This window comes from Ictidomys tridecemlineatus, chromosome 10 (genome assembly GCF_052094955.1).
Source record: "Ictidomys tridecemlineatus isolate mIctTri1 chromosome 10, mIctTri1.hap1, whole genome shotgun sequence".
NCBI classification, from domain to species: domain Eukaryota; kingdom Metazoa; phylum Chordata; class Mammalia; order Rodentia; family Sciuridae; genus Ictidomys; species Ictidomys tridecemlineatus.
Genome location: NC_135486.1, coordinates 99,101,011 through 99,245,189, shown reverse-complemented (window position 1 = coordinate 99,245,189; position 144,179 = coordinate 99,101,011). Strand labels below are relative to the sequence as shown.

Below are 144,179 nucleotides of genomic sequence, written 5' to 3'. Positions count from 1 at the left end.
ATTGGAAGTATCATTTGTTTTTCTTTAAATAAGAAAGCAATGAATGGCTTCTAGCCTCCTTCCAAACAAAACAGCTGTATTATGTTATTTGCTCCCTTTTTCAGTATTATAGCCTGGGAGAATTTTTAAGTACTATTTACTTATTGATGACTTAAAATATCTGTTTATCAATAGGCTATTTTTTAATATTAAATATTATAATGATTTCTACAGTTAAAATGTTTTAATCTAACATAATTTAAAAATTTTTTATAGTTGTAGGTGGACACAATACCTTTATTTTATTTACTTAGTTTTATGTGGTGCTGAGGATTTAACCCAGTGCCTCACACATGCTAGATAAGCATTCTCCCACTGAGTCACAACTCCAGTCCCACATGAATCCTTTAATGTAATTACAAAACTGTGTCCAGTGGATTATATTAGAGGGTTGAGAGAATACTTTGGCTGAGATACTGGTTTTAATTTTCCCTATACACAGAAAAGCAACCTGTGTCCCATTGGGCTTAAGTGACTGCCTCAAAATGGAAAATTCATGAGAAGGCACCACCTGGCCCCAAGTAGTCACTGTATAATTCTATAAGGTATAGACTTTCATAAAAATATATACTGACCATGTGCCAAAGATTGAATTCATAAATGAGAAATTGAGAAACATGACAAAGTTGGTTGGAAGAACATGGGGAAATCATATATATACATAAAGTCTGTTGAAAGAAAAAAAAAACATTGTAAGAAAACTGCAACATACTGGGGGTAGTGTGTCTAGAAAACTGGATAACATTCTATAAGGCAAGAAAACCCTAAATTTTGGAGTTACATTTTCTAGTAAACAGAAAATATTTGCATCTTGCAATCTTTCTTAGTTTAACATTTAACTGCAGAGAGTTCATGTACAAAAGTATAATAGTAGTTAGTAAAAGTTATCTTCCTCTAAAGCAAGAGTTAGCAAACATTTTTATATAGCACCAGGTAGCAAATATTTTTGACTTTATACACCACAGAGACATTGTCACATCCATCTAGCTTTGTTATTAATATTAATTATTAATTAATATTAATAGCAATATTAATATTAATTAATAATTAATATTAATATTAATTAATGTTAATTAAGCATTCATTACCTATTGCCAGTAGCTGCTTTCTGCTTTCAGCAGCTATTGGCAATAGGTAATAAATAAAGATGATTCTGTTCTCATATGTCTATATTTACAGCAACAACAACAAAAGAGACAATGGCTAGATTTGACAGGACATAGTTTTCTAATCCATTTGTCCTAGATTGGACTGAGGGAGATCCCATATCCAACATTAGAAGAAATTAAAAGTGTTGGTGATGTAAGGAATTAGCTCAGTGGTAGGGCATCCATGGGTTAAATACCCACTACCCCCAAAAAAATAAGTTTTAGGGAAAAAAAGTAATCATATTAAAAATTCTTTATATTTAGTTATTATCACATATGACTTAGAATAAATTCACCTATAGCACAACTACTATATGTTCTTTGGGATGCTAGAAAGAAAGTAAAAGCATCATTTAAATTGCTTAATGAAGTACAACATTGAGGTAATAATAATTTCATAGGAAAGTTATGCTAACTTTAATGAATATATGAAGAATATGCCAAAGTCAGACTGTAATTCTTTTTTGGATTTCCAAATTATAGTATCAAAATTTTACATTCCTTTAAATTAATTAAGCATAATCTACAATCTAACAAAAATGATTAATCAGAAACTGAAGTTGAGTGTTAATTATGATCCATTGAAACATTTTATATTTGCAGTATAAGGTTTTTATAGTATCTCCAGCTTGCAAAACTAACATTAAATACTGAGTGGATTAATAGCTGTCAAGTGTGCTCTACTTTCAGTATAAAGTAATATAAATTAGCTTCATAATTTGTCAATTAATATAGTTCATCACTTCTGAATTTCTTTTAACTCTTATGTGCACTTACTGCTATAGTTACAGGTACATATTTTTCTGAAAAAAAATGTTTTTCTTGGTCCTTAAGTTATATGAAATAACTTTGTTTCTGTTTGTTTCTTCTCTGTATTTCAGTTTCCTGATTGAGCAGGCTACAGAGGTAAGACATTTCTGAGTAAACTCTGTGGAGAGTGAACCAGACTTAAGGCAATGATCCTGAGCAGCCACCATCAAAAACCTTTGTGCTATTTTCTCCCGAAGTTTTTCTCATTAAAAATAAATACACTTTAAAGCATTTTCTTTTCCTAAAAGTTATTCAAGATTAAAAAATGAATTCATTTCATTTAAGAAAAAAATTATTTTTTAAATAATGGAATAGTCTTATTAATAAATGTTTAGCCTTTTTCTTTGTCTCTCCATCCATATCCTCTCCCACTCACATTAAACATCTTTCATAAATCAATAGTGTTGTGTCCTCTAGAAATCAAGTAGCCTGTAGTTTCCTATAGAACACAGTTCTCTCTTTATATGAATAGGTTTTGGCAACAATTCTAGTGCTCATTTCCCCAAATCTAGAGTTTGTTTACTCTCATCAGTCTACCACCACAGCAGCATTTCTTAATTCTGTTGTTAAAAATATCATGTGTCATGTAATGCCCACCTATTTTGCCTAAATATGAGTATTATTAGTGAACAAATAAGCAAAAAAGGAAACAGAAGAATACCTTCAACCATGGCTATATTGCTAGTACATGAGACTCAGGAGAAGAAAGCTTAGAAAGGTGTTGCATATACAGTTTTACCTCTACCCAGCTTTCTTTTGTAAAGGCTTGCCTTTGCCCCAGAAATTTGAAATCAGACATTCATGACCAACTTCAGGGGGAAAAAAAAGACACTTCCTGTTGAAATTCTTTCTCAGCCAATAACATCAAGAAGATGAGAAAGTCTGAGTTAATGGCTTAAGTTATTAATTATAAGCTTAATTTTTGAAGAAAAGAAATTAAGTTTGCTATGGCAATTGAGTTGTTTTGCTAATAATTTCTTTGATACTGAATTGGGTTCTAAGGGCTGCCTTAAAATTAACTAAAAGTGAACTGGAATAAAACAGCAGACATTTGGGGGCTGTAAGCCTGAAGTCAAGATACCAGAGGACTGCAGTCTCAGGAGAATGTGCATGCTGTTCCAATGTCTGGGGACTCATGAGTTCCTCACCTAGAAGATGGTCTCTGCTTCTGCAGGCACATGGTATTCTTCCTGAGTCAGTGTCTAAAATTTTTTCTTCTCATAAGGACACCAATCATATAGGACTATCTTCCCTTCCCTTCCTGATGTTCTCTGGGTGTGGGGACGTGGTTCAGCAGTGAAGTGCCTGACTGGCATAGAGGAGGCCTTGGGTTTCATTCCTAGAACCGCGAACAAGGAAAAAAAGTAAATGATTCCTTATTACGTTCATTGCATTTGTAAGAACTCCATTCTCAAAAGGGTAAAACACCTTTGGAAACCGAAAGCTAACCCTTTCAGGGCCCATTCCCTTTGTCCCCTGACCCAGGGCAGGAATCCGGGTCCACACCCCATCTCGTAGCTCCGCCCCAATACCCTGGGCCCAGCCCTGCCCTGGAAGCACAGGTGCATGCACCAGCACAGGAGCTCTTGCTCCCATGCTCGCAAGCAGGCACCGCCTGCTGCTTCTGCTCCCTAGGTTTCTGGGAGGCCTGGAAGAGGCCGGCAGACAGAGGAGAAGAATGTACCTTCCAGTCCCCCAGGTACTTCCTGCTGACTGCTTCCTGGTCCCATGTCTTTAAGCTTTCTGGGTAGGCATGGCGGCACCTTTCCCCTTTGCAGTTCCTGGTGAGGTTCTGGGGATTCCCACAGGGGCAGCCTGGCACTTACCACCATTCTGCTGTTGGCTCTCCTGGAGCCAGGAGGAGAGCCTAAGGTAGGGCAGACTTCAGTATCCCCAGCAGTGTGTGGCAGCGGGCACAGGCCTGGCTGGAGAGGCATCTGGGGAGGAGTTGGGCAAGGCAGTGCTTAGAGAGGGGGCGAGCTTCCTGTCGCTGGGAGGCAGTGGTGCTCTTACAGGTGGCTGGGTGGATGCAGTGGAGATTATATTTGTAGGCCGGTGGGGCAGAGGAGGGAGTGTGCTGTTCCTGGTGCTGGCTACTTCAGACGGCTGAGTGGGTTTGGCGGGGTTAGAGAGCTCATAGTTGGGTGTAGTTGTGGGACAGTGAGTGGGGGTGTACTTGCACTGGGAAGCTGCTGGGGGTGGAGCCCCTCGCCTAAACTGGGGAGGGGAAAGGAAAAAGAGTAAAACACATGAATTCAAGGGAAGCTTGTCTCTATTGTTAAAAGTTTGGATGTATCATATTTTAAAAACTGTTCTGAACTATATCTGCAAGTGTTTTTTTTTTTCTTCACTGAAGTAAATTCCGATTTTTCAGTGTAAGTCCAGCCATTAGCTGATTTGTAATGACTCATGTTTTTTAATATACCAGTGGCTTCCATATTTTAAAACGACAAATTTTATGGAAACCATTTTTGAAAGTCCTTATTTACTTTGCCTTATATTTCACTGTTTCCCAATGAGTAGACTTAATCTCCATTGACATTTTTCTTTATGCTGTGCAAAGGATATATTCAGTCTGAAATACTTTGATGTGCATTCTTTCATTGTGTCTTATGCATGCCTCATGGAAAATCAGTTATCAGTTGGTTTTGTCTTAAAATGAGAGATAAGCACTGGAACTGAAATGGTCAAGTTTTTAAGGCATTCACAGAATGTCTTCTGATGACATTTTTCTCTGTTGAGACATGTATTTTATAAATGTGTGTCTTTGTAATAACATACATATTGCATGCCTTTTGTTGTTTATACCACCAGTTATAGTAAGAAAAAAATTCTTATTGTTGTTATTTCACTTTAACATTTAATGGTTTTGAACATCTGAAAATGTTCAATAGGTGGGGATTTATTAAATTTATTATCAGCATTCTGATAAAAGGCTGTTAACAAGTTAGGGTTAATTTTCTTTTTAACACAGGGTCATATGTCATAAATAGATTTTACTTAGGGGTTACACAAGTTAACACCAAAATAGACAATTAAGAATATTAACATATTAACAAGCACTATTACAATTAATTTTTTTGTTTTGTTTTTGAGATTTCACCATGGGATTGAGAACTACATGAGGAATATCTCTTAAAAGTTATTTTAAGTGTAGAAGCTTAATAAATTTGCCTAGATGTAACCAAGCTTATATATTTTAATTGAACTACTAAAACCCTAAAATCATATCACTTTCTGATTTTCAATATGTAGAATACTTTCTGGGGGTTGGTTACAATTTTCTAAGTTCACTTTATTATTTTTGCCATTAAGAATACTTCAAAATGCAAATGAAGGCTCTCATAAGGGAAGTAAATATGTGAATTTTGGTTTTCCCACAGCAGTTCTGTGGCGCATCCTAGGGCCTCAAAGTCTCTGATAAACTCCTCTAGTTGGACATTGTACATCTTGCTAAGTGCTGCTGATGGTTTGGTTTAGGATAATGGTGGTAGAAATTAAGAGAAGGGATGCATACTTGATTTTTTTAAAATTTCTTCTAATTATACATGACAGTAGAATGAATTTTGAGATGTCATACATAAAAGGCATTTAACATCTCATTCTTCTAGTTGTATGTGGCATAGAATCATATCGGTCATGTAATTATATGTGTACCTAGGGTAATAATGTTCATTCATAGATATTCTTCCTACTCCTTTACCTCCACTCACCTCTGTCTAATTGAAAGTACCTCTGTTCTTCCCTAGAAGGATCCTCCTGTCTCATCTCCCACCTCATTGGCATTACAGGTGTCCACCACTGTGCCTGGAGTTCATTCTCATTTACTCTGAATTCATGGGTAATATTTCTTTTCTCAAAGATTCATTTCAATTGGCACATGCTAAGTACATATTGATGTGGTATAGTGTAATCTTTTTGTTTCATGTGTAATGATCTATCTCAACTTTTATCATTGCTTTATTGTAAATATATTTTTAAAAAATTTTCCCTATAGTTAGTTTTGGATATACAATACATTACGTCAGCTATATTCACCCAGTTCTGCCATAGAACACCAGAACTTATTTCTCCTAACTGTAATGGTGTTCTGGTTGACAAATCTCTCTGCATCCTCTCACACTCTTCCCAGCTTCTGGTAACAACTATTCTCTCAACTGCTGTGAGATTTATTGTGTTAGATTCAACATGTAGGTCAGATCAGCTAATACTTGCCTTTCTGTGCCTGGCTTATTTTATTTAGCATAATGTCTTCCCTGTTCATCCATGTTGTTGCATATGACCGGACTTCATTTAATTTTATGGCTTCATAATATTTCTTTTTATGTATTACATTTTCTTTATTCAGTTTGTCAGTTTATGGGCACTTCTGTTGTTTTCATTTCCTGGCTATTATGAACTGTGCTACAGTCAACACAGTAGTTAAGGTGTTTTTTTAACATGTCCATTTCATTCCCTTTTGTGTACACCCAAAGTGGAATTGCAAGATTACGTGGTACCTCTACTCTTAGTTTTTGGAGGAACCTTCTTATTGTTATTTGTAGCAACTGAACTAGCTTACATCCAACTATCACATTCTTCAAAAATGTTTTTTGTGACTTGCCTACCACCTGTATCCCAATACTTTCCCTAATATTATGGCTTTCCAAATATGAAAATATATGCCTAGCCAAACCACTATCTCACTATTCTCAATACTGTCATGTAAAAGGAAAGTTTCTAAATGTTTCTCGAACAAACAATGACAGTTTCTGGCTGGAACTTTATTAGATTTTTATGCAGAGTTATCTCTTACTTTCTTAATCATTTATAGAGTTCATTTCAATAAATTTATTTTTTAAGTTTCCACTGTATTATTAGTTTTAAAAATTGAGTTGTCATTTTTACTTTACCATATTTGTTAGGAGTGCCTCAAATCTACCTTTGTATCCCAGACTGTAGTTTAAAAATGGAGAACTTCACAGATACTGTTGAATTTATGTATTGAAATGCAAGAATAAATAAAATGGCCATGTGAGGCATGAATTTTAAAAAAGAATAATTTGATATTATTGAAAAATAATTTCAATAACAATGCTATGAGATTAAGATACTAATATTTCAAATATTTTTGTAGTGCTGGAGATCAAACTCAGGGCTTTCTGCATGCAAGCCAAAGACTATCAACTGAACTGTCTCCAGTTCTTGAATTTTTATTAATAATTTTGTCCAGCTAAAGTGAAATTTTCTAAATATTTCTGTGTGTGTGTGTGTGTGTGTGTGTGTATGTGTGTGTATGTGTGTGTATATATACACAGCCACATAACATGACTGTGGGTCATATTACATATATGTACATTCATATACACACATATGGGGAGAGAAGAAAATAATGACTATTTTTAAAAAATATTTTTTAGTTGTTGATATACCTTTATTTTTATTTTTATTATTTTTTTTAAATTTATACGTGGTGCTGAGGATCAAACTCATTTCTTCACACATGCCAGGCAAGTTCTCTGCTACTGAAGCACACCCCAACCTCAGAATGACTTTTTTGTGTTTAGGTAAAGATATTTGTCTGTATGTGTATTTTTCCTATAAGATTTGAACTTAAAAATGAAGTATAATAACGTGATCTAAAATTAAATAGTTAATAAACAGAAAAATTAAGATTGAGAATGTCTGGTCTGCTGCTACATTCATTTTTTGTAATACGCCTTTGAATATCAGATATTGATCAGGTAAAATCAGTAACAGTGAAACTGATTTTCTGGGGAAGATAATCAATATTAAACATATTTGAGAAATTTGGAATATCAACTGTGTTTCCTTTTTTTTTTCTTTTTCTCTTTTTATCATAGTTTTTCCCCCCCACTAATTGCAAAGTATAGCATCTATCACCACCTCCTTTTGTCATCCACTTTGGCTACCTAAATAATTTGTTTAGAAAATTTATAATGTATTATCCAAAATGGTATATAATTGTAAAAGTTTGAGACAAAGGTTTACAACACTTTGTACATTATTTTCATTTCTGTGATTTTCTCACATTTATTTTAATGAGAACACATGTAATGGGAGGTAATATTTTTTTTAATTTCAATGTTGAAATTTTTATAGGTCTTAATCCCCATGTTTGTTTTATATAGAGCTGTATACTTACCAGAGAATAATCTTATTTTGAAAACATAGGCCATAATGTCAATTAAACAGGAGAATTTGCAAGTTTAAGGGCAGCCTCAACAACTGTGTGAGACCCTTTCTCAAAAATGATTCCATTTCCATCCCTGAAAATAAAAGTTGGGGATCTAGCTCAGTGGTAGAACACCCCTGGCTTTATTTTCTGGTGTTCAAAAATTATGAATAAAAATAAATGAAAAATGACCAATTAGTTGATAAGAAATTTTTAAAATAAGCTAATAAAGTCTGTTTTGTGATTTAATTGGAACAAATTAAAGGATAGGGCTATTTTGTTCTAATCATAATATTGTACAACTCAAAGGATTTATTCTGATAATTTTTATATTACTGAAATATTGGAGTATTATATTAATTATTTATTTCTCTGTCAATAACTAGTTGTCAGCTAGTTATATCTAGTGTATAGTCAGCTTGATTTGGCCACCATTCTTTGATAATATCAATCATTGAAGTATAAATATGCCTCAAGAAACTTAACCTGGAGGCTTACTGATGTTGGGCTGTGAGTGGGAGATATTTAGCATGAAAATAATAACATGGACTTTTCAAAATGTCTCTCTTTCTATTTTTGATACAAGAATCTATATATTTATCCATTTACTTAATAACACATTTGATTGGAGATTTAAAAGGCAATTTGATATTACAGCTTTTTATATGATGAGAGGAAATAGCTATCTTGTCCTCTAAAATGGACAAGAAGACATGTATTCTTTTCATGTCAGATCATCAAGATCTGAACCATTTGCTATTTAGGAACTGAAGTAATTTACTTATTTTCTTTGTGTTCCTAGTTCTCCATCTAAAAGGTAGCAATAAATACGGTAATTTCTTTAGAACATTTTTTGTTAGTTTTAAGTAAATGGCATGTGGATACAGCTTACATATGTAGCCAATACCCAACAAAAATAGCAACAACTTTCATTTTTTAATTGTCATCCATCTTATGGTCCTTTTTCATTATGCTACAGCAGAGCCATAGGATTAGAGAGATTTAATATCTGACAATATAAGTGATTCTTTGTGATCTAAGGTGTGACAGCGAGCTATCTTTCTGTGTTTGTTCTGTCATAAATCAATTGGAGATGAATGGTTCCTTTTCTGCACAGATGTTTGAAAAGTTTATGTATTGGTAAACGGTTGGTTGACATATTTGAAACACAGTCAGTTGTAGCTATTTAAACACTATTACTAACAGCCTTCTAAATTGTCTTCATGACACCTATCTTCTTTACCTTTTCCTATTATTTTCACTTTCATCATAATTTTCTGTCTAAAAATAATTTTCCTCTTGTCACATTACTTCAGGTGTACCTTTACAAAAAGAATACAAACAAAAAAGAAAATAACATAAATATAATGGATTCCTTTTGTTAGGCAACAAGCTAAACATACTGTAGAAGTTATCTAATTTAGTTCTTCCCCTGATTCTTTAATAGAGGTGATTGTTTTCCCAATTTTAACTGTTGAAGAAACTGGCAGAAGAAAAATATATCATGTTCTAGTGGCATCATCCTCTCATTCTAATTGAGAATTAATGAAGTATCTATCCGTGATTTTCTGCTCCTTGCAACTTAGAACAAACATGATTTTATGCACTGAAAATAAATATTAAAAAGAAATGTCATGTTACACATCTTTATTAAGGGAGCAGAACAATAAAAAACCCTAAGTATCAGCAGTCTGATATAAGATAAAATATCATTTTAATATCTACATCAATATTTCTGGGAATAATATTTAAAAAATGATCTAAGGTATTTGAAAAATCTACAACACTTCACTGAAATAAGTAGCACTGTTATATTGCTTTTTTAACTAAAACAAACACTCAGGATATATTGAATTAAGAATAATTTCTAGAATTAAGGTATAAAGTATGATATTTATATAGCTTAATTTTATTTAAAATATTTGTGTATGATTAAGAAGTATGAACAAGACTAACTAATCATAACAGAGATACTTGTGAGTAGTTCTACCAAATATTCAATTCTATCATGATATTGTAGTAAAGCATTATAGTATGGACAAAAGATAGCAGATCTGTTGTATGAGAATAACAGTGGAAAACTAGAAAAGTTTCTAATTCTTTTGAAAATGCATCTGATAATGCAATTTTAGGACTTGAAATTTTTATATTATGAAGTGCATTTCTAGAAATCTTGCCTGAAGTTACAGGAAAAAAAATGTGACATCTTATGGATGAGTTCATGCTATTGTATTTTAAGTTAAACAGTAGAAGGTTGCTTTTTGTGTCATATTTTTCTTTTTACAAATGTTTGTCGATGGGATCACTTAAGTTTGACATATCTTATACAATAAAAAGGTTGGGAAATTATTCCTGGTGGACAGGAGTTTGCTTTTTGTTCTCCTTAATTGTCCCCATGACAGTTATTTAGGCTGAGATCTAAAAAAGTTATTGCTTCCTTTAAAATACATGTTAGACCAGTTTCTGTTATCATGATATTAATTATTTTGTCATAGCCTAGATTCAATATCATATCTAACACTATGGGAGAGTAGTAGGGATTATTGAAGAAAGGGATAATAAAATAGAACACATTGTATGTTCAAGTTCTTATAGGCATAACATTAAGCACCTTGCAGCAGAACAAGTTGTAGGTAAATTCTTCTCAGTCACATTATTACCTGTATCTTTAATAGAACTGCATGAGCATTTCAGTATAGAGTCAATGCAGAATTTAAAAAGGTTTACAGTAATTTTTATGTAATTTTTTATCTACTATCTTAGGAAAGTAATTAATATCTACTTTCTTTTGCAACAAATATAACATCAGCATGTCAACTGTTTTGCAGAAATTTAAAATTGCTGTCTCATCACAGTGAGAGCTTTAATAAATTTGTTGTAATTCTTAAAACATTTTTGATAAATATTATCCTAATTCATTATTAATAGATCAAACTACTTTATATTCTTTCCTAAACATAGCATTTTAAGCAAAAATTGTACATTTATACCTACTCCCATTTTATTTTAGGTATGCATCTCTATGAAAAGCATTTCTAAGAAAACAATTTTTCTGAAAAGTAATAAAAATTACTTTTGTGATTAGCTGCAATGTATATTATGCAATTTACAAATAACACTATAAAATATGTATACATTTTAAATACATTTAAGCATGTATATATATATAAATATTATAGTTTATTCATATACACATGTATGCAATATGATTTGTTGTTCTAGAAGAGAAGTATCTAGGTAGTTCTTTCAGATTTAATTACACTGAATTCTAAACAAGCAAGTTGAAATGGATATATTTCTCTCAAAACAACTAATGGAAATGAAGAAAACTTTTGAGTTTTAAATTAATTTAACAACTATCTATTGTGTTCAAAAATAGCAATGTAGTTAAATTAGAATTCCAATTCATACCTATAGATTTTTCAAATATGTGAGCTTTTTAAATTTTTGTATGAGTCCAAAATAACAATGAAATTACCTATATCTATAACCTAAGAGACCAGTTTTCCACTTTTCACTTCCCAATAACTAATTGTGTATCTATTCTTTTCCTATTCTACGTTAACTCCTGGCAATGACTAAAAGCTGTTCTACTTATAGTAGTAGTAGTAGTTGAATGTATTTTTTAATGCTATTTTTTCTTCAATTTGTAATCTCTTTATTTGAATGGAACATGGCTGCATTATCTCTGCCGACATGTGGTTTAGAGATATGTAACAGAGCAGAAGGGTGAAACTTTTCTCCACTATGCTATCGTTTATAGGAACACATTAGTATCAACATACCTGCTCTCATTTAATGCAGATATTAAAGCCAACAACATAGTGTACATCAATCACCATTATTTCTAAATTATTTGAAATATATTTCTTTAAAATTAACAGTGATGCATGCTAACAAATACTGATTATAAGCAGAATTTTCTTGATTAGAATAGTAGCAAATGTTGAAAGTTCTCCTCATATTCCTTCTCTTCCTTTTGTAGCTCATGAGTATACTTAGTTTGTCTCAATGAATGGAGTCCACATTTAGAATTCAAGAGACTCATGTAGAAACCTGAACTTCAAGCTTCTCTGAAGGAACCTCATGTGGTCTCACTTGAGCCATAATACTTTATGGTGTGCTGTACAGGGGGTGCATACAACATGCTGAGAATATGTGTTTTCCAGTTTGCTGCTGGCAGTCACAGCATTCACTCAGACCACCTACTTTGCCTCTATAAATGAATTTACAAGTCTTTTATAATATATTTTGATAAAGATTTCATAATGATTTCTACTGATATACAAGAACATGGCCTACATAATATATTATGCATCTCTTTGAAATGGGGTTCAATTTTTATGTTTAGAATTGGCATTTGAATAGTTTTCTTTCTATATACAATAAAAATCATGTTCCCATTATAATTTTTGAAAGTCTTATTAGGTTGCTCATTGCTAGAAGTGGATAAATAATTGCTAGAAGTATATAAGTCATGGATGTTGCAAGCTGTCGTATGTATTACTCTTTGTTTTGTTCCTTAAAAATGCAAGTGATTTAGTGTCTTTCATGATGCTAAAAATAATCTGAGTAGATCAGCATAAATCTTGTTGATACATAAAATTTCTGAATTAAATTTTTCCTAAAATTATAAATATCTTTAAGTAGCAATTAACGTGGAACCAGGGTTAAATTTTTTTTTGAAAAGTAGCTTAGTATTATGTTACCAGGACTTATCATTAAAAGTGAGAATACATTTTTAATATTATTTTTATTAGAGTCTATATTATACATAGTAGTTGGGTAAATTCTAACAAAATCATACAGGCATGGAATTCCAGTTGAGTTAATGATCCCCTCTTTTCCCATCCTGTCCTGCCTCTCCTCCATTCTCTTCTTCCTATTCGCCTGGACATTCTTTCATTTGTCTATTTATGTATATTTGATGGCTTCTTTCTACTTATACATAAAGGTGCTATTCCCTGTGGTATATTTATATATGCATATAACATGATTTTTAAAGAATCCTTTCTTCATTGCCTTCTCTTTCTCATTCCCACTCTTCCTCTCAATCTTCTTTTTTCTACACTAAGGGTCTTCCCTATGTCTTATGATATTCTGTTCTTTCCTTCTTTTTTTTATTTAACTTCAGCTTCTAATATGAAACTTTTGACTTTTGTATTTCTTAGTTTGGCTTATTTCACTAGCATGATATTCTTCCTCCCCACCACCATTTACCAGCAGATGGCATAATTTATTATTTATGGCTGAGTAAAAGTACATTGTATGTATGTGTACCACACTTTCTTTATGCTTTCATCTATTGACAGGCACCTGGGTTGATTTCATAAGTTAGCTATTCTTAATTGTGCTACTATAAACACACATGGCTGTATTAATATATCAAGCAAATTTTATTTTAGTTGTTTTAGGAAAATACTGAGGCATGGGATGGCTGGGTCATGCCATGTTTCTTTTTTTAGGTTTTGGGGAATCTCCAAACTGTTTTCCAGAGTGGTTGTACTAGTCTGCAGTCCCACCAGCAGTTACAAGTGTGCCTTCTCCCTACATCCTTACCAGCATGTATTACTGTTTGTGTTCTTGATCAATACCATCATGGCTGGAGTAAGATGAAGTCTTCCTGTAGTTTTGGTTTGCATTGACCTAATTGCTAGAGATGCTTCATGTATTTGGGGGGCTTTTTTTGTTAGAAATTTCTGTTTAGTTCTTTTGCTCATTTATTGACTGGGTGTTTTTTGTTTGTTTGTTCATTTGGTTTTTGTTTTTTGTTATTTTTGGTGGTAAGTTATTTTTTAATATTTATTTCTTAGTTGTAGTTGAACACAATACTTTCATTTAATTTATTTTATGTGGTGTTGAGTATCAAACTGAGGACCTCACACATGCTAGCCGAGTGCTATACCTCTGAGTCCAGTGTTAAGTTCTTTTGAGTTGGTTATTTCTGGTTGTTAATGCCCTATCAGTGGATTAGCTGGCAAAAATTTTCTCCATTTCTGTAGGAAAAAAATACATTTTTGTATTGAGCTTTCTAACATGTAAGATAAATATCTCTCATCTTATAAATAAGAGAAGACACAGGGACTAATTAAGAAAAAGCAACATAGTTTATGCAAAGTATATCTCTTTTAATTCAGAGCCCATTATCTTTGTGACCCTTTTGGAACAGGAATGCCTGACATTGGTATCTGGGATTCTGATTGCATAAATGGAATCAAGAGGACTTGTATAACATGGAGAAAACTTTTATGTCATTGGAAAGCTTTTAGAACTATATCCATGCAACTTAAATTCTTTACATGTGAATGTTTCCTTTGAAAAATCACTGTTAAATAGGTGTTAAGCAATGAGAAAGCTATTTCTGTAATACTGGACATACAATGCAAAATTCTGTAAATTTTCTCTAACAATAAAACAAGGAATCTTACTGATGAGGCTTGGTATTTCTGGAAAAGTAGACATTCTTCAAAATGATTGATACACTCTACTGGCAAGTTTAGAATTCTGCTCGTTAATTAAATATATAATACTTAAATTCTTTACTAATATGTGTTAAGGAATGGGGCTACTGAGATAGAAGATACAGTTCATGTTCTCGAGATGCTCTTGGTTGAGATGAGTGCAGTTTACATAATTCCAAGATGCTGTGATGAATGCTGTGACAAAGGCAAGGATTTGTGGAAACAGTTAATGTTGGAAGCAGTTTGGGAAATGACTGGAGTTCATGTGGCCACTCTAGGCAAAGGAGATGCATTTCAAAGTGAAACAGCAGCACATATGGAAGCAGAGTGGGAAGAGTAGGAAGTAAGATACTCTTAATTTACATTATTATTATATGCTTATATTCATACAGTATTTTGTAAGGTTAAATTCAGTTGAGAAGTATTAATTTTGTGAATAAATTCTTTATGTTTTTTCTCAGAGTGGCCAATCACCAGTTTTTCTCACCATAAAGAAAAACAGACTGATGATGGTAGAATTTTGATTAAGAATAAAGGAAACATACATGCAGTTGATGATAAGGGAAGGTATAGCACATTACTTATTTATTTATTTATTTATTTATTTTTTAAAAGGCTTACTATTATAGGGAAAATCACTCAAGTTAAAAATATTAAATTAATGGAAAGGATATAACCATTGGAATACAGTGAAATATATGAACATGAACTACAATTAGGGATAAAAGCAGTTGTTCAAACTGATGAAAATAAGAGTATGTCATGTGACTCACATGTCCTTATAATTATTAGCTGATGATTATTATTTGATTTGATTGATCACATGGTCTTGTGTTAGCTAGAGTTTTCATTTTAGTTTTATAAATATGGACTTTTAGTTTGCTTTTTTTTCTCTAGTATTGAAAAAACTTTTTAAACTTTCTTTTAGATTTTATCTTCTCTTGGCATAATTTCCTTTTGGAAATGCTTTGTTGTGCATAAAATAGACATTGAAAATAATTTTGTTCTTTGGATGATTGTTTGCTTTAAATTACTTTCTTTGTGGAATATTATTTTTGATTATTTCTAAATGAGTTTTAATTGCTATTGACACATGTTGTCAATTTCTGAAGAAAAAGAGGGTAACATATGCTTGAAGGCTGGTTGCAAGATTATAAATGTAGGATTGATTTCAGTGTCTGGAAAGTGCTTCTCAGAGTGAGTGACTGAAGCAACATTTACTATTATTATCATAGTGCTACTGTTATTGTATTACACCTGCAAATAGCTTTTTTACTTCTTCAACTTTGGCTGACTGTGAATTACAATGTTACATCACTCTAGGAAGCAAAAGAAGCTTTATTCATCAAAATCTTTGCCAACTCCAGATGAATGACCTCATCATAGTTACTGTCCATTGAAGGATTTTAAGTTTGTAACTCTCCCCTTTTGGGACAAGAGATTTCTTTTTTTGTGTGTTTGTTTTCCTTTTAGACTTACATATGATTCTCAAAGATAAAGGCTTGATCTTCCAAGATGTTTATGTCTATTAGTGTATATAAAGAAAATATATAAAATTGCTTAAATATGATAAATTGGCTGTTTAAATAAATTTATTAAAAATACTGAAGTTTGAAGTTATCTCTCTTTTTTTGTTTAGAAAAACCCTCATGTTGGCTGTGGAACATAAATCAACACAAATAGTTGATCTGCTTTTTCAATGTGTTGTTAATGTGTCTCTTCAGATAACTGTGGATGGGTTGCTTTGTATTATGAAATTGCTAGTGACAATACTGCATAAGTATTTACATTACAATACTAATCAACATTAGATGCATATTCACAATAATTATACCTGTGCATCTCACACATGAGGTGAGATTTTATAGTGTCACTATGTGTGGAACAGTAGTGAGTTAGGACAGTTCGTTAGTCAGAAACCCTTCAAAAGTCTACCCTAGAGGTAGTTATGAAACTTTTGGTGAAGATGAGGGAGGTGAGGTGAGGGGGAATGGGGTCAGGAAAGATGGTGGAATGAGATAGACATTATTACCTTGGTACAATTAGGACAGCAAATTTGGTGTGAAAGTACATCATGTATAATCAGAAATGAAAAGTTGTGGTGCAATTGTGTACAATGAATCAAAATACATTCTGCTGTAATTAAAATAGAAAAATAATTAAAATAAATGAATTAATTTAAAAAAAAGTAGTGATGTGTGCATGAGTCACACTCCAAGGTTTGTTCTCTCCTCTCTCCTCCCCTCCCCTCTCCTCTCCTCTTCATGCTTTGGTAGGAAATTGTTCTAGCACTGAGGTATACCACTAGCCAGTAACTTTGTAAGCCTTTATCCTTAGGCTTTCCAGCATTATCCATTTCATTCCAAGCATAACCCCTACTCATGGGCACAAATAGTATCGCACCTATGATTTTTCTAATTAGCTATTTGGGTCTTGAAATGCCCAGTTTAGCAGAAATTAGCTTTTCCACCATTATCCTTTAATTTACCAAGGACTTAATAATATCCTTGAAGTTTAAGAAAGATAATTCTATAGTCAGATGGAGGAAGATAAAGGGATTTTAAATTGTTCCTTTGTCTCTGTCATTTCTGTTACTGTAGTGTGTCTGCCAGAACTGACCCTGTAGACTGGTAGTGAATAGCTTTTATTACAACATGTCCTGACTAGTCCCAATCCCTGACTATTCCCAATCTAAGTGTAACACACACTTAGACTTAAAAGTTACAACATTCTTTTTAGGTCACAAGCACTCATGCTCTCTTATTCAACCATTATTTCCAAGCAGCACTCTGCTTTGACAGCTTGGCCTCTATCTTTGACCAACAAATATTAAGCACTCTGACCCTGTATCCTTTTAGGAGCCTTATTTGGAATGCCCATATTAGTCTTACCCTTTTGGGTACATTATTGTTTGAAGATTTTGTCTTTTCTTTCAGTAAATTGCTATCATTCAAAGCTATCAGAGAGCTTCAAATAAGGTCTCTGGAAGAGATGGGAGTTTTTTGTCATCTTGGCTAACAGGTATGTGTCCTGAATTTTTCCCTTTTTTGAAATAGATTCCCTATAATTGAAGGGCCAGGGGGAGAGGGAAATATCACTGTTTCCTAGGGTAGGTGCCAACTTTTCATTGGCACCTCTAGTGGTTTGTTTTTTTTGAGTAATTAAAATTTCCCCAGCTGTTACAAATACTGCCTAAAGTTTTCAGCATATATCAAGTTGTCCTTCAAAAGAAAGAGATTAAGCAAATTCATTGAATGTAAGAGAGCTAAACCCCATTATGACTCTTCAGTATCTGTTGTGTTAAAAAGGATTTTGTCTTCCAAGTCAGTTGGAGATCAACATGGAGATGTAGCTACTCTTACAATGATCTGCCGATTTTGTACAACTAGGTAGAGAAGAAATAGTAGTAGTCAAAACCAGTTCTTGCATTTGTTGTTATTGATTATCCTCTCAGAAGAGGATGATTATATTCTCTAATTTAAGAGATATTTATAAATAAAGTTATAAATTAGCTTAATTGCTGATTTGCTCTGAGTTACAAAGCACAAAGAAGAGCACAATTGATAATGAAAATTAGGACTCGAGCATTTTTTAATAATTTTGACATTTTAATACTAGAACCTATGGAAAATGCATATTATTTATATTTGGCTTTCTACAAAGTTAAATACACCATTATTTTACTACTTCTCTTAACATGTTTAATATTTCTTAGTAAATCTTCCTAACAAGCTGGTAAACTAAAGCAATATGTCCCATATTTCCTATAAGGCCTTAAGCCTATGACTTGTGCAAGAACAAGGAGATATTATTTACAGAGACAGGGCATTTTCTGAGTTCACATTACACTAGTTAATATATTTGCCTGTCTTGCTCTCAATGCATGATCATTTGGTCTTACTTTTTTCTTCTCTATTACAAGTTATGGTTGCAGTGGTACATGCATTCACTCCAGCTACTTGGTAGCCTGAGCCAGGACAATAGCTTGGGCCTTGGCCATTATCATGAAATGCTATCTCAAAAATAGAGCAAACATTTTAGAAATAGTTTTCAAGTTAATAAAATGTCTATAGTGCTTACAAATTTGGAGAGCATATGAAAAAGTTCTGAAAGTAGATTTAAAACACTATATTTGGTCAGTGTTTTCATATGAGTATTAAAATACGAATTTTATTACTTTTTTCAAACATAAAAACAGGAATCTAATTCTTCAATATATAAAAGCAGAATCTCGGATGTCATCAATTTTCATCCCAGGTAAGACTTACAAAAGTGAGTTATACTTGGTGTGCATGCCCTGTGTAATAAGAGTAAGAAAGTTTTGATCACAAAAGAACAATGGAAAAAAGTAAATGTTTAAATTCCATTCATATTTTTCTAATTTTTTCTTGATCACATAGAATCCAGGATTATTTAGCAATTAATTGCATTAAATTTATTATCTAAATGATATTGGCATAATAAATTTTATACTAATTTTAAATCTGAAATTTTATATCTTTGCAGAAATAAGAAAAATATTCTAAAATTAGTAGGTTGTGTTTCTTCTATCATGATATTATAACAAATTGGGCTTTTCTATAATGGTTCCTGTGAGCTATTAATATCAACTCCTATTGGGGCACAAACTGGTGGATTTCACAGTGATAATTTGATGCACACATATACAATTCTTTAATACTAACCACTCTCCTTACTTCCATTTTCCCCTCCTTTCTCTTGTTTCATTCCCAGTTACCTTCCCTCTTCTTTAGTAATCTCTCTTCTATTTTCTAGTCATTCTTATTTTTTCCAAGTTAAAACATGTTATGGAGAGCATGTGGTAGCTGGATTTCTTTTTCACATTTTCATGATGACCACCATTTCCATCGATTTTACAGTTTTTGTCCTTGTTTATTTTTTAACTTTTTCATTCAGGGCTTGAAATATACCATTTCTTGCTATCCTGGGCTTTACAGTTTCTCCTCAGAAATCTAATATTTTTCTGATGTGTTTATATTTGCTTTGACTTTTATAGATTTCAGTGTACCTTTGGTAATTTTATAGACTATTCTGTGAAAAGGTTCTTTTCTGGTCATGTCCATTTGGTGTTCTAAAAGCTTATTATACCTGGATGTCCATAACTTTCACAAGATTTAAGAAATAATCTATTTTATTCACTGAGAAAGCTTGCGTTGCCTGTAGCCTGTACCTCGTCTTCGTTGTGTCCAGTTGTAAAATTCTTTTAATTTTTCTTTGTATTGCTGAATGTGATATTTCATGATCAACTTCAATCTCTGATATTTTTTCTTTCACTTGATTTACTCTACAGGTATGACTTCAACTGGATATTTTTATTTTTATTTCAGGTGTTGAGCTCTTTATTTTCAAGATTTCTAATTGATTCTTTTCAGAATCTGTATTTAATTGTTACTTCATGTCCTGAAATTTTTTTAAAAAATTGCATTTTATTTTATTTTACTTTTTATAGTTGTAGATGGACACAAAATCTATCTTTATTTGTTTATTTATTCATTTATTCATTCATTTATTTATTTATTTTTATATGGTGGTCGAGTACCAAACTCAGGGTCTCACACTTGCGAGGCAAGTGCTCTACCACTGCACCCCAGCCCCAGCACTGTTTTGCATTTTATTTAGAGACAGGGTTGCTTAGTGCCTCATCATTGCTGAAGCTGGCGTCAAACTCTTGATCCTCCTGTCTCAGCCTTCTGAGCTGGTTTTTTGAGTTCTTTATGTGTCTGTGAGATTAATGTTCTCTCTGAGATTCAGGTGATACAGATTTTTTTTTACATTTTGGGGGGTCTATATTCATGTTCTTGATCATTTTCTTTGCTGTGAAAAAGGTTTTTACTTTGTACCTTCCCATTTATTGACTATTGATTTTATTTGTTGCAATTTAGAAGTTTTGTTGAGGATGTCAGTTCCTAGGTTGCCATGATGAAGTGTTGGTCCTACTTTGTTTTCTAGTGGGTACAGAATCTCTGGTCTAATGCCTAAGAAATAACTTTGAGTTGAGTTTTGTGCACAGTAAAGGATAGGAGTTCAATTTGATTCTGCCATATACATATTTCCAGTTTTCTCAGTAGCATTTGTTGAGAAGGCTGTTTTTTTCTTTTAATGTATTTTACTAATGTCTTTGTCTACTATGAGATAGTTGTATTTATGTAGTTTTGTTTCTGTCTTGTCTTTTCTGTTTCATTGGATTTCTTGCCTGTTTTATTGCCAAAATCATGACATTTTGTAGCTCTATAATTTGAGATTGTATATTGTGATTATTTCACTTTTCTCACTAAAGAATGTTTTGGAAGTACTGGGCCTCTTTTTTTCAACTAAATTTCATGCATGCCTTTTCTATTTCTGTGAAAAAATATCATTGAAATTTTATTAGGAATTGCAATAAAAATATAGTGTTTTGGTAATATGACAATTTTGATAACACTAATTTGCCTATCCATGAACATTGGGGATCTTCCATCTTCTAAGGTCATCTTCAATTTATTTCTTTACTGTTTTCTAATTTTTGTTATAGAGATCTTTTACTTCCCAAGTATTTTAATTTTTTTGAGCCCATTGTGATTCACCAGCTGATTCATAATTGGTGTAGAGGACCCTAATTGATTCATGGATGCTAATTCTATATCCTGCTACTATGCTCAGTTTTTTTTTTTAGTTCTAAGTTATTTTGGTGTAGTTTTGGGTCTTCTAAATAGAGAATCTTGTTGTCAGCAATAGGGATAGCTTGAGCTCTTCTTCTGCTAGTCATACCCCTTTAATTTCCTTTGCCAAACTGCTCTGGCTAGAATTTCAAGGACTGTGTTGAACAGAAGAGGTGAAATAGGGCATCCTTGTCTTGTTCCAGGTTTTAGAGGGAATTCTTCAGTTTTTCTGCATTTGGAAGGATGTTTGCCTTGGCTTTTTTGGTATAGCTTTTAAAATAGTATAGCCATTTTGACAATATTAATTCTGCCTATCCAAAAACATGGGAAGTCTTTCCATCTCCTATGGTCTCCTCAATTTATTTCTTGAGGGTTTTGTAATTATCATTGTAGAGGTCTTTTACCTCTTTTGTCAAATATTTTCCAAGATTGTTTTATGCTATTTTGAATGGGATAGTTTTCCTAATTTCTCTTTTAGCTCATTCATAATTATACTATAGAAACAAAATTGACTTAAGTTTGTTACTTTTGTATCCTGCAATTTGATCAATTCATTTGAGTTCCAGAAGTTTTTTGGTAGACTTTTTTTGGGACTTCTAAATATAGAATCATATCCTCTTCAAATGGAGCTAGTTTTATGCCTTCTTTTCCTATTTGTATCCCTTTAATTACAATAATTTGCCAAATTGCTCTGGCTAGAGATTAACAGACCTGATTTGTTCAGCTCTCTATTCATCATTCATTAGTAAAGTTGGTGGTCTTGTATTTTATTTCATTATGATTTGATAGAATATTATCTCTACACTTTGTATTTGCTAAAAGTTGCTTTGTGTACTAGTAGAATTAGTGAAAGTAGGCATCCCTGTCTCATTTCAATTTTTAGAAGGAATGCTGTAGTTCTCCATTTAGAATTATGTTGGCCTTGGGTTTGTCATCTATAGCTTTTAGAGTGTTGAGGTATGATATTTTCTTCCTATTGTTTTTAGTGTTTAAAGCATGAATGGATGTGGTATTTTGACAAAAATAGATGCTGCATCTATTTGGAAGATTATGTGTTCTCATCTCTGTGTCTATTTGTGTGATGGATTACATTTATTGATTTCCATTTGTTGAAACAATGTTGCATTTCTGGGATGAATCCCACTTGGTGGTCATGGTGCACTATCTTCTTAATATGTTTTTGTATATTTATCAGTATTTTATTGAGGAATTTTGCATCTATGTTCATCCAGGATATTAGTCTGAATTTTTCTTTTGTTGATGTGTCTTTGTCTGGATTTGGTATCGGTGTGAGATAGGCTTCATTGAATGAGTTTGAAGAGTTTCCTCCTTTTCTATTTCATGGGATAATTTGAGGAGGATTGGTATTGGTTCTTGTTTAAAGGTTTCTTAGCAATTGGCTGAGAATCCATCTGGTCCTGGGCTTTTATTTGTTAGTAGGATTGTGATGACTTCTTCATTCTCGTTGTTTGTAATTGATCTATTTAAATTGTCTATTTCCTTTTGGTTCAATTTGGGTAGCTTATGTCTCGAGGGATTTATTGATGTCTTTAAGATTTTCTAGTTTATTGGATTATAGTTTCTGTAAAATAGCTTCTAATTATTCTTATATTCAGTAGTATTTATGGTGATATTTCCAGTTTCACCATAGATTTTGGTACTTTGCATTTTTCTTTCATAGTTAGCTTGACTAAAGTTTATCAGTTGTTAATTTTTTCAAAGAACCAACATCTTGATTTTTTTAAATTTTTAAATCTTGATTTCTTTGATTTCATCTTTGATTTTTATTGTTTCCTGTCTTTTGCTTATTTTTTTTTATTTTCCCTAGGATCTTGAGATATAATGTTAGATTATTTACTCAGTAATTTTCTATTCTTTTAATATATGAGCTCAATGCTCTATTTTTCTCTAAGAACTGCCATCATAGTGTCCCAGAGATTTTTTATATGTTGTGCCAGTATTCTCACTTACATTTAAATATTATTTTTATATTCAACCCTGATTTGCTTAGCTATCTATGCATTATCCAGTAGTGAATTTAGTCTCCTAGTTTTAGTTTTTATTTTTATCTAGTTGATTTTTAGTTTCATTTCATTATGATCTGATAGAGTGCAATGTATTAGCTCTGTTTTTGGTATTTGGTAAATGTTGCTTTATGTACTAAACTATGGTCTATTTTGTAAAATGTTCCCCATGCAGCTAAGAAGAAAGTGCATTCAGTCATTGATTGTTGAACTATTCTATATAATTCTGTTAAGTCTCAATTATTAATTATAATTTTAATTCTGTACCTTTTATATGTAATTTTTATTTGTATGATCTGTCTAGTGATGAGAGAGGCATGTTAATTTCTCAATATTATTGTTTTGTGATATGTTTGTTTCTGGATATTGAGAAGAATTTGTTTGATTACATAGATGCTCCATAGTTTGGATCATATATATTTACCATTGTTATTTCTTGTTTTTGTATTACTCTCTTAAGCAGTATGAAATGGCCCTTTTTATCTGTTCTGATTAACTTTTGCTAAAAGTCCATTATATCATAAGTGACAGTAGAAACATCATTTGTTTATGAGATTCATATTTAATGAGATGGTTTTTCTATCCTTTCACAGCACATCTGTGGATATCTATGCCTATGAGGTGAGTCTCTTGGAGACAGCATTGTGTTTTTTGGTTTTGTTTGTTTGTTTGTTTGTTTGTTTGGTTTTTTTGCCAGCATATGTCTTTTGGTGAGTTGATTCCATTAACACATTCAGTGTTATTATTGAGAGATTATTTTTATTTCCTATTATTTTGATTTATTTCTAGTTTTCACATTTTAGATTCTACTTTAACTATTCTTTAGTTGTAGTTTTCCTCTCTATTGATATATGTATGTATATATGTTTATACACACACACACACATATATATATATTTTTTTCACAAAATATTTTATTAAGTATGTTTGTAATGCCAACTTTCTAGTCATGAATTTTTTAAAGTTATTTATTATGGAAGGTCTTCCCTCATATTCAAATCTGAACAAATTTAGTATTTTTGGTGTAATCCATTTTTTTTCTAGAGCTTGGAATATATTATTTCAAGACCTCTAGCTTCTTCTAGGGTCTTGGTTGAAAAATCAGCTGAGATCTATATTTATTTGCCTCTGAATGTGACCAATCATTTTTCTCTAGCAGGTTTTAAAATTCCATCATTATTCTGTATGTTAGGTGTTTTCACAATGTTGTGGCTAGGAGTGAGCCTGTTGTGATTCTATATATTTGGAGTTCTATATACCTCCCGTGTTTGATTTTCCATTTCATTCTTAAGATTTTGGAAATTTTCTGTCATTTCATTGAAAATATTGTGGTTTTTTTTGGTTTGAAATTCAGTGCCTTCTTGTACCCCAATGAATCTTAAATTTGGCCTTTGCATGTATTTATTTATTTATTTATTTATTATTTATTTTTGAAAATTCTGTTTATGGTCTGGTAACATCTTTTCTCTATGATGAACTTTATCTTCAAGAACATGTACTACTTCTTTATTACTTGAACATCTGCCTGTCAAGTCATCTATTTTTTTGGTGATAATTTGCATTGAATTTTTAATTTAGTTTATTGCTTCCTGCTTTTTGAGAATTTCTGATAGATTTTTCTTTACAACTTTTATTTTATTATTGAATAGTCTTTTACATTTTATATCTTTGTGTGATTTCACTCTTTACATCATCTTTTATCTGATAGATCACTTGAACTATAAACTTTATGAATTTCTTCTCTGACATTTCTTCTACTGTGTTTTTTGTGGAATCTGCTGTTGAGTCTTTCTCGTTTGTTTGGGATGCTTTGTTCTCTTGCTTGTTCATTTTGTTTGTTTGTCTACTAATGCATCTAAATGGGTCTGAAGCACCAGAACTTCTACTCTATGAATTTCTTGTGATCTTGTAGATATCCTTTGCCTCAAAGATTAGGGGGGAGCCAAATAATTGCAAACAACTGTGTGTACAATACATAGCACTAACTTGAATACTTACTTTTTATTTTCACACAATGTTAATTGGCACAAAAAACAAAAATGTATCAATTTTTGTCAGTAAAGACAAAAGTAATCATGAATTATATCTTTCATAAAATCAAAGAATAGGCATTTCCTGTGGTTTCAGTTGTATTACTTGTTGCTGTGGTTGTGTCTGGAGTTTTATAAACCAATTAGTGTTATGAGAAGAATAGAGTTCATTAAGAGGAAGTAAGCAATGGGGATTTGCAGTTTCAAGACATGAATAGGGCAGATGCAGGGGTGATGTAGAATGTGCTGTTTATGAGGGGGAAGGAGGAAAAACTAAGAAGTAAAAAATTAAAGAGAAAAGAGAGAATAATTGAATTGTACTATAGTAAGAGAAAAGAGAGAAATAGAAACAAAGGTAAATAAAAGTTTTGAAACAGAATACAAAAATCAATTCAAATCTTCTAATTTAAAACTTTAACCCTCAAAAATAGAGTAAGAAAAAAAACTGTTTGAGAATGCTAGAAATGTAAAAGCAGAAACAAATATGTACATTTACAAGTGTGTAAATGTCCATCATATATCCATCAGTACACATTGAAAAACTTAAAAAACAAACACAGGAGTGTCACTAAGAGTATGTGCTTGCTGTCTTATATGTCTTTCCATCTCTCAGCTTCCCTTCTCCATGGCATAATATGGGGAGCTGTGAGAGGTACTGTCAGCGTGCACCTCCAGGTTATATGTTATGCTGGGCTCTACAAGATGTTCTCAGGGGAGGCATTAAAGTCTAGTCTTTGCCCCAGGTGTTTTATTGCATGGAAAGTTACTGGGCATAAATGAATCAGTGAACCCCTTGGAGTACACTGCACTCTTCTCCCCAGGGCTACACTCATGAGAGGGGAAGCCAGTCCTTCACCAGTTTTGTTTCTCAAAGGTACTGTTTTTTCTGGCATCCTGAGATCTTATCTAAAGCACTAAGCTCCATCCCTCCTGCTCATTCAGATTTTTAAGAAACTGCCACTGGTCCTGGGCACTGTTGTGTTAAGGAAAGAGAGGAAGGAGAGATTTCTTCAGCCTCTCTGACTTGCATTTTCCTCAGGAAAAATGCTGTCCATGCCAGAAATTCTCCTGATTTTCTAGGCTCAGTTTAAATATTTTGGCTAGTGTCTGCCAGATTCATGTATCAGACTGAGCCACACATGGATCTAAGTTCCCAATTTGAATTAGTGCTGCTGTAGTTAAGATGTCCAAATACATCTCCAGATTCAGCTCCCCATGAATAGTATGCAGACTAGGGGTGACATTCATGCAGCAGTTTAATGAACAGAATAGCTCCTGAGTCTGCCCAGAGCCAACTTTACCCTCTTTTCCCATGTTCTGATGCCAAGACTATCTGCAGCACTTTATTAGTAGTAGTAGTAGTAGTAGGAGGAGGAGGAGGAGGAGGAGGAATAGTAGTAGTAGTAGTAGTAGTAGTAGTAGTAATTGTTGTTGTTGTTTTAGGTGGACACAGTATCTTTATTGCATTTTTATGTGGTTCTGAGGATTGAACCCAGTGTTAGTTATGTCTCTTGAAGAAAATATCAGTGTTTGCATTTTCAAAAATGTTTTGTCTTTGGCAAATGAGTGTTGTCTTACATCTTGCATATGATATTGGATGTAATGGAAAACATTGTTAAACAAATATTTTCATTATGATCCCTGTTCTATTTAATTTTCTACAGTTGATTTCTGTTGTTATTTCCAAGACGATACATTTTATATTTTCAAAAAAAATGATCAGAATATGCACTCATTTAATGCCTTCACTATCCACCTTGACATTATATGAAATGGGATAATAATATTTTGCTGTCACTAATTTTAAATAACTGATATATATTTTAAGGGGTTTTATTTACAAGTTAGCATGCAATGTTCAGTGAAATTTTACAAACCATGCACCCACCACTGCATGCAATTCCTACATAGAAAAACAATATCTTTAGCATGAAATGCTTTGTTGTCTCTCTCAAAACAGCCCCAAGACTATTGTGCTGCTGTAAACATGTGAATCCCAAAAACTAAAAGCCTAAATGTTTTCTCTGATAACTGGATGCTAGTTCATAATAGGGGGGCAGCATAAGATGAGTGGAAGATTTTTAGTTCGGGAAAAGGGGATGGAGGGGAGGAGAGGGGGCATGGAAATAGGAAAAATGGTGGAATGAGATGAACATTATTATCCTAGGTACGGGTATGATTGCACAAATAGTTTGATCCTATTGTGTATACAATCAGAGAAGTGAAAAATTGTGCTTCACTTGTGTACTCTGAATCAAAAAACATTCTGTGGTCATGTATAACTGATTGGAATAAATAAATTAAAAGAAATTTTTAAAAATCCACAAGGTTGACAAGTATGTGAAAACTAACACCATAGATCACTTTTACCTCTCTCAAACTGTATAACAAATGAGAGTTCAGCATCAACAGTTTTATATTTAGGATTAAAAATTTCATCTTCTTTTAAATTAGCATTTTTCCAAATTACCAGTGTGAAATTCAACTGTAGGAATATCGAATATTTAAACTTTTTTTTTTTGGTGCCTAGAATTGAACCCAGGACCTTGGGCATTCAAGGGAAGGACTCTACCAACTTAGCTATATTCCCAGCCCCTAATTAATCATTCTTAAAAAAATTGTTTTATCTTTATACATTATAGTTACACATACTATTTTAGTTAATCAAACCTAAATCCCTGTAGTTATGTAGTTCCAAAGCCTATGTTGGTAACCTGTTCAGAGACAACCAGTTGTAAATTACTAAGGTAGCCAGTACTTTAGTTCCATGTGGTATCAATATATTCACTATGAAATATGGATGTATATTGATTCCACAATCTAATTTTTTATACAGAAATTACCCCATTTCTTCTTCAAGCAAGGGGTCCAATTGAAATGATGTTAAATAGCATCCAGGAGGAGAAGACTTAACATGAGTCTGAGCAAGAACTGACCAGAAGAGAATCCTCTGAGGCCACACAGAAACTGCATATCAGATCTGGGCATTGTAAAAGACCCCAGTGCTAATTCTGATTTGGCATCATAAGTTATTAATTCAAGAGGAAGAATAGGAGAGGCCCACTCAGGAGAGCAAGACTACATGGCAGGATTCACATGGGGCTTTCATCCAAGTTCTGGACAGTGGCACTGAGGGCCTTGGGTAGGAGTCTCCAGGTTCCTTCCCTGAGTAGGTGCACAAGGTGTTCTCCCATGGTTGCTGTGGGAGTGATGCCCCTACTCAGCTCCTCTGAACTGGCCACCAGTTTCCATTTCCAGTGTGAGGACACACCCAGACTATATGGAGTAGATCAGTAAATGCACATTGACCTCCAGGGATTGTGAACTAGAGATGGACCTTCTTCAAGCAGGATCAAGGTGGATGTTAAGAGGCTTTTGGGATTGGAGAGGGTGGAACAATCAAAGAAATGTGGCCAAGAACTTGGCAAAGCTTAATCATCCTGTGACATTGCAAGATTGAGAGCAGGGTTGCCTTGCAGAACCTAGCCTTTATTAGTGAACTTGGCCTTCACCACTTATAAGTCTTAAAACTGAGGAATTAATCTTGGGGTTCATAAAGGGTCAGCAAACATTTATATTGGATTTTCTGTTGAAATGCTTTACATTTTTCAAGCATATAGAGGATATGAAGGAGAATGTATACATTATCAATAGTTATGTTTACTATATTAGAAATAGAAACTGAAATTTTTTGAATTATTTTTTTTCTGATGATTCACTTCAAAATAGCAACAATGAGTGAATTGCAATAAATACACTCCACAGAAATTAGTTTCAACCACACGGGCCCTTGAAAGTATTCCTGGGGCTGGGCGTGGTGGGACCCACCTGTAATCTCCATGGCTCCAGAGGCTGAGGCAGCAGGATCATGAATTTAAAGCCAGCTTCAGCAACCTAAAAGAGGCCCTGTTTACTAAATAAAATATCAAAAAAAAACCCTTCTGGGATTGTAGATAAGCACCCCTGGGTTCAATTCCAGTACCAAAAAAAAGAAATTGAAAAAGGAAGAAATTAGTCCTAAGAATCATTTTGTTATAGAATATAAAAAAGCATAATGAAGAATTTCAAATGTGTTTTAAATGGGGCTCAATAGGAGAACACTTACCCAGCATGAACAAGGACTAGGGTTCAATCACTAGCACAGGAAAAACAATAAAATAAATTGTATTGCTTTGTTTATTAAACTTGAGTCTGAAATGGGTTAAATATGATGACAAACATTTAAAAATATTATGAAAGGTTTCTTTTATCACACTATGAATTTTATCATACAAAATTATCACACTATATAATAATATTTATAACAAATGACATGCAATGCTTATTAAATGCAGCATAGGCAAAACCACTCCAGGTGGTACATAAACCACTCCAGGTGCCTATAATCTCTGCTACTGGAGAGGCTGAGGCAAGAAGTTCACATGTTGGAGGCCAGCTTTAGCAATTTAGTGAGGCTTTGTCTCAAAATAAAAAAATTGAAAAAGAATTGGGTTTAGCTCAGTGGTAAAGTGCTTCTGGGTTCAGTCCCTAGTACCAAATAAATAAACAAAACGAATCATATAGACCTGGGGTTGTGACTCAGTGGTAGAGCTCTTGTCCCACATTCAGGGGACACTGGGTTCAATCCTAAGCACCACATAAATAAATAAAATAAATGTATTGTGCTCATCTACAATTAAAAACAAAACAAAACAAAAAGTCTTCTAAATGTATTATCCACTTTTTTACACTACAAAATACTTTAGAAATCTTAGAAAAGTTTGTGTAATTTTGATGGCCTCATTTCCTTGACTTGTTATTTGCCATCTTCAGCTATGAAACAAAGGGTTTTTCTTTTTTCTCTGTAATTTATCTATGTTGAAAGATTCCTGGATTTACTGGAATAATTTTCTGGTAAAAACATTGATTTTATTATACCTTAGATTATTTAATAAAATAAAATTTCTCACTGAGGAGAGAGCTAAACTTCTTTAAAGTTTCTATCAGTTTCTACGTTTATTCTTCAATGTCCCCTTCAAATAGAAAAATAAGTATTATTTCTCAAGCACCCATGGCTCTAAATTAAGGATTCACATTGAACAGTTTTGGATTTTCACCTTCCTCAAATCACTCCTAAAGGTGGAATAAAAGGCTTGGCATGGTGGTGCATGCCTGTAATCCCAACAGCTTTAGAAACTAAGGCAAGAGGATAGCAAATTCAAAGCCAATCTCAGCAATTTAGAGAGGCTGTAAGCAATTTAGTGAGACCCTGTCTCAAAGTAAAGTATAAAAAAAAGGGATGAGGATGTAGATTAGTTGGTTAAGTGTCCCTGGGTTCAATCCCCAGTACTAACAAACAAACCAAGGGTGTGGAATAAAACTAATGACAATTGAGCTCATCAAGAAAGCCTATTGAAAATCACAAAAACGTTGGGCCTCTATCATATAAAAATAGGTGCCAGAAATATTAGATCTCTTTGATAGAATTACTGTGAATAAATGAGTTTTATTTTCAATGTTTCTTTTTACATTGAAGACCAAAAAAAAAAAAAAAAGCTTTGTCTATAGCACACCTTTCCACCTTATCTGTTTTTTTATTTCATGGAAGCTATTTTGCAATTCTGCAAAATATAGATAGCTAATAGCAGTGCAAATTAACCCTCATCTCTACACAGGTATATTCTGCTATAGTAGATGGCTTCAGCTAAATTCCCTTTCCATCCCTTGAAGAAGCTTATCTGTGATTCTGCTTTAACTTTCCTTTGCTTTAAATAAGTATGTGCTTTTTGACTTCTCCTTTGAGTCAGTTATAATCTGCCTAGTTTTCTCATTGATTCAGTGAAAATTCCTAGCAAGTACTCATTTTATATCTGTTTGAAGGTCATGATTTGACCTTTAAAAAATATGTTTTCATAGGGTAAAGATTAATTACAAACAAGGCAAACCTTAGGCTTTAGAGTTTAATTCTCACCATTAACCTTGGTGGGAAATCCCTAGAAGGCATTAATTAGGTGGAGAATTCTAGAAGAAAAGATGGCTAGCTGGATTAACCCCCAACAGCTCTGCATTCCTACTCTCTCTCTGCAGGGGTTAATCCTTGGGCAGGTCCCTTCCCTTCTTTACACTCTACTACTAGGTAGGTGGGGTGACAATAATCCTTTCACCATCTTGATTAGAGATAGTATCAATCATGAAAGCATTATCGTCATACTTATGTAATATGATCAGGAAGAAGAAGCAGGGTGGGCTTGTTCAGAATTGTTCTTTTTTTTTTCAATGAGCCTTTTGTAACACCTGAGTTGAAATGAAGGTAACATGAGATTTAGACCAAGAAAGGAAGATTTTGCCAAAACTTTATATTGAAGTAACAAAGACATTTTTAGAATTGAACACAATTTCCAGTGGTGGTGGCACATGCCTTTAATCCTAGCAGTCTGGGAGGCTGAGACAGGAGAATTTGAGTTCAAAGCCAGCCTCAGCACCTGTGAGGCCCTAAGAAACTCAGTGAGACCTTGTCTCTAAATAAAATACAAAATAGGACTGGGGATGTGGCTCAGTGGCCGAGTGCCCCTGAGTTCAATCTTGGATACAAAAAATGAAAGAATTGATCACACTTGTGTAACCAGCCCAGGTCAAAGGACAGAACAATATAAGGGACTCCCTTGTTTTTCTCACAATCACTACTCTCTCTGAGCCCACAAAACAACTTGACACTGAGTTCTCAAAGCTTGGATTAATCTTGCCTCTTTTTGAATTTCATAAAAAGTGAAACATAGCATTTTTGAGAAAGTTCTTCTCACTGATTATATTTCCATGCACAGTTTGCATACAGTGGTAGAATATTCATTACAACATCTGATGTAAATTGGAATTTGGCTAATTCCATTTAGGACTATTATGATAGTACATTTATGAACATTCATATTGGTATATATTCATAATAATGCAATTTCTACCAAGGAGTAGAATTGCTAAGTCACATTTATTTCTCCATCTGTTTAAAACATGAATTCACCTTGAGAATCTTTGATCTAATCGAACACAACAAGGTTCCTTTTACCCTCTCCCTTGCTTTATTTGTAGTTCATTTCATCAACAGTGAGAAAAGTAGCTCCTACTAAATATAGCATGCTTATTATTTGCTAAATCTTAGAAACCTATACAATAATTTCAGAATTGCTAACTTGTATTCCCTAGCTGTGTCTGCTGAGAGGGCCTGGGATCAATGGCACTCCAGTAGCAATGAGCACAAACAGAACCCCAAGAAAGGTAAGCAGAGGCCAGATGCAGTGGTGCACACCTGTAATCCCAGCAGCTCAGGAGGCAAAGGCAGGAGGATCACAAGTTTGAGGCCAACCTGGCAAACACAGTGAGACCCTGCTCAAAATAAAATCTAAAAATCTGAGGGGTATAGCTCAATGGTAGAGGACTTGCCTGGCATGTGCAAAGCCATGGGTTGTATCCCAAGCACTACAAAACTAAATGAATAAATATATAAGAAATTGTTGAATGTGTTGCTGGTGAGGGCTGCTGGGTTCATTGTCTCTGTTCAGCAAAGAATTGAAGAACAGGACAAAGAGACAGCAAGCAAGAAATAGGCTTATTGGAAAAGCAACAGAGTTACACAGATAGGCTTCTCTGAAAAAAGGGCCCTAGAGCTGAAAATTTGTTGGGGGAGGTTTTGCTTGTTCTTTTTGTGATCTCTGGAATTTCCTCCTTTCCTTATCTCCTCTACTGTCCACGTACTCCTCACTATTATTGATTGGTATCCCCCTCTGTCCATGTGTCTGTTTTAGTTTTTCTATTGAATCCCCCACTTAGGACCATAAAATCAGAAGTGTTTGTCTGATTGGGTCCCTCACTTGAGTCCTCCATGAGCACTTTCATCAAGGAGAAAGTTGACCTCACAGAATACCCTCTCCCTGCTTCTTTGTTCTGGCCCCACTCCTGGCCTCCTTACTCACCATCTTGCCCTGACTGTTTACGCCCTTCTACATCTAGAAAACCTCCTTTGGAAACACAGTGTTCATGAATAGTGAGCCAGGAGTCATCAATGAATGAAAGGGTTAGTAGGTTAAAACACGGTGATCAGATATTTACATAGTATTAAAGTATCTCCCATGATATATTTATTACAAAAGGAAATTTTAAAAAATATTTTTAGTTGTAGATGGACATAATACTTTTAGTTTTATTTATTTATTCTTATGTGGTACTCAGGATTGAACCTGGTGCCTCACAAGCGCTAGGCAAGTGCTCTACCAATGAACCACTCCCCAGCCCCAAAAGGAAATTTGTACAGTAGAGAGATCATGGAGCCATCACCTTTATCACACCCTCTTCCTTCCTCCCATTAATGGGTGTTGAGCCCAGGGGAGCTGGCCATACCACTGAGCTACATCCCAGCCCTTGATGAGATGGACTGAGAAACACTCTATGCCACTTCACAGGAGTGGAGTCTCATTTTGACTTAACACAAAGTCAGAATGGATGAATCATGGCATTTGAGTTGTTTTTACTGTGACACTAATTATTGACACTAAATCTGACCCGCACTCTGCATTTCACTTCTCCCTGTACCAAGCAGACCTGCCTCTCCTCTTATATCTTTTCCCACCTGGCAAGAGGATGGGAATGCATACTAAAAAGATGGTAGCTTAAAAATAAAATATAAACAACCAAAAATCTTCCTAAATCTCAACTTTCCAAGTTCTCTTCCTCCTTTCCCCACCCTACCCCAGATGTCCTGGTTCTCTTCTCTGGCTATAGCTTGCTGTGGTCTTGGGTTAGCAGCCTCCTAGGCAAAGCCCAGCCTGCCTTTTGGGGCAAAGCTAAGGGCTCTCTTGGCTGGGTCTAGCTGGTGGATCTGGAAATCCTTCTTGGTGCCAAAAGCCAAAGACAAGTACACATTGTGTGGTTCAGGCACTCCCAACCAGGAGGCTTTCCATTTGGGCTGACTCTCACCCCATGACTGTGCTCAGAAAGAGGGCTACCTCCCAGCTTTCTGTTTTCCTTGGACCCTTGCTTTGGGCATGAGTGAGGAGAGCAAGCCCCAGAGTAGGCTTCAAACCTGAGTACACACTTTGGGCACTGGTACAACCTGGGCACCTAGGGGGAAAATCCCCACACCTCTAAATAGTCTCTGTGTACCTTGGGCCACCTCCTTGAACCTCCCAGACTCACCTTGAATTCAGCATGGGTATCAATACAACCTGCAGGGTAAGGGAGCATTAAAGAAAAGAGAGACTGGAGGCTCCTGCATCAAGGGTGCCTCATTAGCTCAGGCCAAGAGTGTTTTTTCTGGCAGCAGGATGCTCATGGCAGAGACCCACATATACCCCAGTAGCTTCATTCTCACTTGGTTCACCCTCCACTTTTCCTCATTATCTATGATTTTCCTGGGACCTGAGAGTTAAGAGGCTCCATAATGCTGAAGATGTAGATTTTGCAGGCAGACCTAAGTGCCTTCCAACCTGGAAGCTGCAACTCTCTGACTTTAGATTAAATATATTCATACATTTTCCTTAAAAAAGGATGAATGTATTTAATGAGGATGAAGATACTTACCTGGTACAAAGATTAAATGAGATAAGGCATGTAGAGTCCAAAACACCACTGAGATTAGAGTAGGCATCCAGCAAATGACAGAATAATAATAAAAGATGGTACTTGCTGGCCACCAGTGTGCTTTGTGGCCTGGAACCTGGTGGGTATAATCTCTTAGTTACTTTCACTGATGCCATTCTTCCCAATTTTGAATTAGATGGCTCATTTTTAGATAGAGAATGTTAAACTTTAGTAAACTGGGCCCTTACTGTCTTCTTGCCCAGAAATATCCCATATAGATTGGGCTGGTTTATTTAAGTGTGAAACACACAGTTGCCATAAATTCAGGCAGTTTATGGAATCATTCAAGTAATTCTGGTCCTACCATATTTTCTAGGTAAGCAAATCTTCTACTAAGAGCAATAATTTGTCTCCTTCACAATACTGCCTCTTTTGATTTGTCCTTTATTGCATTGAACTGCCCTTGAGTACTTGATTAATTAATTAATTCAATGTCAGCATCTCTACCTTTTCCTGGTGTAAGAAAGAACAAATGCCATGAAAGGAGGCATATGTCTGTATTCCCATGGCTGGGGAGGCTGAGGCAAGAGGATTGAGAGTTCAAAGCCAGGCTCAGCAATTTAGAGAGGTCCTAAACATGTTAGCAAGACCCTGTCTCTAAATATAAAAAAATGCTAGGGATGTTGTTCATGCAGCTCAGGGATTAAGAGTACCTGGGTTCAATCCTCTGAAAAAAAGATTTTAAAAAGGAACAAAGCTGTCCTTTATCCTCTATGCATGCGTCAACTGTTTGATTAATAAAAAGTAATTTTTCATGGATATGTACCTTAACTTATACCTTAGAGTTTATCATTATTGATAAGTCATCAATGGCTGTTTAATTTCAATAGTTAAGTATTTATTGAAATGATAACATTATTTTGATTTTTGATTCTTTAACTACGAGATAGGAATGGTGGCCTGAAAATTTTTCAGAATACCATTTAGGAATGAATAGTCAGCAACTATTTAATTTATTTTCAATTATCAGTGAAATGACTTGGCTGACTTGGGAGGCTGAGACAGGAGGATCACAAGTTCAAGGTCAGCCTGGAAACTTAACCAGCTTCAAAGCAACATAGTAAGACACTAAAAATAAAAAAATAAAAAATAAAAAAAATAAAAGTCAAGGGATATGGGGATGTGACTCATTGGTAAATTACCCCTGTGTTATATCCCTAATACAAAAAGAAAGAAGGAAAGAAAATTTGCAGCTAAAGGATAGCCTATAAATTAGAGCAGGAGAATATTTAGATGTCCATTTCAGGATAAAAACTTTGTTAGAAATATTTTTCAAATACATTTCAAAACCCACAGAAATATTATAAATTGAAAAGAGATTACATCTTTAATAACCTTTAAAACTACTTGAAGAAAATAATGAAAATTATGTTTATAATTTTGAAGTGTGGAATCATAAGCAAATTGTAAACTCTAGAAGTCACAAAAAAAAATTAAGAAATTTGGCTACCTAATATCTAAACTTCCTGAGCAAAAACACCAAAAAGATATTTAAAGGGAAGTCTGGGGAAAACATTGTCAGCAACAATAAAAGGCATTTACATTAATAATCAGAATATACAAAGAAAAGGGGAAAAATAGAAGGGAAAATTATTTGAGTAGGCAAATGCAACTCAATCTCACTTCTAAATGGCAGTAACTAAATAAAACCAACAAGAAGATACCATTTTGAAGCATAGGATGGTTTTAAAAAAAAAATAGGTGTTGGGGATCAGCCCTGGACACCTGGGTCTGTGACCTCAGGTCCTGCTACTCCAGAAGTATTTTATGTAAAGGACACCTCCTCCACACTATTCCAACCAGACAGCCATGTCTGAGTTGGGTGCGCACTGGCTCATCTGTGGTTTAGTGAGAGTTGGGGACAGTGTTTGCCTTTTGAATGAAACATAAAGGTTCTCTCATTCTGTGATTGCCAGGCCAGGAATCTAGTGGGGACTAGGAATGAGGTTCAGTGATTGAGCACTTACCTAGCACATGCAGGCCCTGGGTTCAATCCCCAGCATAGGGGGAAGAGAAAAAGAGAGAGAGAGAGAGACAGGAAGGAAAAGAGGGAGAAAGAGAGGGAGAAAAAAATAAAAGAAACGTGGTATTTACAGCTGCCCTCCCTCTCTAGCCTGCACTACTTCAAGTGCGCTGACCTCCAGTAGAAGGGAGCAAAAAGGTCTCAAAACGAGTCCTCCAACAAAGCCCACTACCTCCCAAACCACAAATGGTAAAACCCCCATGAAGCACTTGGCTACAAAAATCGCTTGAAATGAGCGCCCTCTAGTGTACAGACGAAGAAAACTCAGAGTTACAGGCCCAGTGTTGTGGTGCTCTGAAATCTAGTTTGTCCACTAAGTTTCAGATTTATTAACTCTTCTTCCAGCATCTGGTGTGAGAAACTGCTCTGATTTAAAAACAGATTTGTGCTTCCAGAGGGCAGCTATTCCGCTTGGTGGGAGGCAAATGAAGACTCTCTGGTTGGCTTTTTAGAAGACACAAATAAGGTCTATGCTATCTATGCCAAACGTGCAGCAGTTATGCCAAATGACCTTCAAATAGCACTCTGACACATTGAGAACTTATGTAAGAACCTACTATGGGGCAGGATGTATGCGTAGCTGTGTGAAAGCCTCCCATGCATGAGACCCTGGGTTTGATTCACAGCATCTCAAAAACAACAAACCAAACCACTATTTTTAGGTCTGATGTTAAACATCCCCTCTGTCCCCAAGGTTCAAAAGGTGCCTCAGTGGATGATTATAAGTAGAAAACTAGGGGAGAGGAATCAGGTATTGGCAGCTTTTCCATTTTTATTTGTGATTTTTTATGTAAATGTTAAATATGCAAAGCCTAATGCAGATCAAAATGTTTCAATGAACAAATTCTGAAAATTCAGCTGTATAATCATTATAAAGGTCTGCTGCTATTTTTCTTTTTTTGGACTGTGGCAGCATTTTGATTGTTTACAAACTAAGTTAACTTCTTACTGACAGCCACTAAATGTAGTTTGTAGAATTGTGATCATACAGTGGATTTCACTCACTATGCCTTTCTGAGTTGTCCTACATGCTAGTGCAGGTTTTTAATACTGTCCATCTTCTATGCTGTTTTTATAAATTTGCTATTAAAATATAGGAAGTCAGGCACTGTGACACATGCTGGTAATCTCAAGTATTCCAGAGGTTGAGGCAAGGAATTGCAAGTCCAGGGGCAGACAACTCTGCAACTTCGTGAGCCCCTGTCTCAAAATAAAAACTTAAAAAGGCCTGGGGATATAGCTAAATGGTGGAATGTCTCTGGGTTTAATCCCCAGTACCTAAATAAATAAATACATGAAACTGTTAAAAAGAAGTATGTTCATGAAGCATGCTTTATATTGTGGGGGGGGGAGAAACATGAATAGGGTACTGTCTGCATAAATAATGGTATGTCCATCCACAGGATCCTTTGTAGCTCCTACATGGAATAAAGTAGATTTATGTGTACTCACTTTCATAAACTTTTTTCAAATTTTTGATGATCTCCCAAGAATTGATGCTAGGACACAGGTAGACATGAATGTGAAATCAAACTAATTTTAGTTGATACCCTGTTTATATATTTTTCTCCATATTTACTGGAAACACAGGCAATATGTAGAGAAGAAATAGGAGATTCCACCACGTTATGGGAACAGAACTGGAATTATTTGGCAGAGGAAATTAGTGACAGGGAGGAGTTTAATGTTTTGCATTTTATAGTTTATTACTTTGTGCTCTAACATAACAAGAAATTAAAGTGTGTGTGTGTGTGTGTGTGTGTTGAATCTTAAATTCACAATATTAGGCAACCAATCCCTACCTTTGAGCTATAAGAATTTTTGTGGATTTAAGTGTTCTTTGATAATTTCCCACTGAGCTAAACTATTGTGGAATGTCCAACCAAGTATGAGAAATTCATGGCAACTGACTAGGGACTGAAACCTCCAAAAACATGAACTAATTCTGGTAAGGTGGACAACACCTATTATTCCAACAACTCTGGAGGCTTAGAAAGGAGGGTCACAAATTCAAAACCACCTAAGCAACTCTGTGTCTCCAAAAATAAAGAGGGTCAGCAAACTAGCTAAGTGGAGAAGACCCCTGGATTCAACACTTAGGCCATCAAACAAACAAACAAACAAACAAACCAAAAACTTAGTATAAGCATTATCACAGCTATTCACTGTTGTAGGGGGGAAATTAACACAGCTAACTTGATAACTTTATGTGGCTAACTTGATAACTTTATGTGAGCCTTCTTACCTGGGGATTCAGTGTTCTGTAAGAAAAGATGGCATTTTCCTGTGGAAACATCTAGAAGCAGAATTGCTAGGCATCTGGCACTTCAACCAACATTCCAAGTGACTGTCCAAATAAGACATTCCCTCTGTTAGAGTTGTTATTTATCCACCTATTCTCAGTCTCATTATATGAAGGAAAATATTTACAAAATAAAGGTTTGTATGCTACACGCCTTTTAAATGCATGCAAAATGTGTTTTATTTTGTCACTTAATATCATTTCAGAATTTCACACTTAAATAAATGTGAGATACATGACAAACATAGCATCTGAAACTCTTCACAATGGTTCCAAGAGGGTGGGCAAAGGACAACCATAAATGCAAGATTTTTTCACTACTCCTGGTGTTGCTTAAATGACAAGAACGAGTATAGCCTCTTTAGTAATCAAACATAATGATAGCAAAATGAAAAGGACTGACAAAAAATTCTCTAGCTTTGGCCTGCTTCTACACAAAACACCCCAGGAGTCAACAGGATATTCAGGAAGAGCATCTCCAGCTGTATGAGTGAATGGTGCCCCCTAGTGGTCTGAGTGATGTAGCCTGCAGAGCTGGGTCCACAGGAGCTGTTGGAGAGACAGAAACCTCTCTGGTGGAAGACTTCAAGGTGTTCTATGTCCTAGAGACCCAAATTGCAAAAGTGGTTCCAAGTGAAAAGTTCAGTGATACCGCTGTTTTTGAAGTTTCTCTCAAAAACTCAGATCAACAATATCCAAAGTCTCCCCTGGGCACCCTCAGATATCATTGACCTGCATGCCCAGGTGACTGTCAGAACACTCTGGATTCACAAACAGGGGCTCTCATCTCAGTGCAGGAGCCTCCAGGAGTTCTTGAAGTTGCAGTAGCTGAACCTGTGGCTTCAATACAAGTTCTGCTTTCAGTGGGGACCTGGGCTGCTCTCTAGCAACTTGCTGTCCATGTAACACAAAAGGTAGCCCATGTAGGAGGATGGAGGTATCCAACTCAATTATGGCCCAAGAAAGATTCTGCCAAGAATGTGAATTGGAAATCGAATGACACAGCAACAGGCACGCCTGCCACAGTACACCGCAGGCACATTCACTGTGAGCACAGTGAGACAGTTGAGGGCTGGAGGAGATTTTTAAAGGCAAAGGTAAAAAGAACTACAACACATATTTCCAAATAATAAGTCTTGGCAACTGTAATAAAGAACAAGAGAGATGTAATTTCAAAGTTAAACAGTTTCTGGACACACATCGCTGCAGAAATCTGTTCTAAAAGGCTGAATTCCAGCAGATTCTTGTAAATTCTTATCAAGCAATCCAGTCTGAGATGTCTTCCTTCCTAATGTTCTGGCTTGGGTTTTGTTGGTTTGTTGGTGACGGTGGACACACATGAAAATCCATTGTGATACCAATGACACTATCAAATTTCAGAGAGTCCAGACTGTCCTGGCAGACTACAATATCCTGAAGATGCTGCTCTGCTTCAGGGAGGAGAGAAGCAGCCTTCAGACTCTGCCATACAAAGTCACTGTAGAGGACCTTATCTCCAAGGTAAAGATAATTTGTGAGACAAGCTGTGCAAGATGGATCTACCGAAGCACACATTGGTTTGATTCTGGCAACTGCTGTTTTTGTGCCTGTTGCTGTGGCAGTGGCTGCCTGAGTCCAGCTTTCTCCAGAGCACTAGGAGAGGCACAGTCAGGGATCTATGACTGGTGGGTACTGGTACCCCTCCAGAAGACACTGAGAGTTCAGGAAGCTGTGAGGAAGGGCTGTTAGCTGGGGTTAAGGAGAATGTATGAAGGACTGGGGGAGTTGTTTTTTTTATTTTTTTAAATTTTCTAGGGCATTTGTGATTTTTTTGAGTTTATTGTTTGTTTGTTTTTGTTGTTGTTTTTAAGAAAATTTCCTACACTGAGCATCTTTATATGCACATACAAGAGACTCTTAGCTCTGACCCTGAGAGCATGACTATAGGATGACTTCTGACTATAGGTCCCTAAAACTCAATGCTGAGGACTTCAGTTAAAATTTCAGCCAAGTCATCAAATGTTTCATACCTCTGCTCAGTTGGGGACATTAGAATTGGGTCCTGAACTGGCAGTATCTCTTGGTAACTCTGTGGCTGTTGCAGCTGTGGATTATAATAAACCCAGGCACTCTCCTGCAGTCCTCGACACAGATCAAAAAGGTCCATGTCCTGCTGCTGCTGCATCATTGCCTGCACACTATTGACACAGGGCAAAGGCAAGTCATCAAATAGTTCATACCCTTCACCCCAGACCTGCTGGTTTGGGGACCAGGGCTGCTCTCTAGCAACTTGCTGTCCATCGAATGCAAAAGACTCTGGAAGAACTCTCAACTCCAGTTGCATTCAATCTGAGACCTTGAGTCCTCTCCATTCTTTTGAGGATCTGCATCCTGCTCCTGTGGAAAGGAAAGCAACTGCTGCCCCAAGACATCGTGCTTCTCAGACAATAGAAGTGGGTCCTGAACAGGCAGCTTCTCTTGATAACTCTGGGGCTGTTGCAGCTGTAGATTATAATATCCCCAGTCACAGATCAAAGAGGTCCATGTCCTGCTGCTTCTGCATCTTTCCCTGTGCACTATTGACACAGGGCAAAGGCAAGCCATCAAATAGTTCATAGCCCTCACCCCAGATCTGCTGCTTTGGGGAACTGGGCTGCTCTCTAGCAACTTGCTGTCCATCTAACACAAAAGAGTCACAGGAGCCATTCTCTTCACTGGGGAGTCCCCATGTCTCCACAGGAAAGGAGCCAGCTTTTCCCTGTAGAGCCTGCTGGAGGCAAGAAGGCTGTGCAGTGGCGCTGTTGTCATATTGCATCTGGGCCTCCTGGTGACGTAAAACAAGATGATGCCCTTGGACAGGGAACTCATGTCTTCTCCTGGTGACAACCACTCTCTGTTTCTCTTTGAGTCGTAGTCTGCATCTTTTATTTTGAAACTAAATCTAAAAAGAAAGAAATTATTTTCAATAAAATATTTTACAGTAAAGCTTATTTTCTGCATTATCACTGACTTGCTCTTTGGCCTGAGGTAGACACACTAAAGGCAATCCATCCTGGGCTGAACCATGGAGGTTACTGTGTAGGTTATGAACAGTGCACAATTCCAAACTCCCAACTTTTCCCAGGATCTACCAAAACCATTCTGTCCATGTGAACACAGGCTTTTCAAAGTCTCCCAACAACCTCTCTGCAACCTAGGAGAGCCCCAAGGTGCCCTGCAAACTTTCCCACAGCCTCTTGAATTTTCCCAAGATCCCCATCAACACCCATTCATGACTCCATGTCCTGTATGGTTATTCATAAATTTGTTGCATTTAAAAGCCATAAACAGAACAAATAAAAGTTTATGAAAACTGGACAGTGTATTATAGATGTGATCCCAACAATCGAATAGAGCAACTCTAATCTACATTTTTTCTCCTGCATCAATTCATGATAATTGCAATGCCAGCCATAGTCCACAAAGCTTTGAGGTATGTGTTTAAAATGAAAAAAAATGCTTTTTAGAATAGGTAACTTAATTAGCTAGGGTTGTAGAGGCTCACAGTCAAGAGTGTCTAAAAGCCTTTTGATATTTGATCACTGCTGAAACCCATCTCCCAATCAGGATGAATTTAGGTTAACATCTAGAAAAATCTTTGATCCCCACTTAGGAGGTTTAAAATTATAACTCTACATAACAAAACTGGTTCTTCTAAATACATGCTCTCATTTTTCCTTCCAACATAATTAAACACAAAGAAAATAATATGTGAGCATCCATAATTTGTCAACAGTTAGCAGGTGGGTTCAAAATGATGAGACCAAAAGGCAGGTGCTCCCTTTCTCATTTACAGACTCCCTAGGATCCTCTCCCTGACCATGCTTGCTTCCGCATCACATGGGCTTATTCTAAACTGTTGCACTGCTTTTTAAACCAGTTCCTCTTCCTGACATTATCTGGTTATGATTTTCTACTTCTTAGTATAGCATCATTCATTTGCAGGATGTTTGAAATATTTCCAGTTCATGGAACATTTGAAATACAATAACTTCATAGCTGACAGAAAATTTGCTATTCTTTTATTTTGCAACACTGTTATTACATTCTCTTTCTTATTTTCTCTAAGAAAATGTTCTCCTAGTCTCAGACAACAAATATTTTTAATAAGCATTGGATATTAATAGAAGAGAGATATTGTAAACCCAATTCACTATACATTAGGGCAATCCCAATACAGTAAAACTTTGTGCAGCATAAACAATAATTCACAAAAATCCTCATATCAGAAATTCCCAAAACAAAATATTGGCTCATGTCCCAAATGACTACAAAGTGCCTAATAATTCTATGAGGTGCCACATGTGGGACCTATTTGAACCAAGTCTTTCTCCTCAACCTTGGGCGATCACCTCTTGGGAGTTAGATTGGCATAACATAGTTAGCAGTTTGCAAATAAAATACTCCAATGTCTCTGCCAAAAAACAAATCAGGACAAATTGAAGTGCCATCCTTAAATCTTATCATTGAATAATTAACATCTCTGCAAACTGTTTGTCCCAACTTTAAAATTTCCAATGTTCCCAGTTTTCCATAATTCCATAGCCAGCACCATGATCAAACCTGGCACAGTTACTATTCTGAATAATTACTGAGCATGTTAATGGGTGCCTACTCCCAAAGCTGCCTCATGATTTTGATTTTTTTTTCATAGAAGTAACATAACAAATTCACACCCACACTGAAATGAAACTGTGACAAAGATCAACAATATCCTATGTGAAGAAATGACATGAGACATTTTCAAACAATCGTTGTATTTACTGTATTATATAAAAAAAGATATGTTCATGCAAGTTTTCCAAATTTTGACTTACATTGATTGAGCTTATGGGGCAATGCATTTGCTTGGCCAGCTATATCTGGGTCCCAAAATCTGGGTAGGAATTCTGTTTAAATGATCGATTAAGAATCTCCAACTCATGTTTTGTAAATTTGTGCCACGGTTTTCATAACCCTTTTTCCTTTTTTGTTTTTTCTACTTCCATAGGACTATCTTCAACTGAAGATGCTGAAAGTGCAGAAACAGAAAGAAAAAGATTGAGGATTGCCAGTAGAATCCAGAGGAAAAAAATATTATTTGTTCACCAAGATTTTAACAATGCAGAGCTCTGCTTCACAACTTATTCATATTAATAACACCAAAAATGGATTAACTGCTAATCCTTAAAAATATGAGGAGAACATGAGATTATAATATGCATGATAGAGAAGAATTTTAGTCTAGCAAAAATTCAAAATATATAAAAAGAGACAAATAAAAAATGTTCAGTCAAAACAATAATTGAGGAAATACAGCTAAACCAGCTCCTATCAATCTGATAACCAATACTTTAAATGGTTGATGGAAGAGTAGGGGATTAATAAGATTATATAAAATAGAAAGGAAGCATTGGGTTGGGACAAGTACTTATTATAATGTCCACTTTGATTTTTTTCTCATACGATGACATTCAAAATAAGCTTAGCCTTCAACATAACAATTAAGTAAAGGATACTTGAGGTTTGGGGAGCATGTTTACATGACTTACATGATCCTTTTTTAAACCCTCTTCAATAAGATACCAGCCTTAAAATAATAGACACAGCATGTCGTGTCAGATCAGGTACACAGTGTATATTTGTTTCATGATAGTTAGAATTGAAGCCAGGGCCTCAGGCATGCTAGGCAAACAGTCTACCACTGGGTCACACTCAAAGCAAAAATAGAAAGAAAGAGTAGGAATGTAGCTCAGTGCTACAGCATCCTGAGTTCTATCCCAGCACAACACCAAAACAAAGGAAGAAAAATGAGAACATATAGTGGGAGATAGAACTCTAAATGTACAGTATCTTTATGAGATTGAAGTTAAGTTAGTATTAACAGGAAAATAAAATATTTTGACTTTAATTTTTTTCTGTAAAAAAAAGAGCTACAGAATTGATACAAAAGAAATTGACAAGAAAGTGAAAACAAGCTAATATCAAAAATAAAAGAAAAAAACACATCAAAGCAGTAAAACAAAGGTGGGAGAAACACACACACACACACACACACACACACACATACACACTTTTGTAAAATACACCATACAAGAAAAATGGCAGTATTAACCCTACTCCCTCCTCCTTGGGCCTTCAATCCCTCCAGTGGCTTGGTTTTCCATTATTTTTCAAATGGGAAGGGGACAAACCCACCTGCTGTCACCCTAGTGTTACTTCATTCCAGCCGTTTTTTGTTTTTTTTTTGTTTGTTTGTTTGTTTGTTTGTTTTTTTGAGACAAGGTCCTACAAAGTGACCTTAATCTTGAGATCCTCCTACCTCAGGCTCCAAGAGTCACTGCCATGGCAGACATGCATCCCATGCCCTGCTACTAGTTAATTGTACAGAATATTGGGATTCTGGGTGACACACTCAACCATTCATAAAAACGTGTTTGGTTGATCCTCCCTGTTTCTACCCTTTCCTCTCTGGGTGACCTAATCCAATTGGAAGACATCCATTCTTCCATAGAACACAAAAATGAGACATTCATTTCTGATTCAAAGGAAATTAAATTTAACAACTGGTCCTGAGAAAACTGGATATCCACATGGAAATGATAGAGTTGGTCATTTTGCCCAATAGGGAAATATTAACTCAAAATTCAAAGAATTATAAATAAAGCTAGAAAAATGCATAAAACTTGCTGTAAAAAAAACTTGGGAGAATGTTTCATGATATTTAATTTTGCCATGATTTCATAGATATATCATCAAAAGCATAAACAAAAAAATTATTAGATTATAACTAAATAAAAACTGTGCATGAAAGGACACAAGGAAGACAATGAAAGGACAATCTGTGGAACAGGTGAATCCTTTTGAAAGCCACACCTGATAGAGTGTTGATATCAAGACATAAAGAACCATATCTCTAAAGTGGGCAAAGGATTGGAATAGACATTTCTCCCATTCAGATATACAAATTGTCATTAAGCCTGTGAAAAGATGATCAACTTTACAAATCATTAAGAAAGCCAAATTTAAATTCACAGGAAAATCAAACCTCACTCCCATCACCAATGCTACTATCCACAAACCAAATAAGCAAAACAAAACAACTGCAGAGGAGGAGCAGAGGAACTGGAACCCCTGATGCCCTGTGGGTGGGAAGAAAAAATGGTGTAGCTACAATTCAGGTAGAAACAACTGGAAGGCATTAGGTCTTTGGGTTCACATACTTTAAGGGAATGTTGAGATCCTGACCTTTCTTCTCTGGTCTCTTTTTGCTTCCTGGTACCATGACATGAGAAGTTTTGTTCAACCACATGCTTCCCACCATGATGTTCAGCTTTACCACAGGGCCAAAGAGATCATGGACTGAAACCTCAAAAACTCCTTTGAAGTTGCTTAAGTCAGGTATTTTGTCACAGGAATGGGAAGCTAACATTGAATTTTCCTGTGGTAACATTTAAATCACATCAGCTGTAAAAAACTAAATTGTCTCTATACATCACTTCTGTTTTCTATCAATGCTGCATAATTACATTATTGCCCACAGTTCTTCAAATCTGTTCTGATTCTGAAAGCTACCTGATTTACAAGTCATTTTGTTAGTTTCTTAAATAAACTCATTTTGAATTAATCTCATCTGAGATATTTTTCTAGCTTGTTCAGGCATCCATTTAAGGAAAGGGCAATGTCACTTGGAATTTTACTTCATGAAGAAGAGGAGGCCAGGGACTCACAATCCACAAGTCAAAAATAATGAACTAACTAGAGTGCTCCTGCACACACACCAATTGAGGAGTGGCAGCCCTGCTCATTAGGGAGGCTTCACTAAAGCCAAGTCAAAGACATTGTGCAGCACCTGTGTCTTTTCTGCAAACTAGCCTTTGAGAGCAGCCCATCACTTTAAATGAAGCTTTATCAGCAGATTTTACAGTCCAGCTCTGGGAGTTAACCACAATTCTATGGTGCTCAGTCACAATCAGAGACATAATGGCACAATGCAAAAAAAAAGGGGGGGCCATTTTACTTTCTTATTTTCAGCTTACCCTTTGCAATTTGTACAGGGATCATACATTCCCCAAATCATATTTCTGTCAAGTACCTTTTATTGAGACCAGATGTAGTGTGAGTCCATTTATTATGAACAAAACATCATTCCAAGAATGTCAGGTGTGGTCCTATTGGGCAGCCCCATCTACCATGCAAGTAGTCTTTGACAGATGAATATATAAAGAAAATAGATGTCAGATAAATTGAACTTGCATGTGTCTGAAGAAATGAATGAACTTTTGCTCAAACCACATTTGTTTGGACCCTCTGTTCTCTCATTCCATATATCTGTCAATGAACCTGTAAATGGACAAACTCCCTCATGAGACACCTTGTTATGATATGCCTTTGAAATGTGGATCTGGCTTTTCCTATGATTGCATTTCAGCCACTGTTGTGGTAACCTACCTACCATGAATGAAGGAAGATTTAAAATTTGTATGAAGCTGGGCACAGTGGTGCATGAATGCAACTCTGGAGAATTGCAAGTTCAAAGTCTGCTTCATCAACTTAAAAAGGCTCCCAGAAATATTGCAAGAATCTGTCTCAAAAAAAATGATCAAACAACAAAAAATACTTTTCTGGAAATATGGCTCAGTCATTAGGTAATGGAAAGATATCTCATGTTCTGAGACATGAAGAATTAATATCATCAAAATGGCCTTAATATTAAATAGAGGATGCAATCAGAAGTCTACCAACCAAGAAAAGCCCAGGATCAAATGGATACACAGATGAGTAGGACCTTTAAAGAAGGACTAACACTAATAATTCTCAAACTATTTCATGAAATAGAAACACAGAACACTTGCTGAACACATTCTGTAAGGTCAATATCACCCTGATTTCAAAACCAGACAAAGACACATCAAAGAAAGAAAACTTCAGATGAATATCTTGAATAAATACAGATGCAAAAATTCTCAATAAAATTCTGGCAAATCAAATACAAAAACACAACCAAAAGATAGTACATGATCAAGTAGGGTTCATCCCAGGGATTCATGGCTGATTCAACATATGGAAAGCATTAAATGTAGTTCATCACATCAATTGACTCAGAGAGAAAAGTCAGATGATCATCTCAATAGATGCAGAGAAGACATTTGACAAAATACAGCATTCTTTCATGTTCAAAACAATAGAAAAATAGAGACATCAGGAACATACCTCAACCTTGTAAAGGCTATCTATGCTAAGTCCCAGGCCAACATCATTCTAAATGGTGAAAAATTGCAAGCATTCCCACTAAAAACTGGAACAAGACAGGGATGCCCTGTTTCACCACTTCAATTTAACATATTTTTTGAAACTCTAGCCACAGCAATCAGACAGACAAAAGAAATAAAAGAGATATGAATAAGAAAAGAATAACCCAAAGTATCACTATTTGCAGACAATATGACTAGAAGGCCCCAAACATTTCACCAAAAATTTTCTAGAACTAACAAATGAATTCAGTAAAGTTGCTGGATATAAAATCAACACCTATATCAAACACATTTCTGCACATCAGTGACAAATCCTCAGATAGAGAAACTAGGAAAACCACCCCATTTACAATAGCCTCTAAAAAATAAAATACTTGGGAATAAACTTAATGAAAAAGGTGAAAGACCTACAATAAAAACTACAGCATGCTAAAATAAATAAATAAATAAATTAATTAATTAATTAATTAATTAAAGAAGACCTTAGAAGATGGAAAGATCTACCTTGTTCTTGGATAGGCAGAATTAATATTGTCAAAATGACCATACTACCAAAAGCACTATACAGATTCAATGCAATTCCAATCAAAATCCCAATGATGTTTCTCGTAGAAATAGAAAAAGCAATTGTGAAAATTATCTGGAAAAAAAAAGAGACCCAGAATAGCCAAAGCATCCTTAGCAAGAAGAGTGAACCTGGTGGCTTTACTATTCAAGACCTTAAACTATACTACAGAGCAATAATAACAAAAAGAGCATGTTATTGGCACCAATACAGCCTGTACACCATGGTACAGAATACAGGAAACAGAGATTAACCCAGGTAACTACAATTATCTAGTATTAGACAAAGGTGCCAGAAATGTACATTGGAGAAAAGATAGCCTCTTCAACAAACAGTACTGAAAAACGTTGAAATTCATATGTAATAAAATGAAATTAAACCTCTGTCTCTTGGGCTGGGGATGTGGCTCAAGTGGTAGCGTGCTCCCCTGGCATGTGTGCAGCCTGGGTTCGACCTCAGTACCACATAAAAACAAAGATGTTGTGTCCGCTGAAAACTAAAAAAATAAATATTTAAAATTCTCTCTCTCTCTCTCTCTCTCATAAAAAAAACCCCTCTATTTCTCACCATGCACAAAAAACAACTCTAAGTAGATAGAGGACCTAGGAATTAAGCCTGAGACCTTGCACTCATATCTCCATAATGTCGGATTAGGCCCCAACTTCATTAATAAGACTTCTATAGTGCAAGAATTAAAGCCAAGAATCAATAAATGGAATTGATTCAAACTAAAATGTTCTCCTTGATAAGTGGATGCTGATCCATAATGGAGAAGGTGGAATGAGAAGAATGGAAGAACTTTGATTAGGCAAAAGGGAGGGATGGAAAGGTAAGAGGCTTGGGGGCAGGAAAGTTGGTGAAATGAGAAGCACGTCATTACCTTCGGTACATGTATGACTACACATACGGTGCAAAGCTACATAGAGTATGACCAGGAAATGAAAAATTGTGTTCCATTTCTGTACAGTAAATAAAAATGCATTTTGCTATTATTTATACCTAATTGGGATAAATAAATAAATATTTTTTTTAAAATTAAAAAAAATACCCATTTACCAAAAATAAATAAAATAAAATAAACCAAAATGTACATAGAGCAACTGCAAATTGATGGGAATACCTGTGAAATTTTATATGGGAATTTGTTTTGAACACACCTTATATTACCCAAACAATGACACATTTCAAAGACTGAATCTTTTATTCACCTGAAAATTCTACATACACCCACCTGGGTTCCTCTTACACAGGGGAGATCTTAGAATGGTTCCTGCCACCTGGAGCACACAAAGACCTTTAAGGAGAGGTCTGGGGTGACCAGGAAATAGCAGAGTCCCCTTATCAGGATCCTGATGTATCATGTCTGCCTGGTCTTATATCTTCCTTATATCTGTGAACCTTGGTCCCCTGGTAGAGCTGTATGGAGCCCCTCAGAGACACCAGGTAGTATAAGCATCTTTTGTTTGTAACCAGACACAAACTCCTGACTCCTGTCCTGTGTGGAGTATCAACTGCCTTGCAAGGGATTCAGTCCCCATCTCCAGCCAGAAACCCTGCTTGGCCTTTTCTTGGCAGTGGAGGAATCCCACCTGAGAGCTGTCAAGAGATATCTCATTGCACCTCGCTGGGCTGAAGCCTGATTTCTCCTCCAGAAGTAGAACAGTGCCAGGTTCTTCAAATTAAGGCTTTCTCCCTGCTTTAGAGGAGGTGATCAGACAGTGCCTGGCATCCAAGAAAACAAAAAGCAAACAAACAAACAAACAAAAAAAAACAGGACTTGACAGGCAAGAAATGTGACCTGGTACTGGACACTTCAGCATCTCAATTTTCAGGCTCAAGAAGTGGCATGGAACCCTTCATGGGGTCACCAAACTAATCCCCATTGTAGGCGGATGGATGACTTTGCAGAGGCCCTGAAACCCACATTTCCATCCCGGCATCTCATCCAGATACCTCTTCCAGCTTGGACAAAAAGGCTGAGTCCAGAGTGTTTCTGCTTGAGAGCTTGCAGATGCCTTTTGATGAAACCCCACCTGGACCCACAGAGATCTGCTGATGGAAACCAGGTCTTAGCTTAGCATGGCCCCTAACATATGGAACCCACCCCAGCAGACCCCAGAGGCTGTCACAGGTGCTTGCCTGCAAAACCAACCTGTGCAATAAAACATACACATTACAAACATACAACATGAAAATAACACACCACTACACTTGCTGTAGCCTTGAAAGTTACCAGCCTATTTGGAACAACTCTATGAGAGTACATTTGATACCTTTCATAAATATATTCTTGGAAAAATTCAACTTCTCAAAAATGACTCAAGGAGAACCACTGGGAATCACTGAAAAATAGAGAATCAGTCATAAAAAAAATCTTCCTGTAAAGGAAAGGTCAGACTCAGTCACTGAAAAATCCAAACATTTCATAAAGTTATACATGTAAATTTGCACAAGATTTTAGAGAAGAGCAAGAGAGAAGACATACCTAATTCATACTAAATCTATCTTATGACTCAAACCTTTGAAGATAGTGCTGGCAAAAACCTGAGTATCAGGAAATTCCTGAAAATAGGTGCAAAATTTTACTTGAAGTATTAGGTAACTTAATGTAGAAACACATAAATAGGATACATGTATGATGTCAAAGAAAAGAATTTTTCTTTAAGAAAAATGTATGCAGATTATTATATGACTGTGTTATAATCTTGCAATCAATGAAAACAGCATTTGGAAATTCAAAATCTACAGAAATGGAAGGCATAAATATATTCAGTTAATGACTGGGGTTGAGGTTCAGTGGGAGAGTGCTTGCCTAGCATGGAAGAAGTACTGTGTTTGATTCTCAGCACTGCATATAAATCACTAAAATAAAGTTCCATTAACAATCAAAAAAACATTTTTAAAAAATAAAGAACAAATAAATTAGTTAGCCAGTTAGTTAAACACAAACCCAGTGGACTTTTCTCATAATAATGAGAAAAAAATGCTTTTGTCCAAGTCCTAATGTAATTTTCAAAAATTTAGGGCAGAGGCTGGGGTTATGGCTCAGAGGTAGAGTGCTTTTGTACCACAAGTGAGGAACTGGGTTCTATCCTCAGCACCACATATAAATAAAATAAAAACATTGCATCCAACTACAACTAAAAAATAGATATTTAAAAATATTTAGGGCATATAAATCTAGTCCATGTTTTTGTGTGTTTACCCTGTGTGAATTCAAGAATAATCATTACTGTTTCAGCTCTTCTTTCATTTTCAGAATTGTCATATTATAAAGCTAATTTTGAAACTTTGATATTTCATTGGACATTATATCCTAGAACATTCTCAAAATAACAGCACTAGTCTGTTATTTTTAACTGTGCTGTGCTAATTTCTTAGATCTTAAACATCCCTTAAAGCTACAAGTGGTAAAGTTTTAGTTCCCACTGTGCTGCTACTGAGACCTATTGGGACATTTCAGAGGTGAGTCTTATGGGGAGAACTGTAGATCATTGGAGGCAGATGTTCAAGGGGATTATGGCTCTTGGCCCCTCCCTCTTTCTCCTTATGTCTTCCTGGTGGTAGACAGTTTTACTCTACCCTGATGCACTGTCTCCCTTCAGGCCCAACTGACCATGAACGGAAACCTCCAAAACCATGAACCAAGCCTGGCCTGGTCAACCACACCAATAATCCCAGCAACCCACAAGTCTGAGGCAGGAATACTTCACAAGTTCAAGGCCAGCCTTAGCAACTTAGTGAGAACATGTCTCAAAAAATAAAAACACCTGGAAAAGTAGCTCAGTGTCAAAAAAAAACTGGATTTAATTCAGAGACAACTTTTTAAAAAAGTCAAAACAAGCCTTGCCACGAGTATTAATTATAGTGGTGGAGAGCTAACACAGCTGGCTAGATTAATTTATATTAAAATTCTTATCTGAGGTTCTGTGTTCTGTAATAAAGGACCATAATTTTTCTATGAAAACATCCAGTAGCACACTTGATAGACATCTGCAACTTCAATAAACATTCCAAGTGACTACCTAAAATGATTGTGTAAATAACAGATTTCCCTGTTGGAGAGTTGCTGTTTCCCCATCTGTTCTCAATCTCATTATAGGAAGGAAGATATTTTCAAAATGAGATTTTTATGTTATACACCTTGGAAATTCATACAAAATGTGCTTTATAGTATACCTTAATAAATATAGTATTTTGTACTTTGCACAATCTAATAAATATGAGACACATGACAAGCATAGCATATCAGATTATTCACAATGATTATGAGGAGGTGGGCAAAGTACAATAAACACAAGTACATGCTTTCTCTAAAAGACCTAGTGTTACTAAATGATTGTAACCAGACACCGTTTTGTAATTAGATATTGTTAGAATAATATGGGAAGTGCTACCAAAGAGAACTCTAGCCTAGGCCTGCTTCTACACAAAACACTCCAGGAGTAAACTGGAAATTCAAAAGTGTTGTTCCACTTTTCCATTGGCATTGTGTGAATGGTGCCCCTTAGTGGTTTGAGGGATGTAGCCTGCCGAGCTCTTTTTTTGCAGGAGCTGTGGAAGGAACAGGAAACTCTCTGGAATACTTTAAAGTGTTCTGAGTCCTAAAGACCAAAATGATGAAAATTGTTCCAAATTGGAGGTTCCTAGTTACCCCCCACGTTGAATATTTGTCTCAAAAACTCAGATTGGCAATATCTGAATGCTCACCTGGGCATGCTCAGATATCATAGACCCACATGCCCAGGTGACTGTCAAAATACAATGGAATCCCAACAAGGACTCTTATCCCAGTGCAGGAAGCTCCAGGGGTTCTTGAGATTTCAGTAGTTGGAGCTGCAGCTTCAGTGGAAGCCCTGCCTCTGGTGGGGAAATCTCAGGAACTGCTGTTTGTAGGTGGATGGAGATGTCTATTTAAATAACAGAGAAAGATGCTTCTGAGAATAGGAATTGAAAATGGAATGACACTCTAATAAGCATATGCCTGCCACAGTATAGTAGGCAGTCATATACCGGCCACATATGCCTGAGTATATTCACTATGAGCACAGTGGGAGAGCTTAGGTCTGGGGAAAATTTTAAAAGGCAAAATTAAAAAGAAGTACAAAAGAAATTTCAAAACAATAAGTCTTGGCAACAATGGTTAATCACAAGGATTATGTGAGTTCAAAGCTAAATAGATAGTTGATGGACAGCCCTCCTTGCAGAAGTCTGTTCCTAGAAGGTTGCATTCTGGAAAAATATTGTGGATGTTTGTCAGGAAATCCTGAGTGACAAAGCTTCCTTCATAATGTCCTAGCTTGTCTATTTGTTGTTCTTTGTTGTTATTATTAGATTTGTCACAGAAACAAATCCATTTTGATATCAATGATGCTGACACCTTTTTGAGAGTCCAGGCTGTCCTGGAAAGTTATTCCGTGTCCTGAAGATACTGTGCTGGTCCTTGGAGAATAGGAGTAGCATCAGAACCCTCCATATACTGGCACCTTAGAGGATCTTATCTCCAAGTGGAAGAAAATGTCTGAGGCAGGGCTGTGCAAGAAGTATCTACCAAATCACATGTTCTTTTAAATTTGGCAAGTGCTCTCTTTGTGTCTCTTGCTGTGGAGGGCCTGCATAAGTCCAACTTTCTCCAGAGCACTAGAAGATGCCCAGTAAGGGATTGACTAGTGGTGGGTACTGCTGCTCCACCAGAAGACACTGACAGATCAGAAATCTGAGTGTCTGTGTGTGTGTGTGTGTGTGTGTGTGTGTGTGTGTGTGTGTGTGTGTGTTCACTGGGGTGGTATGGGGGTTGTATGAAGGATTCAGGTTTTGTTTTTGTTTTTTTTCTTTTCAAGTTTTTTTCTGTGGTGTTTGTTGTTGTTTTCATACAGATCCTGAACTCAACATGTTTCTATGCAGATTTGAGACAGTCCTTTGACCTAAGCTGCTGTGGATGATTCCAGAATGATTATGACTATAGCTTTCTAAATTTCAATGTTATGATCTCCAATTATAATTTTGGTCGGGTCAAAGCTCTCTTTAGACCACTCTTCTCAAAGATTCTGGGTTGAAGATCTGGGCTGCTCTGTATCACCTTGCTTTCCATCTTGTCCTAAAAGTGCTGGCACAGAACTGGCCTCCATTTGTGGAGGAGATACAAAATACATCTGAGCAATTGAATCCTGTCTATTTGTTTGACAACCTGCATCTTGCTCTTGTAGAAGGGAGGGCTCCTGATGTTCTAAGTCCCCATGCTTCTGGTAGATTAATAATGGGTCCTGAAATAGCAGTTTCTCTTGGTAATTTTGGGGCTGTTGCTGATGTAAAATAGAATATCTCTAGTCATTCATCTGCTGTCCTTTAGGGAGACCAGAGAGCTCCTTGTCCTGCTCTTGTTGTATCTTTCCCTGCACACTATCAACAAAGGGCAAATGCAAAAGCCTGCTCTGCTGGATTTCTTCTATCATTAACATGGCCTCATAAATGGTTGTACTGATACTAGAAGATGGTCCACTTTCTCTGGCCCCTTTACCCAGAGAAACACAACTTGGTTCCTTTCTCATGCTTGGGAATACCCAGTCACATGAATCATCCTTTTCACTAGGACCTCTCTGTGTTTTCAATGCAAAGTAGCTGGGTCTTTCCAGTGGAGCCTGCTGGGGGCCAGAGGGCTGTGCAGTGATGCTGTCAGATTGCCTCTGGGCATCCTGGTGGTAGAAAACTGGATAACCTTGCGCAAGGGACTCCTGTTGTTTACTGGCAGCAAATATCCTCTGTTTCTCTCTAGTTGGTAGTCTGGATCTTTTGTTTTGTTACCAATTCTAAAAAGAAAGACAAATTATTTTCACTGAAATATTTTATAGGTAACCTTAGTTTCAGCATTATCACTGACTTGCTTCTTTACTTGGAGTAGACACAAAGAAGAAAATCCTTCCTGGGCCCTCCATATAATGGAGGTTGTGAATGGTGCCCAATTCCAAATTCCAAACTGTCCCCACAGTCTGTAGCAGCCCTTCTGTCCATGAGAACTCAGGCTTTTCAAAGTCTCCCAGCAACCTCTCTGTAACCTCTGTATTTAGAATGAACAGATTCCAAGTTGACATACACATAGTCCCACAACTTTTTATTTTTCTCAAACTGCCCCATCAAGGTACAGTCATGACTCAGTGTATTGTAAGAATATTCTTAAATTTGTTGTATTTAAATTACACATTCAAATTAAGCAAGCATTTATCATAACTGGGCAGTGCATTGTACATGTGATTTGAACAACTGCACTGACCAACTCTAGTCTTGATGTTTTTCTCTTGCATCAATTGAGGATAACCTCAATGCCAGCAGTAGTCCCCAGAGTTTAGAGGTGAGTGTATGGAGATGAGAAAATGCTTTTTTGACTATGCAACCCAATGAGCTAGGGTTGTAGAGGGGTAAAGCCAAGAATGTCTGTAAGCCTTTTGATATTTGATCACTCCTAGAGCCTCTCCCCAAGTTCAGAATAGCTTTCAGTTAAGAGCTGGAAGTTATCTTCCATACATGCTTAAGATTGTTAAAATTGTCACTATACATAACAACTGGGACCTCTCATTTTCTCTTTCCAAAGCTCTCATTTTCTCTTTCCAACATAATTATAATAGAAAGATGAGGTGCAAGATTCCATAATTTGTCAGCGGTGACAGAGAAGTTAGCAAGTAGGTTACAAAAATTAAGCCAAAAGGCAGGTGCTCCTGTTCTCACAACCAGACCACCTATGACCCTCTCCCTGACTAACCTGCCTTCTGATCACATGGGCATTCTCTAAGCATGTGTATCTCATTTCAATTCAAAATTTTTCCCAGCCATTACTTTGTTCAGATTTTCTACTTATTTGTCTACCACCTTTGATTTGCAGGATCTTTGAAATGCTTTATTTTATGGAATTTTTCTAACACAGAAACTTAATTGCTTACATACTATTTGCTATTCCTGTATCTTCCAAAGCTGTTCTTATATTCCCTTTCTTATTTCCTCCAAAATTGCCTCCTTGTGCCAAACAACCAACATATTTCCTGACCAATGGATAATGACAGAATAGAGATATATGAAAAATCCTCTTCAATGTATACTAAGACAATCCTGAGATGGTAAAATTTTGTGCAGCTTTAACAAGTATTTTGTTATTATATAGCTATTTTACAAAAGTAACTACATTGGAAATTTCCAAAACAAAATATTGGCTCATGTAACAAATTCCTAAAAGAACCTACTAATGCTGTGAAATGCCATGTGAGGGACATAATCCAACCAAGCCTGTTCTCCTGCACCCTAGGCCATCACCTCTTGGAGGTTTGATTGACATACCAAACCTCACATATTTAAAGAAAAACTCCTCATGTCCCTGGTATAAAATGGATCAGGCCAAAATTGTACAGCCATTCTTAAATCCTGTCACTGAATACCCAACATCTCTAAAAAGTATCAGTTCCACCTTCAAAATATTTAATCTTCCTAGGTCTTTGATCAGCTAGCACCCTGATCAAAACTGCATAGGCTCTATGTTGGATAACTACACGAGTGCCTTACTTGATGCTTACTCCCAAACTTGCCTCACAAGAGTTGATTTTTCCATGAAAGTCATTTGATAGGTTCACAAACTCAGTGAAGTGATACATGACTAAGTATCATGCTGTCCTATGTGAAGAAATGACATAATACTTTTTCAAAAATTCTATTTTCTATGTCACCTACAAAAAAAATATGCTTGTGTAATTTTTGGACTTTTTGACTTACATTGATTTCACATATTTGGCAATGCATTTGCTTGGCCTGCTCCTCCCAGATCCCAAAATTTGGGTACGGATTTTGTTCCAATGATCGACTAAGAATCTCTAAATGATGTTTTGTAAACTTGTGCGGCAGTTTTTTTTTCCTTTTTCTTGATTTGTTTCTCCTTCTTCCTCATGACTTACTTCAACTGAAAATGATGGAAACATAAAGAACAGATTTTAGGAATACTAGACAAATCTAGAGAAAGACAAGTTTATTTGTTGACTAATATTTTTTAAAGGTGGAGCTCTGCCTCACACCTTATTCATAATAATAATAATAAATGGATTAAGGACCTGTCTTTAAAAATATGAGGAAACCATGATATTCTGATCTGCAGGCTGGGAAAGGATTTTGGTCTAACAATAATTCAAAAATATAAAGAAAGAGACTAATGCAAAATGCTCAACCAGAATAGTAACTGAGAAAGTACAAATAAATCAGCTCACATCAATCTCACACCCAACACTTTAAGTAGTTGGCAGTAGATTAGGAAAGGAATAAGATGAAATAAAATAGGGAGTAAGTATTCAGATGATACAAGTATTGATGTTTTATGACCACCTTCATTTTTTTCTCTATAATATGAAGTTCAAAGTGAGCTTCTGTTCAACATAGCAATCAAATAAAGGATACTGATGTTTTTGCAGGATGTTTACATGACCTTTTCCTAACCCCTCTCCAACAGGATGGCAGTCTTAAAACACTGGTGCCAAGGGCTCTACAAGTGTTTGTATGGGGGCTTTGTTTGTTTGGTGGTACTGAGAATTGAAGCCAGGGCCTCAGGCATGCTAGGCAAGGACTCTTCCACTGGATCACACTCAAAATAGAAAAAGCTAAAAGGCTGGGCATGTAGCTCAGTGGTAGAGCACCTGTGGGTTCAATCCCCAGCACATAAACAAAGAAAAAAATAGAAAAAAAGAAAAATAAGAGTCTAAAATGGGAAATAGAGATTTTATGAGACTAGAGTTATTAAAAGATGAAAATAATATATTGTAACATTTATTTTCTTTTTCATAAGACAATTATACACAGAATTGACCTGAAAGCAAATGAGAAGAGAGTCAAAACATGCCAGTATCAAAAAAAAAAAAAGACAAATGGCAGAAGTAGCTCCCAATTTTTTTATCACACTTCTTTCTCTCTCCAGTGGCTTGGGTTTTCAGTATTTTTCAGAAAGATAACAGATAAACCTGTTCCACTGGCTTTACCATAGAGCTTCATTTCAACCCTTTCTTATTTTTTATTATTAGACAGAGTCCAACAAAGTTGGCCTCAAACTTGAGTTCCTCCTGCTTCTCAAATCACACAATACATTGCTGGGTCTCTCCACATTCCCTGGAATCTACGCACCCTGTATCATCTCACCTCTTCAGGCAAGGTAGAACACATTAACCTCACCCTAAAGGAGACTCTCAACAAGCTCTCACTCGAACTACATCTCGATTGGTTCAATTCTAGTACCATAAAAAGAAATTGTAAAAAGAATGAAATTAGTCCTAAAGAAAGAATCATTTTGTTATAGAATGTGAAAAAGCATAATGAAGAATTTAAAATGAGTTGTAGGGCCAGAAATATGGCTCAGTAGGAAAGCACTTACCCAGCAAGAACAAGGCCAAGGGTTCAATCACCAGCCCAGGAAAAATTTAATTTAATAAAATAAATTTGATTTGATTTGTTTATAATACTTGGTCCAAAATGGGTTAAATATGATGAGAAATGTTAAAAATATTACAAAAAGTTGCTTTTATCACACTATGAATTTTATTATACAAAATTAACACCATATAGAATAATATTTATAACAGGTAACATGTAATGCTTATAAAATGTTTCATATGCAAAACCACTCCAGGTGGTACATGCCTATAATCCTTGCTACTGGAGAGCCTGAGGCAAGAAGTTCACAAGTTGGAGGCCAGCCTCAGCAGTTTAGTGAGGCCTGTCTCAAAATAAAAAAATAAAATAAAATAAAAAAGAATGAAGTTTAGCTCAGTGGTAAAGTGACCCTGGGTTCAATCCCTAGTACCAAATAAATAACCAAAATGGATCATACAGGCCTGGGGTTGTGACTCAGTGGTAGAGTTCTTATTTCACATGCAGAGGGTACTAGGTTCAATCCTCAGCACCACATAAATAAATAAAATAAAGGTATTGTGTTCATCTACAACTAAAAACAACAAAAAAGTCTTTAAAATGTACTATACATTTTTTTACACTACAAAATACTTTAGAAATCTTAGAAAAGTTTGTGTAATTTTGATGGCCTCATTTCCTTGATTTGCTATTTGCCATCTTCAGCTATGATACAAAGATTTTTTTTTCAATGTAACTTATCTATGTTGAAAGATTCTGGGTTTGTTTCACCAGAATAATTTTCTAACTTTTACATTGATTTTATTATGTCCTTGATTATTTAATTTCTCACTGAGGAGAGAGCTAAACTTCTTTACACTTCCTGTCACTTTCTAGGTTTATTCTTAAATGTCCCCTTGAAAGAGGAAAACAAGTGTTATTTCTCAAGCACCCATGGCTCTAAATTAAGGGTTCATAGTGAACATTTTTGGATTTTCACCTTACTCAAATCAGTCCTAAAGGTGGAATAAAAGGCTTGGTGTAGTGGTGCATGCCTGTAATCCCAAGCTCCAGAGACTAAGGCAGGAGGATAGCAAATTCAAAGCCAATCTCAGCAATTTAGAGAGGCTGTAAGCAATTTAGTGAGACCCTGTCTCTAAGTAAACTATAAAAAAGGGCTGAAGATGTAGATTAGTTGGTTAAGTGTCCCTGGGTTCAATCCCCAGTACCAACAAAGAAAAAAGGGTGTGGAATAAAATTAATGATAGCTGAGCTCATCAAGAAAGCCCATTGAAAAAATCACAAAAACTTTGTGACTCTACCTTATAAAAACAGGTGCCAGAAACATTAGGCCTCTTTGATAGGATCACTGATAAATTGCTTGTGAATAAATGAGTTTTTATTCAATGTTTCTTTCCACATTGAAGTCAAAGAAGCATTGCCTATAGCATACCTTTCCACCTTATCTGGTTTTGATTTCATGGAAGCTATTTTGCAATTCTACAAAATATAGATATCTAATAGCAAGGCAAAATAACCCTTATCTCTACACAGATATATTCTGCTGTAGCAGAGAGGTTCAGCTAAGTTTCCTTTCCGACCATTGAAGAAGCGTATTTGAGCTCTATCTGGGATTCTGCTTTAACTTTCCTTTGCTTTATATAAGTCTGTGCTTTTTGACTTCTCCTTTGAGTCAGTTATAATCTGCCTAGTTTTCTCATTGATTCAGTGAAAATTCCTAGAAAGTGTTCATTTTATATCTGTTTGAAGGTCATGATTTGATCTTTATAAAATATGTTTTCAAACAATGCATAGGGTAAAGGTTAATTAAAAACAAGGCAAACCTTAGGCTTTAGAGTTTAATTCTCACCCTTAACTTTGGTGGGAAATCCCTAGAGGGCATTAACGAGGTGGAGAATTCAAGAAGGAAAGATGGCTAGCTGGATTAACCCCCAACAGCTCTGCATTCCTACTCTCTCTCTGCAGGGGATAACCCTTGGGCAGGTCACTTCACTCCCTTCCACTGTGCTCCTAGGTGGGGCGGGAGGGGGGGTGACAATAATCCCTTCACCTTCTGGATTAGAGATGTTGTCAGTCATGAAAGGGTTATCATCATGCTTATGCAATATGGTCTGGAAGAAGAAGCCGGGTGGGCTTGTTCAGAATTGTTCTATTTTTTTTTTAATGAGGCTTATAATACATGAGTTGAAATGAGGGTTGCATGAGATTTAGACCAAGAGAGAAGATTTTGCAAAAACTTTATATTGAAGTAACAAAGACATTTTCTGAATTGAACACACTTGCCAGGGGTGGTGGCACATACCTGTAATCCCAGCAGTTTGGAAGGCTGAGACAAGAGAATTTGAGTTTAAAGCCAGCTTCAGCAATTGTTAGACCAGGACGCAAGAAAAGACCACTGACTCCAGTTAAAATCAAATTAAAGCAAGCTTATTATTTTTACTGTCTAGGCTGCCTCTCCCAGCAAAAACCACAGGAACAAGACAGCAGCCACATGTTTCTTGCAACCCAGCTTTATAGCCCAGAAAGTTATACAAAGTGGGGATTACAGATAACAAAACTCTGACGAGCATATCATAACTGTTAGTTTACATTTTTGCTGGCCCTGACATCAGAATTTGTGAAAGTCATTAGAGCCTCAGAGAAGGTCATTATCTGGCCAGGGAAGGCCAGGATTTGTGAGGCATCATTAAAGTTTCAGAGAGGGCTGCTATCTGCTCAGAGACAGCCAGGCATGGGTGAGTTCAAAGCAGGGCAGGTATTCCAAGCAGGTTTAGAATTTGCAGTAATTTATAGTGAAGCTGAAATTAGCTTTTTATGGCTTTGTGGCAAGATGGCTGCCAATTTTAAGAGAAAATCAGGCTGGGTCTATAATTCCCCTATTTTCTTTTTCTTTTTATCTCTATTATATACTTTTATTTTCTGAAATTATAGAAAAGAATAATATCACTTAATATATGTTTATTATTGCCGTTAAGATAAAATTTAAGGGTAATTTATGTTTCAAGGATTGAGTCTCTGCTTTTCTTTCTGATTTGATTTCTGCCTTCTTATTGCTGTGTGTACTAAAAGCAAACTGGATTTCTTTCAATTCCTCAAGCACTCCATGACTTCAGCCTTTTTCCATGTCCTCTGTCTAGAAAGTTTTTGCCATTCCCCATTATCCACAGTAAAGTCTCAGGGATGTGGAGATGTGGCTCATTGGTAAATTTCCCTTGTCTTAAATCCCTAATACAAAAAGAAAGAAGGAAAGAAAATTAGCAGCTAAAGGATAGATTATACAATAGAGCAGAAGGATATTTAGATGTCCATTTGCAGAAAAAAAATTAAGTTAGAGATATTTTTCTTTCCTCAAAACCACAGAAAAAAATTGTAAATGGAATAGAGATTATGTCTTTAATAACCTTGGAGAAAACAATTGAAAACATTTTATAATTTTGAAGTGTGGAATCATAAGCATATTGTAAACTCTAGAAGTCATAAAAGAAAATCTTGAGAAATTTGGCTACCTAATATCTGAACTTCCTGAGCAAAGACACCAAAAAAGACAGTTAAAGGGAGGTCTAGGGAAAACATTGCCAGCACCAATAAAAGGCATTTACATTAATAACCAGAATATACAAAGAAAAGGGGGAAAATAAAAGGGAAAAGTATTTGAGTAGGCAAATGCAACCCAATCTCACTTCTAAATAACAGCAACTAAATAAAACCAACAAGAAGATACCATTTTGTAGCATAGGATGCTTTTAGTTAAAAAAAAAATAGGTGTTGGGGAATATCCCTGGACACCTGGGTCTGTGACCTCAGGTCCTTCCCCTCCAGAAGTACTTTATATAATTGATACCTCCTCCAGCACTATTCCAATGCAGACAGTGATGTCATAGTTGGGAGCACACTGGCTCATCTGTGGTTTATTTAGTGAGAGTTGGGGGCAGTGTTTGCCTTATGGACAAAAAATAAAGTTTCCCTCATTCTGTGATTGCACTGCCAGGAATCTAGTCTTTCCAGAATACATGAATATAGGGACAGGGAATATGGTTCAGTGGTTGAGCACTTACCTAGCACATGGAGCCCCTGGGTTCAATCTCCAGCACAGGGGAAAGAGAAGAAAGAAAGAAAAAAAGAAAGAAAGAAAGAAAGAAAGAAAGAAAGAAAGAAAGAAAGAAAGAAAGAAAGAAAGAAAGAAAGAAAGGAAGGAAGGAAGGAAGGAAGGAAGGAAGGAAGGAAGGAAGGAAGGGAGGGAGGGGAAAAAGAAAGAAAGAAAGAGAAAAAGAGAAAGAAAGAAAGAAGAGAGGGAGAACAAAAAAAAAAGAAACATGGTATATACAGCCACCCTCCCCCTCTAACACCTGCACTTCCTCAAGTGTGCTGACCTCCAGTAGAAGGGAGCAAGGTCTCAAAAGGAGTCCTCCACCAAAGCCCACTACTCCCAAATGCACAAGTGGTAAACGCCCTAGTCATTGGCTACAAAAATTGCTTGTAAGGAGCGCCCTCTAGTGTAAAGGCAAAGAAAACTCAGAGTTACAGGCCCAGTGTTGTGGTGCTCTGACATCTAGTTTGTCCACTAAGTTTCAGATTTATTAACTCCTCTTCCAGCATCTGGTGTGAGAAACTCCTCCGATTTAAAAAAAGATCTGTGCTTCTAAATGGCAGGTATTCCCGCTTTGTGGGAAGTAAATGAAGACTCTCTGGTTATCTTTTTAGAAGACACAAGTAAGACCTGTGTGATCCATGCCTAACGTGCAGTGGTTATGCCAAATGACCTCCAAATAGCACTCTGACACATTGAGAACTTATGCAAGCACCTACTATGGGGCTGGATGTATGTGTAGCTGTGTGAAAGCCACCCATGCACGAGGTCCTGGGTTTGATCCACAGCATTGCAAAAACAACAAACCAAACCACTCTTGGTAGGTCTGATGTTAAACATCCCCTCTGTCCCTGTGGTGTCAAAAGGTGCCTCAGTGGATGATTATAAGTAGAAAACTAGGGGAGAGGAATCAGGTATTGGCAGCTTTTCCATTTTTATTTGTGTGTAGGTTTTTATATAAATGTTAAGCATGCAAAGCAGGAATGCAGATCAAAATTCTTCAGTGAACAACTTTTGGTGATTCAACTGTATAATGATTATAAAGGTCTGCTTTTCTTTTTCTTTCTTTCTTTCTTTCTTTTTTTTTTTTGACCATGGCAGCATTTAGATTTTTTTAAAACTAAGTTAACTTCTTACTGACAGCTTCTAAATGTCGTTTGTAGAATTGTGATCATACAGTAGATTTCACTCACTATGCCTTTCTGAGTTGTCCTACATGCTAATGCAGATTTTTAATACTGTCCATCTTCTGGGCTGCTTTTATAAATTTGCTATTAAAATATAGGAGGCCAGGCACTGTAACACATGCTGGTAATCTCAAGTATTCCAGAGGTTGGGGCAAGGGATTGCAAGTTCAGGGGCAGATCACTCTGCAACTTAGTGAGACCCTGTCTCAAAAAAAAAAAAAACTTATAAAGGACTGGGGATATAGCTCAGTTATGGAATGTCTCTGGGTTTAATCCCCAGTACCTAAATAAATAAATACATGAAACTGTTAAAATGATATATACACAAGTATGTTCTTGAAGCATGTTTTATATTACGGAAAAAAGAAACAGTCCCTTTGTCCATAAATAGGGCACTGTCTGGATAAATAATGGAATACCCATCCACAGGATACTTTGCAGCTCCTACACGGAATAAAGTAGTTTTATGTGTACTCACTTTCATAAACTTTTTCCAAATTTTTAGTGATCGCCCAAGATTTGATGCTAGGACTGAGGTAGATATGAATTTAAAAGCAAAATATTTATTATTTGATACCAGGTTTATATTTTTTTTTCTCCATACATACTAAGAATACAAGGAATATGTAAAGAGGAAATAGGAAGTGTCCACCATGCTATGGGAACTGAACTGGAATTATTGGGTAGAGGAATATAGTGACAGGGAGGAGTTTGATGTTTTCCATTTTATACTTTATTATTTTGTGCTCTAACATAACAAGAAATCAAAGTGTGTGTGTGTGTGTGTGTGTGTGTGTTTTGAATCTTAAATTCACAATATTAGGCAACCAATCCCTAACTTTGAGCTATAAGAATTTTTGTGGATTTAAGTATTCTTTGGTAATTTCCCACTGAGCTAAACTACTGTGGAATGTCCAACCAAGTATGAGAAATTCAATGCATTCTTTAAATAAACCCTTCCTTCTAGCCCAGCTCATCTGGGCATCATAAAACCCATGCAAGCTTTTTAAAAATTAGATCCTAGGAGCTGGGGTTGTTGCTCAATGGTGGAGTGCTTACCTAGCATGTGCGGTATGCTGAGTTCAATCCTCAGCACCACATAAAAATAAATACAGAAATTAGGGTGTTGTGTCCAATTAATATATATATATATATATATATATATATATATATATATATATTTAAAATTAAATATTAGTCTTGGTGACAGATCTGATGACTCAGAATCAGAATGTCTGTGCCTAAGGCTGTTGTATTACTGTTCAGGAGGAGATGGGATGTGAAGATTATTTATTAGGTAATTATGTGGGACAATTGCACTGAGCCAGGGACAGAAAAGGCAGAGAGGCAGACCTGGCCTGCAGGGGCTCCTCCAAATAAACCTGATTGGGACTCTTGATGGATAAAGTCATTCTCCCAGGCTTGGCAATGAAAGTGTTCCATGTGAAGCAAGCAAGGTACTCCAAGTACTCAGAGCTCTCAGATTTGTTAGGGCTGTACCTTTATTTGTATTTTCACTAAAACTATTATTTTTTGCACTTGTCTCAGTTTCTGTGTTCTAAACTGGAGGAAGGTGGGGGATGATTAGAAGATCACCAAAAAACTCTCCCAGCTTTTGGAATGAAGAAACCCCCCCCCAGTTTTCTTAGCATAAAGACAACAGGATGTAGTGTGTTATTATCTAAGAACCAGGCTGTGCAGAGGCAGACAAGTTAGATTCTAGTCCTGACCCCTCTTTGTGCCAGTTGTGTGACTTATCTGCAAGTTATCTGCAAGGTTCTTGACCTTTTTGAACCTCGATTTCTTGATCTGCATAATGGACAATGACTTGCTTTAAATGACGTTTCAGGAAAGATCAGAGGTGGCAAAGAGTAGAAATGAATCAATCAAAGCTCAGCAGCTGTTTATTAGTACCACAACAATTACTAGAACATGAACTCCTTAAAGGTTAGACACAATGTGTGAATATGTGATTTCCCTTTCCTCTTTCCCTACAGTCTACCTAACACTAGTAGAGGGCCACTACCAGGGATTGAACCCAGGTTCTTTCACATGCTGGGCCAGCACACCACCACTGAGCTGTGCCTTCAGATCTCCCACCCCCCCAAAAAAAAATAGATATAGATATAGATATAGATATAGATATAGAAATAGATATAGATATAGATAGATATAGATAGTCTACAGATCTGCAATTCTGTCTGCTACAGGTTGTGGTGGTTCCTATCCCTCCTGGAGTGCAAGAGTTCAATTCTTTTTGCATGTGCAAGCCGCTTTTCCTTATCTAAGTCCGTTCTTAGGACTGCTTGTAACATTTACTTGTTCCCTCATTAACAATGAGCTAAGTAAAATCTTTGGCACATGCTCATTTTCTATCTGTATGACAGCCATGAATTTATTTTCTTTTGAAAGGCATCTTTTAATATTGCTGCTACTTCTTTATCAAAGCAGTGGATTTCTGTGGAAGACAGACAACTTGCCTGAATCTCCCTCTCAGGGTCAGATGGAGTTGGACAGCATTAGCGTTAATATCTTGTCCTTGGGTAGACAGAAAAGCTCCCTAGGAGTCCGGCTTCAGGTCTTGTGCCAACAACCTGCGGTGACAAAGAGGAAAGCACTTCTCTCAGAGAAATGGGTTCATAAGGAACCTCTGGACCCCCGGGGTAGCCTCCCAGGGCTACATGTCTTCCCCAAATCCCCTCCTGTGCAAGAACACCCTTCCTTCCTGGGGTGGCGCCCTGGCTGGAACCTAGAGACTAGGTCTATGGGGTCTCTGAGATCCGCGAGGTGCCGCGGGGCCTCTGGAGGGGAAGAGTGTTTTGGAGCCAGAAAGCCCCAAGCCGCCCAGGAATTTTGGCTCAGACTTGGAGCATTTCCTCCTGGGCCGGCCTGGCGCTATCCTGGGGAGGGCGGCCTCCAGCAAACTGGGCGCTGAGATTTGCCAGGCCAGCACCATGGGGCTCCTGCTCTGCGCACAGGCTGGGCTCGCCCTGCTCCGCGCCAAGGGCGCCTTGGCGGGTGGGTGGTATAGGGAGACCGCGGATGGCAAGATAGGAAAGATAGAGGCAAAGGAGGGGGAGAAGGGGAAGGGGGAGGGGGAGGGGGACTCTGAAGGGGAGAGACAGCGGTGAGAAAATAGAGGTAGAGAAGGGTGGAGAAATGAAGATAAGAACAAGTTCTAAAGGAGAGGGGGAGCCTAAAAAGAGAGAAGGAAAGGCTGAGACAGAATGAGGCTTTGGGGATTCAGAAAAGCGATTTTGTCCATCAGGCTGTGGATATCCTTTTGGAGCTTAGCGTGGGCCAGCGCCGCCTCCTCTGCTCCTTCGCGCGCCTCCATCAGGCGGCCCTCAGCGTCCTCTGGGCTCAGCACCTCCTCTTTGTAGCGTGCTTGCAGGTTGCGCAGAGTCTCCTCCAGGCCTTCGCGCTCGCCCTGGAGAGCCTGCTTCTCCTTGGTAGCAGGCTAATCTCCTGCTCTTACAGCGCCCGGAAGCGGGACGTCTCCAAATGCTTCTGGCACAGCACCAGCAGCTCGGCTTCCAGCAGCTTGTTCTGCTGCTCCAGCTCGTGCACGCACTCGATGAAACTGGCAAAGCGGTCTTTGAAGTCCTGGAGCTGCACCTTCTCCTGAGTGCGGATGGACTTGAGGTCGTTGCTAATAGCGGCTACCTGGCTCAGGTCTAGGTTCTCCAGGCTGTGCATCAAGGAGCCGGAACTGGACGAGTAGCTTCGGCGCACGGAGAGCCAAGAGGACATTGGGGCTGAGTAGTTGGTGTAAGCGGCGCGCACGGTGCTGTAGCCGCTACACACGCTGGAGTTGTGCACCCGGGGAGAATCCACATAGCGCCACTTGTAGGAGGTCTAGGCTCATAGCTAAAGGAACTCATGCAGGCGGCCAGGGAGATGGGGGCCTGGAGAGGAGGAAGGACGGGGGAGAAAGGGAAAGGGAAGGATGGATGGCTGTGTGCCTATTATTATTATTATTATTATTATTATTATTATTATTATTACTTTATTTTTTATTTTTTTACTTAAGAGATTGCCATAGTTTGGACTTGAGAGTCCCCCAAAGGCCAAGGTGTTCAAGAATTGTTCCCCTGGGTGGTGCGCTTGGGAAATGATGAATGTTCAGAGGTGGGGCCTAGGGGAAAGTTGTTGGGTCATTGGAGGTATGCTCTCAGAGGCAAGTGATTTTTGGTTTTATTTTATTCATTTATTTATATGCGGTACTGAGAATCCAACTAGTGCCTCTTGCACACATGCTAGGCAAGTGCTACCACTGATCCAAAACCCAGGACTAAGGTGAGTGGTTTTGTTTCAATACATGTTGTCACCATGAAGTGCAGCCCAAATAGGTTTGCCACGGTTTCTTTTATGAGGGCAAAATGTTCTTTGCATATCTTCATTGGACCTGGCTGGCCAGGCTATGTCTTTCAAGAATAGTAGACTTTAAAGCTTTGAATTTAAGTTTGTCTTGTGACTTTCATCAACCAATAAAATATAAGTAGATTGTAATGTGTGTAATAATGAGAAAGATTTATCATCTATTAGGCAATTTCTTTTCTTTTTAAATTTATGAATAACCATTTTATTGCATTTATGAATTTAATGTAATGTTTGGAGTTGTTTATTACCATGGCACTATTTAGACAAAAATGACCAATCTACAAAACTTCTGTTGTATTTTAAAACTGTATCATACAACTGAGTCTTTGAAAATGTTTATTAAATTTCTAGATATACATTTATTATAATTGCATCTGAGAATCCTTTTGTCAATTGAAACATACTTTTTGTAAAACTTAAAGGAAAACCCATTTCCTTATTGAAATGTTTCAAGAGGCTTGTTCTCTTATAAAGCTCAAAAATGAAGAGGTAGAACCCAAGGTCCACACCACATCCAGAATCATGGAAAGGCATTTGCTCTGGTGCTTACATCATATGCAGAAACTGATTTAGGGTTGTGAAGTAAAACATGTAGGAAGCCATTGGTTTTGCCTAGGCTCTGAAATAGAATAAACAGGCCAAATCAACATGGAGTCCCATCCCAGTAGCTGAGTGCTATGGATCTTAAATGGCCCTAAAGGTCATGGGCTGCAGGTTGGGTTGCCAGGCTGTGGTACCATGGGGAGGTGGGAAAAACATCAGGAGGCAACTTCAGGTAGAAACACATTGGAGAGCATTAGGTCTTTGGGATTGTGTGCTTAAAGGGAATGTTGGGATCCTGACCTTTCTTCTCTGGTCTCTTTTTGCTTCCTGGCTACCATGATGTGAGAAATTTTATTCAACCACTTGCTCACCATGATGCTCAGCTTTACCACCGGGCCAAAGGTATGAGACCAAGGGATCATGAACTGAAACCTCTGAAACTCCTTTGAAGTTGGTTAAGTCAAGTATTTTGTCACAGCAATGGGAAGTTAGCACTGAGTTTCAGTTCATGTGGAAACTTTTAAATCACTTCAGCTGTAAACAACTAAATTGTCTTTATACCTCACTTCTGTTTCCTATAAATGCTGCCTAATTATGTTATTGCCCACTGTTCTTAGGTTCTGTTCTGATTCTGAAGGCTACCCGATTTACAAATCATTTTTGTTAGGTTCTTAAATAAACTCATTTTGAATTAATCTCATCTAAGATGTTCTTCCTCCTCATTCGGGCATCCATTTAGGGAAAGGACTTTGTCACTTTTTTCATACCAAATCATTCATTGGAATTTTACTTGGTGGGGAAAAGAAGGGCAGGAACTCACATTCCACAAGTCAACATAATGAACTAGAGTTCTCCTGCATGCACACTAAAAGAAGGGTGTTAGCCCCTGCTCAGTAGGGGGGCTTCACTAAATCCAAGTCAGAGCCATGGTGCAGCACCTGGGTCTTTTCTGCAAATCAATCTTTGAGAGCAAACCATCACTTTCAACAAAATTTTGACAGCAGACTGCAAGGTCAACCTCAAATTGTTTGTGAACCAAAAACAATTCGATGATGCTCAGTCACAATCATCGGACATCATGGGACTCTGCAAAAGGCAGGCCATTTTGGTTTCTTATTCCCAGCTTACTTTGCCATTTTTACAGGGGTAACACACCCTTCACTTCATTTTTCTTTCAAGTACTGTCTATTGAGAGCAGATGTGTTCTTTTACAGCTGAGTCCATCTTCCATGAAAAAAGACAAAATTCCATGGATGTCAGTGGGGTCCTGAGGGGCAGCCCTATCCACCATTCAAGTATTTATTTATAAATTGATGAAGAAGATAGGTGATAGATGGATAGGTGTATTTCACATGTGTCTAAGTAAATTAATAACCTTTTGGAAAAACTTTATATTTTATTGTTGTTCTCTATGTATCTGATTAGGCTTTATAGAACTCAGTTTGACTCTTTAACAATTGCATATTGGACATGGCAATGGGCAGATTCCTCATGAGACACTTTGTTATGGCATAGCTCAGAAATGTGAACCTGGCTTTTCCTATGACTGCATTTCCAACCAATGTTGTCATGACCCACCAATCATGAAGTGAAGGAAGAGGAAAAAGCTACATGACTCTGGGCACAGTGGTGCTTGAATGTAATCCCAACAGCTCAGGAGAATGTGGCAGTAGAATCACCAAGGACAAAGCCTACTTCAGCAACTTAGCAAGACCTTAAGGGAAGACAAACAAACAAACAAAAAAAATAGTAAACATAATCTGTTGGTGTTGTGGCTCAATGTTTAAGAACCCAATTTTCCAAAAATACATATATAAATCTTGGTGCAATTGTAATTTGATGGGAATAGCAGTGAAATTCCATGTGGGAGTTTGTTTTGAACACATCCTATCTGAGCCAAATGATGACACAATTTTTAAAAGACTAAATCCTTTATTCACCTGAGAATTCTGCATCTACCTGGCTTCCTCTTGGACAAGAGAGGTTTTAGAAAGGATCCTGCATCTCTGGAGCACACATACTTTTAAGTAGAGGTCATAGGTGACCAGGAATGGCCGAGTCCCCTTGTCAGCCTCCCCATGTATCATGCATGCCTGTTCCTAATGCTTCCCTGTCCCTGGGGATCTTGGTTCACTGCTGGAGCTGGACGGAACCCTTCAGATACACCTGGCAAAGTAAGTATCATTGTTTGTGACCAGAAACAAACTTCTTACTCTGGGACTGTGAGAAATTTCAACTGCCCTACTGGGAATTCAGTCCCACCTCCTGCCAGAAACCATGCTCTGACATTGCTCTTCAGTGTGGGAAATTCCACATAAGATCTGGCAACTGAAGCCTGATTGTGCTTTGCTCTGATAAATCCCCAGGGCTCCAGAAAGTAAATGGTTCCAGCTTCTTCCTGCTAAGGCTTTGTCCTTGCTTTAGTAGGAGATCACCAGACAGTGCCTTGTCCAAAGGGACCAGGACAGAACTTGACTGTCAAGAACTGCAACTTGTTTCTTGCACTCTAGCTCCTCAGTTCTCAGGGGCAAGAGCTGGCAGGGAAGCCCTCATGGAGTCACTGAGGTAATCCCCATTGTGTGCTGATGACTTTGCAGAGGCCCGTAAACACCTGGACACCAACTCACAACATGTGCTGACCACCAACATGTTCCAGCTTGGACACCTAACACTGAGTCCAGAGCCACCTCCTGGGAGTCACAGATGCCTTTTGACAAAAACCCACCCAGCCCCAGAGAGACCCCCTGATGGAAACAAGCCCTGAGACTTTGAACTACCCCCACCCGGACAGACCTCAGAGCCTGTCATTGCAGGAGGCCTGTGAAATCAACCAGGGCAACAGAACATACACACTGCCAACATATAACATGGGAATAACACTCAGCTACACTTGGTCTAGCCATGAAATTTACTAGCATATTTGAAACAACTTTATGACAGTAAATTTTCCATCTTTCACAAATATATTCTTGGGAAAATTTAACTTCCCAAAAATAATTCAGGTAAAACCAGTTGGAATAATTAAAAAATACAGAATCAGTAGAAAAATCTTCCTATAATGGAAAGGTCAGACAAAGTCACTGGAAAATCCAAACATTTCCTAAAGGAATACATGTAAATTTGCACAAAATTTTAGAGAATAGTTAAAGAGGTGACACACCTGATAGATACTAAGGCTTGAAAATAGTTCTGGCAAAAACCTGGATATGAGGGCTGGGATTGTAGCACAGTAGAAGAGCTCTTGCCTACCATGTGTGAGACACCAGGTTTGGTTCTCAGCACCACAAAAATAAATAATAAATAAAGATCTATCAGCAACTAAAAACAATAAAAAACTGAGTAAGAGGTAATTCCTGAAAATAGGTGCAAAATTTTTAATTGAAATATTAGGGAACTTAATCTAGCCATACATAAATAGGATGCATGTTTCATGAGCTCCTTTGGTTTCTCAATGAACACTATGTTCTTAAGGAAAAAAATCTATGCAGATCAATATATGACTAGGATATATTCTTGCAGTCAATGAAAACAGCATTTCAAAATTCAAAATATAAAGACAGTGAAGGCATAAAGAAATTCTATTAAAGGCTGGGTTCTGGCTCAGTGGTAGAGTGCTGGCCTAGCACATGTGAGGCATTGGGTTGGATCCTTTGAACCACTTTTAAAAAATATTAAAAAAAAAAACCTTGGTTAATATTTTTTCATAATATTGGAGAAAAAAATTATTTCCTCCATTTCCAAATGCAACTTTCTCTATTTACTGTATACAAATCTGGTTCATGTTTTTGTGTTTTCACTAGGTGACTGCACATGTGTGTATCCATGAACAATAATTACCATTTTACCCCTTTTTACTTTCACAATTATCACAGTACAAACTGATTTTTAAACTTGATATTTCATTAGAGAATATATCTTACAACACTCTCAAAATAATGTATGTCTTTCCAATTATTTTTAACTATGCTATACTAATAGCTTAGATTTTAAATGTCTCTTAAAGCTGCATGTGGTAAAGGTTTAGTCTCCAGTGGTGACACTGGGATATAATGGAACATTTATAAGGTGGGGCCTAGTGGAATATCTTTAGGTCTTTGTAGGCAGCCCCCCAAAGGAATTGTGGAGCTCTGGCCCCTTCCTCTCTCTCCCTTGGATACATGCCTTGGATATTCATACAAAACATGCTTTATTGTGTCATTTAATATTATTTTATCATTTCACTCTTAAATGTGAGAAGCATGACAAACATAGGACATGAGACTCTTCACAATGGTCCCAAGAGGGTGGGCAAAGGGCAATGACCACAAGTGCAAGCTTTCTTCACTACTACTGGTGTTGCTTAATGATCATAACTGGTATACACTGTTTTGTAATTAAATATTATGACAGCAAAATGGGAAGAGCTGACAAAGAGTTGTCTAGCCTTGGTCTACTTCTACACAAAATACCCCAGGAGTCAACTGGGAATTCAGGAAGAGCACCTCCACTCCTCTACCAGCATTGTGTGAATGGTTCCCCCAAGTGGTTTGAGGGATGTAGTCTGCAGAGCTGTGTTGGCAGGAGATGGAGAGACAGGAAACTCTCTGGATGACTTCATGTTGCTTCATATCGTAAAGCTCAAAATTATGGAAATGATTTCAAAATGGGAAGTTCAAGATACTGCCTTCTTCAAAGTTTTTCTCAAAAACTCAGATCAACAGTATCTGAATGCTCACCTAGACATGCTCAGATATCATTGACACTGCCCAAAATGCTCTGGCAGAAAACTGAGTTCCATTTGTGGAGGAAATGTGCACTGCATCAGAGAACCAGAGGCCTCCCCATTCCTTTGGCAACCTCCCCCCTACTGTTGTAGAAAGAAGGGCATCTTCTGCCCTAAGTCCCCATGCTTCTGGGACATTAGAAATGGATCCTAAAATGGCAGCTTCTCTTGGTATTCCCGGGGCTGTTGCAGCTGTGGATTATAACAAACCCTGTCACTCTGCTGCTTTCCTTCACATAGCCAGTACTGACCAGAGAGCTCCTGGTTCTGTTGATACTGTGTCTTTTCTTGCACCCTATCAACATAGGACAAAGGCAAGGGACTGCTCTGCTGGCTTTCCTCTGTCATGAATGTGGCTCTCTCAAAATTCTGCAAAGATCAAGCAGGATGACTGCAGATGGTTTGACTGAAACTGGGAGAAGTTTCACTTCCTGTGGCCCCTTCACCCAGTGAAGCACAACTTGGTTGTTTTCTAATGCCTTTGGAACACAGAGTCACATGAGCCATTCTCTTCACTAGGAAGTCCCCAAGCCTCCATAGGAAAGAAGCCAACTCCTTCCAGTGGAGCCTGCTTGGGGGAAGATGAATTATGACAACAGTGCCACTGAACACATCTGGACAACCTGGTGGCCTAAAATGGGATGACCTTGGACAGGGAAATCATGTCATCTTCTAGCAACAAACATTCTCTGTTTCTCTCCACATCATAGTCTGGAACTTTTATTTTGAAACCAAACCTAAAAAGAAAGAAAATATTTTCAGACAAATATTTTATTTTAAACCTTGGTTTCAGCATTATCACCAACTTGCTTATTTACCTGGAATATACATCAAAAAAGGCAATCCTTCCTGGGCTGAATCATGGAGGTTATTGTGCAGGTTGTAAATGGTGAACAATTTCCAACTCCCAACTTCCTCAGAATCTGTAGCAGCCTTTCTATCCACGTGAACCCATGCTTCTCAAAGTCTTCCAGCAACCTCTCTGCAACCTCTTCAATTAGACTGAGCAGACCCCCAGCTACCCTATGCACATTCCCACAGCTTCTTTGTTTTTTCTCAAGTTGTCCCATCAACACATGGCTTCATGTATTGTAAGATTATTCTTTAAATGCATAGCATATAAAAGTCATGAACAGAACAAAAGTTTGTAAATACAAGACAGTGTGTTATAGGTGTGATCTTAATAATTGCACAGAAGAACTCTAGTCTACATTTTTTTTCCTGCATCAGTTGAGGATAATTGCAATGCCAGCCACAATTCCCAAAGCTTTGAGTCATGTGTTTAAAAATGACAAAATGCATTTTATACTATGCAACATAATTATCTAGGGTTGTAGAGGGTCACAGGCGAGAGTGTCTGAAAGTTCTTTGATATATAATCACTTCTGGAACACATCTCCAGACTCAGAATGGATTTAGGTAAATATCTAGAAGAATCTTTGATCCACACTTAGGATGGTTAAAATTGTAACTATACTTAACAAAACTGGTACCTCTAAACACATGTTCTCATTTTCTCTTCCAATATAATTAGACACAATGAAATAAGGTGCTAGCATCCATAATTTGTCAATGGATACAGATCAGTTAGCAGATCTGTTACAAAAAGATGAAGCCAAAAGGAAGGTGCTCCCTTTCTCATATCCAGACCTCCTAGTATCCTCTCCCTGAGCATGCTTGCTTCTGGATCACATGGGCCCATTCTAAACAGTTACACTGCTTTTCAAACAAATTTCTCTCCCAGTCATTATCTTGTTCAGATTTTCTACTGATTTGTACAGCATCATTGATTTACAGGACCTTTGAAATGTTTCCAGTTCATGGAACTTTTATAACACAATAACACCATAGCTTACAGAGAATTTGCTATTCTTTTATTTTGCAACAGTGTTCTTATATTCTTTTATTTTCTCTAAGAAAATGTCATCCTTGTCTCAAGCAACCAATATTTTCAATAACCGATGAATAATGATAGAAGAGAGATATATGGAAACATGATTCAGTGTATATTAGTGCAATCCCAATACAATAAAACTTTGTGAAGCTTTAATAAAAATTCAAAAAAAATCATATCAGAAATTCTCAAAACAAAATATTGGCTCATGTAACAAATGGCTACAAAGTACCTACTAATACTATGAGGTGCCACATGTTGGCAAACCAAATCCTTTCTCCTGCATCTTAGGGGATCACCTCTTGGAGGTTTGATTGGCATACTTAACAGATCTCAAGTAAAAACTTCTAATATCTCCATCAAAAATTGATCAGACAAATTATAGAGTCCTCCTTAACTCCTCTCACAGAATACCCAACATCGCTGCAGACTACCAATTAAACCTTTAAAATATTCTATCTTTCTAGTTCTGTTTAATTTCACATCCAGCACCATGATAAAAATCCAGCAGGATTCCTATTCTGTATAATTACAGAGTATCTTAATTGGTATCTACTTCAATACCTGCCTCACAATTTTTGATTTTTTCATAAAAGTGATATGATACATTCAGAGCCACACTGAAATAAATATGTGATAAGGGTCAACAATATCCTATGTGAAGAAATGACATAAAATATTTTCAAATAAAAATTTGTATTTTCTGTGTCATGTAAAAAAATATGTTCTTGCAAATTTTTGGATTTGACTTACATTGATTTCACATATATGGCAATGCATTTGCTTGGTAGCTCTTTTCTGATTCAAAAATCTGGGGATGGATTCTGTACAAATGATCAATTAAGAATCTCTAAATCATTTTTTCCACATGTGTGCCATGGTTTTTCTTTTCATCTGTTTTGTTTTGCTCCTCCTACTTCCTTGTGACTATCTTCAAGTGAAGATGCTGAAAAAATATCAAAACAGAAAAAAAGAATTGAGAAATATTAGAAGCATCCAGAGAAAGAAAAGAATATTTGTTCCCCAAGATTTTTACAAGATGGAGCTCTGCTTCCCAACTGATTCTTAATAATAAAACCAACAATGAATTAATGGCTGATCCTTAAAAATATGAAAAGAACATGAGATTAAGATCTGCAGGGTCAGAAAGGATTTTAGTCTAACACAAATTCATAATATATAGAAAGAAACCAATAAAAAATGCTCAGCCATAACAGTAATCAAGGAAGTACAAAATAAACCAGTTCACATCAACCTGATAACCAAAACTTTAAATCATTGGTGGAAGAATGGGATCAAATAAGATTAAATAAAATAGTAAATAAGCATTGGGATGGGAAAAGTATGAATGATTTTGACTATTTTGGGTTTTTGCTCATACTATGACATTCAAAGTATGCTTATCCTTTAACATAGCAATCAAATAAATGATACCTCAAGTTTTGGAACATGTTTATTACCCTTTCCTAAGCCCCCTCCAATGGGATGGCAGTGTTAAAACACTGGACACAGAATGTCAAGGGTTGTTGGGGAGTATGTTTGTTTGATGGTAGTGAGGATTGAAGCCAAGGCCTTAGGCATACTAGGCAAAGCCTCTACCACTGGGTCACACTCAAAATAGAAAAAGCAAAAAGGCTAGACATGTAGCTCAGTGGGAGAACACCATTGGGTTTAATCCCAGAATGACCCAAAAAATAAAGAAAAATGAGAATACAAAGTGGGGGATAGGACTGTACAGGATTAGTGTATTCATGATATTGAAGCTAAGTTAGTATTAAAATGAAAATAACATACTGTAACTTTAATTTTTTTCTGTAAGAAAAAGAACTACAGATATGACACAAAAGAAAATGACAAGAGTGTCAAAACATGCCACTACAAAGAGAGAGGAAAAAAAACAAACAAATTGAAGCAGTAGAATAACAAGTGGAGAAACAAAAATACACAAACACACACAGAGAGAGAGAGGAGAGAGAGAGAGAGAGAGAGAGAGAGAGAGAGAGAGAGAGAGAGAGAGAGAGAGAGACACTGTAAGATATACCAAAGAAAATAAATGGCAGGAATAGCCCTATTCCCTCCTCCTCCTTCCTCTCTCTCCCCCCAGTGGCTTGTTTTTTTGTTTGTTTGTTTGTTTTTGTTTTGTTTTGGTATTTTTCAGTAGGGCAGGGAATAAACCCAGCAGCTATCTCACTGTCTTAACCACAGAGATTCATCCAGCCCTTTTTAATTTTTATTTTGAGATAGAGTCCTACAAAGTGGCCTCAAAATTAAGATCGTCCTGCCTCAGGCTAAAGGAGTCACTGCAATGACAGGCACGAACCTCTGTGCCCTGCTACTAGTGCATTGTTAATTCTAAAAAATAATAGGGTTCTGCATGGCACACTTAACCAAGTATTAAAGACATGTTTGATTTTACTCCCTCCTGTTTTTTAGTCCTTTCCTCCTCTGTGGGTGACTTAATCCACTTGCAAGGAATCCATTCTTCCATAGAAAACAGAAATGGAACATTTATTGCTGATTCAAAAGAAACACTAGGCAGAAGTTAAAAAATGGTGGAGGAAAACTAGATATTCATGTGCAAAGAATCAAGTTTGACTTTTTACCCCATAGGCAAAAATTATCTCAAAATGGAAAAATAAATGCATAAAACCTGCTGCAAGAAAACTTGGGGGAAGTTTTTATAATATTGAATTTGGCAACAATTTCATAGGTATGTCACCAAAAACACAAACAAAAACAAAAATATATTAGACTACAATTAAATAAAGAACTGTGAATCAAAGGACACAATTAAGAAAATAAAAGGACTATCTGTGGATAGGATAATCCTTTTGAACATCATATCTGATAAAGTGTCAATATCAAAACATAAAGAACCACAACTGTAATTTAAAGTAGGCAAAGGATTAGAATAGACATTTCTCCAAAGAAAATAAAAAAATTTTCAATAAGCTTGTAAAAATATGGTCTACATTACTATTGGTGGGAAGGCAAAATGGAGTAGGTACTGTGGGGAAAAATATGATTAATGCTCAAAAAATAAATAGATAGATAAATAATTAAAATAAAATTAACATATCCAGCAATATCATTTGTATAAGGTACCTAGAGTAGTCAAAATCATAGAGACAAAAATACCATGATAGTCCTCAGTGGCTGAGGAGGGGACATTGGGGAGTTCTGCTTTAATGCTTACAAAGTTTCAGTTTCACAAGATGAAAAGAGTCTATGGACAGTTGCTGGTGGTGCTTACAAGGCAATGTAATGTAGGTGAAGCCACTGAAGCATACATTCAATCATAGCACCACTTTTAAAAAAAATAAATAAAAAAGAAACTGAGTTAAGAATTTCTCATAATATTTAATAAAATAAAACCTTTCCTCCATGTCCAAATGCAACTGTCACTAATTTACTGTACATAAACCTAGTTCATGTTCTTGTTTTCACTGGGTGAATACATATGTGTGATTCCAAGATCATTATCGTTTCATTCCTTATTTCATTTTCAGTCAACATACTGTAAACTAATTTAGAAACTTGATATTTCACTGGAAAGTGTATCCTTGAACACTCTTAAAATAACATAGGACTAGTCTATTATTTTTAACTGCACTGTGCTGATAGCTAATATCTTAAACATGCCTTAAAGCTACACATGGTATGGTTTAGTCACTACTGTGGTGACAGAGCAACATGGTGGGATGTTTATGAGGTGGGGCTTAGTGGGAGATATTTAGGTCATTGGAGGCAGGCTCTCAAGGGGATTATGGGGCCCTAGCCCCTCCCTCTTTCAAACTATGTCTTTCTGGTCATGTGGTTGATAGTTTTACTCTAAAATGTTGTCACTCCTTTGGCCAAAAAAATGGGGCCAACTGACTAGGAACTAAAACCTCCAAAACCATGAACGAAGCCTGATGTGGTGGACAACACCCATAATCCCAGGAACTTGGTTGTGTATAGATGCCACATTTTTTTTATCCATTCATCTATTGAAGGGCATCTGGGTTGGTTCCACAGTCTAGCTATTGTGAATTGTGTTGCTATGAACATCGATGTGGCAGTATCCCTGTAGTATGCTCTTTTAAGGTCTTTAGGGAATAGTCTGAGAAGGGCAATAGCTGGGTCAAATGGTGGTTCCATTCCCAGCTTTCCCAGGAATCTCCATACTGCTTTCTAAATTGGCTGCACCAATTTGCAGTTCCATCAGCAATGTACAAGTGTACCCTTTTCTCCACATCCTCGCCAGCACTTGTTTGACTTCATAGTGGCTGCCAATCTTACTGGAGTGAGATGGTATCTTAGGGTAGTTTTGATTTGCATTTCTCTGACTGCTAGTGATGGTGAGCATTTTTTCATGTACTTATTGATTGATTGTATGTCCTCCTCTGAGAAGTGTCTGTTCAGGTCCTTGGCCCATTTGTTGATTGGGTTATTTGTTATCTTATTGTCTAATTTTTTGAGTTCTTTGTATACTCTGGATATTAGGGCTCTATCTGAAGTGTGTGGAGTAAAGATTTGTTCCCAGGATGTAGGCTCCCTGTTTATCTCTCTTATTGTTTCTTTTGCTGAGAAAAAACTTTTTAGTTTGAGTAAGTCCCATTTGTTGATTCTAGTTGTTAACTCTTGTGCTATGGGTGTCCTATTGAGGAATTTGGAGCCCGACCCCACAGTATGTAGATCATAGCCAACTTTTTCTTCTATCAGACGCCATGTCTCTGATTTAATATCAAGCTCCTTGATCCATTTTGAGTTAACTTTTGTGCATGGTGAGAGAAAGGGATTCAGTTTCATTTTGATGCAACCATTTCCAGTTTTCCCAGCACCATTTGTTGAAAATGCTATCCTTCCTCCATTGCATGCTTTTAGCACCTTTATCAAATATCAGATAGTTGTAGTTTTGTGGACTGGTTACTGTGTCCTCTATTCTGTACCATTGGTCCACTCGCCTGTTTTGGTACCAGTACCATGCTGTTTTTGTCACTATTGCTCTGTAATATAGTTTGAAATCTTGTATCACTATACCGCCTGATTCACACTTCCTGCTTAGAATTGCTTTTGCTATTATGGGTTTTTTATTTTTCCATATGAATTTCATGATTGCTTTATCTATTTCTACAAGAAATGCCATTGGGATTTTGATTGGCATTGCATTAAACCTATAGAGAACTTTTGGTAATATCGTCATTTTGATAATGTTAGTTCTGCCTATCCATGAACAGGGTATATTTTTCCAATGTGGCATCTATTCACAATGGAGTACTACGCAGCAATAAAAAATGACAAAATCATAAAATTTGCAGGGAAATGGATGGCACTAGAGCAGATTATGCTTAGTGAAGCTAGCCAATCCCTAAAAAACAAATACCAAATGTCTTCTTTGATATAATGAGAACAACTATGAACTGAGCAGGGAGGAAGAGCAGGAAGAAAAGATTAACATTAAACAGAGACATGAGATGGGAGGGAAAGGGAGAGAAAAGGGAAATTTATGAAAATGAAAGGAGACCCTCATTGCTATACAAAATTACATATAAGAGGTTGTGAGGGGAATGAGAAAATAAAAAAGGAGAGAAATAAAAAAAATCCCAGCAACTTGGCAGGCTGAGGCAGGAAGATCACAAATTCAAGGCCAGCCTGAGGAACTGAGTGAGACCCTGTCTCAAAAAATAAAGATGGCTGGGAAAGTAGCTCAATGTAGAGGAACCCTGGATTCAGTCCCCAGACCACACCCACAAAGTCAAAATAAGTCTCATCACAGGTATTAGATACAGTGGTAGAAAACTAACACACCTAACTTGATTACTTTATATGACCCTTTGTATCTAGGGGTTCTGTGTTCTGTAAGAAAGTATAAGTATTTTCCTGTAGAAAACATCTAGTAGCAGAATTACTAGGCATCTGTAACTTCAATCAATATTCCAAGTAACCATTCAAAGTGATTGTGCAGATAATACATTTTCCCAGTTGGTCAGTTGCTATTTCCTCCAGTTCTCTCATTATAGGAAGGAAGATATTTACAAAATTAAGATTTGTATGTTACATGCCTTGGGAATTCAAACCATATATTGTGCAGTTTAATAAGTATAATAATTCATAATTTCACTATCAAATACGAGACATCACAAACACCATCTGAGACTCTTCACAATAGTTCCAAGAGGGTGGGCAAAGTGTGAGAACCACAAATGCAAGCTTTCTTTACAAATCCTTCTGTTGTTTAAACAATCATAAGCAGTATACACTGTTTTATGAACAAATATTGCCAGAGGAAAATGGAAAGCACTACCAAAGAGAGCTCTAGCCTTGGCCTACCTCTACACAAAACACCAGCAGCAACTGGGAATTCAGCAGCTGCTCCACTTTTCTAGTGGCACTGTGTAAATGGTGCCCCCTAGTGTTTAGAGGGATGTAGCTTGCAGAGCTGTGTTGGCATGAGCTATTCCAGGGATAGGAAATTCTCTGGAATTCTTCAAAGAGTTCTATACCTTAGGCTCAAAATTATGAAAACGTTTTCAAAGTGGGACGTTCCCAGATACCTTAACTTTGAACTTTTGTCTCAAAAATGAAGATCAACTATATCCAAATGTTTCCCTGAACACCCTCAGATATCATTGACCCACATGCCCAGGCGACTGTCAGAACACTCTGGATTCCCAAACAGGGGCTCTCAGATCTGTGCAGAAGCCTCCTAGGGTTCTTGAGATTGCAGAAGCTGGAACTGTGGCTTCAGTGAAAGCTCTGCCTTTAATGGGGAGAATTCAGGTAGTGCTGTGCCTTTTAGGTGGATGGAGGGAATCAATCAAACTAACAGAGAAAGAGTCTGCCAAGGATGTGGTTTGGAAGTAGAATGACACTGCAATAGGCAGATGCCTGCCACATGAAACCCCAGGCACATTCACTGTGAGCACAGTGGGACAGTAGAACTTGGGAGGATTTTTAAAGGCAAAAATAAAAGGCATTACAACATATATTTCAAAACAATAAGTCTTGGCAACATTGGTGAATAACAAGGTACATGTGGGTCCAAAGTTAAGCAGATAGTTGCTGGGCAGACACCCTTGCAGAAGTCTGTTCCCTTTAAGGCTTCATTCTGGCAGAATTCTTATTGAGCAATAATGGGTGAGATGGCTTTCTTCATAACCTCCTCACTTGTTTCTTTTTTGTTGTTGTTGTTAGGGTTGGCACACAAGCAAATTCATGTGATACCAATGATGCTGATAACTTTCAGAGAGTCCAGGCTGTCCTGGCAGGCTATGCTGTGTCCTGAAGATGCTTTCCTGGGCCAAAGAGGAGAACAGCAGGCTGTGGACCACTTCATACAAAGGGAGCTTAGAGTATCTTACCTCCAAGGAGGAGATAATTTGTGAGACAGGACAGTGCAAGAAGTATCTACCTAAAGCACACTTTGGTTTGAATTTGGAAACTGCAGTTATTTGGAGGTTGTCTTGCTGTCTTTGTGCCTGTTGCTGTGGTAGTGGCTGCATCAATCCACCTTTCTCCAGAGCACTAGAAGATGCACGGTCAGGGATCTACCCCGGGTTACTAGTGCCCCCATCACAATACAGGATAATCTCTCTCTCTCTCTCTCTCTCTCTCTCTCTCTCTCTCTCTCTCTCTCTCTCTGTGTGTTTGTGTGTGTGTGTGTGTGTGTGTGTGTGTGTGTGTGTGTGTTTGCTAGGGAGCAGGGGTTTGTATAAAGGATTTGGTGTTTTCCTTTGTTATGTTTTGTGTGTATGCTTTTCCTTTTTTTTCTTCTTTTCTTCACAGAACCTTCCTGAACTCAATAACTTATATGCAGATTCAAGAGAGTCCTTTGACCTGAACTCTTGTGGATAGACAATGACCTATGTCTATAGCTCTAAAACTTAATGTCATGTTGTTCTCCAGTTATAATTTTGGCCCAGTCATAGACCTCTTCAGATCCCTTATCCCAAAGCTGCTGTGTTGGGGACCTGGGGTGCTCTGCAGCACCTTGCTGTCTAACTTGCTCAATGGGCACTGGCAGAGAACTGACTACTATTTGTGGAGAACGTGCATATCTGAGAGCTCAGGACCTCTCCATTCCTTTGACAACCTGGACCCTGCTGTTGTAGAAGGGAGGGCACATGATGCACTAAGTCCCCATGCTTCTCAGACATTAGAAACAGTCTTGAAATGGCAGTTTCTTTGGGTAATACTAGGGTTATTGAAGCTGCTTAAGATAATATCCTCAGTCATTCTGCTGCTATCTTTCATACAGTAAATACTTACAAGGGAATTCCTGGTCCTGATGCTGCTGCATCTTTCTGTTTTTAGCCACCTGTTTCAAGGTTATCCGATTTTAAGCCACCAAGATTCCCAAGATGCTGTTCTGCCCTACTGTCCTGCCCTCTTTCACTCAGCAGGCTCCATTGGGAAGTCCAGGCTGGTTGTCATCTTCTGGTGACAAACAATCTTTTTATCCCTAGGTCATAGTCTGGCTCTTTTGTTTTGAAACCAAATCTAAGAAGAAACAGAAATTATTTGTAATAAAATATAAGGTAGAGAATGGGGCTGTGGATCAGTGGTAGTGCACTTGTCTGGTATGTGTAAGGCATTGGGTTCGATTCCAGCACCACATATAAATAAATAAATAATCATAAACGTCTACCAACAACAAAAAATATTTTTAAAAACTATATATGGGGGCTGGGGCTCAAGCAGTAGCATGCTTGCCTGGCATGTATGCAGCCCGGGTTATATCCTCAGCACCACATACAAACAAACATGTGACCACCAAAAACTAAAAAATAAATATTAAAAAATTCTCTCTTTTCTTAAAAAAAACTATATATAGTAGTTTAGCTTAGTTTCAGAATTATCACTGACTTGCTTCTTGATCTTGAGTAGACCCAAAAAAGGCAATCCTTCCTGGGATATCCATATGACTGAATGGTGCATAATTCCAAACTCCCAACTATCCACAGAATCTGAAGCAGCACTTCTGTCCATGTGAACCCAGGCTTTTTAAATTCTACCAGCAACCCTTCTGCAAACTCTGTATTTAGACTAAACAGATTCCTCAGCTGCCCTACATACATTCCCACAACTTCTTTATTTTTCTCAAGATGCCCCATAAAGGTACATTCATGACTCAATGTATTGTAAAAATATTTTTAACTTTTTTCTGTTTAAAAATCAACAAACAGAACAAGCAAGGCTTTGTCATCACTGTATAGTACATTTTACAATTGGTCCTAGTAAGTTCACTGAATACTCTAGTCTTCATATTTTTCTCCTACATCAGTAGAGGACTATGTGGGCCATAGTCCCCAGAGCTTAGAGGTAGGTGTATGGAAATGATAAAATGCTTTTTAGACTAAACAGCCCAATTAGCTGAGGTTTAGAAGGGCACAGGCAAGAGTGTCTGGAAGCATTTTGATATTTTATCACTCCTAGAACCCATCTCCAAGTTCACAATGGCTTTAAGTTAACAGGTAGAAAGATCTTTGATCCACACTTAAGATGATTAAAATTGTAACTATACATAACAAAACAGGTGCCTCTAAACACATGCTCTCATTTTCTCTCTCCAATATAATTGCACACAGAAAGATGAGGTACAAGTATCTATAATGTGTCAGTGGTAACAGACCCAGGGGGCAGGTAAGTTACAAAATGATGAAACCAAGAGGCAGGTGCTCCCTATCTTACATTCAGACCTACTAGGATCCTCTCCCCAACCAGGCTTGCTTCTTGATCACATGGACCTTCTCTAAGCACATGCACCTCATTTCAATTCACATTTCTCTGCAGTCATTATCTTGTTCAGATTTTCTACTTATTCATATAACATCATTGCTTTGCAGGAACTTTGAGATATTTCTAGTTCATGAAAATTTATAAAACAATAACTTCGGTTATCGGAGTGTCAACATGGCGGCCGGCGAGGAAGCAACGATTCCAATGTCTCCACTTTAACAGGATCAGAAGGACCCATTGGAACAGCCGCAGCCTACCTAAGGAGGAACTTCTAGCAAAATTCCCTTAAGAGGAGAGCAGCCGAGAACTGGTAGGTTTAATGGAAGAGACAGTTTGTCCCAGAGAAGTGGATCTTGGCTGGCCACGCAGGCACAGAGGTACAGTCCTGCAGCCATCAGCCACTCCAGCAAGCGGCTCTCCCAGGAGGCCCATCTCTCGATCTGCGAGCGGCTGCCTCACCCGCCTGGCTCTTAACCACGCGGCCGCAGCTACCTGGCTCCACAGGCAGCTCCACGGCGGGTGCAGGGGTTTAGTCCCTCAGCCAGCGCCCGCTTCTGTAAGCGGCCAGCACCCGGAGCTGCGCAGCCCGACCCGCCCAAACCGGCAGGCGACCTCCACCATCCGGGCTCTCACGGGAGACCCATCTCTCGCTCTGCAAGCGACTGCCCCACCCGCTTGGCTCTTAACAACGCGGCCGCAGCTACCCGGCTCCACAGGCGGCTCCACGGCGGATGCAGAAGTCCAGTCCCGCAGCCAGCGCCCCCTTCTGTAAGTGGCTGGCATCCGGAGCAGCGCAGCCCGCCCCGCCTGAACCGGCAGGCGGCCTCCGACATCCGGGCTCTCACAGGAGGCCTGGCTCCCACTCTGCGAGCAGCCGCCACACCTGCCCTGCGAGCAGCCGCCCCACCCGTCCGGCTCTTAACCACGCGGCAGTATGAAAAGACAAGGAAAGAAAGGACCACAATAAATACAGGTCAACTCAACTTTAGAAGAGGCAATAGCTGCATCAGATGGAATGACAGATAAAGAGTTCAGGATATACATGCTTCAGATGATCTGGAGTCTCAAGGAAGACATGAAACAGCAAAATCAGACAATGAAAGATCACATTGACAAGGAACTACATAAACAAATGCAGGAAGTAAAAGATCAATTACACAGGGAGATAGAGGTAATAAAAAACAAACAAATAGAAATCCTAGAAATGCAGGAAGCAATAAACCAACTTAAAAACTCAATTGAGAATACTACCAGCAGAGTAGATCACTTAGAAGATAGAACATCAGACAATGAAGACAAAGTAATTCAACTTGAAAAGAACATAGACAGCTCAGCAAGTCTGCTAAGAAACCATGAGCAGAACATCCAAGAATTATGGGATAATATTAAAAGAACAAACTTAAGAATCATTGGGATACAGGAAGGCACAGAGCTCCAAACCAAAGGAATAAATAATCTATTCAATGAAATAATATGAGAAAACTTCCCAGACTTGAGGAATGAGACAGAATCCCAAATCCTAGAAGCCTACAGGACGCCGAATGTGCAAAATCATAAGAGATCCACACCTAGACACATTATAATGAAGATGTCCAACATACAGAATAAGGAGAGAATTTTAAAAGCTACAAGAGAAAGGAAACAGATTACATTTAGGGGTAAACCAATCAGGATAACAGCTGATCTCTCAACACAGACTCTGAAAGCTAGAAGATCCTGGAATAACATATTTCAAACACTGAAAGAAAATGGGTTCCAACCAAGAATCGTGTATCCGGCAAAATTAAGCTTCAGGATGGAAGATAAAATTAAAACCTTCCACAATAAACAAAAGTTAAAAGAATTAGAAGCTAGAAAACCTTCTCTTCAAAAAATCCTTGGCAAAACATTATAGGAAGAAGAAGTAGAAAATCACATTGAAAACCAACATTGGGAGGTAGGACAGTAAAGGGGGAAAGTAATCAAAGAGAAAAACATATCATGTTTAGTAACATTAATAAACAAATATGGCTGGAAGAATAAACCATATCTCAATAATAACCCTAAATGTTAATGGCTTAAACTCACCAATTAAGAGACACAGGCTAGTTGAATGGATCACAAAACAAGACCCAACAATATGCTGCCTACAGGAGATGCATTTGATAGGAAAGGATATACATAGACTGAAGGTGAAAGGTTGGGAAAAATCATACCACTCATATGGACTGTGGAAACAAGCAGGAGTGTCCATACTCATATCTAATAAAATAGATTTCAAGACAAAGAAAATCAAAAGGGATAAAGAGGGACACTACATACTGCTCAAGGGAACCATACACCAACAAGACATAACAATCATAAATATATATGCCCCAAATAATGGTGCAGCTATGTTCATCAAGCAAATGCTTCTCAAGTTCAAGAGTCTAATAGACCACCATACAATAATCATGGGAGACTTCAACACACCTCTCTCACCACTGGACAGATCTTACAAACAAAAGTTAAACAAGGAAAATATAGAACTCAATAACACAATCAACAACCTAGACTTAATTGACATATATAGAATATACCACCCAACATCAAGTAGTTACACTTTTTTCTCAGCAGCACATGAATCCTTCTCAAAAATAGATCATATTTTATGTCACAGGGAAACTCTTAGACATTATAAAGGAGTAGAGATAATACCATGCATCTTGTCTGATCATAATGGAATGAAACTGAAAATCAATGATGAAAGAAGGAAGGAAAAATCAGGCATCACTTGGAGAATGAAAAATAGGTTACTGAATGATCAATGGGTTTTAGAAGACATCAAGGAGGAAATTAAAAACTTCTTAGAGTTAAACAAAAACACAGACACAACATATTGGAATCTATGGGACACATTGAAAGCAGTTCTAAGAGGAAAATTTATTGCTTGGAGTTCATTCCTTAAAAAAAAAAAAAATAAATGATCTCATACTTCATCTCAAAATCCTAGAAAACGAAGAGCAAAACAACAGCAAAAGAAGTAGAAGGCAAGAAATAATTAAAATCAGAGCTGAAATTAATGAAATCGAAACAAAAGAAACAATTGAAAAAATTGACAAAACTAAAAGCTGGTTCTTTGAAAAAATAAATAAAATCGACAGACCCTTAGCGATGCTAATGAAGAAAAGAAGAGAGAGAACCCAAATTACTAGCATACGGGATGAAAAAGGCAATATCACAATAGACACTTCAGAAATACAGAAGATAATCAGAAATTATTTTGAATCTTTATACTCCAATAAAATAGAAGATAGTGAAGGCATAGATAAATTTCTTAAGTCATATGATCTGCCCAGATTGAGTCAGGAGGATATAGACAACCTAAACAGACCAATAACATTAGAGGAAATAGAAGAAACCATCAAAAGACTACCAACTAAGAAAAGCCCAGGACCGGATGGGTATACAGCAGAGTTTTACAAAACCTTTAAAGAGGCACTAACACCAATACTTTTCAAGCTATTTCAGAAAATAGAAAAAGAGGGAGAACTTCCAAATACATTCTACGAGGCCAACATCACCCTGATGCCTAAACCAGACAAAGACACTTCAAAGAAAGAAAACTACAGACCAATATCTCTAATGAACCTAGATGCAAAAATCCTCAATAAAATTCTGGCGAATCGAATTCAAAAACGTATCAAAAAAATTATACACCATGATCAAGTAGGATTCATCCCTGGGATGCAAGGCTGGTTCAATATACGGAATTAATAAATGTTATTCATCACATCAATAGACTTAAAAATAAGAACCATATGATCATCTCGATAGATGCAGAAAAAGCATTTGACAAAGTACAGCATCCCTTTACGTTCAAAACTCTACAAAAATTAGGGATAACAGGATCATACCTCAACATTGTAAAAACAATCTTTGATAAGCCACAGACCAGCATCATTCTGAGTGGAGAAAAATTGAAGGCATTCCCTCTAAGATGTTGTACAAGACAGGGATGCCCTCTCTCACCACTTCTGTTCAACATAGTCCTCGAAACACTGGCCAGAGCAATTAGACAGATGAAAGAAATTAAAGGCATAAAAATAAGAAAAGAAGAACTTAAATTATCACTATTTGCAGATGACATGATTCTTTACATAGCAGACCCAAAAGGGTCTACAAAGAAACTATTAGAGCTAATAAATGAATTCAGCAAAGTGTCAGGATATAAAATCAACACGCATAAGTCAAATGCATTCCTGTATATCAGCGACAAATCCTCTGAAACGGAAATGAGGACAACTACTCCATTCATAATATCCCCCCAAAAAATAAAATACTTGGGAATCAACCTAACAAAAAAGGTGAAAGATTTATACAATGAAAACTACAGAACCCTAAAAAAAGATATAGAAGAAGACCTTAGAAGATGGAAAACCATACCCTGTTCATGGATAGGCAGAACTAACATCATCAAAATGGCGATATTACCAAAAGTTCTTTATAAGTTCAATGCAATGCCAATCAAAATCCCAACAGCATTTCTTGTAGAAATAGATAAAACAATCATGAAATTCATATGGAATAATAAAAGACCCAGAATAGCAAAAACAATGCTAAGCAGGAAGAGCGAATCAGGCGGTATAGCAATACCAGACTTCAAATTATACTACAGAGCAATAGTAACAAAAACAGCTTGGTACTGGTACCAGAACAGGCGGGTGGACCAATGGTACAAAATAGAGGACACAGTAACCAATCCACAAAACTACATCTATCTGATATTTGATAAAGGTGCTAAAAGCATGAAATGGAGGAAGGATAGCATCTTCAACAAATGGTGCTGGGAAAACTGGAAATCCATTTGCATCAAAATGAAACTGAATCCCTTTCTCTCACCATGCACAAAAGTTAACTCAAAATGGATCAAGAATCTTGATATTAAATCAGAGACATGGCGTCTGATAGAAGAAAAAGTTGGCTATGATCTACATACTGTGGGGTCGGGCTCCAAATTCCTCAATAGGACACCCATAGCACAAGAGTTAACAACTAGAATCAACAAATGGGACTTACTCAAACTAAAAAGTTTTTTCTCAGCAAAAGAAACAATAAGAGAGATAAACACGGAGCCTACATCCTGGGAACAAATCTTTACTCCACACACTTTAAATAGAGCCCTAATATCCAGAGTATACAAAGAACTCAAAAAATTAGACAATAAGATAACAAATAACCCAATCAACAAATGGGCCAAGGACCTGAACAGACACTTCTCAGAGGAGGACATACAATCAATCAATAAGTACATGAAAAAATGCTCACCATCACTAGCAGTCAGAGAAATGCAAATCAAAACTACCCTAAGATACCATCTAACTCCAGTAAGATTGGCAGCCATCATGAAGTCCAACAACAACAAGTGCTGGAGAGGATGTGGGAAAAAGGGTACACTTGTTCATTGTTGGTGGGACTGCAAATTGGTACAGCCAATTTGGAAAGCAGTATGGAGATTTCTTGGAAAGCTGGAAATGGAACCACCATTTGACCCAGCTATTCCCCTTCTCGTTCTATTCCCTAAAGACCTAATAAGAGCATGCTACAGGGACACTGCTACATCGATGTTCATAGCAGCACAATTCACGATAGCAAGATTGTGGAACCAACCTAGATGCCCTTCAATAGATGAATGGATAAAAAAAAATGTGGCATTTATACACAATGGAGTATTACTCTGCATTAAGAAAGGACAAAATCATAGAATTTGGAGGGAAATGGATGGCATTAGAGCAGATTATGCTAAGTGAAGCTAGCCAATCCTTAAAAAACAAATGCCAAATGACTTCTTTGATATAAGGGGAGTAACTAAGGACAGAGTAGGGATGAAGAGCAGGAGAAGAAGATTAACATTAAATAGGGATGAGAGGTGGGAGGGAAAGGGAGAGAGAAGGGAAATTGCAGGGAAAGGGAAGGTGATCCTCAGGGTTATACAAAATTACATACAAGAGGAAGTGAGGGGTAAGGGAAGAATAATACAAGTGGAATAAATGTTTTACAGTAGAGGTGGTCGAGAGAGAAGAGGGGAGGGGAGGGGAGGGGAGGAGGGATAGTAGAGGATAGGATAGAGAGCAGAATTCATCAGACACTAGAATGGCAATGTGTAAATCAATGGAAATGCAACTGATGTAACTGATGTGATTCAGCAATCTGTATATGGGGTAAAAATGGAAGTTCATAACCCTTTTGAATCAAATTGTGAAATATGATATATCAAGAAAGATGTAATGTTTTGAACGACCAACAATAAAAAATAAAAAAAATTAAAAAAGGAAAAAAACCAATAACTTCATGCTTACATAGCATTTGCTATTCATTTATTTTCCGATACAGTTCTTATATTTCATTCCTCAAAGAAAGTATCCTCCTACTTCAAGCAACAAAAATATTCAATGAACCATAGATAATGACAGAAGAGATCTATGGAAACCTTCTTCAGTGAGTGTATGTTAGGGCAATCCTAGTATAGTAAAATTTTGTGCAGCTATAATTTACAAAATAACCATATACAATATTCCCAAAACAAAATATTAGCTCACATAACAAATGGCTAAGTACCTACTTTGAGTTGCCCTGTGTGAGACACAATCAAAATAATTCCTTTCTCCTTCAGTCTGTGTGATTTTCTCTTGGAGGTTTCATTGGCATACTAAACTAACAGATCTAAGTAAATGCTTCTAATGTGTCTGGCATAAAATTGATCAGGACAAAATTTAAGAGCCATCCTTAACTCCTCTCATTGAACATTCAGCATCTCTGCAAAGTATCAGTTCCACCATTAAAGTTTTCAATCTTCCTAGTTCTGCAGAATTCCACAGCTAGCACCCTGATCAAAACCACCTGGATAATTACAAAAGCATCTTAATTAGTGCCTACCCCCAAACTTGCCTCACAATAGTTGATTTTTCCATAAAAATCATATGATACATCCATATCCACACTGAAATGAATACATGACAAGTATCAACATTGTCCCATGTAAAAAAAAATGGCATGAAATTTTTTCAAAAAATTCTTTGTATTTCTTGTATCATCTACAGAAAGGTATGTTCATGTAATTTTTGGACTTTTGACTTACCTTGATTTCACATATGTGGCCATGCATTTGTTTGGTCAGTTTCTCACTGATGGAAAAATCCAGGTACAGATTCTGTTCAAATGATAGATTAACAATCTCCAAATTATGTTTTCTAAGTGTGTGCCACTGCTTTCCTTTTCCTCTTTCTTGTTTTGCTTATTTTACTTCTTTATGACTATTTTTAACTGAAGATGCTGAAAAAAATACAGAAACAGAAAAAAAAAGAATTTAGGAATACTAGAGGCATCCAAGGAAAGAAAAGATTATTTGTTGACTAAGATTCTTAAAAGGTGAAGCTGTGCCTCACTACTTCTTCATTTTAAAAAAGGGGGATGGAATTAAGGGCCTATCTTTAAAAATATAGAGATAACATGAGATTATGTTCTACAGGGTAGGAAAGGATTTTAGTCTAACAAAAATTTAAAAATAGGAAGAAGACAAAAAATGCTCAGTCATAATAGTAATTGAGAAAGTACCAATAAACCACCTCATATCAATCTCATACCCCACAATTTAAGTGGTTGGTGAAGGAGGAGGGGAGGAATAAAATTAAATAAAATAGGGAGCGAACATTGGGATGGGACAAGGATTGATTTTTATGACCACTTTGGGTTTTTTCTCTGTATTATGAAGTTCAAAGTGAGCTTACCATTTAATGTAGCAATCAAATAAAGAATACTTGAAATTTTTAGAGCATGTTTACATGACCTTTTTCTAACCCATCTCGAATGAAATGGCAAGGGTTTGTATGGAGGGTTGGTTTGTTTAGTGGTAGTGAGGATTGAAGCCAGGGCATCAGATATGCTAGAAAAACACTCTACCACTGGTTCACACTCAAAATAGAAAAAGCAAAAAGGCTAGACATGTAGCATAGTGGTAGAGCATCCCTGCATTCAATCCCAGCAGACAACGAAAAGAAGAAAGAAGTTGAGAATATAAAGCATGTGATACCACTATAAAGGAATGGAGATTTTATGAGATTGAAGTTAAGTTAGTATTAACATGAAAATAATATATTACAACTTTGATTGTCTTTATGGTAAGAAAAAGAGCTACAGAATTGACACAAAAGGAAATGCAAGACAGTCAAAACATGTCACTACCAAAGAGAAAACACCCAAGTCAAAGCAGTAGAACAAAGGAGGAACACACACACACACACACACACACACACACACACACACACACACACCTATAATATATACCAAACAAAAATGGCAGTTGTCGTCCTCCTCTCTCCTCTCTCCTCCTCCCCCTTCTCTCTCTCCCTCCAATGGCTTGGTCTTTAGGTATTTTTCAGAAGGGTAGGGGATAAACCCAGCAGCTGTTCCAGTGGCTTTACCATAGAGCTTCATTCTAGCCCTTTTTTTATTTTCATTTTGAGATAGATTCCTGCAAAATGGCCTCCTTCGAGATCCTTTTGAGATCCACCTGCCTCAGGCTCCAGGAGTCACTGCAATGACACGCATGCACGCCTGTGCCCTGCTTCTAGTGCATTGTTCATTGTACAAAATAATGGGATTCTGAGGTGAAAAGCTCAAACATGATTAAAAATGTTTGATTGATAGGCCCTCCCTGTTTCTGTTCTCCCCTCCTCTATGGCTGAACTAAACCACTTGGAAGGCATCCATTCTTCCATAGAAAAAAAATGGAACATTTATTTCTGATTCAAAAGAAACAATAGGCAGGATTTTACAAATGGTGCTAGGAAAACTGGATATCCACATAAAGCATCAAATTGGACCTTTCATCCCATAGGGAAAAATTAACTCAAAATTAAAGAAAATCAAGCTAGAAAAACATATAAAACTTTCTGCAAGAAAACTTGGGGGAAAGTTTCATGACATTGAGTTTGGCAATGATTTCTTAGATACGTCACCTAAAGCACATACACAAGAAATTTGGACTACATCCAAATAAAAAACTGTTCATGAAAGGACACATAAAAAAAAGGAAAGAAAAATCTGTAGGAGAATTCCTTTGGAAACCACATCTTACAGAGTTTTGATATCAAGACAGAGAACTACAACTTACACAGAACTCCATTTTAAAGTGGGCAAAGGATTGGAATAGACATTTCTCCAAAGAAGATAAACAAATTGTCATTAAGCATGTGAAAAGATGGTCAATATTACAAATCATTAGGGAAGCCAAATTCACATCCACAAAAAAATACACCACACTCCCATTAGGATGGCTACCATCCCCAAACCAGATAACCAAAACAAAACAATTGCAGAGGAGGAGCAGGAGAACTGGAACCCCTAATGCACTGTTGGTGGGAAGGCAAATGGTGTAGCTATTATGATAAAAATTATGGTTGGTGCTCACAAAAAAAATAACTATTATCCAGCAGTGTTATTTTTATGAGGTATCTAGAATAGTCAAAGTCATAGAGACATATAATGATAGTCTTTGGGGGCTGGGGAGGGGGCTCTGGGGAGTTCTGTTCTAATGGTTACAAGTATCAGTTCTACAAGATGTAAAGAGCTCTGTGGACAGTTGCTGGTAATGGTTACAGAACAATGTCATATAGGTGATGCCATTGAAGTGTACATTTAAAAATAATGTTGAGGGTAAATTTTACATGATGTTTTATTGAAATTAAAAATAAATAACACAAGGAAATTGTCTCAAAAGAGAAGACCTGAATCTCTACACTTTAGACAAACCTAGTTCACTTTTACAGCAAAGCCACTTATGTGATAACTAACCCAATCCACATACAGAGTTAATTCACTCAGAGGGTAGAGCCTCCCTGGCCTTAAAGACCACACCTCCTAATGCTGTTCCATTGAGCATAAGTTTTTCCACACAGGAACTTCAAGGGGTTCAACGTTGACTCCATTTAAGTTGGATTGAGCCCAGAGCTGTTTTACTTTCAGTCACGGACCAAGTAACAATGCTGTGGTCAAGGATGGACTAGATACATGATGGTGATGCCACAGAAGATATCATCAAGTGAAGATTGACATCAGAGTTATATTAGTTTATGTAAATGCACTCTATGATGTCTACATAACAAAAATCTCCTCATACATTTATCAGAACCAACCCTCACCATTAAGAAATGCCTGACTGAAATTGTTTCTTTTTGTCTTTTGACATGTTTTTAATATGAGAAATACAGTTGTCCCTAAAATACAGGCATTCCGTGTTCTGTCTTATGGAGCAAAGTACAATTTCCTTAACAAAAAAAATTGAACACAGTATTTAGTCATGACAGTGAACTCTGAAGAGTATATTTGAGGCTTCTGCCTCTCTAGGAGAGGCTGTTGAGTAAAGGAAGCAATGCTTTTAATAATGGTACCTAGGAGAGAGATAGTTTTACCAACATTTCATATGCAGGACCATTTTTCAACCTCTTATCCTAGAGAACCATCAAAGATGTGCAGCAGGAGGAACTAGCCATGAGACTGCAAGTTCCCCTTGTTTGGAAACAACACCCAAGTGGAGATTTAAATTAAAAAAAAACAAACAACAACAACAAAAAAAAAACACTCTATTCACAGCAAAATCACACTTCAAGAGTTCAGATGAGCACCATCAAGATTCTAGCAAAGTTTCTGGTCTGTTTTATCCTACTCCCTACCCCAAAACTCACATAAAAAGTCTCAGATTTTCTGAAAAAAAAGTGCATGCTTCAAAATATTTGAAAGACTTGAGGTTTTTCAAATGAAAGCTCAGTAGGATGAGGAGCAACCAAAGAAACAGTTCTTTGGATCACTCTAGCCCCATGGTCAAAAACATGGACTCTCCCACCTGCTTATCAGAGATCCATGGCAGATTCCTATCCAGAAGTGACTGCTGTTGAGTCATCACTGTTTTGGGGGCCCTTTGATGCACATTTTTTCTTCTAAGACCATGTGGCCAGTGGACTCCTGAGTCTACTATGTACAGCTGGAAAGGAGTGTCATGTATAAGTTGCAAAACAGCTACAGCTGACCCCACAACCTTCTCCTCTAAACTAGGGCTCACCTAAAAAAAAAGAAATTCGAGCCAAAAATCAAGACTTTTGTGTGTGCACTTCCTCAAAAAAATGGCTTGCCAAAATCTCTTCCACTATCCTAGGTTTAAAATGTTCCAATTTATTTCTAAATTTTAAAATTGTGTATTTGAAAAAAAATCCCCAGGACCACTCATAAAATTCTTGCAATGTAGTTTCTCACCGATCCCTGCCTTGGGATTCTGGAGATGGAATCCAGAACCTGCGGCTTGCTAGGCAACATCCCACCATTCAGCTATACCCATGCCTTTCTTTACTTTTTGTTTCTTTGATGGGGGAGGTAGCCAGATGGAGCCCAGGGCCTCAGACTGCCTGCCTCACACTTGCAAGCTTAAAATGCTGAGCAAGCACTTTACTATTGAGCCTCCCCCAGCCTATTCTGCTGATTTTTATTTATTTATATTTTTTTCTCCCAGCCTTTTACTGCATTTACTCCCATTAACTTTTAAAACACCTGGACTGACCATGAAGCCAGGATCCTCCTGCCACAGCCTCTAGGGTATCTGGATCACAGGTGCATATCATGGCAACCGGCCAACTAGTTAACTCACAGGAAAGAGGAAAAATAACAAGAACATAAACTTATCCCTCGACCTTAACACCAAACAGTTCCTGGCTATTTTATTTTATTTGATCCACCCTATCATTCGCCTCATCTCCTTAGAATTTCCCTTCATTGATTTGATGGGAATCCCAGACATATCTTTGCCCTGAAAATACTTCCATATCTCTCTAAATATAAGAAATCTCTTTTAATGTAACCAGGGGCTAATTTTTAAATATAAGAGGCTTTGGATAGCTATACTCCCCAATTCCACTGTGCAGCAGCAATAGACAATTCGGTCACTAATAGGGGCTATCCCTGGCCCCCAATCCTGCCCATTAAAAAAGGGGGCTGGGGATATACCTCAGTTGGTGGAGTGCTTGTCTCACACAAGGCCTTGGGTTCAATTCCCAGCACCCCCCAAAAGAGAGAGAGAGAGAGAGAGAGAGAGAGAGAGAGAGAGAGAGAGAGAGAGGGAGAAGGAGGAGGCTCAAACATCCCTTCTCCTCAACGTTAGTTCATGCAGTCCACAGCCTGCCACAAAAACACATTGTTGAGGGCCACAGCTGAGTCAGGATGACGCATCTTAATCCTCTACCAAAGAACCTCACCTTTAGAAGTCATGCTGAACCTCTGCTCCTCTTCTTTCTCAGTGATAAAGTGAGCAACTCTGGAGCAGCATCCATTAATATAGCCCACCCTAGACATGCCCTCAGATGGCCTGGCCCCTGATGGACACAACCAGCCCACCCAATAAGGGCATGAGCCAGCACAATTGGTCCCGCCCTAGCGCAGCGCACAGCCCACCCTAGACACATCTGATTATGTTTACCCTAACAGCTACCTCAGCAAATCCTAGTTTCCATTCATTGAGCATCCTCTGAAACTAATCTTATTTTTATAGTATTTTTTTTAGATACAGGTAGACCCAATATCTTTATTTTTTTTATTGGTTGTTCAAAACCTTACAAAGATCTTGACATATCATATCAATATCTTTATTTTTATGTGTTGTTGAGGATCAAACCCTGTGCCTCATGCATGGTAGGCCAGAGCTCTACCTCTGAGCCAAAACTCCTGCTCACCACCAAACCCCCTCCTCCCTCCACCCCTGCTATTTCCCCCCACCTGGACTTGAGAATAATGGAACAGAGATGTTTAAGCCATAGTATGCCCCTGATCTTGAACCTAAACCCTTATGCTCCTCTATCACACTCTCATCATTCTTGACTCAAAGCTGAGTTGCGTGCGTCACTTGATAGGGTATTGATTATGTAGTACTGAGCTTAGAAGTAGGAGAGGCCATAGATTGAAATTGAATAAGGACATAGGAACAATAGGAACATTATAAGACATAAGATTATGTTTTATGGTTTTTAGATGAGTTGTCAAAAAATAACAATAGATACATATTTTTTCTTGTCAGTATTGTGGATTGAACCCAGAGGCACTCTACCACTGAGCCACATCCCTCAGGATTTTTTTTTTTTTGAGTCAGAGTCCTACTGATTTGCTGAAGCTGGCATACAACTTGCAATCCTCCTGCTTTAACCTCAAAATTACAGGTATGGAATTACAGGTATGCACCACAGAGCCCGCTTAATTCATCCTGTTCTTCATATAGTCCTGTGATAGAAAAATATCTTCATATCACAAATGGAGAAACTGCAGGCCCTTTGAGTTTTCTTCACAGCTCTGGGACTTCGTACTTTCCCACAAGTGGGGAGAAGGTAATAATAATTCGAAGGGTTTTTTGTTTGTTTGTTTTGTTTTTTTGTACTTCAGGTGTAGAGAATGCAACACATGTTTGACAGTTGTTTCTCATTCTTCTGAATCAGAGTGATCTGCCTGCCTCTTTTTCTATTGAAACAAATGGCTTTTTTTTCCCTTTTTTTTGGTTCTGGGGATTGAACCTCCAAATGTTTGAAGGCTAACTCTGCAGCTGGAACTGATTTTTTTCACATTTTCTCCTAGCGACCTTATGGGGATATACATGATCATACAGATGAGTCCTGAAGCTCAAAGTGATTAACTAAATTACCTGATGTCAAACTCTGAGGAGACTGACTACAACAAGATAAAGCAGAGAAAAATAAGGTTTGCCAGGTCTGGTGTTTCACACCTGTAATCCCAGGGGCTCTGAGGCAGAAGAATTACAAGTTCAAAGCCAACCTCCATAATGCACCAAAGCCCTAAGCAATGTAGTGACACCCTATTACTAAATAAAATATAAAAGAGGGCTGGATTTGTGGCTCAGTGGTTGAATGCCTCTGAGTTTAAACCCTAGTACCAAAAAATAAATAAATAAATAAATAAATAATAAAATATGTTTGCAACTGGACAAGTCAATGGCAGCACTACAGAAGATAAATTTTAAAGGGCAGGGGAGAGGAATGTAGTTTTCTAACTTGATCCCAGGATAGATGGTGTCTCTGCATCTTAAATGAAGAAAAGGCACAAGGAACAGATTGATGGCCAAATAAATTCATGGAGGTCATTTTGTGTGGTATGATTGCATATGGGTCCTTTTCTGCTTGGGCACCTCAACCTGTCATTTGAGCCAATAAAGGTGATTTGGGGTATATGGGAATATTTTGGGAAAGGGAAGGCTTGAATAAGATTAGTGACAGAGGGAGTAGAGCAAACCAAAATTGGGTTGAGCCACCAGCAGCTCCAAAAGATATCTTTATTATTCCAGGATTCCACTCCTGATAGCCACAGCCCCCTCTGCTGATGGCCTCCTTCAGCCTTGGACTCTGGCAGATCTAGCTCCAAAATCCAGATCTCATGTTTTCTTTTGGAACCTTTGCATGGAATCATGAGTTACCTACCATGCAAAATGCTGCCATATGCACCAGCTCTGAGATCACCACCAAAGACTTTAGTGAGAAATAGGAAATTGTGGCAGAGTCAGAATGGAAGAGCCCCTGCTAATGGGAATGCTAATGAGGATTATGCAGAACAGGAGACCAGGCAGACAATGAGGGAGATGAAGAAGAGCAGGAAGGTGATGATGAAGAAGGGGATGTAGATATCAAGGAGGAGGCTGCGGTACCTATGGCAAACAGGCAGCTGAAGGCGATGTGGATGGCAATGTTGATACCAATGAGGATGCCAAGACAGCAAGCAAAGAAAAAATAAGCCAGGCATGGTGGTACAGGCCTGTAATCCCAGCAACACAGGCAGGCAGCTGAGGCAGGAGGATCATAAATTGGAGCCTCAGCCTCAGCATTTTAGCTAGACTAAGCAGTATAGTGAGATCCTGACTCAAAATAGGAAATGAAGAGAACCAGGAATGGAGCTCAGTGGGAAAACGCCACTGGGTTCAGTCTCCAGCACCAAAGAAAAAGAAAAAGAAAACAAGGAGAGAAAGAATGAAAAGTTAAGATGTTTTTAAATGTCATGTGACAGTCATCCTTTTCTTCCTGTCTCAATCTAAACATGGTCACTTTCTAGTAGAAAGTCTTACTGGCCCACTTTGGTCAGCACCTTTGGCAGATGACCTGAGCTCTCCCTCCACTCAACCAAAACCACAATGTGATTTTGCAACACAGAAGGGTTCTTTTTTCTTCTTCTTCAGAGTACTTTAAAAAGGAAAGTTTTCATTTTTCACTTCCATTTCATATTTTTTTACATTTTCATAGTGGTCAAGCATTTTTAATCATCATAGAAAACCAAACCAGCCTTTGAAGAGTTCTGACCTTTTTTGGTGTGAGCATGTTCATTATAAACTCAAAGAAGACGAAAAAAAGTAAAAAAGAAATGAAAACAGTGGCTGCAGTGCCACAAACATAGAACCCAGCACCTTAGGTGGCTGAGGCAGAGTATCCAAAGTCTGCCTGGCAATGGAGCCAGACCCTGACCAAGATAAAAATCATGGTCTCAGGATGCAACTCAGTTTAAGTGGCCTGGTTCACTCCTCAGGAGCAAAAAGGGTGGAGGTATCTTATTTCCACCATTCCAGTAATTGTTGTGTCTATGTTCTTAGCTGGACTATAAGTACATGGTTTGTATGAGATAATCTTAATGGTCAAAGATAACAGTTTTCTTTCTTTTTTTCTTTTGTTGTCTATAAAGTTGCTATTTTTAAAATGTGATTGGCCCATTGGTGTCCAATACTATATCAGAATTTTATTTTGCTGAATTCTTCTAACAATCAAATAAAAAGGTAGGTCTTAGATTGATTTTACTTATTTCCCAATAATTCAAAGTTCCCATCAGCTTTGTTTTTTTCTTTTCTCAGTACCCTGAATTCACACCAGTTGCCCTTTCCTCCCCTTCTCCATCAAGCTGCTTCCCCAAACTACTGGACAGACACCCTCGCTGCCTTGCTTTCATTCTTTACTCAGCTCCAGTCAGGCTTTCCTCAGAGCTCACTTCATGATTCACACCAAGGAATCAGCTCCACATGGCTCAGTCTCATTGGTAATTTTTCTAAGTCATCACACACATTGGCCAATCTTTTTTGTATTTGCTATCCTACTTCACATTCTTTATGAAGCTTGCCTTCAGAGCATGTTTTCTGAGTCCTCCATTCTTGTTACAAATGCCCCTAAGGAGCCAGGAGTGATGGCACATGTCTGTAATCCTGTGTCTTGGGAGATTGAGGCAGGAGGATCTTGAATTCACAGTCAGCCTCAGCTGCTTATTGAGGCCCTAAGAAACTCAACAAGAACCTGACTCTAAATGAAATTTTAAAAAAAGGGCTGGGGATGTGGCTCATTGGTTAGGTGACTCTGGGTTCAATTCTAGGTGCCCAAAAAATAAAAAACAATTTAAAAATGCCCACCATGGTAAAAGCCCAGCACACACCAGATCCTGTAGTTGGAACCATGTGATGATGGAGTTGTGAACAGCACAGTGCAGGCTCAGAAACATCAACATTCAAGTGAACATTTAAAGAAACATAATTCCTGCATGGCACAGGGATGCACAGCTGAAATCACAATCATTCAGGAGGTCAAAGCAGGAGGACCGCAAGTTTAAGGCCAGTCTGGCAACTTCATAAGACCCTCAGCAACTTAGCAAGATCATGTCTCAAAATTTAAAACAATAAAATCAAATGTGTTGGCAATATGGCTCAGTGATAAAGTGCCCCTGGCTAAAATACTCAATAGAAAAACAAAACGAAACAAAAAAGTACCATTTCTTTTCTCCATGACCCAAAGTGAATATGTTCAAAAGCCTATTTAACATTCCTGCCAAAGTACTAAAACCACACCCTACAAATTGAGAAAATTTGGAAAAGTGATCACTCAGCAAATTGACTTCTAGGACATTGAGTTCTGTTGAGAAGACTTGATAACAATTGCCCATAAACTTCATTTGTCCATGTAAATTTTAGCTGTTTGCCTCATTCTCCCATATCACAGCATTTAGTTCACTCAATCATAATGATGCCAAGAAATCAGCTAACAATTATTAGTTATTATTAACAATTATTAGTTATTCGCTCCTCTTTATATATATATCCATATTCTATAGGCCAAAAGCCTGCACAAAATTTAATTACCAACATCATTAATCATCATTATCTGAAGTTTTTTTTATTTCTTTATTTACTTAGTACTTGGGCTTGGACACAGGGGTGCTCTGTGCTTTGCTACTAAGCCACATTCCCAGTCCTTTTTTTTTTTCTTTTGAGGTGGGGGTCTCACTAAAGTTTTGTGACTGACCTACAACTTCTAATCCTTTCTCAGCTTCCCAAGTCCCTGTGTTACTAGGTGGAATTTGAAGATTTTTAGTCACGTCAAATATTCTCTGGTGTCCCCTTCACCCCACAAATTCTTCATACCCTCCTGATTATCCCTGCCCCTTTAGTTAATTCAATATCCAGAGGAAATTCCTGGTCACAATCCCTGAATGCAGAACCTCACAGGATAAATGCAAAACAGACACTTGTCCCTTGTAAATCCCTATTATTGATTTTCCTGTCAGCTTAACTACACTGAACCAACCCTGAGAGCCCCTAGACTGCATCTGTCTTCTTCACTGTTGTAGCTCTGGGACCAAGCATTACCCCTGGCACTAAACAGGCCCTGAGAAATATTTCTTCCTATTTGAGGGAATAATGAAATTTCTCCTTGAAATTTAGAGCTTTGTCACTCTTTCACTTTCCCTGCTTCCAATCTCACCTCCATCCAATGTACAACAGTCATTTTCAATTCTCTGATATAAAACAATCAAAAATCCTTCCCTAACTTCCCTTGCCTGTAGGATCACAACAGGTTGATACCCAGTGCCATTTCTGATCAGAACCCTTCCTGCTTTTCCACCCTCATCTTCCTTCACTGAACTTCACATTCATTTCTTCAACACACACACAAAAAAAACATCAAAACAAAACAAAAAAATATTGCTTTTGACTTTCTGGACATACAATGCTTGATTAAGATTTTCAAAAATTGTTTAGATTGCCGCCACCCCATTATTATCCTCAAAAAATGTGGAGGAATGGGCATCTTGGCACATGCCCATTCTACTCTCTAGCCATCTCCTCAGAACACCCCCAGGGGTACTATTTATCTCCAAACCCTCCTGATACTGCATGGATAATTTGTGCTTCAGGATGGGAAATAAGGTTTAAAGGGGTTTTTTTCTCCCAAATGATAATGAGGTCAGGCATGGTGGGTATATGTCTATAATCCCTGCACTTCAGGTAGCTGAGGCAGAGGGATCACAAGTTTGAGGTCAGCTTCAGCAAATTAATGAGATCCAAAAAATTCACTAAGGTCCCAGAAAAATTTAGCAGTTTTTCTATTTTTCCTCCTTAATTTGAAATATAAATTGCATAAAATAAATCCTTGAATACATGAGTTCTATTAATGGGTATTATTTCCCATTGATCAATTTGTTGTTTTTTGCATGTAAAATACTAAAGGTTTTTAATTGTTACAGTTTTTATCATGTTTCTTGATATCTCATAGGCCAATCTTATGGGGGAAAATAAGTAGCTCTTGTTTTCACTGTTTAGGTCATCAAGCCATTCAGAATGGAGAAAGTATCCAGGGTAAGCCTAGAGAGGACAACAGTGCAGGATAACTTGAGGTTACAGAATTCAAGTTCCATGTCCTATGTAAAAGGCAAGTTGGATGAAGAGGGGAAGCCCTTTCATTTGACTGTGGATTCTTCATGGATTGCCATAACTATTTACATCTAACTAAAAATCTTATATGATATCTGGATTCTTGATTTGTGCATGATAGACTAACAATAAGATCCTTTGATTTGTAAACTCTACCCACTCTTTCCACCAACATGCTTAGTTCAGAAGTTATAAAACTAAAATATAGCTCCCTATGGTCCTTAATCCCCAGACATTTTGTTTAAGTCACTTTGTTTATTAATAAAAACTTGTCATCTTCCCCACACCAACAACTGATGAGAACACATTTTATTAATAGGCTCAAATATATGTTCTTTATAGGATTTAAGAAACCATAAGTGAATGGGAAGCTATACTCCACATATGTGTAAAATGTCAAAATACATTCTACTGTCATATATCTAAAAAGAAGAAATAATTCTTAAAAACCCCACTATTTAGCTACTAATGTTTCAGTATTTAAATTTTCTTAGAAATAACTCGTTTTATATTTGTCACATAACTTAGACTGTACATGAAGAACAGAGTTATAAACACATATCTCAATTACATTTATCTAGTTTATTTACTTTTAACAGTTACTCCTAGATAACCCAGAAAGACCAAAATTCCAGACAAGAATAGTCATATTTTTTAAGCTCTTTTATGTTTTCTTTTTTTTTAACATTCAGATGAGTTTAGGACTTAATCTCAGATATTTGCCTTCCAGCTAAGATTGATTGAAATTATAAACCTCCAAATGATAATGATTTTTTTAAAATTATCTTTTTTTTCTATTAGTACATTATAGTTATTAAAATTATCTTAAAGGTGTTTGAAAGAATACTCTATGTTATATATACCAATCAGACATAATTTTAAGTCAGGTGCATAAATGAAAAGTAAATTTTTAATGTTTTATATTAGTGCACATAATAGTGGGTTGCTTTTGAGATAATCATACAGTGTGGAATAAAATTTGCTTCATTGCAGTCCCCACTAATTCCTCATTCCATCCCCCACCCATTTTCTTTTTTCTATTCTTCTGATCTTTCTTCTATTTATTGTATTGTTATATTTGTGCTTTATAGGTATAAATGCAAGTAAAATTCACTACAGTATATTGACATATGTACAGAGCATAATTTGTTAACTTTCATTCCATGGTTTCTCTCTTTTCCTGTCTCTCCTCCTAGTCTCAAGTCTGTACCTATACTCCATTAGCTCCCTTTTCTTTTCATGGTGTCCCTATCTCTTTTTTTCCCACTTAATTTGTTCTTTGCAAGAAATAACAGAAAATATTCAACCCTTAGCTTTATGAGCCTGGCTTATTTCACTTAGCAGGATGTTCTCCAGTTCCATCTACTTACTGTAAAAGGCCATAATTTTATTCTTCTCAATGGCCGAGAGAGAGAGAGAGAGAGAGAGAGAGAGAGAGAGAGAGAGAGAGAGAATTTTTTAATATTTATTTTTCAGTTTTTGGTGGACACAACATCTTTATTTTATTTTTATGTGGTGCTGAGGATTGAACCCAGTGTCTCGCCCAGGCCGGGCAAGCACGTTACCGCTTGAGCCACATCCCCAGCCCAGTATGATGACATTTTTAACAGGCCATTTTATGAAATGGGGTGTCTACGTTAAAAAATAGAAAAATCCTAAATAAATAGTATAATGTTACACCTCAAAGCCCCAGAAAAGGAAGAACAAACTATTCCAAAATCAGTAGAAGACAGAAAATTATTAAGATCAAAGCCAAAATCAATGAAATTGAGAATAAAAAAGATACCAAAGATCAATGAAGTGCTGAGTTGTTTCTTTCAAAAGATAAATAAGATTGAGTATCCCTAACCAAAAGAGAGAGAAGACCCAAATCAACAAACTTAAAAATGAAGAAGATATCACCACAAATACTTCTGAAATCCAAAGCATCATTAGAAATTATTTTGAAAATATATACTTCAATTAACAGGAAAATCTAGAAGATATTGACAAATTTCTACACACATATGATCTATTCAAATTGAACCATGAAGAGATAGAAAACCTAAATCTACCAATATCTATCAATATCAAGCAGTGAGATAGAAGCAGCAAGTAAAAGTTTTAAAACACCTTCTCTCAGCTTATCTGCTTACCCATCAGTCAGTACAGGGGAAATGGAACTGGAAGGACCTTTTACTGGGCTTTCCCAGACCTCTTCGTAGTTGGAAGTGTGCCTTTGGACCTTTGTTAGGGGTAAGTACTCTGGAGAGATTAAATCCTTGCACCCCTAGGGCAGAGTAGAAATTAAGCTCACCTGGGCATCTAGGACTTCATTGTCTTCAGAGTTCTACTCAGGGTAGATTGAAAGACCTCTGGGTGGATGGTGCAAGGCAGGGATCCTGTAGCCCATTTACCACCCAAATTTTGGTTTCCAAGTCTTCATCCCCAATGTAATTTTGCCCACCTGATCAATCTCCCCTTACCCTTTGCAGTTGATCATTGGTGTTACAGAATTCTAAAGGAAATTGGATTGCATTCTTCTCTCCCTACTGTAATCACTCTTATTTTACCTTATGTACTCCTGCCTGCACAATTTCCCTGACCCTTTTCTGCTGGTCATTCATGTGTTAGTGGGCTTAAAGAGCAAACAGGATACATTTTCTTCTGTATCTCTGTCCCAAATCCCCTTGGATCCACTATTCTCTGAGAATGCTTTGGGGTTGTGATTTGATTTTATATAGGTCATATAGTAAACACTGGCTGAGACAAATAAAAACATTTGTTAAGGACTCTCAGGTTCCCATAGAACAAGACTCACAACAATCCCGTCAAGCTGGGTGTCCTTCTCACCTACAAAGTGAGAAACACAGAGCACTTTTTGTGTGCCAATTTTTCCATTGTGTTTCTCTTTCCCATTTAGTTTCCCCTTCCTTTGTAGTGACATAGCACCAGTGTTGCTGCAAGGCCTTAGTGTAGTTTCTTACATCTTTTGTTCACTGCAAAATAATCTCCAGGATTCTCCAAATCTTGAACATACAAATAATGATTTATAATGGTTTTCTTCATACACTCACCTTATTATGAAACCTTATTTCTGTCATTCAAATTACAAACAGCAGAGCACAAGGGAAGCTCCTCCTTCCTCTGCTCTGCCATGTTGGGAGGATGGCCTCCTAAAAGTGAATTTTTTAAAAAAGCCATAAAATGTAAGCATGGACTCAATAATGTTAAAAATTTAAGAAAGAGGAAAATTTTGTGAAAGGATGAAGCAGTCACTGAATCCACCACTAAAATTATTCCTAGGGTGCTGGCTGTGGTGGTGTGTGCTCGTCACTCCAGAGACTGAGAAGGCTAAGGTTGGAGTATTGCAAGTTTGAAGCCAGCCTCAACTAAGTAAGGCCCTAAGCAACTTAGTGAGATTCTATCTCAAAATAAAATTAAAAATGCCTAGACATTAAACTCAGTGGTACAGTGTCCCTGGCAACAAAAGTTAAAAAAATATATATTCCTAAGAATTTAAGAGGAAATTTTTAAAAAACTTTTTTTTGTCACTGGTGAAGGGTCAAACATCTGCCAGTGATGAGAGAGACTCTCTTTCTTCAAGTTCTCCTGTATCATTGCCTTCATATGAATACCCTAAAGGCTAGAGAAAAGACTGTTAGTCAAAAGTGCAAATTTGTGAGTTCTTTATCCAGACATAAATTTTGAATTCAGTCTATTGTCCAAAGATTTCAGAGCACTGAAAACATAAAATTAGATATCTGAGGGTTCTGAAATATCTATACATGTATAGAACAAAATAAAACCCATTGTTCCTTTTGGAGTTCCTTTACTTGGATGCAGATCTGCAGGATGAAAATGTCTTTGAACATTCCAAGCTTTTAATTTCCAGTAATCAAGACAGAAATGCTATTTTTAAATCTCTCAGGCCCTTTCTGAGGCTTCTTGTGGTCAGGTCTCCCTGGTTAGCCTCCTCTTCAGAATGGGTATCTTTTTAAGCTCCCACATCCCAGGACAAAGGCAACAATGCTCTAGATCTGTGGCTCACCCTTGCATGTTTCTTTGACTTTCCCAGTCCTTCTCTAGATTGTCATGACCCTATTAGCCCACTCATGGGCCCAGCACTACTCATTGATCTGTGGATACTTCCAAGCAACAGGCTCCAAGTGGCCACTAAGTTTTCCCAAAATGACTGTGGTATAAGGCCACTGAATCAGGCTCTGGAATAGTACTTTCCCTTATCATCTCAGGGCCTGGCATCCTAGGAAATTGCCATTGTTCTCTGCCTCACTCCTTGTGAGTCCAGTAGCAAAATCCTGGGAGCCTCTGAGGGAATTGTCCCCTTTACGTTACCAATTTTATAACCAAAAAAAAAAAATAGGTTCACATCTTTATGTATGTAAAACCAAAAACCCAAACAATGGAGAATGATTTACTATGTTCAACAGGTAAGGGGAGCACTAAGCTTATTTGCAAAACAATGCTCTCCCCAACAAATAAAGTGTGGGATTTTGTTTGCACAGCCTACACAGATGTATATGGAAAATCATGTGGCTATCTCTGCGAGTCAGCTTTCCATCAGCTTTCAGTGGGTCTCCCACTGTAACAGAGTGATAGTGAATAAAAGCTGCTCAGCTCATGACAGCTGAAAAGCAGAGAGAGTCAGAAGGGGCCAGAAACAAGACATACCCTTTGAGGACAGGCCTCTACTGACTAATCTCCTCCAATGAGGTCCCAGCTCCCAAAGTTTTCAACACCTCCCAATAGTGCCACTAGTGGGGGAGAAAACCTTCAACCCTTGAGACACTAGGGGACATTCCAGATCCAAACTCTAATAAGGGAGGACACATTTGTGAGCATGTTCAGTTAAGGGTCACAGATAATAGGTTCCATAAGGAAAAATGGTGGACACCAAACACTTCTGGGCATGCTGAGTTCAATTTTATGAGAGAATTTTTATTCTCATGTGTTTCATATGAGTTTCTCCAAAGAGTTTTGGCTGAAATAAATAGAAAGAGGGAAGTTAGACTCATAGTTCTTCAAAAGTTCAGAAGCTTTCTCCATCCTAAGGATAAAAATTTGCCCCTACAGATGCCTGCCTCACTTGGTGAATAATAGGAAGAAATATCATCAAGAAAGTGAATATGAAGCCTTGGACCCTGTTTCCTACCCTGGACAAAACAATTCCCCCAAACCTGGACAGATTCCTATTGGGAGACACTCAGAGACTGGCTGAGGAGCTCCTTTCTACACCCCATGTAAGTGCAAAGCCAACCATATTAAAGCCAGTAGAAAAAGATTCACACCTTGAGTTCAAAGCTCTTTTTTTCTCTCCTTCTTCAAAATTGCAGGCAATAATTTGATTTCCCACCCCTTGTTTTATATCTTAAAAACTCACTATGAAGTTATATGAAAGCACTAACCTTTTCCTTGTATACCCACCACTTCCAGGCTAAGAGAAAGGTCTCAATTATTAGGCAGTTATAAAAGTTTAAAGCAGAGACTGGCTGTGGTGGAAAACATGCACAGACCCTCAAATGGAAAATTTCTGAACAATCACATTTTCTTAGATTCATGGGATAGAAACTTAGTAACCTTAGTACCAAGAAAAGATATTCACAACCTTTGTTCCAGAGCTGAACTTCTCAAATGTAATGAAATATCATGGTGCTCACCTACTAGAGAATGATATAATAGTCCCTCAAAGTATGCTATAAATCAGGTGTGGCAGCACTTGATTACAATCTCATTTCCTTAAGAAGTTGAGGCAAAATTATCACAAGTTCAAGACCAGTCAGGGAAACACAGTGATAAAATGGGGTATGGATTAGTGGTTAAAAGCTTGCCTCACAAGTATAATGCTCTTGGGTTTGATCCCCAGAATCACTAAAAAAAATCCCTTGAAGCAATAAAAATTTAATTTAAAAAATGGAGAAAAGCAGGACAAACTAGGAAACTTTTAGCAGAAACACTGGCACTTAAGGAGAAAAAGAACTCAAATTAGCAACATAGTAATGCCATTTTTGTACTTTAAGGCACTAGAAAATGATTAACAACCTAAATATAAATTAGCAAATGGAAGAAAATAACATGGTGTAAAAATAAAGTCAAAATTGGAGTACAATACAAAAAAACAACAATCAAAAAAGAGAGCTGGATTTTTTTAAGAGATTAAAAAATTGAAAATTCCTCAGCTACATTAGCTAAGAAAAAAGGAGAATGCTCAAATAATTAAAGTCAGAAATGAAAGAGGATATGTTAAAACTTATGTCACAGAAGTGAGAAACATTAAAGAAATTACAACGAGCAATTATATGTCAATAAAATGGATACCACAGAAGTTAATATTCTCTAAGAAACATAGCATGCAAAGACTAAACATGTGAAGAAATAAAAAATTTGCACAGGCCCTTAAATTTTGAAGAGATTTTTATCAATGGTCAACAACTACCAAAGAAAGAAAATCCCTGGGTATCCAGTGTTTCACTTGACCATTCTACCATGCATTTTTTTATAAATGCCATATGTTGTTTTCAATCTCTTAAAAAAATATTTAACAGGAAGGAATAGTTCCAAACTCACTCTACAAGGTCACAATTACCCAGATCTCAGAGCCAGACAAAGACACTACAAGAAAAGAAAAGTATAGACGAACAAATTTTGAAAAATCTGGTGAGAATATCATCACCAAAATTCTAAGAAACTAAAGTCAACAACATATTGTTAAAATTAAGGTCTGGATATAACTCAGTAAAAGGGTATTCACCTAACTTGCATGAGGTGCTGGGTTTGATCCTCGACACCACACACACACACACACACACACACACACACACACACACACACGAAAATAAAAGAAAAATAAATAAAACAATTCTATATCATGTTCAAGCAGAACTTACTCTTGAAATAAAAAGCTGGTTCAACGTGTGAAAAATCAATGCAGTGTACTACATTCATAGGAGGAACAACAGAAACCACAAGATTATTTCAGCTGATGCCAGAGGGAAAAGCACTTGACAAAAATCAACACTATTTCATGATACAAACAATTAACAGACAAGGAGTAGAAGGAAACAGTCTGAGCATAATGAAAACCATATAAAAAAAGGCTACAGCTGAAGCCAAACTCAACAGTGAAAGACCGGAGGTCTCTCCTCTCAGATCACAAAGGAAGCAAAGATGCCAAGTATTGTCCTTTCTATTCAACATGTACTAAAAGTTCTATGAGCAAGTAGGCAAGAGAAAGAAATAACAACTAAATTAGGATAGAAGTAGTAAAATTCTATGTTCATGATGATGATATGATTGCATAGGCTAAAAAAATAAATATTCCACACAAAACTATCAGAAATAATTTAAAAATTCATCAGAATTATAGGATACAAATCATATACCAATAGACAGTAAAAAAGAGAAATAAAGAAATAAATCTCATTACACATAGCATCAAAAAAAAATAAAATACAAACTTATAGGAAGATAACAAGATTCAAATATTCAAAATTTCAGAACACTGTTGAAAGTAATTGAATGAGACACAAATAAGTATAAGGTATCTTGTGCTCAAAGACTGAAAGACTTCATATTGATAATATTTCCATATAACTCAAAGTGCTGTACAGAGTTAGTGCAATCCTTATCAAAATCTCGGTTTCATTTTTGTATAAATAGGAAAAAATTATATGGAATTTCAAGATATTATGAATTGTCAAAACAATCTTGAAATGGAAGAACTAAGAGATCTCACAAATTTTAACTTCAACATTTACAATTCCACAGTAACTAAAAGTGTGGTACTGCAATAAATACCAACACACAGACCAATGAAACAGAACAATCAGAAAGAAATAAAGCCATTTGTAAATGGGGAAATGGTCTTCATCAAGGGTGTCAAAGTATACAATGCGGAAAGTACAGCATCTTCAAATAGTATAGAAAAACTTATTGTTCACATTGAAAGAATGAAGTTAGATCCTTACCTCACACCATATGTAAAAATTATTTGAAGTAGAGAATAAACATAAACTAAGGCCTGAAGCTATGAAAATCCTATGAGAAATGATAGCTTTATGCTTTGGTCATGGTCTCTAAGATTGACACTAAAAACGCGGGCAACATAAGAAAAGACAAATATGATTACATCACACATGAAAATGTAGGGCTAGGGATTTTGCCCATAGGGAAGCATGAGCATAGCTTGTATAAAAGAATGGGTTCAAGCCCCATAAAATACTCAAACAAAACCACACACATACAGATACACACACACACACACACACACACACACACACACACATGCACACACATGCGCACACACACACTACTCATTCTGTTTCTATGGTTGAACCATTATTTATACATATTTTGCTGTCTTTTCTGGGCAAAAGCTTTTGGGTTTGACACAGGATAGTTATACAAAATTTATGTCAAAATATGACTTTGCTATTGTTCTTTATTTGAAGAACTTGCACTTATTTGAAGTATGGCTTCAGAAGATATATTTGAGTGTCAAGTTGACATGGCAGTCAAACCTTTGTTTTAGTAGATATGCTGCTGAAGCAAGCAAAAACAGCATTGTTTTAAAGCAATGTTTGGATTAAAACTTCTACCAAAAAAATAATTTCACTTGTCTTTACTGCTAGAAGGAAAAAAGTGTGTGATTTTGGTACAATTAATAAGTTTGAGATATTTAAGATGACAGAGAAAATAAGAAAAAATATTGGGGTTTGACTAATGTCATCTACATCGAAACACAATAAGCTACATTAATTAGCTCTTATTGAGTGTGTTACTTGTCTGTGTATGGTTCATGTGGCAGTACCAGAAAGAAAGAAACCAAACCAAAAAAAAAAAAACAGAATTGACCTAAAAGAACATATTTTTGATAAAGAAATAATAGCTCCTGGACCCACAGAATCCTACCCAGATGACAAATGCCAAAATATGCATGGCCTCTAGTGCTCCTATTAATGAGTCCATGAGTGGTAAGGGAAAACCAAGAATCTAGATTGGGTGCCTCACTCATGGAGCAGAAATTAACCAGATCAGGGGAAAAATATCTGAAGTTAAAGGATGCTGAAAATATATCCTCAACAATATCCTGCTATTGTATTAGTGCTCTATCCTATCCTTTTCTTTTGTCCCATAATAGATTATTTTTGTTTTAGTGGCCCAGTTTCTGTTCTTACAATATAATGCTAGAGTGTTTTACTGATAATTTTGTTCTTCGATATCTAGGAGAAGAAGAGGTTTGTGTGAATTTGCAAGAAGATTGAAAGTGTTATAGAAATTTGAGCCCAAACTATTTTGGACAGTCTTTCCTACTCTTCCAGACAAAGACGCAGAAGATTAATTTTTGTACTTAAGAGACTGCCACAGTTTGGATCGTGAGAGTCCCCCAAAGGCCCAGGTGTTCAAGGCTTGGTCCCCAGAGTGGTGCTTTTTGGAGGAGATAAAACTTTCAGAGGTGGGGCCTAGAGGAGAGTCTTTGAGTCATTGGGAGTATACTCTCAAAGGTGAATGATTTTGTTCAACACATGCTCTCACCATGAAGTGTTGCCTTTCTAGAGGCCCAAAAGTAATGGGGCCAAGTGATCATGGAATGAAATCTCCAAAAGTGTGAGCCAAAGAAACCCTTTCTATTTATAATTTGATTATCTCAGGTATCTTTTATAGTGACAAGAAGCTGACAGAACATTAATGAAAATTTATAATCCTGACTGAATAGATGTACCATGATCTTTTTGATGAGGACAAAATGTTTCTTGTCTATCTTAATAGTGCCAGCCTGGTCAAGCTATGTCTTTCAAGAATTGTAGACTTTACAGCTTTGAATTTAAAATTTTTTTTCTGTAACTTTAATCAGCCAGTGAAATATCAGTAGATAACATTATGTATAATAATGGGAAAATTTACCACCTATTTGGGACTTTTTTTTCTTTTTTCTTTTTTTATTTACAAATAAAAATTGTGTTGGGTTTGTGAACTGAAATGTAATGTCTGGAGTTCATTCACTATTATGGTACTTATTTAGACAAAAATGATGGATCTACAAATTGCTGTTATATTTTAAAATTCTATCATACAATTGAGTCTTTGAAAGTATTTTTCAAATTTCCAGACATGTATTTATTATATTTGCATCTTATAACCCTGTTTTCAACTGAAGTAAGCTTTCTGTGAAACCTGGAAGAAAAAAAAACATTTCCTAATTGAAATGTTCCAAGAGGCTTTTCCTTCTCTCAGGCCCAAAAATAAAGATGTCAGACCCTAGATCCACACCACATCCAGAATAATGGGAAGGCACTGCTCAGGTGCATACATGATGTAGTGAAACTGACTTAGGGATTTTGAAATAAAATGTTTGTTAAGCCATTAATTTGGCCTAGACTCCTGCATAGATTCAATAGACCAAATCAACATGGAGTTCCATCACAGTAGCTGAGTGCTATGGATCTCATATGGCACTAAAGGCCATGTGATGCAGGCCTGTTGCCAGCTTCTGGTGCTCCTGGGAGGTGATAGAAACTTTATGAGGCAGAACCTCATTGGAGCATTTTAGGTTTGGGGGCACATGTCCTTGAAGGGGATGTTGGGATCCTGACTTCTTCTCTGGTCTCTTTTGCTTCCTGGCAACCATGATGTGAGAAGTTTTGTAAAACCACATGCTTCCCACCATGATGTTCAGCCTTAACACAGGCCCAAAGTGATGAGCCCAAGAGATCATGGACTGAAACCCCTGAAACTCCTTTGAAGTTGCTTAACTCAGGTATTTTGTTACTACAATGGAAAGCTAACACTGAATTTCAGTTCATGTGGGAAAGTTTTGAACCACTTAAGCTGTAACCAAATAAATTTCCTGTATACCTCACTTCTGTTTTCTATATAAGCTATCTAATTATGTTGTTAGCCACAGTTCATAGTACCTCTTCTGATTCTTAGGGCTATTGGGAGCTACCAATGAATCATTGCTTTAAACTCCGTAGCCATTTTTGGGTTTCTCTCAGTATAACAGTGCTGAAAGACATGACCAGTTGCAGGTGGCTGCTGTAAATGGTGCCGATTCCATGCATGGCATGGGATTTATGGGTTTGATTATTTTGTATTCAGATGCCTGCTGCTCTGCAGTGAAAGAAATATTGGCACAGCTCAATAACCTCGAGGTGCCAGCTGTCCAGAGGAAGAAGAATATGTCACATAAATATATAGTTCCCAATTCACCTGTTGCTGCCCACTTTTTTTTTTTTACCTTGAAGAACCTTTTCTGACAATATGTCCCTTTAATGTGATTCCCCTTAAATAAATCATGCAGAGCCTTACTCCTTCTTAGAGATTGGACTCATCAGATCTGACCCACTCACCAGGCACCCACTGTGAAATTATTTTTTCTTGTATTTTGTTATTGTTTCTAAATATTATTTCAAACTTCTAATTTCCCAACCAGCTCACTCCTCCATGTGGTTATATGATTCATCATATTTTAGGACCCACTGACAATTTGATGCTTGAACAGGGATCTGTCCTTGAGGCATTCAGAATGAGAAATTTCAGGTGAGCTTGGCCACTCCTCATAAAAAAGATGCCACATCATTTTTGAAATATACAGAGGGGTGGAGTAAATTGTTTAGTCAGCCTGGTATAAAGCTTGCAATATTTTCTGAAACTATAACTAAGAAAAGAAAGCTCTTTTATGTTTTGGATGAAGAAGGCACAATTGTCACAACTTTTAGAATTTGCTCTTCAAACTTGTCTTTGTATCCTTAAGAAAGGAGCAGTAGATGCAGATTCTTGGGAGGCACTTGGTACCACTTACCAAGTGACTGAACAAAATCCACATGGGATAGTTTATATTGTGGTCATTTATCTTGTGGAATAGAAACTGTCTTCACTCATCTTGTAATAGCATAAAATGTTTGGTTTCTATCTCAGTTTCAGATTTTAAAGGCTACAAATTGTTAGGTAAGGCTCTTCAGCCTCTGGCATTTTCTCTAGCCCTCTACTTCCCAGCAACAGTCTTTGTCTTCTGAGTGTGGAGGAAAAAGATAAAATTCTGGCAATGTTTTTTTTTAGAAAAAAATTTTTCAACCTTTCTGGAGATAAAACTCCAGAAGGAAATATTTTAATGGTGATTTGGCCAGAAACTGCTGGGTGCTGTCTGGTTGCAAAAACAAACCAAAGGGCTAGGGTTGTGGCTCAGTGTTACAGTGCTTGCCTGGCATGTGTGAGGCCCTGGGTTTGATTCTCAGCACCACATACAAATAAATAAAATAAAGGTCCATCATTATCAACATCATCAACAACAACAAAAAGCAACCAGAGGTTCTGCCTTGATCCTGCAGAATTGACAACCATGCTGGTTTGTTAATAAGCCCCTCTCTAATTCAACAGCTTCAGGAGAGAGAAATGGAAAGATTCTAAATGTACAAGTTTTTCTTAACAAAAATTTTTATAATTTTTTGTTTATTTGTATTCTTTAAATGTCTGGTCTTTAAAAATTATTATATTTTTCTAATCAGTTTTATTTTATCTAACTATGGAGAGGTTTTGTACTCTCTTTGTTTAAAGGCCAATTTCAAGAGCGGGTGATGCTAGGAGTGTGTCTGGCAGTCCTGAGGACAAAGCTGGCAAATCTGAAATCTTTTATTTCAGTGTTCCCATGATTGCCAGATTTCAAACCTGATACTTCCATCTACAAAATTTACTTCTAATTTAAAGTCATAATGTAAAAGTCTGATTGACTTTATTTTAATTGCTAGAGCAAAGAAAAGGATTGATAAAAATCTATGCCATTACTTCCAACCTATGGAGCTCTACCTGAAAAAGTTATAATTTTTTGTTTATTTGTCTATTTTGTGTATGCATGAACACACTATCTTGTATTTGTGCTATGTTTGTATGTCTATGAGATTAAAAATTGGCATATAGATAAATGAGTGCTCATAAATTAAAATTAATATTAAAATGTATCCAAATATATTTTAATTAATTCAAGTAACTTACAAATAATTTCCATTTAACCTGGATAAACAGATAAATGTAAAGTTGGCTTCAACGTTACTGACTCACAAGTTTTTCCAGGTAGTCAGTTAATTAATAAACTGCTGATTAATGTGAAATGTCTAAAATATACTATACATTGCATCTAACAATTGTCTTCAACAGGAAAGGGATGTTGAATATTATTATTTATGTTTGTTTGATGTCTTGGCTTTTACTTTTAAGAATAAGATAATTTAAGATAAATGGGATTAATTTTACATGTCTTTACTAAAGAAGATACTTATTAATTTATAAAGTTAAAGTGCTAAATATCATCTATTAAATATAGAAATAGCAAGCAATATTAACTAAAAGATATGTAAATGTTACAATGTTTATAATTTTGTTAATATAAAATGGTTTAAAATTCTTTTGTTCCTTAGGTTTTCACTGATAAAGGACTTGCTAGAAGTTCAGCTTCTGTCAGGTATGATTTATGGACAAGGGTCTAAGAAATTTTTCTACTGGTAAAGTAAATCACTGTGAATGTCTGGGTAAATGAAAACAACATTGGAACAAAACAAATTTCAAACACTTTGCATGTAATTATATTGCTTATAAAAAATTAGCACAATTAGCTAAAGTTGTTTAAACCTTTTCCCTCTTTTAAAAAGACGAGTTTGGTTGTGTGCTAAGGCTTTTTTACATGTATAGATAAGCTCTTTTCTTAGACCCCTGTTAATTGGGGCTTTTAAAAATGAGAGAAGAGAGAAATTCTAAAACAATAATATACTCAAATTCAATAAAATTGTTTTTAGTGTCTATTAAGTTTCATTAAAAATACACAAAAATACTAGTCTTGAAGGAATTAAGGTTGTACAATCTTGGTTAAACAGTAACTGTTATTTTAAAGTATCTCATTATATTCCAGATTTCAAATTGAAGGATATGGAAAATGGGCCTCAGGACATTTCTCTAATCTACAGCTGTTTCCCCACTGGCCTTTTTTATGGTAATTGAGCTTTTGATAAGCCTGAGGGAAGGGAAAAAAGAAAAATGGGAGAACACAAAAGAACTTGCACCTGACTGGCCCTTAACTCCCTACCCTAATGGATCTGCTGATCCCAAAGCTTAGTAAACCTTAGTAACTTCCCTATCTGACCTTCTGTCCCACCCTATTGGATTAGCTGACCCTGATAAACCCCAGGAATCATTTTTCTGCCCCACCCTAAATGAGGCCTGTAACATTCAGACCCTTGTCTTTTGGCAGTTTGGTTTTTTTCTGCCCAGAAGATGAGCTTTGTGTGTTTGATTGACTCCTTGCTTAATAAAGAGCTTTCTGATTTCAGGTTGGCTTCCTGCCTCCATTCTTTGTCCTTACTGGGAATCTACTGAAAGACTCTTTGTGCTTACACAAATTTTTCTTTAAAAGCTAAACTTAGTTGATATAAAAACATAAGTGCAATTGTGATACTTTGATTGACTTCTACATTTACTAAATAAGTTTGTATTTTCAAAGTAAGAGATAAGATTGGTAAGAACATTCTGCAAAGCTGATGTCTCCAATCTAAAGTTTCTTACAACAGTGCTTTCTTTCAGACTTATATAAAAATAACAAATTAATTAGATGTTTAATTATGTCATTTAATATTTTGTAATTTAATAAGTTATAAAATTTTATTACTCTCTACCATGAAAAGTAAACTTTGTAAGCACAAAGGGGATTCAGGTGAGTTCCTAGGTAGGGAAGCAGAAAATGTAAGCACAAAGAGAAGGAAGCCCACCTGGAATCAGCAAGCTCTTCTTTATTTAGCGGAAGCATCAATCAAACAACTGAGGCTCATCTCTCGGGCAGAACTGGGCCAACACAAGATTTCTGAATTTTCCTACATTATCTCCTAAGTTCTCAGTCAAAAGTAGTAACAGGGAACATATCATGGGGTCACTTAGTAACCCCTATTGTGAGAGGATGACTTTGCAGAGACACGAAAAACCCTGGACACCAATGTGGGCCATACTGGCCAATAACCGCTTCCAGCTAGGACACCTAAGGCTGAGTCCAGAGCTGCCTCCCTTTAGTTCAAGATACTTTTGACAAATCCCCACCCTGACACACAGTGATCCCCTGATGGAAACCGACCCTGAGCCTTAGCACTGCCCCTGCCTCAGGAACCCCTTCCCAGCAGAATCCCAGGGCCTGTCACAGATGCTGGCCTGAGAAAACAACCTGTGCAAAAGAACATGCATGTTACAAACATATAAACATGAAAATAACACACCATTACACATTTTCTAGGTAGGAAAATTACCAGGTTATTTGGAACAACTATCACAGTAGATTTGACATTTTTTACAAGTATATTCTTTAAAAATATTCAACTTCCCAAAAATGGCTCAAAAATAACCAGGTGTAATCACTGAAAAATATGAAATCAGTAGTAAAAAAATCTTCCTATAAAGGTCAGACTCAGTCACTGGAAAATCCAAAAATTTAATAGTGGTGTACATGTCATTTTGCACAAGATTATAGAAAATACTAAGAAAGGCAACATACCTGATTCATACTAAGGCTAAGTTAGCATTACCCAAATCCCTGAACATAGTGCCAGAAAAAAACCTGAGTTTGAGGTAATTCCTGAAATAGGTGCAAAAATTTTAATAGAAATATTAAGGACTTTAACCTAGCAACACATAAATAGGATACATGTATCATGACCTACCTGGGTTTCTCCAAGAACACTATGATCTGTAAGAAAAATCTCTGCAAATCATTATGTGAATAGGTTATATTCTTGCAATCAATGAAAACTGTGTTTTAAAATTTAAAATCTATAGGGAGGGAAAGTATAAAGAAATTCAGTTAAGAATTTCTCATAATATTAGAGAAAAAAATTTCTTTCCTCCATGTTCAAAAGTAACTTTCACTAATTTAGTGTATATAAATCCAGTCCATGTTTTTGTATTTTTACCAGGTGAATGTATATATGTGAATCCAGTATAATCATTACACTTTCAACTCCTGTTTCATTTTACAGTCATCATACTATAAAACTGGTTTGGAAACATCATATTTCACTACATAGTGTCACATAGAACACCCTCATAATAAGGTAGTACTAGTATATTATTTTTAACTATGCTCTGCTTGTGGCTTAGATCATAAATGTCCCTTAAAGCTACATGGGGCAAAGGTTTAGTCTCTACTGTGATGACACTTGGACATGGTGGGATATTTAAAAGGTTGGGCCTAGTGGGAGAACTTTAGGTCATTTCAGACAGGACTTCAAAGGGATTGTGGGGCCCTGCCCCCTCCTTTTTTCTTCCCCAGACTTCCTGGTCATGTGGTTGACAGTTTTAATCTACCTTAATGTGCTGTCTCCCCTTGGGCCCAAAGCAAGAAGACAACTTACTAGGAACTGAAACCTCCAAATACATATACCAAGCCTGAAGTTGTGGACAACACCTATAATCCCAGCAACTCAGGAGGCCAAGGCAGGAGGGTCACAAATTCAATGCCTACTTGAGCAACTTAGTGAAAACATGTCTCAGAAAATAAAAAGGGCTGATAAAGTAGCTCAGTGGAGAGGACTTCTGGATTCAACCCCCCTAGACAACAAAAAAAGAAAGAAAGAAAGAAAGAAAGAAAGAAAGAAAGAAAGAAAGAAAGAAAGAAAGAAAGAAAGAAAGAAAGAAAAGAAGAAAAATAAGCCTTCTCTCAGGTATTAATTATAGTGCTGGAAAGTTGACCGAAACAGAAAGCTTGATTACTTCATGAGCCTTCTTATCTGAGGAATCAGTGTTCTACAAGAAGAGATAAAAAGGTTTCTTGGAAACATCTAGTAGTAGAATTGCTAGGCATCTTCAAGTTCAATAAACATTACCACAGACTGTCCAAAGTGATTGTGCAAACTTTTTTTCATTTTTCATATTAGAGATTTGCTGTTTCCCCACCTGTTCTCAGTCTCATTATAGGAAGAAAGATATTTACAAAATTAAGATTTGTATGTTACACACCTTGGAAATTCATGGAAAACATGCTTTACTGTGCAATATAATTTGTATTTCATAATTTCACAGTCAGAAAAATAGGAGACACATGACAAACATAGCATATGAGAGTCTTCACAACAGTTCCAACAGGGTGGGCAAAGTGCAAGAACCACCAGTGCAAGCTTTCTTCACTACTCCAGGTGTTGGTTAAATGATCATAACCTGTATACACTGTTTTGTAATTAAATATTGTCAGAGAAAAATGGAAAGAGCTACCCAAGAGAGCTCCAGCCTTGTTCTGCTTCTACACAAACACCCCAGCCATCAACTGGGAATTCAGGAGGAGTTGCTCCTCTCTTCCACTGGCACTGTGTGAATGGTGCCCCCAGTGGCCTGAGAGATGTATCCTGCAGAGCTGTGTTGGAAGGAGCTGTGGGAGAGATGGGAAACTCTCTGGAATGCTTTAAATGTTCTAAGTCCTAAAGCCTAAAATTATTAAAATGTTTTCAAAAGTGGGAGTTTCCCAGATACCTCCCACTTTGAAGTCTTATATCAAAATCTCAGACCAACAGTACCCAAATATTCAACTGGGCACCCTTCAGATATTTTTGCCCCACATGCCCAGGTGACTGTCAGAACATTCTGGATTCCCAAAGAGGGGTTCTCAGGCCAGTGCAAGTGCCTCAGGGGTTCTTGTGATTGCAGAAGCTGGAGCTGTGATTTCAGTGGAAGCCCTGCCTTCAATGTGGAAAACTCAGGTAGCATTATGTCTTTTAGGTGGATGGAAGTGTCCATCTAAATAATGGTTACAGAAAGATTCTGCCAATAATGGGAATTGGAAATGGAATGACACTTCAATAGGCACATGCCTGCCACAGTACACTCCAGGCACATTCACTATGAGCACAGTGGGAGAGTTTAGGGCTGGGGGAGATTTTTTAAGGCAAAAGTAAAAAAGAAGTAAAACAGATATTTCCTAGTAATAAGTCTTGGCAATAATGGTTCATAAGAAGAGTTCATAAGACAATGTCTGGGCAGACATCACTACAGAAGCCTGTTCATAGAAGGGTGAATTCTGGCAGAATCTTGAGAATTCTTATCAGGCAATACCAGGTGAGATGGCTTCCTTCATAACATGCTAGATTTTTTTTGGATTGATACATAAACAAATCCATTTTCATATCAATGATGCTGATTACTTTCAGAGAGTCCAGGCTGTCCTGGAAGGCTATGCTGTGTCCTGAAGATGCTGTCCTAGTCCATGGAGGAGAGCAACAGCCTGTGGACCCCTCCATACAAAGTACACTAGAGTATGTTACTTCCAACGGTGAGATAACGTGTGAGGCAGGGCTGTGTCAAATGTGTCTACCTAAAGTATACACTGGTTTGAATGTGGCAAGTGCTGTCTTCTTGCTTGTTGGTTCAGAAGTGCCTGCATAAGTCCAACTTTCTCCAGGGTACTAAAAGATGAACAATCAGAGATCTACCACTGGTCGATACTGCTGTCCCATCACAGACACTGACAATTTAGAAAGCTCTCTCTGTGTGTGTGTGTGTGTGTGTGTGTGTGTGTGTGTGTTTATGTTTGCTGGGGGGCTGGGGATTACATGAAGAATTTGGGGAGTTGGGATTTTTAAAAAAATTTTGTCTGTTTATTTTTGTTGTTGTTGTTTTGGAGGTTCTTTTTTTGTATTTTATGTTTGGTTTGTTTTGTTTTTTGGTATTTTTCATGAAGATATCCTGATCTCACCATTTTTTATTTTTTTTTAATATTTTTATTTGTAGATGGATACAATGTCTTTATTTCATTTATTTATTATTATATGATACTGAGGATTGGACCTAGTGCCTCACATAGTGTAGGCCAGCATTCTACCACTAAGCCACAGCCACAGCCCCCTGAACTTAGCATCCATATGTACAAATTTAAGATAGTCCTTTTCTCTGAGCCTTTGTGGTTGAATACAGAATGTCCTAGGATGATAGCTCTCTGAAATTGAATGCCATGTTCTTCAGTTATAATTTAAGTCCAGTCATATCCCTCTTCAGACCCCACATTCCAGAGCTGCTGGGTTAGGAACCTGGGCTGCTCTGCAGCACATTGCTGTCCATCTTGCCCTAAAAGCACTGAAGATAACTGACCTCCATTTGTGGAGATGTAAACTGCATCTCAGAGATCAGGGTCTTTCCATTCCTTTGGCAATGTGCATCCTGATGTTGTAGAGGGAGGGCACCTTGTGTATTAAGTTCTCATGCTTCTGGGACATTAGAAGTGGGTCCTGAAATGGCAGCTTCTCTTGGTAATTCTGGGGTTGTTGCCGCTGTGGATTATAATATCCCAGTCACTCTGCTGCTGTCTTTCACACAAACCAGAGAGCTCCTGCTCCTCCTGCTGCTGCATCTTTCCCTGAACAATGTTACCACTGGGCAAAGGCAAGGCTTCTGTGCTGGCTTTCCTCTGTCATAAACATGGCCCTGTCAAAATGCTGCAAAGATGAAGCAGGATGACTATAGGTGGCTGGAATGAAGCTGAGAGAAGGTCCACTTCCTCTGGCCCCTTGACCCTGCGAAGTACAACTTGGCTCCTTTCTCATGCCTGGGAACATGGAGACACATGAGCTATACTCTTCAGTGGGAAGTCATCATGTCTCCATAGGAAAAAAGCCAGTTTCTTTCAGTGGAGCCTGCTGGGGGTGGAGGGGGCTGTGCAGTGGTGCTATTGTCACATTGCATCTGGGCATCCTGATGACCTAAAACAGGATGACCTTGATCATGGAACTCATGTTGTCTCCTGGCATCAAACATTCTCTGTTTTGTTTTATGTTGTAGTGTGGATTTTTTTTTTTTTTTGGAATCAATTCTAAAAATAAAGAGAAATTATTTTTAATCAAACATTTTATACTTAAGCTTTATTTCAGCATTATCACTGATGTGGTTCTTAACCTTGAGTAGACACAAAAAAGGCAATCCTTCCAGGTTGTGAATGGTGCCCAATTCCAAATTCCAAATTGTCTCTACAGTCTGCGGCAGCCCTTCTGTCCATGAGAACCCAGGCTTTTCAAAGTCTCCCAGCAACCTCTCTGCAACCTCTGTTTGAGAATGATCAGAACCCTAGCTGCCCTCCACACATTCTCACAACTTCTGTATCTTTTCAAGTCACTCTATCAAGGTACAGTCATGACTCAGTGTATTGTAAGAACATTTTAAAATTTGTTGTATTTGAAAGGCACGTACAAAACAAACAAAATTTGTCACAACTGGGCAGTGCATTTTACATGTGATTCTAACAACTGCACTGAACAACTCTAGTCTTCATGTTGTTCTCCTGCACAATTGAGGATAACTGCAGTGCCAGCCATAGTCCCCAAGGCTTTGAAGTGGGTATATGGAAATGAGAAAATGCTTTTCAGACTACACAACCCAATTAGATAGGGTTGTAGAGGGGACCAGACAAGAGTGGAAGCCTTTTGATATTTATCTTTAGGTTTAGATATAGATTTAGGTTTAGAGCTAGAAGTATCTTCTATGCATACTTAGAATTGTTAAAATTGTCAAAGTACATAACAAAACTGGTACCTCTAAAACACACTCTCATTTTCTCTTTTCAACATAATTATAAACAGAAAGATGTGGTGCAAGAGACCATAATTTGTAAGCAGTTACAGAGCTTTGAGCAAGTAGGTTACAAAAAAAATTAAACAAAATGCATGTGCTTCTTTTTTCACAACCAAACATCTTAGGATCCTCTCTCTGATCAAGCTGGCTTCTGATCACATGTTCATTCTCTAAGCACAGGTAACTAATTTCAATGAAAATTTCTTTCCAAGTCATTACTTTGTTCAGTTATTTTTTACTTATTTGCAAAATATCATTGATTTGAAAGACATTTGAAATGCTTCCACTTCACAGAATTTTTATAACACAATAACTTCAGTGATTTTGTGATTCCTGTATTTTCCAAAGCTCTTCCTATATTCCCTTTCTTATTTTCTCCAAAATGTCCTCCTACTGTCAAACAACCAACATATTTACTGACCCATGGATAATGACAGAATAGAAATATAGAGAAACCCTCTTCAGTGTATATTAGGGCAACCCAAATGTAGTAAAATTTGGGAGCAGCTTTAAAAATAATTTATGAAAATAACTACAGCAGAAATTTCTAAGACAAAATATTGGCTTATGTAAAAAATGGCTAAAATGTACCTACTAATTCCATATATGGGACATAATTGAACCAAGCCCTTTCCTCTGCATTTAGGCCATCATCTCTTGGAGTTTGACTGGCATACCAAACTTTTATATATCTAAAGTAAAAACTGCTAATGTCTCTGGCATACAACTGCTCAGGACAAAAATCGTACAGCCATCTTTAACTTTCCTCACTGAATACCCAACACCTCTGAAAATTATCAGGTCCACCTTCAAAATATTCAATCTTTCTAGTTCTGTAGAAATCAATAGCTGATCAAAGACTGCACAATTCTGCTGAGGGCCATTACCAAGTAGGAATGATGCATTGAAATTTCCTTGCCAAGCGTACCCCATGCTGCTTAGAGGACATTCGATGGGACATTGCATGCTTGCTTTAATAAGGTGACCTTGCTCAAGAACCTAGGCGGATCCGGGTTTAGAGCTGATCAGGTTTGAGGAAGTAACCGGCTCCTTGAGTTTAAGGCATTGCCAGTTTAAGACAATGGGTTTTAGGGAAGTTGGAGGTTGAAGATTATTGCTGGGATTAGGGTGTTCCTGCTGCTTGTTCCCGTTGAGTTCTCATGAGATTAAAAGGGGATTTGTAGATAGCCTCGTGGAGTAGGTGAATTGTGCGGGAGATGGCAGAACTCGATTGCCCCTGGACCTGCGTGGAGGTGGTGTGAGAGTGGGAATAAAGAATTGCTGTTTGAACCTACAAAGGTGTGTGGTGGCTCGTGATTCTGGTGCCAAGCCGAGACCTTGGCACAATTCCTATCCTGAATATTTGCAAGAGAATTTTAATTGGTGCTTATTCTCAAACTTGCCTCACAATAGTTGATTTTTCCATAAAAAATCATAAGATACATTCACACACACACACACACACACACACACACACACAAATGAATTCATGACAAATCAAAATTGTCCTATGTGAAGAAATGGCATAAAACTTTTTCAAAGAATCTTTGTATTTCCTGTATCATGTACAAAGAGATATGCTAAACAATGGTTTAAAGGCCAATCTTAAAATTAGGAGATTATGATCTACAGGGTAGAAAAAATAGTCAGTTTTTAAAAACCCAAAAATATAAAGAGGCAAATAAAAAAATGCTCATCCATAACAGTAATTGAGAATATACAAATAAACCAGCTCCCCTTAATCTCATAGCCAACAGTTAAAATCATTGGGGTAGAGTAGGAGAGGAATAATAATGAATAAAATAGGGATGAAATATTGGAATGGTACAAGTATTGATTATTATGAACACGTTGGTTTTGCTCTGTACAATGATATTCAAGTGAACTTATCTTTCAAATAGCAACCAAATAAAGGATACTTCAAGTTTTTGGAGCATGTAACATGACTCTTTTCTAACCCCTCTCCAATGGGATGGAAGTCTTAAAACACTGAACAAAGGGCTGGGGTTGTGGCTCAGTGGTAGAGTGCTTGCCTAGCATGCACAAGGCACTGGATTTGATCCCCAGCACCACATAAAAATCTAAACAAAATAAAGGTATTGTGCCCATCTACAACTAAAAGTAAAATAAAATACAAAACCACTGGACAAAAGAGTCAAGGATTTATATGGAGGGTGTGTTTGGTTGTAGTGAGTATTGAAGCCAAGGCCTGTGGCATGCTAGGTAAACCCTCTACCACTGGGTCACACTCAAAATAGAAAAAGCTAGAAGGCTGGGGATGTAGCTCAGTGGTAGAATACCCTTGGATTCAATCCCCAGCACAACAACAAAATAAATAAATAAAAATGAGAACATAAAATGGTGAATAGAAGTGTAAAGAATAGTATATTTATGAGATTGAAGTTGTTAGTAGTAACATGAAAATAAAATATTGTCACTTTAATTTTATTTCCACTAAGAAAAATAGCTAAGAATTGGCACAAAAAGGAAATGAGAAGAAAGTCAAAACGTGCCACTATCAAAAAGAAAAGATAAAAACCCAAGTCAATGCAGTAGAACAAAGGAGACAGAAGCACACAAATGCACACCCACACATATACATGCATACACACACAGGTGTAAGATATAACAAAAATAGCAGTAGTAGCCCTACTGCCTCTTTCATCTGCTTTTCTCTCCCTCTAATAGCCTGGTTTTTCAGTATTTTTCAGAAGGGCAGCAGATAAACTCAGTAGTTGTCCCACTGGATGTACCAAAGAGCATCATCCCAGCACGTTCTCATTTTCATTTTGAGACAGAGTCCTACAAAGTGACCTCAAACTTCAGATCCTCCTGCCTTAGGCTCCTGGAGTCACTAGAATGACAGGCCTTCACTCCCATGCATTGGCATTGTTATTTTACAAAATAATGGGATTCTGGGTAACAAGCTCATACATGTATAAAACATGCTTGGTTCACAGACCCTCCCTGTTTCTGTCCTCTCCTCTCTGGATGATGAATCCACTTGGAAGGCATTAATTCTTCTATAGAAAACAAAAAAATGGAACATTTATTTCTCAGTTCAATGAAACATTAGGCAGAATTGAACAAATGGTACTGGGAAAACTGGATATCCACATGCAAAAAATCAAGTAGAACCATTTATCCTATATGCAAAAATTAATTCAAAATTGAAAAAAAGCTAGAAAAATGCATAAATCCTGATGCAAGAAAATTTAGGCGAAAGTTTTATGACATTGACTTTGGCAATAATTTCTTAGATATGCCACCAAAAGCACAATTAAAAACAAACTAGATCCAAATGAAGATCTGTGCATAAAAGGATAAAATGAAAAATGGTAAAACAGTCTGTGGAATAGGAGAATGCCTTTGGAAATCACATCTGACAAAATGTTGTTATCAAGACATAGAGAACCACAACTTACACAGAACTCCAACTTAAAGTGGGCAAAGGATTGGAATAGGCATTTCTCCAAAGAAGATAAACAAATTGTCATTAAGCATGTGAAAAGATGGTCAACATTACAAATCATTAGGGAAGCCAAATTCAAATTCACAGGAAAATAACACCTCATCCCATTAAATAAAACTAGACCCTGTACCCAGTTTTATTCCAAAACCAAATAACCAAAATAAAACAACTGCAAATGAGCAGCAGAGGAAATGGAACTCCTGATGCCCTGTTAGTGGGAAGGCAAAATGGTGTAGGTACTGTGGAAAAAAATATGGTTGGTGCTCACAACAAAATTTTAAAAATAACTATATTATCCAGCAGTATCATTTGTATGAGGTACCTAGAGTAGTCAAAGTTATGAAGACATACAATGATAGTCCTCAGGGGCTGGGGACAGGGCACCAAGAAGTTGTGATTTAATGGTTACAAAGTATCAGTTCTATAAGATGAAAAGAGCATCTTGGACAGTTGCTGATAGTGGTTACAGAACAATGTAATGTAGGTGATGCCACTAAAATGTATACTTATAAAAGTGGTGAGGTTAAATTTTACATGATGTTTTACTAAGTGAAAAAAAATAATACAGGAAATCATCCAAAAATAGAAGACCTGAATCTGTACACTTTACACAAACATAGTTCATTTTTACAGCAAAGCTGCTTATATGATAACTAACCTACTCCTCGAAACAGATTTAATTCACTCTGGGGGTGGAACCTCCCTGGCCTTAAAGACCACACCTAGCGATACTGTTCCATCTGGGTTAAGTTTTTCATACAAGACTTCAGGGGGTTCAACATTGACTACATGCCAGTCAGACTGAGCCCAGAGCTATTCCTTCTCAGTCATGTGCCAAGTAAGAATGTCTGGTCAAGGATGGACTGGATATATGATGGTGAGGCCTCAGAGCACTATTGCCATCAGAGTTATATTAGTTTATGTAAGTGCACCCTATGATGTCCACACAACCAAAATCTTCTTACATGTTTCTCTGAATCAATCCTCACCATTAAGCAATGCCTGGTTGAAATTCTTTTTCTTTTTTTTTTTTTGAAGTGTTTTTAATATGAGAAATACAGTTGTCCCTAAAATACAGGAACTTTGAATTCTGTCTTCTAGAGCAAAGTACAATTTTCTTTATGAATAAAAAATTGAACATAGTCTTTAGTCATGACAGTGAGCTCTGGAGAGTGCATTTGAAGTTTACCCTGTCTAGGAAGCGCTGGTGAGAAAAAGAAAAAAAATCAATTTTTAAAATTATAATACCTAGGAGACAGAAAATTTTCTTAACATTTTATATGCAATAACACTTTTCGACTTCTTTTCCAAGTAAACCATCAAAGATGTGCAGCATGAGGTACTAATCAAGAGACTGCACTTTCCCTCAATGTTTGGAAACAACACCTAAGTAGGCTTTAAAATTTAAAAAAATACTTTATTCATAACAAAATAATATTTAGGGAGTCCAGATAAGCATAGCAAAGATTTCAGGGAAGCTTCTGGTCTGGTTCCTCCCACTCCCCACCCCATAACTCCAATAAAAAAGGCCCAGGTTTTCTGAAAAGTAAATATGCATGCTTCAAATGTTTGAAAGTAAAAATAACAACAAAAGAGATTGTCCTGTGGATTGCTTTAGCCCCATGGTTAGAAGCAAGGCCTGGTGCCTACTTACCTGAGATCCATGGCAGCTTTGTGGAGGACTTCACATCTCAAAGGGACTGCAGGTAATTCATCACTGTTGGGGGCAGGGGGCAAATTTTGCCTCTGTGACTCTGTAGCCAGTGGACTGTGAGTTCCACTATGTACAGTTGGGGAGGAGGGTTGGGTGTAAGTTGCATGACAGCAAGAGATGACCCCACAACAATCTCCTCTGAGATAGGGCTCATCTAGAAAAATAAATCAGAGCCAGAACAAAGAATTTTGAATGTTCACCTCCTCACAAAACAGGTGTGGCAAACTCTCTGCCACTATCTTTGATTTGAAAAGTTCCTATTTATTCCTGAATTGAATAGAATATATATATATATATATATATATATATATATATATATATATATATATATAAACAGGACCACTCATTAAATTCTTCCAGTATACTTTCTTGTCCCTCCCCCACCCCAGGTTCTGGAGATCTAACCTGAGATCTTTGGACCTGAGACATATTAGTCAAGTACCCTACCATGAAGCTATATCCATGCCTTTGTTGGCTTTTTGTTAGTTCTTTTTGTACAAGAGTTAGCCACAAGGAACCCAGGGCCTCATTTATGTGGGCCTCAGTCTTAGGGGCTTCCTGCCTGCTAGGCAAGCACTCAACTACTGAGCCACACCCCAGCCTATCCTGTTGATTTTTATTTATTTTTCTTTTTTTCCCCCCTGGCCCTTTGCCACCTCTGGCCCCATTAACATCTAAAATGACTAGACTGGCCATGTAGTCAGGATCCTCTTACCTCAGCTTCTCAAATAGCTGGGATGAATGGCCCACACCACCATGCCTGACTAACTCTTTATCTCACAGGAAAGAAGAAAGAGTACAAGAACATAAAGAACTTTTCCCATGACCTCAACACAGAGCAGTACCTGGCCAATTTTATTAGATACACCCAAACATTCTGCTCATGTTCTTCACATGCTGATATTTTTTTAATGAGAATCCCAGACATGTGGTTTGGCATGAAAATATAAGAAATATTTTTTAACCTTAGCACAGGCTCTTTTAAATCTAAGATCCTTTGGAAAAGCCCTTCTCCCCAATTGCACTGTGCAGTAGCCATAGAGAGTTCATAGATTACAAGAGTTGTCTCTGGCCTCTAAGCCTGCACTTTAAAAGATGAAGACTCAAACACCTCCACTCTTCACACTATTCACACAATCCACAGGCTGCCACAAAAAAACAACAACAACAATAACAACAACAACAACAAAACACATCTCAGTCCTCCACCAAAAACCTTATCTTTGGAAGTCATGTTGAACTTCTATTCCTCAGGTGTTCTCAATGGTAAAGTGCCTAACTCTGGAACAACATCCATTAATGTAGCCTACCCTAGACACACCCTTAGATGGCTCTGAGGGATGCAGACAACACCCACAAGGCCTCCATCCCCACCTAAAATAGGGACTCTGGGGCAGCAGTCACAGTCCCGCCATAGCCCATAGCCCACCTTAGACACCTCTGATGACATTTAACATAACCAACCTCTTCAAATCCTAGCTTCCCTTCATGAGCATCCACTGAAACTAAGCTTATTTAATCCCTACAACACCTATATAATGTCGGTACTATTTTATCCCCATTTGGACTTGAGGATAGTGGAAACAGAGATTGAGATTTTTAGGCTATCATGAGCCCCTGACCTCAAAACTTGGTAAACTTTACTCCTCTCCATCACAGAATCACGGCCATTGCTTCTTATTCCTATTCTTCTAAATCAAAGAATTCCCACTTCTCTTTTTCTATTGAAACAATTTGCTTTTTGGGGGATTGAATCTACAAATGTACAAATGTAGATTCAATATAAATATTGAATGTAGGAAGGTTAACTCTGAAGCTGAAACAGATTTTTCCTTCATTATCTCCTAGCAGCCCAATGGGGATATACATGATTTTACAGATGATTCCTGAAGTTCAGAGAAGTTCACTAATTTACTGGAAGTCAAATACTGAGGAGACAGTATACAAAAATATACAGCAGATGAAATTAAGGTTTGCTGGGCATGGATGGTGCCCATACTTGAATCCAAAGGCTCAGGAGACTTTGACAGGAGGATCCAAATTCAAAGCCAACCTCAGTAACTCAGTAAGGCCCTAAGCAAGCAAGTCAAGGAGACACTGTCTTTAAATAAAATATAAAAAGGGCTTGGGATGTAGCTTAGCAGTTGAGTGCCCCTAGGTTTAATCCCCAGTACAAAAAAAATACAAAGAAATCTTCAACTGGGCAAGTTAATGGCAGCAGTGCAGAAACTAAAAATAAAAAAAAAAGATGAAAGAATCCACTTTTCTAACTTTATTTGTGGATAGATGGTGTCTCTGTAACCAAAAATGAAGAAAAGACAAAAGGAACTGACAAACCCAGCCTAATTCCATTTTAAGATTGGGAGCCAACTCATAACAAAGTCATGAAAAGTTAATTTCTGTTTTACTATAAATTACTGATGTTTCTAAACTTGTTTGGAATTCCTGCTGATTCCTTGAACTCACCCATGCCTGGCTTTCCCTGAACAGATAAAAAACCCTCTCTAAAACCTTAGTGGTGCTTTATAAATACTGGCTCCCCCTGAGCAAATAACAACCCTCTCTGAAACCTAAACAGTGCCTCATAAATTCTGATGTTGGATTCTCAATTTATTACATGTTAAGCCATGTAGATCATTAACCTACTATCTGCCTTTGTATTATGCTTGTCAAAATCCTGCTAGTGGTAAGTTCTAAAGACACCCCCTTTGCAACTTTTTGTGCTAGAAAACCTTTTCCTGGAAAGCTGGGGTGCTGATCTCTAGCCCAGCTTAGGGAGAGACATCTGCTGGCCAGCTTTCTTTGTGTAAACAATATAAGTTTGCTTTCATTTGATTTAAAATTGGAGTTGGTGGTCTTTTCCTTGTGTGTGGCTCAACAGAACAGATTGATTTGCAGTTAAATTCATAGAGGGTGTTTCATGGGCTATGACTGCAGAGGGGTCCTATGTTGTCTGCTTGGGGACCTCAACCAACCATGAAATGAATTAAGATCAAAAACCTACATGAAGCTGGGCACAGTGGTGCATTAATGTAATTCCAGCAGCTCCAAAGGATGTGGCAGAATTGCCAAGTACAAAGCCTGCTTCAGTAACTTAGCAATGGTCTCAGCAGCTTAGAAAGACTCTGTATAGGAAAAACAAAACAAACAAACAACAACAACAACAAAAATAGTAAAAACAATTTGCTAGAGATATTGCTCAGTGATTAAGAACTCCATTTATCACAAATACATAAATAAAATAAAGCAAAATCTACTTGGGGCAACTCTAAATTGATGGGAATACCTGTGAACTTTCATATAGGAATTTGTTTGAAACACATCCTATCTGAGCCAAATGATGACACCATTTTCAACAAACCAAATCCTTTATTCACCTGAAACTTCTGCACCTATGTAGGTTCTAATAGACATAAAAGGTTTCAGAATAATTCCTGCCCACCTGGAGCACACAGAGGCCTTTGAGGAGACATTGTTCTGTGACTAGGAATAGCTGAGTTCCATGTCAGGATCCCCATGTATCACATGTGTCAGCTCCCTGTACCTGGGGATCTTGGTCCACTGCTGGAGCTGGAGAAATCCCTTCAGATACACCTGGCAAGGTAATCATCATTTCTTTGCAACAAGACACAAACTCCTGACTCCAGGCCTGTGAGAAGTTCCAGCTGCCCTTCTGGGATTCAGTCCCTCACTCCTGCCAGAAACTGTACTCTGACCTTGCTCTGCAGTGCAGAAAATCTCACCTGAGAGCTGGCAAGTGAAGCCAGATTGTGCCTTGCTCTGCTAAAGCCTGATTTGGTCTCCAGAAAACACAAGGTGCGAGATTCTTCCTCTTAAGCATTCATCCTGCTTTAGTAGAAGGTCACTGGACAGTGTTTGGCATCTAAAGGGACCAGGATGCAACTTGACAGGCAAGAACTATGACTTGTTCCTAGGCACTCCAGTGCCTCAGTTCTCAGGGTCAATAGTTGGTAGAGAAGTCCTTATGGAGTCACCAAGATAAACCTCATTGAGTGCTGATGACTTTGCAGAGGAGCAAAAACTCCTGGACACTAACCCAGGCTATATTTGGCCACCAACCTCTTCGACCTTGGCAAACTAAGGCTGAGACAAGATCTGTATCCTGAGAGCTTGCAGATGCCTTTTGACAAAACCCCACCTATACCCAGAGAGATCTCCTGATAGACAGAAGCCCTAAGATTTAGCACCACTCTCACCCAGATAACCCAACCCTGCAGACCCCAGAGCCTGTCACAGATGCTGGCATGCAAAAACAACTTGTGCAATAGAACATACATGTTACAAACATATAACATGAAAATAGCACATCACTACACTTGCTCTAGGTATGAAAATTACCAAGATATTTGGAACAACTTTATGTCAGTAAACTTGTCATCTTTCATAAATATATTCTAGGAAAAAAAAATGAACTTCCCAAAAATAACTCTAGGAGAACAAGTTAGAAACATTGAAAAATACAGAATCAGTAGTAAAAAATATTCCTATAAAGAAAAGGGCATACTCAACATTCTTTGGAAAATGTAAATACTTCATAAAGGTATACATGTAAATTTGCACAAGATTTTAGGGAATAGTAAGAGAGGTGACATATAATTTATACTTTGTATAAATTACTGTGAACGAAACCCTTGAATATAGTGCAGGCAAAAACCTGAGAGTGAGGAAACTCCTGAAAATAGATGCAAAAAATTTAATTGAAATCTTAGGGACCTAAAACTAGCATCATATAAAGAGGATACATGGTTCATGACCTACTTTTGTTTCTCAAAGAACACCATGCTCATAAGGAAAAATCTATGCTGATCATTATATGACTAGGTTATATTCTTGCAATCAATGAAACCTATGTTTTAAAATTCAAAATCTACAGAGAGTTAAGGCATGAATAAACTCAGTTTAGAGCTGGGTTCTGGCTCAATGGAAGAGTACTGACCCAGCACATGCCAGGCACTGGGTTTGATCCTCAGCATCACAGAAAAAAAAATAAAAGAAAAAAGAACATGGTTAATAATTTCTCATAATATTGGAGAAAAATAAATACTGTCCTTTATGTTCAAATGCAACTGTCTCTAATTAACTGTATAAAAATCTAGTCTATGTTTTTGTGCTTTTACTGGGAGAATGCACATTTGTGAATCTAAGATCATTACCATTTCACTGCTTATTTCATTTTCACAATTATCACACCATAAAACTAATGGACAGTGTATCCTCCAAAACTCCCAAATAACATGATTATTCTCTTGTTTTCATCTGTGCTATGCTAATAGCTTATATCTTAAACTTCCCTTAAAGCTACATGTGCTAGAGGCTTAGTCCCCAATATGGTGACACACTGGGACATGGTGGGTTGTTTAAGAGCTGGAGCCTTGTAGAAGACCTTTAAGTCATTGGAGGAAGGCCCTTAAGGAGATCATGGGGCCCTGGCCACTCTCCTCTTTCTCCCTCTGACTTTCTGGTCATGTGGTTGACAGTTTTACTCTACCATGATGTGCTATCTCTCCACAGGCATAAAGCAACAGGGACAACTGACCAAGGACGGACACCTCCAAAACCATTATAGGTGTTATATGAACAACACCTATAATCCCAGGAAATTAGCTGAGGCAGAAGGGTCCCAAGTCCAAAACTACTTGAGAAACTTAGTTAGACCATGTCTCCAAAAATAAAGAACTGGTAAAGTAGTTCTGTTTTGAGCAGACTCCTTACACCATCACCAAAAAAAAAAAAAAACCAAGATGACCCTTATCACAGGTATTAGGTGTAGTGGTAGAAAACTGGGCCTTTTTGTCTGGAGATTCAGTTTTCTGTAAGAAAGCATAGCATTTTCTTTTGGAAACATTTAGTAGCAGAATTGCTAGGCATCTGCAACTTCAATCAACATTCCAAGTGACTTTCCAAAGTGATTATGCAAATAACACATTTCCCCTGATGAAGAGTTGCTATTTCCCCACAAGTTCTCTGTCTCGTTTTGGGAGGAAAGATATTTACAGAATGAAGATTTGAATATTTCACATCTTATAAATTCATACAAAACATGTTTTATTGTACAATTTAATATTATTTCATAATTTCACACTTAAATAAATATGAGACACATGACAAACATAGCATGAGAACTCATCACAAGGGTTCCAAGAGGGTGGCCAAAGTGCAATAAACCATAAGTGCAAGATTTCTTCACTATTCCTGGTATTGCTTAAATGACCGTAACTCGTACACACTGTTTTATCATTAAATATGATGACAGCAAAATGTAAGAGCTGAAAAAGAATTCTCTAGCCTTGGTCTCCTTTTGCACAAAACATCCCAGGAGTCAACTGGGAATTCAGGAAGAGCACCTCTACTCCTCCACTGACACTGCATGAATGGTGCCCCCTAGTGGTCTGAGGGATGTATCCTGCAGAGCTGGTGTTGGCAGGACCTGTAGGAGACAAGAAACTCTCTGGAAGACTTCAAGCAGTTCTATATCCTAAAGCCCAAAATTGTGAAAATTGTTCCAAAGTGGGAGATTCCATCATATTGCCACTTTTGCAGTTTTGCCTCAAAGCCTCAGATCAACAATATCCAAAGGTTCCCCTGGCCACCCTCAGATATCATTGACCTACATGCCCAGGTGACTGTCAGAACACTATGGATTCTCAAACAGGAGCTCTCACTTCAGTGCAGAAGCCTTCAGAGGTCCTTAGGATTGCAGTAGCTGAAGATGTGACCTCAGTAGAAGTTCTGCTTTCAGTGGCAAAACTCAGGTAGGCCATTTTAGGTGGATGGAGGTGTTGATCTAAATTACGGTCAGAGAAAGATTCTGCCAAGAATGTGAATTGGAAATGGAATGACACAGTAACAGGCTCATGCCTACCACAGTACACCCCAGGCACATTCACTGTGAGCACAGTGGAAGAGCTGAGGGCTGGGGGAGATTTTTAAAGGCAAAAGTAAAAAGAACTACAATACGTATTTCCAAACAATAAGTCCTGGAAACTGTGAAAAACACCAAGAGAAATGTGAGTCCAAAGTTAAACAGACAGTTGCTGAGCAGACATCCTTGCAGAAATTTCTTCTGAATGACTGAATTCCCACAGAATCTTGTGAATTCTTGTCAAGCAATCCTGGCTGAGATGGTTTCCTTCAAAATGTCCTAGCTTGTTTTTTGTTTCTTTGTGAGGGTTGACATATATAAAAATCCATTGTGATGCCAATGATACTGTCAAATTTCAGAGGGTCCAGGCTGTCCCGGAAGGCTGTGATGTCCTGAAGATGCTGTCCTGGTCCAGGGAGGAGAGCAGCAGTCTAAAGACTCCTCCATAGAAAGGCACCTTAGAGGATCTTACATCCAAGGGGGAGATATTTGTTAGACAGGGCTGTGCAAGAAGTGTCTACCTAAAACAAACATTGGTTTAATTTTGACAATTCTGTCTTTGTGCCTGTTGCTGTGGTAGTGGCTGCATAAGTCAAACTTTCTCCAGAACACTGGAGGATGCATAGTCAGGGATCTACCACTGTTGGGTACTGCTACTCCACCAGAAGACACTGATCTTTTAGAAATCTCTGTCTCTCTCTCTGCATTAGCTTGGGTGAAGGGGGCTCTATGAAGGATTAAGGGTATTTAAAATTTTTTTTGTTTTATCTTTTTTAAAAACTTTTTTGGTCATAAAACCTTATTGAACTGAGCATCTTTATGTGCAGATTAAACAGAGACTTAACCCTGACACTAAGTGGATGATTATTGAATGACTTCTGACTATAACTCTCTAAAACTGATTGCAAAGTACTTTATTTATAATTTTGGCCCAGTCATCAACTTCTTCATAACCCTCATTCCTGCTTGGTTGGGGACCTGGGCTGCTCTCTAGCACCTTGCTGTACATATAACACAAAAGACTCTGGAACAAAGCTCATCTCTATTTGTGGAGGAGATGTGCACTGAATCTGAGAACTTGAGTCCTTTCCATTCTTTTGCCAACCTGCATCCTGCTCTTGTTGAAGCAAGGGCAACTGCTGCCCTAAGTCATCATTCTTCTGAGACATTAGAAGTGTGCTGGGTTTCTGTTCTTGACTAAAAGGCTCAGGGGTCACTCAAGTTGAACTGGGCTAACTGGGCTTTGCAAAATAACCACACAAGAGACACAAATACCTTTTCATTTGGGGTCGCTGTGATGGCTTCTCTGACCTTAAAAGTCCACAGAAAGAGAGAGAGCGAGAGTACACGCTGACCACTTTTATTGAGGAGAAGCTATTCAAATGAGGCAAGGGGTCAGTTTTCAGGGGGCTGAGTCTATCTTTATGTCTACCAGGTTGACCGACACCTGGGTAAGCCACACCCAAGGGCACAGTAAGAGAAGGGGACACACACAAGGCACTTCATGGAAGATTCTATCCTAAACAGGGCAAGGGGTTATATTACAAAGGAACAGGTGAGCATAGCTTCACCCATGGGGCTGTAGCAAGACACACCATGCATAAGACACCAACCCTCAAACTCAAGAAGGGTGAAGAAAGTTCTGCCACATTTCTGTGACTGAGCACCTCAGCACCCAGCCAGAGAATGTGACTCAGTCACTTGCAAGGTTGGTCTCCCACAGAAGTGGGTCCTGAACTGGCAGCTTCTCTTGGTAACTCTGGGGCTCTTGCAGCTCTGGATTATAATAAACCCAGTCACTCTCCTGCTGTCCTCCCCAAAGATCAAAGAGGCCCATCTCCTGCTGCTGCTGCATCTTTCCCTGCACACTATCGACACAGGGCAAAGGCAAGTCATCAAATAGTTCATACCCCTCACCCCAGACCTGCTGCTTTGGGGACCTGGGCTGCTCTCTAGAAAGTTGGTGTCCATATCACCCAAAAGGCTCTGGAGGAAAACTCAACTCCATTTGTGGAGGAGATGTGCACTGAATTTGAGAACTTGAGTCCTCTCCATTCTTTTGCCAAGTTGCATCTTGGGGCTGTTGCAGCTGTGGATTATAATACACCCATTAACTCTGCTGCTGTCCTCCACACAGGCCAGAGAGCTGCTGGTCCTGCTGCTGCTGCATCTTTCCCTGCACACCGTTAACATTGAACAAGGGCAAGAGCCTTCTCTGTTGGCTTTCGTCTGTCATGAACGTGGCTTTCTCTAAATGCTGCAAAGATGAAGCAGGATGACTATAGGTGGCTGGAGCAAAGCTGGGAGAAGGTTCACTTCCTCTGGCCCCTTGAACCAGTGAAGTACAACTTGGTTCCTTTCTCATGCCTGGGAACACCAAGATACATGAGGCATCCTCTTTCATTGAGAAGTCCACATGTCTTCATAGGAAAGTAGCCAGTTTCTTCTGGTCGAGCCTGATGGGAGAAAGAGGGCTGTGTAGTGGTACTGTTGTCATATTGCATCTGGGCATCCTGGTGACCTAAAACAAGATGATGATCTTGGACAGGGAACCCATGTCTCCTGGTGACAAACATTCTTTCTTTCTTTGTGTGTCATAGTCTGAATCTTTTATTTTGAAACCAAATCTAAAAAGAAAGAAATCATATGCAATCAAATATTTTATAGGTAAGCTTAGTTTCAGCATTATCCATGACTTTCTTCTTGATCTGAAGTAGACACAAAAAAGACAATCCATCCTGGGCTGAATCATGGAAGTTATGGTACAGGTTATGAATGGTGCACAATTTCAAACTCACAACTGTCCTCAGAATTATCTTCATGTGAACCCAGGTTTTCAAAGTCTCTCAGCAACCTCTCTGCAATCTCTGCAATTAGACTGAGTAGAACCCCAGCTGCCCTATGCACATTCCCACAGCTTCTTGATTTTTCTCAAGCTGTCCCATCAACACACATTCATGACTCCATGTACTGTAAGATTATTCTTAAGTTTCTTGTACTCAAAAGCCACAAACCGGACAAACAAAAGTCTCTGAAAACTACACAGTGCATTTTAAAAATGATCCTAATAATTGCACAGAACTCTAATTTATGTCTTTTTCTCCTGCATCAATTCAGGATAATTGCAATGCCAGGCAGAGTCCCTAAAGCTTTGAGGTGGGTGTTCAAAAATAACAAAATGCTTTTCAGATATGCAACCCAATTATCTAGGGGTGGAGAGGGACACAGGCAAGAATATTTGGAAGCCTTTTGATATTTGATCAGAACTGGAACCCATCTCTAAATTCAGAAAAAATTTAGGTTAATATCTAGAAGAATATTTGATAAACACTTAGGATGGTTAAAATTGTAACTATACATAACAAAACTGGTACCTCTAAACACATGCTCTCATTTTCTCTTATAATTAGACACAAAGAAATAAGGTGTGAGTGTCCTTAATTTGTCAACAGATACAGAGCTGTTAGCAGGTCAGTTACAAATGATGAATTCAAAAGGCAGTTTGTCCCTTTCTCATATCCAGACCTCCTAGGATCCTCTCCCTGACCATGCTTGCTTCTGCATCACATGGGCCCATCCTAAACAGTTGCACTGCTTTTCAGAAAAATTTCTCTCCCAGTCATTTTCTTGTTCAGATTTTCTACTTATTTGTATAAAATCTTTGATTTGCAGAATCTGTGAAATGTTTCCAGTTCATGGAATTTGTATAATCAATAACTTCTTAGCTTACAGAGAATTTGCTATTCTTTTATTTTGCAACACTGTTCTTATATCCCCCTTTCATATTTTCTCTAAGAAAATGTCCTCCTAATCTCAAACAACTAATATTGTTATTGATACATGGATAATGACAGAGTCAAGATATATGGAAAACTACTTGAGTGTATATCAGGGCCATCCTAATATAGCAAAACTTTGTGAAGCTTTAACAATAATTCACAAAAATCATCAGAAATTTCCAAAACAAAATATTGGCTCATGTACCAAATGGCTACAAAGTACCTACTCATGCTGTGAGGTGCCACATGTGGGACATAATTGAACCAATTCCTTTATCCTGCACCCTAGGCGATCACCTCTTGGCAGTTTGATTGGCATACCAAACTTAAGAGATCTCAAGTAAAAACACCTAATGTCTCCTGCCAAAAAACTGATCAGGACAAATTGTAGAACCATCCTTAACTCCTCTTATGGAATATACAACATTTCTGCAAACTATCAGTTCTACCTTTAAAATATTCAATCTTCCTAGTTCTATATAATTCCATAGCCAGCACCATGATCACAGTCCAGCAGGGGTCCTATTCTGGATAATTACAGAGCATCTTAATTGGTGCCTACTACTCACAATAATCCTGCCTCACAATAGCTAATTTTTTCCTTAAATCTAAAATGATACATTCACAGCCACACTGAAATGAATATGTAACAAGGATCAACAATGTCCTATGTGAAGAAATGACATGAAATTTTTTCAAAAAAAAATTTTGTATTGTCTGTATCATCTACAAAGATATGTTCATGCAATTTTTGGACTTTTGACTTACATTGACTTCAGATATATGGCAATTCATTTGCTTGGCCAGCTCGTTCAGGACGCAAAATTCTGTGTATGAATTCTGTTCAAATGATTGATTAAGAATTTCCAAGTCATGTTTTGTAAATTTGTGTTGTGGGTTTTCCTTTCCCTCTTTCCTGTTTTGTTTCTCCTACTTCCTTAGGATTATCTTCAACTGAAGATGCTGAAAGTACAGAAACAGAAAAAAAAAATGATTGAGGATTGCCAGTAGCATCCAGAGAAAAAAATATTATTTGTTCACCAAGATTTTTACAACATGGAGATGTGCCTCACAACTTATTCATAATAATAAAATCAACAATGGATTAATGGCCAATCCTTAAAAATATGAGGAAAATGGGAGATTATGATCTCCAGGGTAGGAAAGGATTTTAGGCTAACAGAAATTTAAAATACATAAAAAGATAACACCCCCCAAAAAAATGCTCAGCCAAGATAGTAATTGAGGAAGTACAAATAAACCATCTCACATCTATCTGATAACCCAACACTTTAAATGGTTGATGGAAGAGTAGGGGATGAATAAGATTGAATAAAATAGGGAGGAAGCATTGGGATCGGATAAGTATTGATTATTACGGCCACTTTGGTTTTCGATCTATACTATGAAGTTCAAAGTGAACTTATCAGGAAACATAGCATTCAAATAAAGGATCCCTGAAATTTTTGGAGCATGTTTACATGATCCTTTCCTAACACCTGTTCAATATAACAGCAGTCTTAAAACACTAGACATAGAGCATCAAGGATTGTATGTGTGTGTGTGTGTGTGTGTGTGTGTGTGTGTGTGTGTTTGTTTGTTGTTGTTGTTGTTTCATCGTAGTGATGATTGACCAGGGCTTCAGGCATGCAAGGCAAACCCTCTACCACTGGGTCACACTCAAAATAGAAAAAGCAAAAAGGCTGTTTATGTAGCTTAGTGGTAGAGCTCCTCTGGCTTCAATACCCAGCACAACAACAACAAAAACATAAAGTTGGGGTAGAACTGTATGGGAATAGAGATTTTATGAGATTGAAGTTAAGGAAGTATTAACATTAAAATAAAATGTTGTAAACATTAATTTGTTTTTCTGAAATAAGAATAGCTACAGATAGCACAAAAGGAAATGAAAAAAAGTCAAAACATGCCACTTCCAAAAAAAAAAGAAAGAAAGAAAGAAACCAAATCAAAGCAATAAGAACAAACAAGGAATAAACACACACACAGGAGTTAGACAAACAAAACAAGAAAAATGGCAGTAGTAGCACTCCTCTCTCCTCCTCACCCTTCTCTCTCCCTCCAGTGGCTTGGTTTTTTGGTATTTTTTACAAGAGCAGGAAATAAAACTAGCAGCTGTCCCACTGGCTTTACCACAGAGCTTTATCCCAGCTGTTTTGTTCATTTTGAGACAGGGTCCTACAAAGTTGCCTCAAACTTAAGGTCCCCCTCCCTCAGGCTAAAGGAGGCACTGCAATCACATGCATGCACCCAAGTTGCCCACTACTTGTGCATTATTAATTCTACAAAATAATGGAATTCTTGGTGACAAGCTCATACATGTATAAAAATATGTTTGATTGATACTCTTGCCCTCTTTCTGTCCTCTCCTTCTCTCTGGGGGATATAATCCACTTATAAGCCATCAAATCCCCCACAGAAAACAAAAATGAAACATTTACAAATGGTGTGGGAAAACTAGATATCCACATGCAAAGAATCAGAAAAATCAAGTAAAGGGTTGGATGCTTTTCCCATAGGCAAAAATCAACTCATTATGGAAAAATAAAAGCTAAAAGAATGTATAAAACCTACTGCAAGAAAACTTAAGGGGGAAATTTTATGACATTGAATTAGGCAATTCAATATTGATTGATATTGATTTCTCAGATAGGTCATCAAAAACACAAACAACAACAAAAATAATTACATAACATCCAAATAAAGAATTGTGCATCAAAGGACAATATGAACAAAATGAAAAGAAACCTATAGAATAGGAGGACCTCTTTGAAAAATCATATCTATAAATGGGTTGATATCAGGACATAAAGAACCACAACTCACATACAACTCTAAATTAAAATGGGCAAATGATTTGAATAGACATTTGGTCAAACAAGAAAAACAAATTGTCATTAAGCATGTGAAAAGTTGTTCAACATTATTAATCACTGAGGAAGCAAATCAAATGCACAGGGAGT

General features: G+C 37.3%; 1 long non-coding RNA gene and 1 pseudogene across 2 annotated transcripts; both read right to left on the bottom strand.

The window, feature by feature from the left end:
- Positions 1–67,844: 67,844 nt before the first annotated feature.
- LOC106145426 (neurofilament light polypeptide pseudogene) lies at positions 67,845–68,634 on the bottom strand (annotated as a pseudogene).
- A 3,931-nt stretch (positions 68,635–72,565) lies between these two features.
- LOC144367400 (uncharacterized) lies at positions 72,566–142,183 on the bottom strand. Of its 2 annotated transcripts, XR_013426753.1 has the most exons (7): positions 141,967–142,183; positions 133,541–133,661; positions 130,477–130,690; positions 93,149–93,342; positions 84,583–84,813; positions 77,086–77,278; positions 72,566–75,175 (listed from the first exon to the last, which is right to left on the bottom strand). It is a non-coding gene; the product is annotated as an uncharacterized LOC144367400 (long non-coding RNA). The 2 variants fall into 2 exon arrangements; XR_013426754.1 differs by lacking the exons at positions 72,566–75,175; positions 77,086–77,278; positions 84,583–84,813; positions 93,149–93,342 and adding an exon at positions 121,784–124,595 and having other exon boundaries at positions 141,967–142,181.
- Positions 142,184–144,179: the final 1,996 nt, after the last annotated feature.